The following is a 144,179-nucleotide window of genomic DNA, read 5'->3' on the forward strand; positions in this document are numbered from 1 at the left end:
ACATTGACGACTTTGTCAAGGGACCTACTGAAGTGTGTAGGAGTTGTAGAGGGGAGGAGGGCGCGACGTGATGTGTCCAAGGACCTGGCTTGAACTCGGAACTCATGTTCAAGTTTGTGGAAAAGCCATACAAATGATTGTTCATAAACCAGACACAGAGGGCCCACTGAGGACAACAGCGGGGATGCAGCGTTTGGGGCCGTGCCAAAGGTCTGCGGTTTTTAACTTGAACTTGACCTCAAGTTTGTTAAAAAGCCATAGAAATAGAAACGACCAGTCAGAGATCAGCCTCGGGGTGGTGTGCATCGTTCCATCTGCAGGAGGCCCATCCAGACCCATTGAAGTACATAGGAGTAGGAGCAGACATACAGGACGTGAGACTGTGTCAACGGTTGTATTTCTTGAACTACAAACTGAAGCTGGAGTATGTTAAAAGCCATAAAAACAATCGTTCAGAGATCAAATTCGGGGGTTGTTCAGACAGGGCGCGGTGTTGGGCGGTGAGAACCGGGCTTATGGTAGCTTGTTTCACGACAGAACATGAATGGTAACGGTTGGCACAACGTGTGATGTTGTTTTTGTTGGATGTGAAATCTGTGCTCAGGTACCCTACAGCAGGATATGATGAAAGAGGACAATAAATGACATGTAATTATTATTATTATTATTATTATATATCATCTCTTTAGGAAACTTGCCATGACTCGACCTGCTCGGGAAAAGAACTGAGTATTATATTAGGTATTTTTGTGTAACTTATGACAAACCAATCCAAACACGCTCTGGGGGCTGAAAACACTGAGCGTCAATCTGAAGAGGAGAAGGAGAAGGAAGAAGTCTCAATAGCTGTGGGAGAAATGAGCATCAGCCATGATGATGATTCAATCACTGTAAGGCAATTTCAGAGAGGTGAAGCTGTCCAGAAGGGTAGGAAAGAATGAAGGAAATAAAGAGAGAAAGGGGAAAGGAGAGGCTGGACTGTAATTTCATCAGCAGCCGTCTCCCTTGATTTACCCAGAGCTGTGTGAGGTAGAGAGAAAGAGAGAGAGGGACTCGAGGTGAGGAATCAATGTCAGACCAAACTGAGCGGCATTTGGTACAATTACTGGGTAAAATGGCCAATAACTTCTCAAAATGAACAGTTTTCAAAATAGATTTCATCTGCAAAAGTGGTCCTCTTTTTATCGGGTAATGTGCACAGAATCTTCACCTCAAAGCACAAAGGTGAAATTGTTCAAAAAAAGCGCAGGGAAGACGACGTTTTGAGCAAGGGAAGAGAAAAACAGAGAGACGTATGATGATGGCTCTGTTCTCCGCAGTTGTCCTTTAACCAATAGATTGTGTGAAGGGGAAAATGTGCAGACAGTCTCGCTGTAGAAGGTCTCGTAGGCGATGATGATGTAAATCAGTGGAGGGGAGTCAAGAGGAGAAGGGAGAAAACACAGGTGGAGGAGAAAAGAGGATGTCCAATGCAATAGAGAGAGAGAGAGAGAAGAGACGTGGAGGAAGAGGAAGAAGGCACCTTGGAGCGAAGTCCGCAACTTCGAAGTTGCAACACGGATATAAAAACATTTTTGTATCTATTATTATTAAATGTGACTCATGTCTTGCAAATCTAGTCCTGTTGCCATGGCATCACTGGCTGCTCTGGGATTGGAGAAAGAGTAATTCGTCAAAAAACAAAAAGAATAAAAAAACTGAACCAGCAGTGAGCAGCAGGCTAGTATTTTTTTCCCAAGGTTATGTTGCAATACGGCAGCAAAGGATTCAGTTTGATTCTCTGCTTGGTATCGATGGTATAAGTGGTTAGATGCTCACCTCCACTGTCCTCTAACTTCAGGTGACAGTTTTCAAGAGTTTGAGTGAATTATAATTTATAAATGATGCCATTCACAATAATGTCAATCATGAGTGAACCATGTCTGTTTACAATTGACAAAAAAAACAACTAAAGGCTGTATTTTATTCGCACATGTTAAGTCGGTGAAAAGGCGTTTTAGGCCAAGGCCGTTTTAGTTTTGAATAACGTGTTGGATATTTGCATATCAGTTATGTAGATGCTGCTTTCCGTTTGTTACGATAAAGTTGATGCTCGCTTCAAAAACAAAACAACGAAGAAAAATCAGGATTGTTCAATATTTCTCTTCTCCTTAATCATTCTTACTCATGAATTCGAAAGTCCTTTGGTGTTGTTAATTCATGGTATTCAGCATTCATCATTATGATGAATACAACACTATTGATTTAGCAGGAGTCGTGTGTGCCTTTTAAAACAAAACAGGGGAGTCTGAGCAGACATTGCACAGTTTCAACACTGTGGAAACCGATTGTGTATTAGGAGGAATATTCAGGTTCACTGTAATTCAGTGTCACTCTGCCATAACGTCTATGGCCTAAAGCCACAACAACACAACTAGAGTACTAAATGCAATCTTGTGACTTTTCTGAGGCAGATCGTTCAGACTTAATATCTGTGTGCTTAATATCAGTGTTTAAGCGACTGGGTGCTGTGAATATATTTTTATAAATATCTGAATATATCCGTTTATATATGTAATACATACATAATACTGGAATTGTGTTGTTTGCCAAGCTTCTACTTTCCCGCTTTTTTTTTGTTGACCAAATTTGAACATTCAACTACATAGATTGTTCTGAAATATTTTACTGAAAGAAATACTAATGATAAAACAAAACATTATTCTGTACATTATTCGATTTATTTATTTTGTCTTTGGTGTTATCGATTATCACTGTTTATTTGAAAAGTATTTTATTGTAGAACAAATGTTAGCAGCACTATTTTCTGTAGCTTACCTTCTCTAGCATATAAAAGATGGTATTACTTCTGTTTTCTGTTGTCATTATCTTTTCCCTTCGTTGGGCATTTGATGGTGTTGGCGTTTCTGCTTTTGCACAGGGTGGTTTTTAAACAGACACGGTGCCAATACGCTTACGATCATGACAACCTATTTGATTATTTATTTAATGTGACCAAATATGTAATGATCAGGCTAATGTAACGATCTTTGCAACTGATTCTCAATTCTAATCATGAGAAATCAAAAAACGTGTATAATTCCAAACCAACACATTTTAAAATAAAGTCTGATAAGCTTTTGGATAGTGCGTTTTTCTGCTTAATCAAAAGGCTTACTTCAGTATATGTAGGCTGTATATTGGATTACAGCATTTGCATCTTATTCAACCTAATCTTATCTAATTTATACCTAATTTGTCATTTAAGTAAAGAAATAATTAGTTCTCTTCTTTTTTCAAATCTTTCCTATTCATGTAAATGTATAGGGTTATCTATAGCTGGATTTCAAATTGTTATAGATTATTCTCAATATCCATCCAACATTTCTCACTGGAATCTCTTTGGGTGACATAGCTGATATCCTCTTCAATCCTCATGACCCAGTTATAATTGGGCTCCACTGACTGCAGCCATCCACTTCCATGTCTCAGATTCTCCCGCTCATTCCTATGCTGCCGCCATTAATCCCAGTAGTGGGCCCAGTCTTGTGTAACATCCTTTGTCTATGAATAACAAGAGACAAGGGCTTTTAGTAAACAGCTATAACTCATGGAGGAGCTGTTTAGAGACGAGCTATGCAGACCTGGCTGCGGTTAGCGTCTGTTATTTACTACCCATGGATCGCCGACATGCTGACTCTCCTTAACGTTTTGTAGACACCGCTCCACACAAATGGGCCCGCAGGGTGCGTGTGACACGCAGACATGAAACAGGCGTCGGGTAAGGGGGAGGGTTGTAGATGTTAAGCGGGACGCAAATATAGTTGGTGTGTGTGCGTGCGTGTGTACACACAGACTTTCCATTGAGACCTTGCAGTGAACCTGGCCTTCTTTGAATCTTGGAGGGAAAAAATAAATGGTGGTCGGGTGAAATGTAGTAGCTAGGATGTTCTAGGCCCTAGAACATCCTAGCTACTACACTTCAACCCGACCACCATTTATTTTTTCTACATTCCTAGAATCTAGGGCCTCCCAGGCGAAATGTAGCCTGGGTTCCCCCCCCCCCCCCCCCTCAACAATCCCGATCGCCCCCGCCCCCAAGTCAACATTTACACCCGCGGACCCTGCTATAAGCTATGCATTACAAGATTCTCACGCCAGCCAAAACCCAAAAGTTGGCAGCCCTGCATCCGACAAGTTTCCTGAATTTTCCTGCTCCTCAATGACCCGTATCTCGGATAAATTTCTGACAATATGTCAGAATACAGATAGCCTAGGTTTGGGACTCTTTAATACATCTCACTCTCAGAAACCAGTTACAGTGTCTAGTTTCTAGATATTCACTGGACATCTTATTCACTGTAACTCTCATGAGATAAGTGTCTGATAAATTACTCAATTGTAAAATAAAAAGGCAAACGGACAGTCAAATTCCATTATGGATTATATTTCATGGTTTGAAATATGCATATCACAGCGTTTATGTTGATAACAAAAACTGGTAAGAGAAGTAGGTCTCAGTTGTATTTTATGATTTGTCTCCAGGTAATGAGTGGGGGCGATAATTAACGTTATTCTAAAGCTGTGATCAGGCTGTTAAACCGCTAAGTAATGCTGCCCTCCAGAGGCTATAAGAAGTAGGTCTACTTACATCATTATCTCTGTGAGCCGGACAGACTGTTTCAATATTATGAAAACAAAAATGGCAAAAAACACAAAACTAGTTATAATATTAGCAATATTATTGATATGTAGAATTTAATAGTTACTTTGATAAATGGCATATGAGGGTTTGAAGTTATAATCATAACTACCTCATTTCTGAATGAGAACGTTTTCATAGAAAATTGTTTTCATTGACAGGTTAGGATTATGGCAGTTTAATTAATTTAATTGCTTCTGAAGCAAAATAAGTCTTGCTGATGTCACGAGGGGAGAACAATAGAAAGAACGAAGAAACACAACTTATAATAAATAAGACTGAGCCAATGATTATGTGCATTGAAGTGCATTTATTTACTTAACTTGGCACTCTGTTATCATCGTTGTTCACACAGTTATTATAAAACAATGAGCGTCTGTAACTTAAAACTGAAGTCAATTTTACTGCCCAGCAGAAACTGAAAAGGCAATCGAGATTATGGTTGATTCATTATTTTAATTTACAATTTGGCCTCAAATGACTTCATAAAATAATGAGACTCCTATCGGTAGTTGTTCATACCATTAAAACCCTTTTTCTTTATTGTTTATTTTACAAAGTGTTCATAAATACTGTCAGCTGTTTAAAAAAGGGAGGTAATAAAAATGTCATTAATTGCTGAAATGGCACCATAAAAGTGGAATTATTAACGGGGGGTTATTTGGATTGCGTCAGAGATTTGGTGGTACATGTTTAAATAAGAAAGACAATACTTTTTTTCTTATTAGACAAAGTAATACTTTAAGAGCATGAAATGGGTAAAATATCAAAATAAGAAACAAGCCATGCAACGAAACCATACGACGATGACAGAGGGTTCGCAATCATCGTTTTTGGTTGTTTTCTTCATCAATCGAAAAGTAGAAAAGCTTACCAGCCTTTGGCATTGTCAATATACTGAAAGCGTTTTAAACATGCATAACTTTATATGCTTGAAAGTGAAAAAAATATAAAACAATATTAACCAAAGTGTTAATATAATGAACACATGAATTTACATTCAGTCTTTCATGTTGCAAGTAGCAATTGCAGAAGAGCAAAAAAAAATGCTTGATTGAAAGATGTGTTGATCATGAATTCTTGTCATGATTTGGTTTTCAAGCCTGATGAGAGGGTGTACCTGTTAAGTTTCCAAATCTCGGCAGTTGTTCAGTTCTTTTTTTTCTTTAAAACTGACAAAATAAAGTCTCTGTGTAAACGTTTTTTACAAGCATGTACAGATGTGTCGCCATCTCTCCACACTGTGGGATGGGGGGGGGGGAAACTAGTGTTTTTTCTCGAGGTAATTGGAAGGCACCCACCCTTTCCGGGGTCGCCCGCTGTCCAGCACCTTGCAGTACCACCACCCGTTGGGGTTCCGCTCCAACACCTCCAGACTCGTGCCCTCCGGGAAGCCCATGGTCTCCTCGTCACCGTGGTAATCGGCGATGGAGAGGTACAACTCCCGCTGCAGGTTGTTGTGGATGATGTGGGGCTTGGGTCTCACCGTGGACACGGGGATGGAGGAGGGGGACAACGTCGCGTTCTTCTGGCCCAGGGACTCAGCGCTGCCTGTGCCCGATCGGTTCCTGCCGGGCATGGTCGTCTTGGCGACGGAACTGGCACTGTGGGTCGGCACGGGTCCGAAGGAGGCGTGGCGCCTCACCGTGGGGCTGGAGCGCGGCGGGTCGGCTGCGCTGAGGGACTCGTTGCGGCGCAGCCTCGGGCTGCTCGAGATGTGGGCGCTGCCCGGCCCGTCTGTGACGAGCGCCATGGGCGCCGAGATGTAGACGGACTGAGGCCGTACCACTTGCTGCTGCTTGGCTCCGCCTCCACCGCTCTGATGCTTGAAAGCAGAGAAGCCGTTGAAGAAGCCGCCAGGCTTGGAGAAGCCGCCGGGGGGCTTGCTGGGGATGGGCGGGGTGGCGCGCTTCAGGCTCTGGTTGATGTTGTTGAGCGCCTGCACGCGCTGCTCATTCTTCTCAAGACTGTTGGACTTGCTTATGCTCCCCGGGGACTTGGAGGAGGGGCCGCCGTCCGACTCGGAGCCGGCCGCGTCGTCCTGCGCCCCGACGGGCTCCAGGTAGTAGGTGGGCGCCCAGCCCTCGGCGTCGCCCCAGCGGATGTACCACCAGCCACTCTCCTGCTTCTCCACCACCTCCACCTCCGCCCCAGCCGGGAAGCTGATCTCCGTGTCCTGGACCTTCTCGTACGGGTCGGTGGTGCGGTAGCGGCTGCCGCCGGCGGAGCAGCCCTCCGGCTCAAAGTCCCCCCCGCGGCTGCTCTTGGAGTGGGTGGACGAGAGGTCCGAGGTGCTCTGGGAGGAGAAGGAGTCCTCGGAGGAGATGACCGACGCCGTCTCAGAGTCCTCGCCCTTGGAGGTCTTGCAGCCGTTCTTGAGCTGCCCCGTGGGGCGCAGCTGTCTCCTCAGGGTGCTGATGTCCATCTTGTCGGCGCTGGAGGCCTTGGCGAGCTGAGGTTTAGGCCTCACCACGGGCTTTGGTTTACAGGCCCACTTGCCGGAGGAGCCAGTCTTACTCTGGTCCTCCTGGTCCCTCGGGGGTCTGGACTGCTGGGAGAGGTCTGGGGTGGACCCGGAGGAAGGGGATTTAGGGGTGGTGGGCGATTCCTCGGCTTTGGCTGAAAACGAGAGGCTGTTGTTCAGGTCGATCTTGAGCTTGTTCACGGTGGGGGGGGCCTTGCCCGGGGGTTTGCTGGAGCTCGCAGATCTGGCAGTGTCCACGGCGACGGCGGGCGGAGGGCTCTTGGCGGGCTCCCTGCTGCACTGTCTCTCCGGGGTCTCTCGGAGGAACGGCCTGAAGCCCTCGTTCTCGTAGATGCACTCTCCGTCACCGTCGCCGTCGTTACAGTCCTCAAACGACTCGCCCAGCTTGGAGGAGGAGCTGTGCGGCGAGGACGCCGGGCTGGGTTTGGAAGACGACTGGTTCAGGTCCTCGCTCTTACAGTCCACGAGCGACCCGCCGCCCCGCAGGAACTCAAACTCCGACTCCATGTCCAGGTCGCCGATGGCGGGGACATCGTACTCTGGCTCCTCGTAGACGGGCCGTCCTGCCGAGACAGGGGACTCGGGGGCCTCCGACCCAGGACTGCCGGGGGTCTCCACAGAGTCCTGCTTCTTGACGGGCGGCGCCGGGGGCGGGACTTTGGGCCGGGTCAGTGTGCTTGTGCGGCGGTTCAGGTTAGGCTTCTTGCGCTTGTCGATGTAGGAGCAAGGAGCCCAGCCTTCACGCTCTCCTATCTGCACATACCACCACCCACCGGAGTTCTTCTCAATAACCTGGAGGGTCAAAAGTAGGCTATCAATCGATTGATCATGTTTCTGCATTATTTTGGGTAAATGATCTTGACTATATGGAGCAAGTATAATAATTACATGTCAATTTGTTTTTATTGTTGTGTGTTGTATTTAAAAATAAAAAACGTTGCATTTATATCTGCTATGATTGTTGTCAGCAGCAAATTCTTTATTATTTTCCAAGTTGAATGGTTTGCTTTGCAATTGTGCCATTACACATGAACTTGTTCTGAGATCTATTGCTTTTGTCTACCTTTGCTGACGTACGGAGAGAATTTTCCTCAGTATGAGATACTGAACTAATGAAGGTATTTTCACGACCTGCGTAATCTGTTAAATATAGATAGTTTACGTCTTTAAAATGTGGACAACACACTTTTATATGTATGCTAATTTGTTTTGACACCTATAGCCTAAATGTATTGAGATGTTATGCTAATTAGCGAGAAAAGCTAACATTATTATTGTTAGCAATATAACGGTAACATTAGCATAATTAGTTACGGCTTATCTCTGTAAAGTGATGATCACAATGTTTTTTACTTTGTGATAGGAGAGATTCGTTGGGAAACCTGTTGACTTCGCATCTGCTATGTATTTTCATATACGTCACAGGTATGTACAATACATTTTATATTACAAAAACCCAGATTCAAGTTTAACCGGTCACAGGTGCACCAGAACTACAAATATATTAATGCATTACATTTTTTTAATGTATAATTTGATACTACAGTATCTTACCTCGGCTTTCTGTCCCCCATTGAAGCTTATACCATCTGATATACATGACTGGAATTCCGCAATGGTATAGTACTCAGCTTCGACTGTAGGGGGCTCTGGAGGGCATGGCAATTGAAATCCCTGTGTACACAAAAATGAGGGACTTTAGACATACTTTTGTGCGGAAATGTGGTAGGATAAGTGAGTTAGAAGTGGAAATATAAACATTTACCAGAGTTGTGTCTCTACGAGGAGGAGGTTTTTGCCTCAGAACTGGAGATCCTTATAAACAAATACAAAATGGATCAGACACATTTTGTGGAATTTGAATGAATTTACATTAAATTAACGTGTTGGTATTTAGCAGACACTATTATGCAAAGTGAATTTGATGTAAAACTGAGGAATAATCAAAGCGTACAGATTTATAGTCCTGAAACAACCCTGCAGCCTTTCCTACGATACAATATCGAATCATACTATAAAGTCCTTTTTAGCAGAGCTTTTATCCCACATAACCTACAGTGACTTCAGATACACGTCACTAAGGAGCAGGTGGAGGTTCGGTCTTATGCCTACAGGTGGGCTGCAGACACTGCAGTTTGAAACCAGAACCTTTTGGCTGGAAGTGAATAAAATCCATAATAAAAACACAAACAATTGTATTAAAAGTGTTAACGACGTACCAATCTCCACCCGATGAGGGGCGATGCGCGCAACGGCCGGCGAGGCGGGTTGAGTGGGCGAGGACGGCTCCGCCTTGCTCTTAGCGTCCAGCAGTGGTGGGGGTGGCATGGTGGGGCATGCGGTGGTGGCGGTGACACCGGTCACATTTGTAATGGGCTCCGTGCACGGCAGTGGCAGGCTGATCTGCCTCCGCGCCAACAGGGGGCTCTCCTCAGGGAGGGACGGCGGCGGTGGCACGGTGTCCTTCTCGCTCAGCGGCTTCTTGTTGTTCAGCAGGTTGCTGATCTCCATGATGTTGCCGATGATCTCGACGGGGCTCGCCGTCGACTTCTTGCGCTGAGATGTGAAGTCTTCCTTCACCTTTTTTAGGTAGGAGGCCGGAGCCCAGCCTTCCTTATCCTGGTACCTTGAGGAGGGAGAGAGACAGACTAAGTCATTGGGTGCTCATCCCTCTGGATTATGTTATATCCCCAAAGCCCCAGGACAGAGACGGGGACTCATGTTGATGAGACTTTAAACCCACTTCCTGATCGATCCCTGTGTTCACTAAAGATCCCATTGCACTTATCACCACCACAAGACCCTACCCCTAGTCTCTAATTGAATCGTTTTATTCCTCATTTCTCCACTGCCATAGCCAGTATGTGTATTATGCAGTATGGTGCAAACTGGCTGCCGTGCATCCCCCAGGTGGGTGCTACACACTAATGAATGACGTGTGTGGATGGTGGATAAGGGAGAACTGATCCAGGCCTCAGATGTCTTGAGTGTCTAAAGGTTACCTGATGAACCACCATCCCTCCAGGTTCTTCTGGATGACCTCCACGATGACCCCCTTCTCGAAGGCTATCTCGTCCTTGCCCTCGCTGGTGTAGGGCTGCACTGTAACATAGCTCTCCTCTGATGGCAGAGGGGAAGAGGTAAGGAATGTTAGGAGGTTGCAGGCAGGAAGGAAGCTTATTGATTTAAAAAAAATATATATATATATATATATATATATATATATACAGTATATATAATCAGGGTTTTTCCTGGCTCAGATTGGGCCTTTGGGGGGTTGACTACACACGATTGGTCTGCGTAAAATGTCTGTCTTATGATCATTTGATAAACACAAATATATATTATGCTTAAGTAAATGAAACCCCATTAACAAAACTGGTAAAGAAAATAAATATTGTATTACAACATTGGAAGGACCAGGCAATTGCAGTGGTAGTTGACTGATCACTTCTGATCAGGTTCCTGGTCCCCAACTAACTAAACATTTGATTTACCTACCAAATTATAAAAGCCGAAATAAATCTGTAATAGCTACTCATGGGTCAGGTGTTGAAAAAATCAAAAGTCATTCATTTCATAAGATCATCATTTTAAAAGCACGAACACAAAAGTGACAAATCACAAGTCACAAATGAACGCTATCCCAACCTGCACTGATCCCTCCTCCCACCCTCACTTCCTCTCCTTCTCCATCCTTCACCTCTTGTCTCTCTTATGCTTTGAAAAAGAGCAAATGTTAATGTCTAATGCCCGCAGATTATATTCTGTTTGCTCACCTATTCTGCATTTAAACAATGCAGAATCAAATGTTACAGCTGATTAAACATTTTTCCCGCCATAAACTAAACAGGCCGTTTAGTTAGAATGGATTTTTTTCAATCCACAAGACAAATTATTAAATTAAGTGAGATTATTTCACACACATTTAGACATTGCGTGTTTTATCTATTTGCACTAATTGCATAGGCTACTCTGGCTACAGCGTGAACCTTCTGTATGTCAAATTATGTAATGTTTTATTAGACGATAGGAATGGAAGCGCAATCATTTATTTGCAGATTGAAATGAAACACATAGATGGCAGAAGGCAGGCATACATGTTTTCATTGCAAAATAATCATATGTAGACGACATAATAATGTTGTCTACATGTAAATCTTTATTTTGCAATGAAACTATTAGCTTCTCAATCCTGTTTACATTGTAGACCTTTCGTCAAAAATAACCAAACGAGTAGCCTGATCCAAACATGAATGACTGACGGTAATGTGGGCTTTGCTCGTCAGCATCGTAAGAGAATCTAGGCACATTACCGAGGACCCTTGTGTGGTTTATTATGTGTTTATAGCAACGGTTTATGCAATTGCTTAGTTTGTTGGTAGGTTTTATATGTTGTGATTCTATGTTGTTTATACAGCTTTTTTCTGTTGTAATTCTTGTCGACATCCTTTACAAATAAATTGGGCTGGGATGTAGTTTAGGCTTTGGAATTTTACACTTGGGTGCAAAAGGAAACCAGATCCACTTGTTTTCTCACAGCCAGTCGTCTCGGCAGTATAGGACAGACTGGTCCATTGAATGTATAACAACCAGCAGGTCCTGTGTGGAAATTACATAACACGATTTGTCAGTACTTCTTCTTCTTTGCTAGCCAGCCAGAGACCATTCTTATCCATGGGTCTGATTGGTTGGCTTCTATTAAGCATACAACGTACTGCCATCCGCTGGCCAAGAGACCACATTGCATCCAAAATCAATTAATTCAAAGATTACTCTATTTTACGCTCTCTTAATTAACTTTCTCTTTGGTGTCCGAGATTATTATTTGGCGTCCAATGAAGGAAAAACGATAAAAGATAAAATATGTATTTCTTTCTTAATTTCTGTGCTGTGTGCACAGCAAGCAAGACCCCTTGGGATAAGGTAAAACTGACCCTAAACCCCATGTTTATTTGTGACTTCCCAAGAGGCCAAGGGGCACATTTGGGGACAGTTTCCTGCCATTTTAGAGCAGGGGTCTCAACATAAACAGACATTCTGCAGTCTGTTTGAAGAAATTGCAGAAGAAACTGAACTAGAAATCAATACTGTAATTAAAAAATACCTTTTCTTTCCTTTGGCATTGTATATCAATGCAGTATACTGAACTGATACTTGGATTGTTATAGGAGAGAGAATTACATTTATTTTGCACCAGTTCCACTATGTACATATGGTCCTGTAAACAAATTAGTACATGTGGACATTTCCTGTTTGTTTAGGTTTCTGTCTCTAAATGCTCTGAGGCTTCTGGACGCTTGTTTGGAGCATTTCCTTTTACTGAGCAAGCTGTCCTGAACCTATTTTCAACAACCACAATGACAGCGGTAGACATGGCATTTCTAAATCAAGATATTTCCCCCAAAACCCATTGTGTACTTTTTACTGTGAGCTGATTTATTTTGATGAGCCAGCACAATGTTGGTCATTTTTATTTTTTGTGAAGCAGGATTATGTTCCTAGTGTGGAAAAAAGGCCTCCCAGAGCTGCTTGCTGGAAAGTGTCTCCAGGCACAAACTAAACTTAAACAGCCAGAGTGCTCATTCCTTTGACTGCTGTCCAAGAAAAAGACTTGGAGGAGTTATGGGTAAAAAGTTGTTTCTTTGTTGTTTTGCTAAACGACTCATGGTAACATCACAGAATAGAGAAAGGTACCCACATTTACAGTTGCTTCTTAGAAGCAAAACAAATTGTTAAATATACCATTCACTATTCCAAGCCCTATTACTGCACAACTTCTGATGGGCGGTTGGGTTCCATTGCTTAAATCATTTGGAAAATATCGGGCCAGGCAAATTATACTCAATTATAATAAGATGCAGTACTTGCATAGAGAAATTTTCAGATTTAATGTGAGGTTGATTTACATAATTGCAGCGTTGAGTTTCGCTTTCACTTTCAAATTACTTTAGTGTCAGTTAGTGGTTATTATTGTGAGTTGTGGGTTGCGGTTCATGATAACAGCGTGAGTTAAAGACAGGATGGAGAACAGGACCAAACAACATAATGTAGTCACATCAGGCGTACAATGCGAGAGACCATACTGCATGAAGGAGTGGGAGGTTTTTAAGATGGGGAGGGGGGATGAGGAAGGGAAGGGAAGATGGAGGGAGAGGAGGAGGTAAGGGGTGATGGATGGAGGGAGGAAGGTGAGGAAGAGGGGGAGATGGATGAGATGGGAGATGGAGGAAGGGAGAGAAGAGGTGGAATGGGAGATGGAGGCAGGGAGGGAAGAGGAAGAGGGAAGGCGAGGGAGATAAGGAAGGCACTCAGGGCAGAGGGAGGTAAGGGTAGATAAGGGGGGATGGGTGGAGAGAGGGAGGAGGAGGTGCAGAATCAAGTCTGGTGTCACCTCGACTTTGCTGCCTGCTGATGACACCACCCAAAGTCCACCGCCGGTCCAGCCTCTTAAGGTGGGACTTGCGTCGTTTAGTAACTGACGGAGGGATGAGTGAGGTGTTATTTAGATACACAAACACACATAGAGCACACCATGGGGTACAAACATGGGTGGGGAGTGTGGGGGTTGGGAAGCAAAACACAAACATTTACAAACACAAAACATGGATGGAACTGTTAAAGGGTGTTATTAGTGACATGTGGGAACATCTAACAAAACCACATAGTGACAGTGAGTGAGGATGAGATGATTGGTTGGATGTTACCAGGAAGGAAGTGTTGAAACAACCTGAGCCACCTTCTCTCCATGGCATATAATTAGAATTGTTGTTTTCCAACATCTGGGGCACACATTGCAGCTTGAGACGGCTTGAGAGTTAAGTCTGGTTTTAAGAAGTTGTGTGTGTGTGTGTGTGTGTGTGTGTGTGTGTGTGTGTGTGTGTGTGTGTGTGTGTGTGTGTGTGTGTGTGTGTGTGTGTGTGTGTGTGTGTGTGTGTGTGTAAAAATGGGAAATAATAAAGTGGCAACAATCTACAAACACCTTCCAAATGTTTTTCATGTAAAAATAAAACCTTGTTATTATAACTAACATTGACTTGGGGATACTAGTCAAAAAGCAGACATGGAGAAAACAAGTTTAATCATCATCTTAATCATGTGTAAACATGTCAGATAATTTTGAATAATTCAGACCCAACCAACCAAACCAAGGGAGACAAAACACACATGTTTTAATCTACTTTCCTAAAAACATCAATGCACATAGGGATACACATTTAACTTTATACATTCAACTCAAGAGCACTTTTCATTCAAGAACCAGTCATCCTTTGGAAGGCACCAAATATATAATGCAGTGACATAACAGTTACAATAATATCCAAATATCTCAAATTCTCTGTAACAGAGTTAGTGAGTTGACTGCTAGAGGCTGTGGAATTGACAGCAATGCGCCGATTGGTGGTGAGACATTCTCTAGCCTGACTGGGCCAATAAACACTAAGCACACTGACGGGTTGTCTCTACGACAACCATCTGCCAGCTATCTGTGTCTGCGTGACATGCACCACTTTGTGTGCATGTGCAACACACGCATGGTTTTGTATATGTCTGTGGCCTCTGCGGTATGCAAGTGCATATTTGGTATGCATGTGCATATTTGGTATGCATGTATTTTGAAATATTCAAGTAGTAAATAAGCGTTTTGGAAGTCCAAACAGGGTGGGTGAAAGGTATTCATCGCATTGTAAAACTGTCAAGCCATTACAGTAATGTATTCCGCTGCACTTTCCCGCCCTAAAGTCACAAGATATACAATACTAGAGAGATGTGGGCTCCCCTTTATCCCAGTACAGAAAGCGCAACAGCGTAAAGGTGTCTCTCTGACTGAAGTGATTGTAAATTACATTCATTAGTGATGTGCAACATCATCGCTTTTGCCCCAGTTAACAAGCATGGCGCCTACATTTCGTGTCTGAATGTGTATGCTGTCACACTTAAAGCACTAACCTGTCAAAACTGAAATAGGACTTACTCGCCGCAGTAAACATCGAACAACTATTCCGGCTGTTTGTGTGAATTTATGACACGATGTAGTTTGCCTGTGTGTGTTAAGAATCCATCAACGTTAATTGTGAAATAATACGGAAGGAATGTGAAATCGCTTTAAACTGACAATGACACCCGGCAACTTGGGGGAAATCTTGATGCTTGCATGACCTATGTGAGCATTTATTGGAATATTCATCATAAGGCGTTTTCTGTATGGGATTTGGGGACTTGCAGACTTGCTCTGACTCCAAACTTATACAACATAACAAAAGATATTTCTTCATCGGAAATGTATTGTTACTAAGGGGCTGGGTAATCTAGTGGCAAGATGTCTATCCCCTACCTGCTCATTAATGTATGATTTTCTTTAATAGATATTCAGTAAATTTTGGACTTGTTGAATCTTCTTCTGAATGTTAAATGGTGTAACTCTGTTATAGCTTTTAATCAGCTATCTTCTGTAATTGCTGATGAATCCAAAGTGATGACACAGTGATTAAACACCGTTGTGGTAATAACTCTGCTATTGACAGGTGAAGTCAGCCCACAATAGGTGTGAGTGTGTGCTTCAATGATAGGTGTGTGTGTGTGTGTATGTATGTGTGTGTGTGGTTTTATGTTTAATCCATTGCGGAGGGTCCAATCTCAGCGGTGTACAGTGCCTTCACTGTAAAGCCACGTTCTGCTAAACACACCTCTGTGGACGTCTGTGGCCCCCGTGGCTCCTGGCCCTCTTCCTGTCTGTATTGACTTAAGCTCGTCTGAATCTGTAGGCTGTTCAGCGGAGAGTGGGGCAGGGGAGTGGGCCTGGCCACAGCTAACAGACAGATAGTGTGGGAGCCCTTGGGTGGTTTTGTTGTATTTTGTCCCACATGGAAAAAAAGTGTGTGCGTGTGCACGTATTTTTACCATGATAAGCTGTGTGTGTGTGTGTGTGTGTTTCTCGTAACACTTAAGTGTCTTACCTTCACCAGCCTTGGAGGCCCCTAGGTCGAGGTCGTCTCGGGTTCCGCTGTGGGAGTTCAGATACGTGGCGGGGACCCAGCCCTGCTCCTCTGCAGTGCTCACAAACCACCAGCCTTATGGGGACACACATGGACTTAGAGTTAGTGGGTAACTTAGCATGCTACGTAGCATGTTAATCTAGCAAGCTAACCTAGCAGGCTATTGTATCGTCAAATGTATCTGCGGACAGATAAGACATAGGACATGCTACATGTAAGCTTGCTATGTTAGAGCTAATGTAGCATGTCATGTGAATCACACACACATAATTCCCCACTAAGCTTTGCTATCAGGGCTAACGTAGCCAGTGGGAGTCCCATATCTATGTGACTCATGCGTCTACAGATAAAAATGAAACAGGGTTACACTGTTAAAGTTAAGCCGATACTGCAAGGCATGCGTTCGTCTTGCACATGAATTAATCAATGATATCTGCAAGATAAATGTGTACACTGTATCTATTAGTTTCATTTATCTTCAGTATTATATCCGCAGCTACAGTTGGAAGATGATCACACTGCTGATTCAATTATGTATCTCTCTCACCCCTCTGAGTCATCATTTGAGCCTGTGCCCACTGTGTTGGTCTCTGGGCAGATCATTGGAAACATCTTTCTGGAGCAGCGAAATGAATTAGCAATGGACATGTAGAGTACTTGAATTGAGTCGGACTGATGGTCTTCGGCTGTAGAGCCAAAAACATCAGAGGGGAAGACTGGCCCAATTGTGGTATCTTATAAAGCAACAGCCTTCTAGGAACCTGCTTTCCATCAGTATCAATCATGAATCAATGGGTGTGACCAACTGTGCCGATAAAACTGGCCCGAAATCGGTATTTTGCAATTGTCTTATTGTTTGGTTTGGATTAGTATCATATGTGGAATGATGGCGCCAGGGATACACTGATAAATGACTTAAAACATACACACAACAGCACTGTTTCATTAAAGACATCATTTCATAATTTGTCTTGTTGTGCTAGGCCTGAGGACAGCAATTCCCTCCAAACACAATCTGTAGACATTTCAAAAATGTAATACTAAACAAAAAATACTACGACCGAGGCAGATCAAGTTCATTAAAGTCCCCCTTCAACCTCATGCACTTGTGTGTTACTCTTAACTGCGACATACAGACACCACATACACATTGTTTGTTGTGGTAACACAATACAATAAGGCATGCAGCTCTCTCGACAACTCTCAAGAGTAGATGTGAGATGCTGCATTGCACATGCTAATTCTGCCTTTTAAAGAATCAATGTTTTACAATGGGTTGAGGGCCATCAAATTTGTCCAACCATAGTCCAAGTGTGATGTCTGACACAATGGCAGAGGCCCCAATAAACCAACAAACAAAGAACTGGGTTTAATTGGCATCTACTTTTTATGGAAAGTAATGAAACAAAAAAGGGAGATTTCAAGGGACTCTTATTTCACTAACATCTCAACAATTTATTGGAGTTTGAGAACAAATGTTGCTCTGTCAATGAACACCACCGAACTTGACACTGACAAAAAAGGGCTTGGCTACAACGGGGGAAAGCTCAACCTTCAGTTGTGAAGTTGCACTCTATTACTGCACTCTACTCATGCACTTGGGTTTAGGGTGGTTTAGTGTGGGTAGGGGAGCGAGAATACCTGCACTGTGTCTGAAACTGAGCCCCGTGTTGGCCAGGAATCAAGAACATAACAGGCCGTGTAATGTGCTGCTCAACCCTAATACTCCATCACCGGTCTCAGAAATCCCAGAACCCCCGGAATATTAACCTTCTACTAAAGATATTTCCTTCTACTTTGAGCATAAAGCATAAAGATTCTATATTTTAAAATCCATCACCTAAAATGTTACATTCCTGTAATGCAAATGCTATTGATTATACTTGACACAAACAAAGAGCGTCCTATTAAAGGCAGAAAATGAAGAAAATCACATGTAATTACAGATAAATACACTTCGGAAAGAAAAAAAGTGGAAAGTCTCGTCCAAAGCCAATGCGTCTTGTCCAAAGCCAATAAACATTTCTAGCTATGCTGCAAAATCCAATTCTCACACTGCCATGGCATCATGGGAAAAGCAGTTCCCCTTCAACCTACGTTTTACAAACTGGCACCGACCCTGGTTCAAATGTAAGCAAACACCCTCTCCACTAAATTGAAAGCATTCGGCTAAAACGTCTGAATGTGAATACAGTGCAAATTCACGGGGTCACCTGAACAGTGCTGGGTAAACATGTGATGTTATTGATGGCTTGGACCGCCGCGGTTGTATTTTTTCCTGCCCCCCATTCAGCAGGTGCTTGGGCTGAGTTCACTCAACCTTTAAAAGAGACCATAAAAGAATGTAGAGCAAAAAGCTGGCATGCCCCATTACAACCCTGATGACTTCCTGGCTCAGGCTTATATTGGGCAGGTGGGAATCAGGGCAATTAAAAGAAAACGATTCAACACAGGGTCTGCTATGTCTTTCATTATAGGTCTTAATTCAAACAAACAATTAGATTAGACCCAATAGTGTTGGGACTTATTTATGCTACATTTTTAGAGCCAAAAAGGTATTGAGGCAGAGCTATCATGCACAGATCTGGGAATGGGAAGGATGAACTCATTCAAAGTATGCTGTCTCTAACATAAGGTTTTCTGGATAGTAGGGATGTTCAGCTATGAGAGGAATAAGATGGAAGAGGAATAGTTTCTGCGTGCGTGTTAGCTTGCATGTAGGTGCACATGGATAAGCGAATGCACAGGGGTGTGTGTGTGTGTGTGTGTGTGTGTGTGTGTGTGTGTGTGTGTGTGTGTGTGTGTGTCCACTCAATGTTAACACCCACAGAAGGGAGATCTGTCCTTGTCTTGGCGGGAGGTTTTCTGCTTTCTGTCTGTTCTGTATCAAGATATGCACTATTTTTTTATGCAGCCAGACCGATATTTACATTACAACATTGCACATTGTGACTTTTTTGACCCCTTGGTACTATGAGAAATACCACTGGGCAGCTTCTTTGCACTGCATTTACTTTCCTGCGATGGCCGAACCACAACAGCTTGTGGTTCTGAGATCAGCAATATTATTTTTGCCTTTTAACTCTCCTCCTTACGTGTTAGTGGCTTGAATACAACAATAAGATTCTTCACCCCCAGTGATTTCATATACATCAGAATGGTGAGATCCTAACCACACACATGAACCTCAAATGTTCACAACTTCAGACAGAGAAGAAAAAACCAACGGGTGTGCAGAGAGGGAGCGACCACAGCATGCTACAGTTTGAAGTGGGGGAGACACAGCAGGTTAAAGGTCATAACGGCTGATTATACGACAAGACATGCAGGACTTTGTCTTGGTTTAGGTATAGCCTTAAACAGAAATCGACAAGACCATCTACACAAATGTATCAACCAAGAGATAATATGTGAATGACAACAGTGAACACAGAGAAAGTTCTTCCTGTCAATTGAGAGCAAGAGAGCCAGAAACTCTTGCTCGGTATAATAACCAAATATACTGTATAATAATCCACTTTAGTCCTGATTTTCCTGTTTGAATGTGTGATTGTGAGCTTAATGTTAATAAGTATGGAGTAACGTGTGTTACAGTTATACAGCTGTGAAGGGTGGAATAACTGGCTGGATATTCTGGACCAGGGGAAAATGGGGTGACGTCAGCCTATGCCGAGCCTGAGACGTTTGAGCGATAAAACTGTCTGCTTACTGTTATTTAGCCTACATTCTGCACATCTAGTTAGAGGACAGAGATAGGAGAGAGAGAGAGAGAGAGAGAGAGAGAGAGAGAGAGAGAGAGAGAGAGAGAGAGAGAGAGAGAGAGAGAGAGAGAGAGAGAGAGAGAGAGAGAGAGAGAGAGAGAGAGAGAGAGAGAGAGAGAGAGAGAGAGAGAGAGAGAGAGAGAGAGAGAGAGAGAGAGAGAGAGAGGAGCCTTATAGTCTCATTCGTCTACCATACGGTACCTGCCATCTGGAAACTCTATCAAGTTAAAGACCCCGGCCGCCATTTTTTACTGTAATCAACAACAGATTTACAGCTGAGCCAGAAAGAGAGAGCAGAACTCCAGATTCTCAATTTCCTCCTGGTCAATGGATCAACCAATAGGATTAATAAATAGCATATCTATCTGCTTCATATTGACATGCTTTATCCATAATTCCGAATTACTAGAATTGCAGATTGCCTGCATTACACTCCTCTATTTTCCATAGCGGAAACAAAAAACAAAGTTGTAGTTTAATTGTTTAGGGTGTGGATTGATTCTAGTGGGCATTTGCAGGATAAATCACAGCTCTACTTTAAGCAGCATCAGTTGGGGTTGTGTTCTCTATTCTATTTTGTAGGTCAGGGTCTTCAGTGATAAGGAATGCAGTGGTTTAGTTTGTCAGCAGATATTTAACACGGCTGTCCGGAGTAGAGTGCAGTGCAGGAAGGGAAAACAAACCCATTGATTCCCAGCTTCTTCTATTTATTAACAGAGTATCTGTTATCAGAGCAAAAGTGGGAATACATATCCAGCTACATACATGCACACTGTTCCAGTTTTCCTTACACACCAGAGTACCCCATTACCTGGGTCGCTCCTCTACACTGGGGGAGGTGAACAACGCCACAAAAAGGGCTTTTCAAGATTATCCAAGGGCTGATGTTGACCTAAGGAACAACCTCACCTCCTCCTTGCCTCCTTCTCGGCTTCTGAATGAACCCCCTCATGGCAATCTCTCTTTCTCTCTCCCTCGCTCTTTTTTTTATGTGCTTCTGCGAATCTGAGACACAGAAATCCTTGACTTCCTCTGCACACCCTCCACCTTAGAGAGTGGGTTTAACTTCATGGTCGAATCCTATGTGTGGGTGTGATGGATTGAACTCATCATCAGACCAAAAAGACAAGACTTGTCCTCTTATTAAGAAATGTGCCATTCAGGAGCCACTACAGGGGTGAGGGCATCTTGCCCAAGGATAGTATGTTGTGGAAATGTGTGATTGATCCCAGTACCTTTGAGTAGGGAGTGGAACACCATAGCCATTCCACTAAACTACCCTAAAAGGATTTCCGGATGGATTTCAAAGATCCTGAATTACTGCAGATACACCGGGTGGTACTTACTGGAGGGCTGGCTGAGGGGGGCTCGGGGGATGCCTGAGGGTCTGAGGGATCGAGGCTGTCTTCCCCAACACAGACATTCCACAAGATAATTTGGCATTATTATGATTCAGATGACTTTATGACTTCATTCAAAAGGGATTCTCCCTGAATTTGGACAAAAGGGGAAAGGGATAGCCTGATTCCTGAAAAATAGCATGAACTCTAAATTGAATTGAAGTGAAAGTTGCAATTAACCACAATCATTTTTCAACTGACCTGATAGCCCGGTGCTAAGTACTACAGTTTAACAACGGTGGCGTTTGGTCCCATATAACGTAAGCCATGGAGGCATCCTGGAGGATACATTAAACCATTGTAATGAATAAACCTCCATGAAGCGCTACGTTTGGCAGGAAATGGCTTTTTCCATATTCCCTTCGAGTTTGACCCAGCACTCCTCTCTCTGCTCTCGAGTAAGTGCCTCGCTCTATCCTGGCAAACTTGGGAAAATGGACAAATAAAGAACCAACTAGGAGGAACGGAGGAAGCTTTAGGCAACAAACTTTATGGAATCATGAGGAATGTTTGGCTCATTTGGTTTCAATGGGTATTAGATACATTTATATTGCACAAAATACCAGCTATAGAGTGGATGTCTCAAACTAAAATGTATGAAAACATACATAATTTGAACAATTGCTGCTTGCATCCTTGGTCCCAGAACTTGGCAGCAGCAGCACTGCATCTAGAATCAACAGTGGACTTTAGTTGGTCTGTATTGAAAAACATTGTATCCACAAATGAACACATTAAATCATTGCAAAATAAAAAAAAACACTAAAGCAACTAATGCAAAATAGGCCAAGAAACCAAACAAAAAAAACGTCCTCATCAGACTAGCGCAATGGAAAGTCCTGCCTTGGCCTGGGACTGCAAGCTGGAAAAGAGAGAAAGCTGAGCTTGCTTAAAGCCCTGACCTAGATTCAGTGCCCTGTCAAAGGCATATATTATCTAATCTAAGGTAAGGGAAAAATCTATGACCACACTAAACAATCACAGGCATAGCATGGTGTACATTCTGTATATAGCAGCTTTACTGAAAGGTGAGGCAACCGTTGGCTCGCTGAGGTAAAAATGTGCATTGGTGTTTCAATGTTTTACATCTTGGACATTTTCCCAACAGAGTGATTGTGTTAGGGTGACTAAAATACACTTGAGTGCACTGTCATGAATGGATGACTCTGTTGGTGACTAAATGCGTGCTTTAGCACAGCTCTGTGATTCTTCAGAAACTAGCCCACCCTCTTGTAATTAAGAAAGCAATGGAAGGTAATTCAAAGGTCTTTTCTTTTTTATGATTCCCCTTCTTTCACTGATTACATCTGTAAGTGTCAGAAAGGATTTTAGATGCACAGCGGTTGATCTCGCAAAGACGAACGAATGATCAACCTGATGGGTTTGCATCTTGAATTGTTAGTGTTTGCTGCTTTGGCTTGAGTTTGAGCTGTGTCACCAATCCAGCTTTAGCCCTGCCTTCATCTCCAGAGTGACGTTCAGCCCTGAGTTCATTGCTCTTGGAAGCAACCCCTGCAACAAGATGTAAGAGGGCGGGGGTTGTATTTACTGTAACTTCAAACACTGAAAGTGTCCTTTGGTGACTCGTAAATATGTCAAAGGTGTTTAAGATTTTAAGATGGATTTACATTGGATGTCTTGGTTTTAACTGCAGCTTTCACAGTTCAGTTGTATTAAAACCAATAGTTTAGGAAACCTGGCAAGTTACACCAATAACTAGGCAATTATTAATAAATAGCAAGATAGCTAAAGGAAGTGGAAAGAGATATGGTATGAAAACATAATTTTCCTCCATGGAAACAAAATAGAAACTGACCGGGAACGGTTTGGGTAATAAATCGGTTGTAGAGCCACTGAAACTTTCCTACTGTGCACGGATCATAACCCTAGCAAGATCCTCAAAAAGTGAGTGCTTGAGTTGCAGGGCGATCAAAAGCTAAAATATACAGTTTGCCGCACACTCTGCTTGAAAGCACAAGGGGTCACAGTTTCCACATTCAAACACATCCTGGAGGAAAGGTCTTGTATAGAAAGACAGACTTCAAGGTGTTTGAATATCAACCTGAAGTGTGGTTCCCCTCTGCCCACCACCATCGCCCGCGGTGGGGATTGGGTCCTACTTGGGTCCAGGAAGGGAAAACAAACTTGCAAACTGGGGGCCGGCCGGCCATGTAAAACTTCAAAGCAGAAACCACTCCATTACCTCTCCCTTAAGGCCTCCCGAGGAGGGCATGGGGTTTCAGTCACACTGAGATTAACCCATCCCAGCCACCTCTGATCGCCATGTCCACTTTTCCCCTGCAATTTATATCTCTCCCAGAAGCCCTGTGACTTCAATTTATATTTTTTCTTTACGTTCAGAGCATGCAGTTGAAGTGATTGTTTTTTGGGCCTCTTTGGCAGATTCCACCACTCTAAGGTCACTCTACCATTCCAGATGATAAATGTTCCGAAAAGGGAAACATCTGCAAAGGTTTTTCCTTTATTCCTGAATATAGTATTGAAACATTGGGAATGATCAACGATTGAGCAGTGTTCTATAGAAGAAGTCATCACTATTACTAAAAAACCTCCTTAGCATGCCTCATACCAGATAGTGTCAGGTAATAAACAGATTTGGCCCAATATCAACAATAACACCCTGTTTTTATTTTTATTTTTTAAATCATACCACTGTCAAACCAAACAAAAGTAGCCCATTTTCAAAAGAAAACAACCATTACTGCTTATGCTAGCTTTGTCAAAAGACGATTGTGTTCCTAAACTTGACGACATCAACGTCCTCCCAATGTGTTTCTACTCATGTCTTACGAAACCAGCTGAGTCAGGCCTCTCTGCAGCTGGGATCTGTAAAGCCCCCTCTATGTCTTCCCCTCTTTCCATTAAAGTAAAGCAAAAATAATTAGAATAAGCCTAGAGGACATTCCTCCCGCTAAAGGCAACAGCCTGGACGCCAGCCTAAACCAACAACAGTGGCGGGGGGGGGCCTGACTGCTGACCAAAGCATGGCGCAAACCCGCGGATAAGACACGAGCAAGAGAGGGTCTGCAGACAAAGAAGGGGCGAGAGAGAGAAAAGGGGGGAGAGAGAGGGGCAAGAGGACTAGAGAGAGAGAGAGAGAGGGAGCAAGAGAGGGACGTAGAGTGGGAGAGGAAGGGTGAGATAAGGAGAACAGGGGAGGGGCTGTATCAGGGAATGGAATCAAACACCGTTTAAACAAAAGTGCTTGAACGCGTTCCGTCGAGGGCCTGGATAACAGCTGGCAAACAGGCCAACCTGGAGTGGTTGTTGTGCATTTGTTTGTGTGAATGTGTATGAGCGGGTGCACCTGAAGATTTGTCATTTGCGCACCACGTTGTCGTTTGTACCCCCTAACTGTATGCAGTAAATGTCTGTGTGTGTGTGTGAGTCTGTGTGTGTGTGTGGGTGTGCTGTCGTCATCGTAGTCACTCACCACTCTCGCTCTTCTCAATGACATCCACCACCTCCCCGGCCTGCAGGCTGATCTCGGCCGGCTCCTGCTTCTCGTAGCCGGCCACCACCACGTACTGCTCCAGCAGCATGGGGTCGCATGCGTCCAGACCTGGCGTGGACGGAAAGAAGCACGCCGTCAGCCAGCTGCCGGACATGGAGCCCCGAGAGCGGCCCGCGACGGGCGCCGGCCGCTGTGCCATCGACCCTATCGACCACGGAGGGCTCCTTGGCCAGTGACAGAGAAGCAATCAGCACATCTCCACCCGCGGAGTCCCGTCTGGTCCCAGAGAGGTGTCCCTCCTCCCTAGCTCCAGCCCAACATCAAGGGGCGACCAGGGAGACCCAGGGACCTGAGGAGGAGGAGGAGGAGGAGGAGGAGGAGGAGAAAAGGCCTCTCTCCACAACGCAAGTCATCAGGCGCTTGGCTCGAAAGAAGATCCCATCTGGTAATGTCGAGGTACCCCTACGTCCGTATATAGTCCAACAACAGTTGCAATGAAGAGAAGGCGAAGTCAATGAAAGAGAAACAAGAAGACAAGAGGATAGTGAACATAAGAACAGAAAGCGGAGGGAGAGAAGAGGAAAGAAGGAAAGAGTGGTTGATATGGAGGAGGAGGAGTGGAACTAGTGACCCAGTTGTGGACTGGACAGTGCAGAGGCAAAGAGAAACAGTTTCCTCTGGAAAATAAACAGTCTGCTAAAAAGCCTCCTTCTCTCTGGTCGGGGGGCCGGAGTTGGAGAAAGAGGAGTGGGGGGGGCGGGGAGTATCGTACGCCAATCATAGAAGTCGAAACTGGAGGCCTTAAATAGAACCAGATGAAGGAGGCGGGAGTGGAGCCCAGGAGGCCCGCCCTCTACCTCTATGAAACACTAGAGCTCTGACTAAAGCATGCACACCAGCCAATGACAATCCTCCTCTGCTCTGTCTTTTTTTCTCTCACCAGCCAACAGGAATACTCCTAGCTTTCTTTTTTTCTCTCAGATTTTTCGAGTTAACTTTATGAGAACCAGCAGTGAACTCATTTTAATATTATGGCATCTCTTTCATGAGCTGATAGTTTATTATCTCATTTCAGTTAAGTTTGATGTAAATGTAGTAACTGAATCTTCATCCTTTGACTTATTGACCAGGGACAATTCAGTAACAACCAAAACAATTCCATAACACAAATGGTCTAGAAGGCGTGTATAGCAAGCAAGTAGTTAAGGTACACATCCAAACTCAAGCAAGACCCACTTGAAGTTTTAATCTAGAGATACCATAAACAAAGCATGCCTGAAACAGAAAATGCACAAAGGAAATCAAATGTTGGAGCAAAACTAACAAGTGGCAGCTGCTGTTAAACAAGCCACAGCTGAGATGTTATTCACACATGAGCATAAGCTTCTGGACAAGTTCAAACTACTCTTGTCAAGCAAGCTGAATGTGTGCATTCATTTAAATCAATTGTGTTCTATATTCTGCTTCTTGTATTTTACCAAGTAAATTGCTTTATTCTCTCCTCATTGCCACAGAAGATGCCAAAAGAAATACAATATCTCAACTTGTGTCTGACGTTTTCAAGAAGGTGTCTAGGAACTAGAACACCTTCAAAGACGAATTATATCAAACTGCTTATCCAATCGATGGAATGTAAGAGGCTTCAAGATAAGTGTTTGAGATTTATATCATTATGTTGCCAGTTAAAGACAGTGATTTCCTGATGACAGACTAGGAACTCATTTTTATTTTATCCAAGTAAGGATTATCTCCACACTTGGTGTTCCCCAAGAGGAAATACCATATAGGAGTCCAAAAAGATAAGGATTAGGTTGTAATTCCTCTAGCATTTTTACTCTTTTCCTCACAGCTGTTTGTTCATAACACGATTGGTTGAAATGATTTAGCAAGTAAATAGTATTTCACATTTGACTGTATTTCTGTCAACCTTAATGGCAGCAGGCTTGAAGATTTCCATGGAAATAAATGCCTGTTGAGTTACTATCTATCGCTGAATGTGGTAAAACATTGTTGATGAAGCCTATGGCCCACTAATGAAAGTACTTGCATTTGCAGTATGCAAGTACAAATTGCACTTGTTTGTATCTCTGGTAAAAAATACCTATTCTCACCAAAGATGTCTCCAAAGAGAACGAAACAGAATAATGTCTCATAACACTTTTAAAACATACTTTTCTGTTTAACTATTGTTATTATTAAACATGCTCAGTTTTTAGCGACTTGGTTGGCTGAAAACAGAGCATGTGTGCAAAGTCAGCATATAAAATGTTCACCTCAACAAGAACACATGGCCAGAACAAGGAGGACAGCATTTTGAAGGAAAAAGCCAAGCTCAAAATGTTGTGGAAAATAATCCTGCAGATCAGGTTTTTTAAAGATGCATGAATACATCCTTCCACTCTTATTAATCACTACCTTGGTTGACTTGCATATCTCAAAAGTGAATTGTGTGTGTGTCTTTGTGTGTTCATAACTTGTACTTCATACGTGTGTCTGCTTGCATGTGTGTGAGGCTGTGTGTGTGTTGGAGGGGAAGGGGTGCCTTATAGAGTGTACTATGGACCTCAGGCCTGTCTATACAGCATAATCCAGGCAGTATTTATGAGCTCTGAAAAGAAAGCATTCTCCTCTTGGGTTGGGGTATGGTGGGGAGGGGTGTTGCCATCAGATAGCCCTATTACCCACTCATTCTGTTTACGTTTCTCCTGACTCCGATTTCTACGCCCACTTCCTTCCCCCCCTCCCACCCATCCTCCCGACCTCGCACTCTGAGACACCTTCACTCCCCCTTAACCCCTGTCCCACCCTTCATCATCATCAAAATCTATCCCGAAAAAAAATGCCATGACAGTTGTGAACTATGCGATGAAGGAAGCTTCGGGAGTCTTTTCTGCTGTCAATATTTTAGCGTTTTGTACCGATGGAAGCCAGTTATTGGTAATTGTAGATTTATATTTTTGACAGACTCCTCCTCTGACAGTGGAAGGAGCATGGTTGGAGGGGGGGCGTGGAGTTGTGTGTCAAAGATGTTGCAGATGGACTAGACTAGAGCTATTTGTTAGTCCCGGCAGCTGCAGAAGGGGAAGTTGGAGATGAGGAGGAGAGGACCCGGCTCTGCTGCTCTCAATGTAACACAGATGCAATCATGTCACTGAGTGAGTATGTGGCCCCCTGAGAGGAAGACTAGAGCAGGCACAGGAAGTGTGTCCAAACAAGCACAACAGTAATGCAGCGGTGACACAACAGCAATACAAGCTTGCATTTAACATTAAGGTCTTCCTCACATTCAACAGTGCACCATAATGCAACTCTTTAATATGTGTTGCTATTCTTTTTTTATTTTTTCAAACTTTTATTTGGCAGATGCGTTCTTAGCAACTTAGTGATTTCAAATACACTTCCTTAATACCTTAGAGCAGTTACGTGGCTTGACAATCTTATTCAATGATGCTTAGGGTGCAGACACTGGGGATCAAACCGGGTACTGTTCGACTAGCCCCTGCTCTATTCTACCACTAACCTGCCTGGCCACGGTCAGATATACGCTATAATTTCTCCACAAACGCTGGCTTTACCACTGGTTTCAGACCCAGGACACAGGGACTCAGGATTGAACAGGAGGCACTCTCATAAGGTACACTGTTCATAACGGCCTCTAAACCTCTCCCAAAAAGCCTGCACTGAAATCCAATCAAAGATTGCACATTACAGTGGAGTGGAGTCTATTCAGTCTATAAGGCGTTAAATGTCTATTGACCAAGATTAAAAGTGTAGCTTTGAGCTATCCTTTAAAGGAGCTCTTTATTCAGCCATTTAATATCGACAGGGAGCAGCTCTCTGCCCAAACAGTTCATCTTTATTAACCGGCGATTAGAGAACGGCCATTTATCATAATTACTTCCTGCCGCAGTTAAATCCTTTGCATGCCTGGCACACACAAACTGTGTAAGTTTGGCTCTTGATGGGTTAACTCTTCTTTGGGTGAGGCCGACCCTATGAATGCATTCATTGGCCTTTCTAGTATGGCTATCTTGCACATAAACACACACGCAGCACACACAGACATGAACACACACACACACACACATAAAATATGTGAATGCAAAAAAAACACACAATTAGGATTGTAGTGTAAAAGCACTATTTTGAACACATTTGAGATGAAGCTAAGACCATTTTAGTCTTAAATGGGGTGATCCCTTTCAAAATAATTCTATACGATATAGAATGTACTATTCAGTATTCATTTCTATGTTTCACATTTCTATAGTTGACATTTTTTAAATGCACATTTGCGGACTGGCACTTTTTAAACCAAACAATGAATCTAATGTAAAAGTTGTATCAACATTCACAGATTACAGCAGTGTTTCCCAGAGTGGAATGCGCACCTCCCTTGGGAGGTGCATGGGTACTGCAGGGAGATGGGATGGAAGGGATAATTAACGCATTTTACTGAGCGGTAAATCTCAATCCCACACTGTATAAAAAGCAAAGCACAGGCGGAACGAACAATGAGAAATGTGTTAAAACAAAAGAGCTGTAAATGAACGACTGCCCACGTGTGTGCATGGAAGGGCCAAACGTTATAGTCTCTGTGCATGAACTGCCCGCGGTGCGGCCCCACCAGATGCAGAACATCGTGAGGCATGGCCCCGCGCCCTCTCTCTCATCTGCTTTGCAATGTTGACGATAGAAGTGCTTAAAGCCAGGAAATGAAATTGAAAAGGAGTTCATATGGTTCTAGAACTCACTGAATGTCGATTGGCCAATCACGAGACTGAATGCTCAATGCGCTCTTAGTGCACATTTGCATAAAGTTAACTGAAGTTCAACTTTTTTCCCGCCCCTGCAAGCCCCCGCCTGCTTGTGAGCATTCCCACAATTATCTGAGACATGCGATATTGCATCCAATACAAAAGGTGTGGTCACACTTGCAATGGTTGAGGGCGAAGTTCTTGGATTCACAGCACCTTGACCTGTTCTCATTTTTTATTTTTCAGGTCTCATTCTCATTTTTATTAAAGCCATGTACACACAATTGATCAGACTGCTCACACCAACATTTTCTGCAACCTGTATGCATCCTTTATGTTTATTATGTCTCTGTAGTGATTTTCTGTTTGTTTAAGCAGAGACAAGGGTGTGTAATAAAGGGAAAACGGCGTCCACCTACACATGCACCTGTTATCGCTCTATTTTCTTTTTGTAACTCTAAATGGAGTTTCCAATGGACAATGGATAATCATGAAAAATGAATAGCGCTGTTGATGAACTTCGATTTTCGAGGGACCGAGGGATGACATTTATTCTTCTTTTTTGAGAATGACTAGGCTGATTAATTTTTGTGGGGCAACCCAGAAGTGTGACCATGACCAATACGGCTTTAGTGATGAAGCCCCTTTCAAACATGCAGTCTTTCCCTGCAATATCCCTGAACAATTCCTGTATGGGGTCATGTGTGAATGTAAACAGGGATTGATATTCCAGGAAATCTACACCGTAGATTTGCCTGTTCAGGACCTAGTAACATTTCTGCATCACTGCCGGTATGTGAATGAAAGCAGTAACATTGCCGGGAGAGGCACGAAAAGAGTTATGTCTGTCTTACGTAAGACGCTGTAAAAACCCAACACAAGAATACGCTGATGATGTATTAAAATCCGCAACTATTTATCTTAACGCACCAATGCTTATCAAGTGATTTAATATCAATGTCAATTCCGCCTAAAGCCCTTTTTTTTTTTAAAGAATAACTTGGACAGATTCCGAAATGATTGAGCTCCTCTTACCCCGCGAGTTTTATGGAGACTGGCATCCACTTTTATGGCGATGTTGCACTACCGCCACCTGCTGGACTATACCATGGCCCATCTATTCCGCCATACTATGTGTGAAAGGGCGAAAGACGGAATTGTTCCAGAACGTTGCTGAATGTGTAAATAGTAAAACATCTCTAGCGTTGCCTGAAAAGCTTCAGAGTAATTTTTGAAAGTTCATTTTAAATATAAATTTTGTTTAACGAGATAACCATGACATATTAAAACTTCTTTCAAGGTTTTTGAAGCATGAATGCAATCAGTAAAGTATAGACTACAACAAATAACAACATTGATTTCATCTCGTGGTCAGTTTTATATTGCAAATTCAGCACTGATGAGTCGATTGTTTTTTATTGGTTCACACAACATGCAAGAAAATGAAAATAAATATTATAATTTTCTGTCTAAGTATTTAAATACCTAGGCGAAGATCTCAGGGACCCCCTAGCTGGCTACGGCCATGCACATAAACACAATACATGCATAACACACACACACACACACACACACACACACACACACACACACACACACACACACACACACACACACAGTACGAATACAACATAGACACATGCATTGTTTGCACGCAAAACCCCCAAACAAACAACACACGGAAGCCCTGAACAGCAGACCTACACAAACACACACACGCACACACACCCAGTCCATTCCCTACATGGCCCCCTGAGCCTGCAGCTGAAGTAAAGACAGTGAGGAGGCGGCGGCAGCAGCACATAAACAGACTCCCACTCAGTACACTCACATGCTTTCCACTGGCCTCGGAAACCTCCCCTACACACACTACAAACTCCATCTGCTTTTCACATGAACAGTAACCCTGAGCGTGCTCTCTCTCTCTCTCATATATACTATAGTATTATATACTACCTAGTTCAGTGCAATGCATCCTATTCAATCTACAACTGTACCATGCTGAATGTGTTTTCAGATATCAGTCTAAAAAAGGAACAAAGAAAGAATGACAGAGAGAAAAGGGGGTATTCCAGCGGTGGTTACCTGTTAGCTGTTTAACCTAAGCTGCTGAGAGATAGCCTGGGAGTTCATGGGTCCTTTAGCCACGCCAGGTAAACAGTTCTCCCCGCCACCAACCACCCCGACCGCATACAGTCTCTCCCCCGGGTAGGGTCAGGGTTTTACTGTGCACTTGGGGCAGCACCATGTTATTATGGTAACCATAAGATGCAGCAACAGCACAAATTCACCACAGACCAGGCACACTTTCTCTGGTGTCCTCTGGTGCAGAGAATAGAACTAAAACAACTCTAGTCAAGCTGCGGTTGTAGTGTTAACCCCCATGTCCAGACAGGCGGTCCTGGCAGTGACTAACACAAGGAATGAAGGCTAACTACTGCCGACAACGATGACAAGAACCACACGTTAAGTATCGTTATGTGGAGAATAGGCCTGTTTTCTATTTTACAAACCAACAATACGTGATTTATTTAAAAATAGATTTGAACCATTCAAATAAGTGCATATTGCATTCTCAGCATAAGCAATTTTCCAGGGCAGTCAATCTGGAAACCAATTTAACTAGTGAAGACTCATCGCAGGCTGCATGCACGAAAGACACACACACACACACACACACACACACAGCTAGGAGTTAGGAAATCTTTCCATTTCACTATGACACAGGAATTACGAGTTATATAAAGTACTGATAGCATCGACCATAAAGAAATTAGCTTAAATTTGTCTTGCATTTTATTGTCAGCTACAATACAGTAGGTCACCAGAGGGAAAAAGTAATTGATGGTTATGTGTGGAGGTTCTACTGCTCATTTCATACTGCACTGTGACAAGACAGCAGAAAGGGGGAATAAACATCTGCTTGCAAGATTAATAACCAATTTAGTATTGCATGAAACTATTCAGAGAACTCATGCATACCAAAAGACCAACCAAAAATACAAAACATTTTGATTATGCACAGCTGTGCAAAATAACAAATGTACAGCTATTAATCAAGCCACATGCATGCAAGTCCTGTACTGTATCATATAAATCTGTCTTTCCCAGACACACTCCCTCAATTATACCCACTGCTCGAACGTCTGGCCCCAGACTACATCATTGTGTCAGCACATTTCCACTGTCATGTCATTCATTTATTATACCAAACCCAAAAAGTGGATTTATTAGTTATTTGACATTGAAAATGTCATAAATAACATTTCTTGGACAACTGAAAAGATGTTGCGATGACGTTACCGTGTCGGCACTGGCCTTGACAATTGCCCCCCTCCCCCCCTTGTATGAAGCCAACAACGGGCTAGCACACAGCTGGCTAACAAACAGCTGGCTAACAAACAGCTGGCTAGATCACAGTTGGCTAGCACACATCTGGCTAGCTGGCGCTGGTACTGGTGTTTTGTATTTTTCTCACAATCCAACAAAAGCCTTTATTTTGCCATATGCTTAATATCCTGTTTTACCTTAACATATGTATGTTATATTGCAGAAGTAAGACATGCTAAATTGTAATTTCTGTTTGTCTTTAAACCATGTAGTTTAAATAAGGTTATGATTGGTTAGGCTGAGCTTGTGGTAAACTGTTAAAATGTATGACATAAGTTCTCCATATCACCTCTCGTTGAAATTTTGCTGCCCTTGAGTATCAAAACAATGGTGTGAAATCACAACAAACTCCACACAAGGTTCCGCCCGTATGTCATTAAGCACAATAATCAAGATATTTCAAAACAATAGAATCACAAAAAAATGAATCACTTACTCCAGAGAGCATTCAACGTGTGGGAGCTGGTGGGGCAACAGGTGGGGTTAAAACTAAACGTTTAAAGCAGGTCAATATGCTTCATCTTACCTTTACGCTTACAGGAGCCTCCAAGATCTCTGAAAAACAAACAACACCAGAAAGCCATGGTCAGAATGTTGGTGTATATATATTTGTGTGTATTTAAGTGTGTGTGTGTGTGTGTTTGTGTGTGTGTGTGTGTGTGTGTGGAGGTAGAGACAAGAGAGACCAGTACATGTGCTGGTCTCCCACACCCACACCAGCAGCAACTGGTTACAGTGTGAGACCTTGCCAATTCACTTCTATTAAAATATCCCCGCTCTGAATAGTGGCCATCCAATAGCTCGATGACGTCCAAACTATTCGCCTAACCCTTGTTAAGAATGCATGCCGTGTGTGTGTGTGTGTGTGTGTGTGTGTGTGTGTGTGTGTGTGTGTGTGTGTGTGTGTGTGTGTGTGTGTGTGTGTGTGTGTGTGTGTGTGTGTGTGTGTGTGTGTTAGTGTGGGGTCCACCCTGAGGGAAGGAGGAGTGGGTGCTTTTGAGTTAATTGTACTGCTGTAGTCTGTATCTAAAGCCAAAACACATAGATGACACTTATGTCAATTGATTTACAGTGTTTGTTACTTTTATTTTATATACGTCACTCATTATTGAGCAAGTAGTGGTTAGGGCAACTTGCCCAAGGTTATCTACAGAAAGAGATCAAACACAGTCTCTTCAAAGTATTTGTTTATAAGGACAAGTTTCTGTTTGAACAGTTGCTTGTGGGAATTACTTTATTTCCCAGGTCCTGATCTGAATGACTGAATTGGAAAGAGACTATTGGACGGTTTAAGGACAGCAGGTAGTAAGGGTTAGGTCAAGGCTGGCTATGAATGGGACTACATAGACAAACTGGATAGCCTCTGTCAAACATTCACCAAGGACTGTTTGCCAACCTGTGGTTTGAAATGGTTCACGGCTAACCGAGACAGAATAAACAGTACTTCTGAAAACATATGCTGCTTAACTGCACCAAGTGTAGTTGATGAACACTATGACACTGAACATAAACATAATACGGTGCTGTTACCTGCTGTGGAACAGTGTGTACTTATGACCATTTAAAAATCCCAATAAAGCTTTGTGTATTTTCTTCCCATGGGTAAGCTATCTCCACATTAGATGTGTCCACAGTCTACCTGTAGCCATGGGCTTCGATGCCTACAGCAAGGTGCACTAAGCCCTACCCTCTCACTTCACTGTAAGTCACCTAATGGCATAATGGCACCTAAATTAATAAATAAAGAGGCATCCTCACATGCTTTCTAAAACCTGGGCTATATGGAAGCTGCACACGGAAAGAGACAATTTAGCTTTCAAACCTAGGAACCTCTTATTTTTTTTCACCAAAAGAGCCACCGTAGAAATAACACGGGTTACTTGTACTCTAATAGGCGTCACAGCATTCCACTGTCTCTTAACCTGAATGCTAACTATAGGTTACCCCCCGCCCCCCCATCTGTGTAATACATCCGTGATAATAACATCTGGATTTCGGTAAACAAAAATATCCATTAATTTAAACAGAAACATGCTCATATGGTGCACATGCCTTAATAAACCATGTATGTATTACAAAGGATATACCATAGCTGCAAAGGGCTTTCTGACCAGGCCCTGTTACGAGTGAACAATATACAACAACCAGCACTTCTACAATATTCTTCCCAGAAAAAGAAATGAGCACACAATTCTGGCACTGACCGCTCTCCTCTGAACACCAGTAAAATCGAATAAATGTTGGGCAGGTTCAGGGGAGAGAAAACATGTCCAAGCGCTATTAAAATGTTTAAGACTGTGCATATGTTGTTTTTCCGTGGTGAAATTTAGCTGTTTTATTTTTTTTTTAACTGAAGGAATAAACCATTTATGGCACAGTTTAGCTTCAGCTGCATTCTGATTCACAATGTGTACAACAAGCACAGAGGAAGGATTTGTTCAGATCGTTGACTGCTTAGATTGAGCTAAAACGTGCCATCTGCTAGCACATGCTAACTTGCGCTTTGTAGTTTGGGCCGATGTGTCAGATAGAAAATATTTTGTGGTCACTTTGGTAACATAAAATGATTGGGTTTGAAGCCGGGAAACAGTGTCTGCTTTATGTACAAACACACTCATCTGAGTGTCACCGACCTCGGCCTTAAAGGTCGCGGGGGTCAACGTTAATAAATAAGAAATAATTGTGATAAATTAAGGAAGTGCCTTTGTGCACAGTTCTCCCTCCCTAAAAAAGTTCTCCCTCACACATGCATACACCCGCACCAGCATTCTCTTTGCTACACTCATGCATACTCAAACAAACACACACACACACACACACACACACACACACACACACACACCCACACACACACACACACACACACACACACACACACACACACACACACACACACACACCTTAAAATCCCCAGTAAGGCGAGATCATCAGTGAAGGATGATGTCATTGGAGAGGATCGTAAGTGTGAGGGAGTTTGAGCCACTAATAGCCCTGCTTGTGGCCATCACCGTTGTTCACAATTAGGTCACAAGGCCGTCAAATCACTCAAGATCACGAAAGGGCCGTAATTTGTGTGTGCCTGTGTGTGTGTGTGTGTGAAGAGGGGGAGTGGGGAGGGAGAGCGAGGCAGAGGGGTGGAGAGAAGAGAGCAGGAGAGGGAGGAAGGGAGAGGGAGAATGCTGTGTGACCTAGGAAAGGGATCCTCAGATCTTGAAACAATAGACAAGTTTAAGGAAAGGAATTATTAAACAGAAAAACATGTCTTGCTGAAAATATAACAGCCACCTTTTTAAATGCAGGCGTGTCGTTGACTTGCTTGATTGATACAATCAGCTCATCAACTCAGATTTCATTTTTTGAGATTTATACCTGAATTTGTTAAATTACTCAGTTAAACGTGGATATTCAATTGTGTGCTATTTTGGATTATCATGGTGAATATTGTAAATTGATGTCTCTGCTCCTCCTCTCGTCTTTTAGTGGAGAGAGTTGGTGAGAGTTTTCACCAATCTAATCTCATCACTCAAAATTAATTTCAGTGCCTGAAGAATCTCTTCCACATGGAAACAAATGAATTAAATCGCCAGCAAGAGTAGCTGCTGCAACAGCAATATTTGATTGAAGGGTTTAACATTAAAACCAATTCCAAGTACTGAACTTTGAACCGCATCGGCTGATGTATGGCGCCACATTGTGGCAACAAAAGCAGAGGCTCGTTGGATAAGATCACAAATACCCTATAAACAATAGGTGGTAGCACAACTGGTTGCATTCTAATTTATAATTTCTTACCCAAAGCCATTCATAATCTAAAAGCCCCTGAACCTGTCCACCTCCTTTGTCCACCTCCTGGGATATGGAGCTGCTGGGATCAGCTGTCACATCTACACATCATCATTATGAGGGCTGGTGACCCCTCACCCTTCACCATCCATCATCCCTGATGGATGGATCAACATAGATCAGACCTCCGATACAGCTGCCTAATTTAATAGGCATGACCCACACACCCCACATGCGACTGCACACACACACACACACACACACACACACACACACACACACACACACACACACACACACACACACACACACACACACACACACACACATATATTATACATAAAATCATGTGCACATGCATACAGGCAAACACACACAATTACACAATTATGGATATACAGGCACACACCATGGGAAATGATGTGTGCACACACACAATCAAATGCATGCATTGCAAACACAGACACATATGTGCGCACACCTACATGTTTTGTGAATATAGGGCTGGGCAACTTCGACTGCAAATAAAATAAAAATCAGCTAATGAACAAGTTTAGATTAAAACCTAGATATTTTTCTCTAAACACATTAAAAAGACCAAAATATATGGTCCACCGTTTGCAGCATCTAAATGAAGCCCTTTTCATCTACTGTATGGGGGATGGGGACCATATCTTTTACGATTGAATATGTCAGCGCATCTTTGATGGCCTGCCACCAGAGCCCTTTCCTGTCACGAGGAATGACATGATGCTGACGGCATTGCTGCCAAGGTTACCTGCTTTCTTGCAGGCACTTTGTGGCTTGAGCTGGAAAAAGTTGGTTTTGTTCCCCATAAACATGGTAATATGTCTTATGATTGTCAACATAGTAATCTATGCCATTCGATCACTGTTACAAAATAAGACCTTCATTTTGTGAAAACAGTAGTCAAATCCTATGTTTTTGCCAGTCTCCCAAAAACACTATGAACATTCCACTCTGCCTTGAACACAGGTAACGGTCTTGACGCCGAAGTGCCTGTTAGTATACTCTGCGACGTCACAACCAAGGGACACCGGAGGCAAGGTGTGTGTGGACGTGTAGCACTCTGTCTGGGCACCGGTTGAATGCGACATCCCAGAGAGGGTGAAGCCTCTCAGACACACATTCTAGTATAATGCCACGCTTGTGTGTGATGTGTGGAGCTGGAGGGACAGCTGTTAATTTTGATTGATTGATTTTGATGTCTGAGAGGGAGATAGACTTCCCGGACAACTATAGTATAACACTACGGTGTGTGTGGATGTGTGGAGCTCCGTCTGAACAGCGCTTTATTTTGATGTCCAAGTCTGAGTGAGGGTTAAGCTTCTCAGTATCACAAAGTTGCCAATGGTCGTAGCACACCCCCTCCTTCTCAGAAATCTCCACAAAACACATTAGTTAAATCCCAGATGAAACAACGGGTTCCCTTGCATCTTTAAGGCAAAACAAATCTGCGGAGTCTAGAACTTTTAGAAATATCGTTTTTTTGGTTAAGCCATTTCGCAAACCGCAGGAAAGCACAAATGCTAATTAATCAATTAAATTTTAAAAATTGCCCAGCTCTATCTGAACACACATAATTATGTGCAAACAAGCACAAACAAGCATAAAAAATAATGTGCACACACACATGGGAACACCAACAAAAACATCGCACACACACACACAATCATGTGCACACACGTTTATGTGCAAACACACGTCAACTTACTCATACATTCACGCATGCAAATACACAATCACAAACAATCACTTGCATGCACACACGTCAACAAACACACACACACACACACACACACACACACACACCCTTACACGCCACCAGAGGGCAGTGTTTAATGACTTCTGAGACAGCAATGGTCATGGTCATGGAACTCATTGACATCCATTGTGTCTTGTGGGGTCCGGAATGAACACTAGCAGTCAGGGACACTCACTCTTTAGGAGGGTTGATGTCCTCTGTGCTGGTTTCGAAGAACCCAAGCACCTCCTCACTCTGGGAGATGTGGGAGGGGAGCTTCAACAGGGCCTGTGGGGAGGAGGAGAGGATGAGTTCAATGCCCATGTTTCATCATCACACATTTCAAAATAAAGGACACTAATAAGTCAAGATAATGTTATTGTCCAGCCCTGAATGAGCCCCCCCCAGTTTAACTAAAGGACAAGGAAGAACTCGGTTAACATGGAGGGAAGAAACCTTTAGAAGGACCACAGAAGAGGGATCCCTTCTTCCAGAGAGTGCAGTCGACGCCCAATGGGCAGTCGTTTAATAGTGGCCCAAAACGGAGAAGAAAGGTGATGAGGAGACGAGGGGTGGGGTGGGTGTGGGAGCGGTAAACCATGGCGTGCAGCAGCGGTCATTGTATGAGCAGTGAAATGAGACAATGCTGTGGGGCAGCTGGAGGATGTGGAGGGGAAGGAAGAGGGGCTGTGAAACCTCAGCCAACGATACGCTAGACACACCTTTCTGGGAGGAATAACTGGAAGAATAAAAATAATAACCAAGCTAGTGGATGAAAGAAAGAAGCAACGCATGGATTAGAAAGTATTTTGTTCCACACATAGAACACATAATAGTCGGTCATAGTGATATTTAGTTCATGAGATGACCTCAGTTATTCTTGTTTAAGCCCCTTCATTCTCAATTGTTTTTCAAATGTTTTTCAAGTGTATTTAAGTCATCAGTTTGGTTTGGTTATGTTTGTTCAGTTTCCTTTTTCTGTGGTAGTTTTGGGGCCATTTCTTGGATTTGTTCTGTTCTTGTTTGCTCTGCAAACCCTTTCTAGATTTAAAAACCTCATTTGTTCAAACCTCAACCTGCCTCCACATCTGCATTGGGTCCTAACTGGGAACTATTGCACCTTTTCTTCATGCCGTAAACGACTCACATTTTCACCTGTTTGTCATTGAGATGTTGATACCTGACAGCTGCTCACTGGTCATCCAGTTCATAAAGTATCCCCTTGTTGGGGTTCAAAGAAAGTCCACCACCTAGCTCCAACTCTGAATATGGGTTCCTCCCTATATAAAGAGGGAGAGTTTGGGGGATAGAAGGGTGTAGTCTGAACATAGGGAGGACCCTATGTTAGAGAGATCATGCAACTAGCACCTAATTTGAACTATTGTATATTTTCTGACCAGCTTGTCTACCATTGTAGCCCAGACAGATCGCTACAGGAAGCAGCCAAAACTGAAACACTGAAGCACTTAAATAAGGGTGAAATAAGTGAAATAAGGGTGACTACATTCTAGCCATTCTGAATAGGCCCTTTGGATCTACAACAGTGCAATTATCCTTTAAGGAGTTCACTCTAGGTTCTGTGTCTCTCTGAAAGGATAGGGTGTTGTAAGAGCTGCTCACGTTGCCACGGCCGCGATCACCTGACTCACAGCCCCCTGACGTTGTGATTGGCCAGAACAAGGTCAGGTACAGCCAGCTGTGTTACTGTGTTACTCCCACGCCTCAGATCTGCTGACTCACTCTCGTCTCTATGGCGACTGTCGCTTACGCACCCTCGCCCCACCTCACCCACCGCTCTCTCTCTCTCTCTCTCCCTTTCTCTACCACCCGCTGTTTTCCTTCATACGCTGCCTATTTACACTGGAGAAAGGAAACGACCGGGGAAGATAGAGCTACTTGTTTTCCTGCTGTACAGGCTCGTAAGGAAGATAGATAGGGTGTGTGTGTGTGGGGGGGATCTGTTGTGCAAGTGCTGCATGCTAAGATAAATAGTCTTTGAGATAATCACATCGACGTTTCTTACTGTCTGCTGAAGCAGTTGATGGGACAGTGTAGCAGTCAAGGAAAATATTGTGGTTATTATATAGTGCAAGTTTAATGTCAGACTACGGGGATGCGGATGAAGGCTTATTTCTTACTTTGCAGTAGTTGTCCAGGTGCTTCAGGCGTCGAACGGCCACGTCTCTAATGTGGCTTCTCCGAAACAACACCTTACCTGGAAAAGGAGAACTGCATCAAAACTATCCATATTGTGTTGTTCTTTTCCTCAAACCGTCAAAGTAATGGTATTGTATTATACAATGCATGGCTACATAACAATCATCATTCTATTCTTAACAAAAATATTTATTATATATCGCATGTACACATACTTCACTCAATGTGTCGTGAAGTATGTGTGAAAATGTGAAGCATTTTATAAAGCATCCTTTTTTTTATGTTTACATGTAATAAATAGAATCAATACAACATATTGGGAGAAAAAGATCTCACATCGGCATTTAAGGTACCACTTGAATGTGACAATAGAGAATAGAGAATACTATTATTGAGGTACTGTGGACTATCTATTTCCCCTAGTCTGTGTGCAATATTTGAACGATACATTTAGTGTGTTTAGCTGCATCTCAAATGACTCTTAAGTGACCTCTGAAAGCATTAGGGGGCCTACTTAAGTGCTTAGACCCTGAGGTTACAAAACGGTTCTCCACTGTTTCTCCCTTCTTTCAAACCCATTAGACCCCATTATAGCGGTCACCCTTTCAAAATAAGAGCACTGTCATGCTAAATAGATCGGCTGCAACCTAAACGTCTAATAGCACACATTTCAAACAACTGCTGAGCAGTGAGCATAGCTATTAACTGTAGTTGGGCTTAAGGACCCCCCCCCCCACCCGTATCGATTCATAAGATAAGGCGTAAAGTGACCACTAACCTCTCTGTGTTTGTAAATGCGCAGAGACCACTTATTCGGATATTTATCTCTGTGGCGGTGGGCTCCTTGCAGCAGCATCGAAACAGCAGCACAAGTCGAGGCTCTAGAGCTGGGCGGCCTGGGCTAACAAGGAGCCTCTTCACTGCTCTACCCTGCCCCGGGGTTTATCAGATTAGATGAATCTTTCTCTCGCTCTCTGTCTGTCCAGCCTCCTACTGCCATACCAGACCACTAACTGCCCGGGGAGAGCACTGAAGGACAGAATTCCCACAATGCAGTGGTGGTAGGCCTTGCTATGGAGCGTGTAGGCGCAGAGACAAATCTCTCTTGTAGAGGGAAATGTCACTCTCGCCATTTAGTGACTTTGACATGGGTGTTTTGCATGATTTGAATGTTACACTTTTCAGTCAATTCGGCCACGGATAAGTGACAGTATGGACGTGTTTGGGGAGGATTGGTGGGTCAATTATTATTATTTTCTTACCAGGTAGAAATGGAATGATCCTCTTTTTGGGGTCTTTCTGGCCACCATCAATCGGGAATTTATCAAGTATCCGCATCTGAAAAAAACAAATTGTGTAAAATTAATAAATCAAAGTCATCAAAAGAGTATTCTTGAAAGACTTTCATATGGAGTTCTGCTAAAGGCAAAGCGTCCCTTATGATAGAGTAACTGAAACTTAATGATGGGTTGTAATCACATAAGATAAGATTGGTACTTTTATTGATTCCCGTTTGGAAAAAAAATTGTGATAGCAGCACAACACCAATATAACAAGACAGATCCTAATAATGATAAGAATACAGAAGAATAGATTAAATTAATTGGAATGAACTAATAACTAATAACTATACTAACTACTAATAACTAATATCGGTAATGATCAGTCACTTATTGACCCAAACCACCATGTTGTCTTATCTATCGATGAACTAGAGAGGGGAATTTAAAAATAGGGGGCTCTTTTGTGACCGGGGGTCACACGCTCGGTGGCAGCGGATGAATTTCCTGTTACTCGGCAGGAAACACAGGGTGTTATCACATCGGCGCTGACAGACTACTTTGTGATGTCACTGGAAAGAGATTCCCTGTGATCTCCGACCGGGATGGTCAGGGACACATCCAGGCTTATAAAAAAACAGGAGGATTGGTTTCCCAATAATTACAGAGAGTAACCGGATGAATCTTGTTCATCATTAATTACTATTATTACATGGCTTTGTTGAACACTTGATTCCTCCTCATCATGATTGGTCAATTGCGGCATTCAATGGTCGGCCATTTTTGTATAGCAGACCGCTGCTATGTATAACAGACCTTTGTTATGGACGCAGTTCCAAAGGTATCTACCAGACTATTTTATTAGCGGAAGCAATCAAATAATTTATAAACCAATAAAATATTTTTTTCCTGTTATATTTTGTATCAAATGATTGATTTATTATTGTTGTTTTTTTTACCGTGTTTGGGTGTATTTCACAATAATGACCGGCTCACTGTACATTATCCCATACTCATAGAACACTGTCTTTCTTTGTGAGGGTTGGGGAAGGTTATTTTGTGATGGCTGAGGTGGTGACCCCTCATTCTCATGTGTGCTCATTGTGCTCAGTGCTTCACAATATATACTATTATATATACTATTGTATATTTTATATTTTATTGTTGAGCAGATGCGTTAACAAAGCGACTGTATTCAGATACATGTTATTAAACCCAGTACCTTTTCAGCTGGCCGTCTCCTGGCCTCTAGATTCACTGTCCTACCCACATTTTATATATGTTCCTACTGTACATGAGTACATGAGTGGGAAGTTGTGGTGTGTACAGTACATGAGCCACATGCAGTTTATATTATCTTTACTAAATGCTCATTGTTACCTCATGGAAAAAACGTGTCTTTATTTGTGTGTGTGTGTGTGTGTGTGTGTGTTTGTGTGTGTGGAAGCCTCATTAAAAACCACCACTACAGTAACATCTGCCATGATTCTGCCGAAGCTCCCGCCTTGCTTCATTCCAGATGTTCTCCTCTGGACGCCAGAGGTCTGTGAACCTCTAGAGCTGAAACACAAACATCTGAGTCCAGCCCGGACAGGGCTCGGTGCGGCGCAGGGCCAAAGAGATCCAGGTGGACAAACACAGGACAGGGTCCAGTGGAGGTGTAGGGTTGAGTCCACACTGTCTGCTCCCATGCTGCCTTCTGGGTCACTTGCTTTTTAACAGAGATGCAGTTGGCTTTTCTCTCTTTGTGGTTACTTTTTGGACTACTTTGGCTTTTTCATTTCCCCTTGTGGTGACTTTTAGTCGTATTCTGGCAACCCCCCTCCTCAAATAAATATGGACAGAAAATAAGGAGTGGTTTCCTTTGAGGAGAGCAGCCGGCGTTTCTGTGTTTCGAGTTAAAATGATGAATACAAGGAATCTCTTTGGGTTTACCAAAACCTCCTAATAGGCACAAATGCATCGCCATGTGTTTTGAGGTTTCCATGATAAGGCTTTTTCGTCTTTAAACAAAAATAACAACCGGAATAAAACATGGTTTTCACGTCTTGTGAAAGGCAATTAGTGGCAAAATAACCCTAAAACCTTTAACAAGGCTTTTATTATAGAATGTTATTGTGCAGAATGCACAGCAAAAAAACCTTAATACATCCTTCGGGATATGAAAAGAATAGTTATTGCTATCCGACATCAAAATACACACCCAACGGCCTGTCTGAATATCAAGTGCACACTCCCTCCCTACTAGCTGATGGGAATTATATTGTCAGTCACATCATAACACCCAATCCCTGGGTGACAGACAGCTGTCATTCAGAACTCACCAAGATGATGATGAATGGGCCCCCAGATAGGGTCCAAACCCTATCTGTGCACACCCAAAAAGGCATGCGAGCACACACACACAGAAATGCATACGCATAGACCACGTGGCGTCAATTCTTATATATATATATTTAAAAAATCATAAACACAAGCCTGTGCACAAACCATATGCCCACACCCAGACACAATCATGTGCACACACACACATGCACACGCACACGCACACGCACACGCACCACGCACGCACGCACACACATAGCGCAAGAGAGCAATATGGGCTGCTGTAACATGAATGTTACAGGGTTTGAATAGCTCGTCGGCACATATAATTATCACCTATACGTCGCAGTGTCAGCCAAGTTCTTTCCCACTTGGGAAAACAATTATGTAGCATGTAGCAACAGGTGTTATAATATAGACATGGGGTTTTCTTTCACTGTGGCTTTTCACTTGCGTCATCAAGCAAGCATAGCGAAGAGAAGAGTGGGGAGGGAGTCAGGGAGTGAAGATTGTTAAATGGGGTGTGCTCTGGTTCGGCCAACCTCTGGTTCGGCCATGGTTGAACATGTGAAATCAGACAGCAGCTTCTGTGTAACGGTAATAGGTAATAAGAGTAACCTTTTTGCAAAAGGGTGATGGAGAGAGGAGTGAGAGAAAGAGAGCTGGGGAAAAAGAGTCAAAGAGTTTGAGAGAGAGGGATAGAGGGAGAAAGAGTAGGAGAGAGTGCCACATATCAGCCAGAGAGAGAGAGTCTGCCTTATATTTCCCAGAGAGAGAGAGTAAGTGCCACATATCAGCCAGAGAGAGAGAGAGTGAGTTCCACAGAGGGAGAGCGTGCCACATATCATCCAGAGAAAGAGTGAGTACTACATATCAAGAGTGCCACAGAATGTGAGTGCAACATATCACCCAGAGAGAGTGACACATATCACCCAGAGAGAGAGTGACACATATCACCTAGAGAGAGTGAGTGCTATATATCACCAAGATAGAGAGTGCCTCATATCTCATAGAGAGAGTGCAACAGAGACAGAGAGAGTGTGTGTGCCACATATCCAGAGAAAGAGTACTACACATCAAGAGTGCCACAGAATGTGAGTGTAACATATCACCCAGAGAGAGTGAGTGCCACATATCACCCAGAGAGAGTGACACATATCACCCAGAGAGAGAGACACATATCACTCAGAGAGAGTGACACATATCACCCAGAGAGAGTGACACATATCACCCAGAGAGAGTGACACATATCACCCAGAGAGAGTGACACATATCACCCAGAGAGAGACACATATCACCCAGAGAGAGTGAGTGCTATATATCAACCAGAGAGAGTGACACATATCACCCAGAGAGAGTGAGTGCCACATATCACCCAGAGAGAGTGAGCGCCACATATCACTCAGAGAGAGTGAGTGCTATATATCACCAAGATAGAGAGGGTGCCACATATCTCCCAGAGAGAGTGACACATATCACCCACAGAGAGTGAGTGCCACATATCACCCAGAGAGAGTGAGTGCCACATATCACCCAGAGAGTGCAACAGAGAGAGTGTGTGCAACATATCATCCAGAGAGAGAGAGAGTGCACCACAAATCATCAAGGGAGTGAGAGACTAACCCTGCCACAGAAAGAGAGGGAGAGAGTGCTACAAATCAGAGAGAGAGAGAGAGAGAGAGAGAGAGAGAGAGAGAGAGAGAGAGAGAGAGAGAGAGAGAGAGAGAGAGAGAGAGAGAGAGAGAGAGAGAGAGAGAGAGAGTCACAGAAAGAAAGAAAGAGTACAGGAATGCTACAGTGGGAAGATTCTATCCCTTGGCCCTGTGAAATCCTGCATGCTGTTTACTGCTCTGAGATTATGTTTAACAACCTTTTCTCTCAGGATATGCTTCTCATTTACATGGCTGGAACGCTGTTTGTACATCTTAAAACACTATGCACAACCATCTAAATTGCCACATTATACCAAGGATTTTTCCGTTTACCATTATTGGAAGTACTTAAAAACTCAAAAGCAGACTCTTACAAAGAAACTCATTGCAATTTCATCTGTGGCTCCTTTGCTTACACACATTTCCCCCAGTGTATTAATTCAGTTGACCAATTCCTTCATATCGCTCTTATGTATTATTAGTTCCTCTATTCTCCTGAGCCTGCAAAGTGCTTCAGGTTTTAACTGTGAGTGCAGGAGGAATGGCTGTGTCACAGAGCAGGCTTATGACAGGAATGTAGGCCAGACAAATTACAGTGCAGACAGGGAGGGAAAGAGACTGGTCAGAGTTCGGCTTTCTCATCCAGAGAATAATGACTTGGTGAACACTGCAGGAGTTTCTCAATCAGGGGCAACTTGCACACAGCTCATGTACATAGTGTAGTATAGGGGTATGGGTGTTCCACTCCCAACTGAAAAGTATTTAGTTCAGGTGTCCAAAGCCTAACCTGTAGGCATCCTTCAACAAGATGCCTTAATCATACCTGCTCCTTAATGGCCTGTATATGTATTCAGTTTGCTTTGGATATAAGCATCTTTTAAAAAATAAATAATAATGTTATGAATATTATGAATATTATCGAATATTATGTATTATTTGGCTGGCATGTTGGCACATGCCTTCTGTAGGAGTGGAATATAGCATGGTTATTAATTGAGCTAGAAGGTTGAGTTTAGGACCTCAGGCCATTGCAAAGTGATGTATCATCACAGCAGATATACATCACTGTTGGTGCACACCACTATTAGTGGATTGAGATCATCTGCTTGACAACAAGAGGAGGTTTAAGAGCGGAGTAAAGACAGTATTTGACAGCTGGGTGCCTGCGTTGGCTCAGGTTCAGGTACATTATCCTCAAGCTGGGATTTTGTTGTGATGTGTTTAGTTGTTGCCATGTTAAGGTCGTGGCATAAGGTCACACGGCTGGCCTGAGCTGCACTTCTGCTGCTCGTCGCTGGGCGCGTGCGGTATGGGTATGCAGACAAAGGCTGCAGAGTCTGGAGTCTGGAGGTGTCGGCTGGCAGATGAACAATAAAGGGCTTTGTGTGGATTCATGTTCATCATGTTTATCATGTTGTATTTTTGGCAACACTGGCAACAGCTCAACTTGGTTGTGCAGAACTTGTTGTGCAAAAAACTTTTTGTGTGATACTACAATTCGGATTGTATGACTTTGACTGTTTTTGGCCTCACTTGTAAGTAATCTTGGATAAAAGTAATTTAGTGTTAGGCCACTGTGAACTGGAGCCCATTGTTTTGGGTTTCACTGCTTAAGAGACAAACTCCCCTGTGTTTCAAAAGAATCAACTGAGTGAAACACTTGATGAATTAACTTCAAAGGGCCATGGTTCATTTAGGAGTGCACTTGCAGGTTCCTGGAGCAGCACTTATCTTCTGTGTGTGTGTGTGTGTGTGTGTGTGTGTGTGTGTGTGTGTGTGTGTGTGTGTGTGTGTGTGTGTGTGTGTGTGTGTACCACCTCTTCCAGGTCATAACTTCCTCCTTATTCCCATTTAGATTATTGTGGCACTGGTCTGCCAGATCCAACCAATCTAGCTAATTTAACGATAGCTGGAAGCACTCAGGTTAGCAAAGTCATGCTTGGAAACTTTTGTCTCAACAAAACATTAACTCGATAGTATAATAAAAAGATATATAAATGTCAATATATATATCAAAATACAAAATAATAGGAATATTGAACTCAAAGATTCTAGTTGACTGGTTAAATAGTACAATACAAATACATTGACATACAATATACAATTAACTGCTATGTCTAAATCACCCACTAGTTCAACCTTATAGCTGGCAAGTTTAAGCACAGATAGTCCTCATCTGCTAAGGAAATACACTCTGGGCTGTTCGGTCATGTATGCCAAAACTTCCCAACAAAGACAGCAGAACTCACTTTTGTTGCTGCTCCACACTACTTGTACTTATCTGACACCACCACCAGAACAAAAAGGAGCGAATGCATTGAGGATAGAAGAGGGCCAGAGTGAGAGAGCTGGTGTTTACAGAGACAGGAGAGCAGCCTTGGAGCAGCACTGGGCAGCAGGATTTTCCTGGCTATTAGCAAGAGGCCCTGGAACAAAGAGTTTCCTCCTCGCTGGCTCCGACAACGGCCAGCCCACCCCAGCTCCTTGGTTCAGCTCTGCGGTGGGCTGTGTGCCGTTATCTGAGAGGAGCCAATCCTCTTCGCTTGTATAAGAAATGCACATACACATGTACATACACACACCCACACGCACTCTCATGCACATACGCACACGCACACATATGCACTCTCGAAAATAGACACACACATACATATAAAAACACACACACACACACACATACATAGACTTGGTTTTATTCACAGGCATGTCATACATCCACCCACACACTTACATATACACAAATGTGTACACACCCACACTCTCAGCCACACACATGGACACATGCACACGCTATCTTCCCAACTACCATGTATTACTCAGGCAGTGAATGAGAGTGTTTACATTGTCCCTATCCATCAAGATAAAGTTAAAGAGATATTGAGCCATATTGGTGATTAACGCTGGGCTTGGCTGAATGTTGAGGAGATATTTGACGGATGACATTGGACACTCCAACTGCCCTGTGTTTAGACCAGGCGATATGGATATAGCATAATATGCGTATGATTAATACAAAATACCGTTGTAAACATTCCAACCCAGGGCTATTGAAATAAGTGGACATTTAAAGGGTATGGGTATCAAAAACGAAAGGTGTTTTCTTCATGTACGATGTGTTAAACTTCAAATCCTCCATACATTTTTAACTGTCATTTTGCAAAGCTGAGTGGATGTTTGTACTTGGCTACCCAACCACCACTTAAGAGACGATTTTGCCTAATATTAATTATGAATGTGTTGTTACTAACGTATAGGTTCTTGTAGTCCCCCTGTAGTCATTTTTCTCACATGCATCATTGATTACTTTTTAGTCGTGCGGAAGCAGCCCAAGAAAGCTCAAACTCTGCTGAACTTTGAACTTTCAATGCCAGCTGGGATGACATCATTGCCTATGGGCACACACTGGGCACATTGAGACGAGTGGAGCGCAGGCGCCCCGACCACACGCTTGAGACCAAAAGGTCAAACTGACCTCATACAGCCAAGAATTGTCTAATGAAAAAGCAGAGGGGGGATTTTGGCAACTTTGTTCCCACAAACTGCTTACGAAGTCCATTGCACAGTGGTTTGGTTGTATTGGTTGTATATTTTGTGTGTCATTGTATATAACCGACATCTGAAGCCAAATGTGCGAATCTAAAAAAAAAAACATTGAAAGACAATGAAAATGTAAAATAACTTTACCTGCAGGTCGAAAAACTTGCTGTAGCGTCTGTAGATGACATGGGAAGTAGAGTCAGAGTAAGAGACATTGATAAGGTACACCTAGAGAGAGAGAGAAAACAAACACAAACAAACCAGATTCATTTGGGTGTGGTAAAGGGCCCTCTGACCAATCAGCAGCAAAGCCTGACTCCCCCGAAGTGTCACTCCTAACTCAACTCAACGGGGGTCACCAGGGGTCAAATACAATCATCAAGCCTGTCCAACTCAACCGCACCTCATCAAGAGGCTGTCACAAAAGACTCTGTACATTTATTTACTATCATACCACAGCATGGTTGAATACTATACTAAAGGTTGAATGGTGAATGCTAAATGTTTCAAATCAATTTGTTACAAAAAAAACATAAAAAACAACTATCAAATACAACTATCAACAACATATGAAAACAAAATGCTCAAAGCTTGTAACAAATTGCTATTGACACTTAATCAGCGTTGAACTGTAGCTTGTATCCAATTATTGTTGGGAACTGTGGTATAAGCAGAATAAACCACTCAGGGTGTCTTCCTAACCTCCTTCATGGTAAATGGAGGGAAGGGAAAGCTCAACATAGTCATACTTGCTGGTAAAAACTGATTCACAGACATGTCACCTTTCCTACATGAGTTGACTGGTTTGTATGAGCGTCATCAACAAAGGAACAGTGACTGCAGTCCTGTAGCACCACATCTTGTGTCCGGCTCAGCAACTAGCCAATAGATGAACCCAAACGTATTTTCTATATCTATTTACAATTAAAGGTCCATTGCTTTCAGTTTTCTTCCAGTTATTTTTGTCTAAGGAAGCAGATCAAACAAGTATTTAAACTTAAAAAAAGATTTGGATTGGAAGTTATTTTCTACGCAAACATAGTCAGCTGAGTTAAGTTAATAAAAAACGAACCCGGAAATCTGACAGTAAAACCTGCAATCAAGTGAACAAACCCACGGGCAATAGAACCCAGCCTGTGCTTTCAACATGATGGCATGTGAGTGTACAAAGGCCAACATTTACACACGTGGGACAATCTGGATAGGTTTTATTTACTTTTATTTATTTATTTATTTCAAAACGAAACCTATATATTCGTAGCTGCTTAATAATGCACCTATCTAGTCAGAATCACGCGTTCTACACTTTGCTCTTTGGATACAGTCAGCAAAGGTATCAACAAAAATACCTATTTTAAATATTCTCTGACCAGTAGAACCGATTTTTTGTTTTAATGTTGGCTATAATAGTGCACATATCCTATCACGCGTTGATATTGTCAGTAGCAGAGTAATTACGTGTGTTTATTCGGTGAAATAGGTCACTTTGCTTGGAGGTGCCTCATTTACTGGGGGCACACCTACACAGCCTGTTTAAATGTCATGCAAAGAGAAGCAGTATATTTTGGTGTGGCACTTCGTCTTTATTTCTGTCTTGAACACAAACGATGAGGTAAGTCTTTAGGCCCTATATCATCAAGCATTTAGGAAAAGGAAACGCGAAATGATACACTATTTGGATGAGCTCATGGCATGATTGCCGGTGGTAGTAAGTATTTTTGTAAACAGATGAGTCGCCAGCAGGTACAGTCTGGGAGACAACAGCCCTCTGAAGTGGCTGTCCCCCGAAAGGAAGCGCGACTTGAGACAAAGGACAATGACTTCATTCCTCTTGGTAGTCTGCTGAGGCATTTCCAATGGCTTAGCTCGTAGATAACGAGATCTTCCTTCTTGCAGAGAACACGATACAACACGATATTGCCATTAAGGGTACGATCCCAAGGGGAGAGGCTACGGGGCCCTAAGGGAATACCGTTCACCAAGCGAGAGAGAAATCGAATTTATCCTAACTCTTAAGATAATGAAACCCATCGCCACTGATGGACAAATTGATTTCTGCAGTTCCTCAGAGACCTCGGGGACCCTAACTTGTAGGAGAATGTCATGAAACGCCATGGCATCTCTAGGAAAATTACACAAGAAGTAGCCTATCATGTGATTTTTTTTTTTCTTTAAACAACTATGTTTGAGATTGGATCTGTATATTTGAAACAGCATAGTTGGCAACGCAGTGTTGACCCGTCCAAAGAACTGTCCGAGATATAAATAAATCAACTTACATAGTGTTTGGACGGGTTTCTTCTCTTCTGCACATCCACAACTTTAACTTCAGCGACTGTTCGTAGATGCATCCTGACAGCTCACTCAGACTCTTTACCTTGCTGGAAAAGTCATGGACATTTAATCCCCTGGAAATAGTCGGTCCGGGAAAAACACGCAAGAAGACGAAAACAATAAAACAAGTAGCAACAAGACGCGAAACGAAGCGTTCCCCACAGACGCTTATGCCCTTCCTTAATTGTAATATGCGAAAGTTATCAAGGCTGCAACACGCGATAGGACAATATGGAAAGCCGTCCCTTGCTGTTAGAGAAACGTCTCGTCCCAGAGAGGGGTTGGACCATATGAAGACAGCATGGCCAAGAGAGTTGCTGACGCTGGGTTGACCATTGACATGGGCGGTCCCAGAAAGTGACTATAGAGACAGTGGTAATTGTTGTAATGTTATATTTGAGATCTGTATGACCTCCGTTCAAGGGAATGTATGTCCCGTCCCCCGCCCATCCATGTACGCGTCTTGAGGAATTGGGTTTTGGGGGGGTGGGGTGGGGTGGGCATAGATTAATGAAAGACAACAAAAGTTAAATGATCGGGCCTATACACATGCAGTCGTTTTTATTTTGTTTGCATAAAAAAGCTGTGTTTGGAGTAGAGGGCGTTTTGGGTTTGGTTTTAGTAGAACAATGAAAATACAGTAGGACCAAACATAGGCCTAATGGTGTTGTCTCCACCTGGTGGAGGGTATAGGGATAGACAATATTTGGAAATTAAAAATTATGACTAACAAGTCAATTAATAGCGTATCGATGTTGGCCTGTTCTCTGCGGTGACGCCTGTATGCTTAGTGACGAAGTTCCCCAGCAGGCTTTGGCTCGGCATTGTATATCCCAGTTAGCAAATTGGTAATTCAGCGGTGCATTGGAGAAATAGTTTACATTAAGTGATTTAGCAGACGCGTTTATACACGGTGACTGCAGTTATAATCTTGAAGATGCAGGCACATAAACCAGTTATCGGAGCGTGGGAATCCGTGAGCCGAGTTCTCTCTTCTAATATATGAATAGAGGCTAAACATCAATGAAACTAAATAAGAATATAATGGACATCATTAGTACCAAAAAATGTACACACACACACACACACACACACACACACACACACACACACACACACACACACACACACACACACACACACACACACACACACACACACACACGTATACTGATTATTATGTATCTATATATTACATATAATAATAATAATAATAACATAATAATAATAATAATAATAATAATGATTATTACTGGCTACAGGGGATATGGCCTACATTTTCGTTCAGCAAATGTACTAAAATGGTATACACAGCATGAAAACTCTTAAAATAAAATCATGCTGTCGGTCATGCTGTACATTTACCTCATGGGGGCGTTTAACCCCATGTTTCCCTACATTATAGCGTCGTCTTTATCAATGTCAGTGTGGGTTTTATGTAACATCTCTTGAAAAGGGAATTCGTTCGACAAAAATGTTTTAATATGTATTAATTAATATGTATGTAATTGTATCCAAACATATTGGTGCTTTTTAAGTTCTGAAAGCCACGTGTTGCCTAAAAGCCTACTATGCCCAGGTTATAATAGGCATAGTAGTGGGAAATAAAATACAAGAATACATACCTACATTTTTAACGAATAACATTTGCAAATAGCTATTCGTTATTGGTTCAGTCTCAAAGGTGCATGTGGAAAACTTCACCCATTTTTTGCTGATCGTGACGACAGGAAACGAAGCAACGCATGCGCAGAAGCACCAATGGGCTGAGCAACGAGCAGCACGTCTTGGAAGAAGAGTTGCAGGATACAGAATACCGCTAACTTCTATGATCAACCAACCAAGACACCAAGAGCAAGGGACTTTCGTTTTACCCAATCGGTCGGGAACATCGTCCCGTGTCCCATCAACGATGTAAAGGAGTTGGTTGGGGTGGATATTGTTTTAACTCCTGTAATCGTTCAAACTGGACCGCTAACGTTAGTCAATGATCGGTTAGTTTGTGTTATTTGGCCGACGAGTGCCGCGTTACGATGTTACGAGTTCAACGTTATAAAGGAAGATACGATATGAAAACTCAGATGTATTGATATATATATATATATATATATATCTGAATGGAACCTATTACTGGTATTTGAAGTATATCGCTTTGGATACTAATACGTGTGGAGTACATTTTCACGGCGGAAATAACCGCATCTAGTTATCCGGCCAAAGAAAATGTTTTCCAATTTTCGGAAGATCTTTAAATTGGGCCCGGACAAAAAGAAGAAGCAGTATGAACATGTGCACAGAGACGAGGACCCAGAGGAGATCTGGGAGATCATCGGGGAACTGGGAGATGGGGCGTTTGGGAAAGTGTTCAAGGTAAGTGTGTGACAATGATGGCCTCCATCTCTTCTCCTCTCCGGCCAGTTTCCTTCTTGTGTGTCTGTTCACTATCTGTTGATAAGACCAGTTCACATTTACTGAAGAGCTCAACCCCACGATCTGTAGTCAGCTAGACACACGTGGACAGGGTTTTACAACGCACCTCCATTATATTCCTGGTGTAATGTACACAGCTCGGGGATCTGTCATGTAAGACTTACTATCTCCGCATAAAACACGATCAATATCGGTATTGATTAGTGGAATTGTGTAATTAATTTGTCTTGGGGGCCTTCGTTGTCATGTTAGCTGGTAATATGACTTTGCTGTGACATTGAGGTAAAAGTTGGCCCTGGCTCGATATTCAACAGTTGAAAGGTGTGGCTCCACTTCCACCGCCAGCAGTGGCTGAGCTGTAAGGTAGATACCCCTCAAGTTCATGGTTTCAAGCCAGCTCAGATTGGACACGTTAGTAGGATCTCCAGTGTTATGAAGGGCTAGTTACATTTCACCAGCTGAAGAGCTCGTTATCAATGTGTCGTTGCAACAGTTGCGTGATATGGGACATGTTGGACACACCAGTGTTTTGTTTACACAGCCACGGTTAGTCAGGATGTTGGACTGTTTTATACCAGCCTACAACCAGAAGAACGAGAGGTAGTGGGCTGGGGATCGATTGTCATTTTTGGTAGTTCTCAGCCTTCCAGTCAATTTGGATAAAAGCGTCTGCCAAATGGCTCTATGTAAATGTAAATCATGTTAGTTGAAAACAGCCAAGTTAAATAATCGTAGAGTCAACTGCACAAACGTTATGTTTACCATTGCTTCATGTTGCTGTTTTGTATCTGAACAGCTGAATCGGTAGCTGTAGGTGATATACAATGAATATTAACCCTAACGACTGAATTGATTAATGAAGGCTCCTTTTTGCTAGCAGTAATAATTAGCTTGGTTATACTTGCTAAGCCTGATTGAGGGAAAATAGAGCACGTTCATTTTCTAAATAGTATCGAATCATGTGTGTGCACACGAGCCTTAGTTAGCCTTTATCCAGTTTTGCTATTATTAGATTTGAAGTAGGATACTGACACGTGTTTTTAAAGTGGTATTGTTAACCGTGCATGAATCAGCCTTTCGAGTTGGGAACGGGCAACTCCCTGGCCTACATCATCACGTCCTCACAAAGCAACGGCCTCCAAGCCAATGTCCTCACAAGTCTTGCCATGGGCGTTGGGATGTTGCCGTCAGAGTGTGAGGCCTGGGCCACACCAAACTATATGAGACAGTTCATGCCATTGCCAACACAATCAAGTAACAATTTGGCCCTGTTTGCATAACCAGTTAGTTCACATAGCTGGATGGGGCTGCTATATGAAAACTGATTAAGAGACAGAAATGACTCAGTAACTGCTAGTTTAATTGAGGCTGCATATTGTCAATACTATGTGTTTGACTAACGTTACCTAGATATGTTGACGTTGTTGTTTGTGTTTTATTCATCTATGAATATGTACTTCTCAAGATCAGACGGGACGAGCGGTAATGAGAGGAAGGAGCAGAGAAAGCAAGAGAGGAAATGAAATGTAAAGAGTTGTGGTATTATAGTCGCTTGCTCTAATGCCAACACTCTTTTCCATGCAATACAGTTTGTAGGTCAGCACACGTTTTTATTCTGCTCACTTAATGACTCGACTGAGTGTTTGGTTTTATTTCTCAGAAGGAAATGTCAAACGTAAAACAAACCCCCTCTTAGTCCATACTCCTATGATATAATAAACATTTGCAGAGAACTGACCTTTTTTAAATGCTTATTTTGAGCTGGACATTCTATGCACTCCTGTGCTTTTTGTTCTTAGCTGTGAAATGCTGCATGCAATTTGGTCACAAATCGCTTTTTGTGAGGCTACTGTTTACAAAGCCTGTAGTGGCAGTGGCACTGGCACATCAACTGGGTGTTATGAAGGTCCGTTATCATTCAAAAGAAAACTTGTATCCTTTTAGTTTCGCTTGAAAATTATCATTCTGTGATCTTATCCTAAAAGATCCCCTGCATAATAATAAAACGTCTTTTCTTTACTACTGCCGTCATTGGCAACAACAAACAATATTCTGTTCAGCTGCACTTAAATCTAGGTTAGGCAAGTTGGAGAAACCAGCCAGAGTAAGATAGATTTTGAAAGTATCCAACCGAGAAAGAAAAACACCTCTCCCTCTGGCCTTACGCCAAAGCTTTTCCCCCAAAACCCATGACTAGTTTGCTAGCTTTGGCAATAGGTCAGCCTTCCTCATGTCCTGCGCAATGAGTACATGGGCAGAGTCTGTGCTGGTGGCTGGGCAGGTAAGTAGACACACATATAGGCCATCCAATCATTTGATTGGGGGCAAAATGAAATGATTGGAAGGGTTTATAAAAGGTCTGCAACAACCACAGATTTCAGATTTCTTGTCGTTCTTTTGTCAGAGCATTTCATTTATTAATTTCAGATTTAACAAAGGACAAAAATGGCTTTAAAATAATTTTTCTACTCTAGTTTTAACCCACATCAAACTTTTGAATTGTTTTAAGTTGTTGTTTGCTGTTTCTAATGTTGTTGTACGTGCGCCACGTCTATAGAGTACTTTCTGTCGTTCCTGACGAACAATAAAGAAAAGTGTTCCATAATGTACTTCTATCTTTGTTGGTGTTCTTCTCCAGGCCCAGAACAAGCTGAACGGGACCCTGGCAGCAGCCAAGGTGATCGACACCAAATCAGAGGAGGAGCTGGAGGATTACATGGTGGAGATCGACATCCTGGCCTCCTGTGACCACCACTACATCGTTAAGTTGCTGGACGCCTTCTTCTTTGAAGGGAAGCTATGGGTAAGACACTCTCCCATGCCAACGCATACTTACACACGTTCTGAGTATTTATAGGTGCATGACTTCATGTTGGAAGAGTGAAATATGATAGTGTTGTTGTATGCAGAATGCTGCCATATAACAGTTAAACAATGAACAGAGCAAGATGATAAATTATATGTGATGAGCTGGTTGTTTAATTTTGTGTTTTGAACTTGCATCTTCAAAATGTTGTTAATTTTTTTTTTTGAAAGGTTCATAAATAGTTGGGAGTTTGGCCGGATAGTGCATTTAAGAGCTTGGAGTTGTATAGAAAGATTTTACTATCTTTCTGTGTCAAAAGTTTCAGGTTTCAGGTTTTAAGTGTGTCTTCATCCTGCCCCTGAAGTTATCACAGTAGGACTCTCTTTATGAATGATGTGAATGGTTTCCTCACTATAGTCCTGTGGTACGTATTTTTATTATTATTAGTATTATTATTCTCAAGCTTATTTTTCCACTCAAATCATCAAAACTGTTAGGGTTATTGTTAGGGATATGTGAAATAGCTTATATATAAAAAACAAAATAAAACTGGTTGTTAGTGCAGGACGAAGTCCTTCAGGATTGAATGCACGTTTTAACTATTTTATTATTTTGCAATTCAGATGCTTCTATCCAAAGCCTCTTAATTCAGATACACGTCATTAAGGAGCAGGTAGGGGCAGTTATACTCTTGCTGATGGATTTCTACTGGTAGGCAGCAAACATGTGGTTCAAAAGTTGTACACTTTGGCTAGGCTCTGCTCCACCATCCGGCCCGCTGTGTGTTGGCTTGTTCCATGCGGTATAATTGGGTGTGTGGTAACATGTTACGTTATTAATTGAAATGTCATCCTGCTCTATGGACTTTGTTGTCACCAGACACCGAAACCAAATTGAGCTGACAGGAAATGAGGTTAATTAGATGTGTATTATGTATAATGACGTGTTTAAATGTGTTGACATGAATGGCATTTTTTTGTATTTGATGCCCAGTCCATGGCTCTAGAGGAGATAAGATAATAATTTATTTATCCCACCAGAAATTCACACAAATTCCCTCCATTCCCTCCATTCCTCCAACCAGGGGGTGTAACCCCTCCGAAGCCTTCACAACAGGGATGAGATGAGACATTTTGTTAGGCTCAAACAACACAATGCCAGTCAGGGCCCATTCAGTGTCTATCTGAAGCAGGGCACAGAGAAACGAGCCAGCTAGCTCTCAGGTGGTGTCATGTAGCTGTCTCTCTGTTGCTCATATCCACGGAGAAAGATAATGGAACCACGAGAGTTGGCCAGAGAAAGTGCCTGTGAATAATTCAGATCCGCATGAGGTCGGTCCCTAGGGTCTCTTTCAGCAAGGGGCACGGCGGATGTGTAACTGACTGCCCCCGTCTAAATGTGTTGGGTGTTAAGTTGGACCGGGTGTTTTTTTTGTCCAAAATAAATAAATAATGGTGTGCTGTTTTGAAATGGGAGCTTACCTTTGCTTTAAGATGATGATTGCCGTTTCCTTTTGTTTTGGTCATAATTATATTATTACTTGCCAACCTTTGGGACCGTACCTGGCTGGAGTGAGATTTTGATGCCATGGCCTTAATCACGTGTACGCATACTTGTGCGCACACTTAATCACGTGCACTCAATTACATGGACATAATTAACCATCAGGGTTTAAAAGTAGTCAGCTTACACATGTGGTGGGAATGGGAGCTTAGGTCTAAGATTTGAGGATATAGCCTGACTATGCCCGGTCTCTAACTTTCTCCACCCAGGAAGACACTCAAAATTTCACAATATTCTACATACCCTAACCCTAACCCAATAAAGGACACACGGGTTGTTCACTAATGAAAGGGAAAGACTTTTTGATTCCCATATCAAAAGCTTGATTGAATGGCTAGTTGACTCCCGGCTGTGAACTCGACCAGTGGCCCAATCAACACTGAGATAAGCATTGCACGCCAATCAGGAGTAATTAAAGAGACCGCTACATGGAAACACCGGTGTTCGAATACTATTTTTTAGAATCTTCGTTGTTGGTTTAACCATTAAGATTTGACCATTATGCATAATACGTTTGCCTGTTCATCTCTGTTGCTGTTTCAGTGTTTTGGCGGGAGAATTGTTTTGGCCAGTGTCAAAAAGTAAAGGTGAAAGTGTGTGTCACACGCCTAAAGCATGAGAGTTGGCAACCCTGTTATTATTGCATAGTAAAAAAATAAATGCAAGGATCTGAACGCGTCCGGCCCTACTTCTGTCGTGATTCTCAGTTGGGAATGGATGCCATTGTTTGATATTTGCAGGGTTATGATTAATATCCTCCCATTAGCCTATCGATTACCTCTTGCTGTCCATTGATGCGCTACCAATGCTAATAGACGAGAAGTGATGTTGGTCAGGTACACGGTAGGGGACCATTACCCTGACGTCAGCCATTGGTCAGGTTTTATGGTCCCACTAACCGTTTTAGCGAGATTGCATTATGATAATCTGATTCACCATGGCGCTACAGGTCCATTGGTGCTTAGCTGGATAGATGGACCTCTGCACGACACAGATAGGCTGCCTCCCTTCGTGTAAGACTTTGCAGATTCATGTACAGTGTTATGGTAATTAATAAGAAAAGGCAATCATGCTAGCACAGTCTCTTTTCTCGTGCATCAAACTGTGCATCTTATGTAATCAGTTTGGTCTTATCTTGTGGAATGTCATTTTGAGGTTGTTGTTAGTGACGAACTGATTCACATACGATGTCCGGCTCCCTTTAACAATGTCCTGTACTGCAAAGCTTTTTTCTAGATTTGAACGATTACGTTAGAAATAGTAATTCTTCACTGTTTTGAAGTGGAAATATGAAAATGAAAACAGTGTGTATATTGCCAAGGGTTGACTTGTATACCGAGTTCAGAGCTATGTTACTATGGTAAAGAGTGTGGTGACACTGAAACAAGGAAGTCATTTTTACTAGAATATATGATGAAATACCCCCTCTGACTCAATATAGAACTTCTGCTTGTTCCTGAAACAATACCCCAAAGAACAACACCTGCTTAAGGTGCATACATTTTGTTAATCAGGATGGATTAAATAATGTGATCGCGCAGCATCTCGATATCCTCAAGATACCTCAGGAGTGAGGTTGTCTTTTCTAAAACCAAACTCTCTTGTGGTTTAGTGGCTGATCCCACTACCCACAACCCATGGTCCTATGCTACAAGTCATTCAGTCTCTCCATCCTGTTCATGAATACACAAAAATCGGCACAAAAATATATATTCAACAAAAATTCAAAGTCGAATGCCTACACTAACAAGGCTGCGACATGAGATTAAAAACAAGACAACATAACAGAACAGTGGAAGAGCAACATACAACTCAACATGACACAACCTCAAATGTTACTAGATAAAGTGCTGTGCATTATGGGGATTATCTGGATGGAAGAAGGTGTTTTGAGTTTAATGTTGTCAATTGAGCCGTATCATGGTTCTCATGGTGCTGAACCTGAACCTGAATCAGGGCTGTGACCCCATGTCCTGTGTTCCGCTTGTCTTCCCTCTTGCAGATTCTGATCGAGTTCTGTGCGGGCGGTGCAGTGGATGCCATCATGCTCGGTAAGTCACAGCTGATTTTAGGGCTGTGTTTTTGTTTCCGTTGCTCCTTTTTTTCTGTGGTGCCCTTTACTTTCTTTCCATTGCAAAAAACACTCACAGTGGGACATTGGTTCCTATCACCCTCCACAGAGTGGGGAGGGCCGGCCCAAGTGTATAATTATCATCTCCGCTCCGATTTCACATAAGCGGTTGGTCCACTCCAACCACTAATGACTTTTCCTCCCTCTTATCAATTTTGATCACACAAAGAGAACACCTTTTTTATTGGAGATTTATTGGTGCTAATGACATGCTGCGGTGAATACTCAGCATCTGAAGATCTCCCGACTGAATGGCATGCTGTGATTAACGCTCGTTCGGGAGGTTTAGAAATCAGTGGTTTTGATAAGAGAGATTTCGGGAGAATGTTCGCTAGATATTTCTTCGGTTTTCTGGCATAATCATATTTGACACCCTCACACACCACACTGACTCACACACACTGACTCACACACACACACTGACTCACAAACACACATACTCTACCTCACCTTCCCCCCCCCCCCCCCCCCCCCCGAAAATACCTCCACACACACACACACACACACACACACACACACACACACACACACACACACACACACACACACACACACAAACCCCTCCACACACACTCACACCCACTCCGCCCATTCAAGTTCATTCAAACAGGCTGACTAAATCCAGGGGAGGAGTGCTTCCTCCTTGTTGCTACGGGTTACTATCAGAACATCTAATTATCTTATTGTCCCTGAATTGCCGGTGTTGTTTTACATTCATACAATAGAATAACTTGGAAATGTACTACAAAAGACAACGTCCCGCCAACCGCCACTATTTTGTTTTAGAAAGCGATTTGTATTCGTGAACTGTTTACTTTATTTATTTCTGCATCCCATATTGGGACCTAAATTATAATAACGTATTGCTAATGTTATATTATTATCTATTTGAATATAATTGACTTATTATTGCTGGTAGAGGTGATACATTTTTTCATGAGCTATCTCAAGAATGCCATTGATGACTTTGTGACACAATGCTCATTAATAAATAAACGACCCAGGCTCTGACTCTGTGTTGTGCACATGGGCCGACAGAGCTGGAGAGGCCCCTGACGGAGCCCCAGATCCGGGTGGTGTGCAGGCAGACACTGGAGGCCCTGGCCTACCTCCACGACAACAAGGTCATCCACCGGGACCTGAAAGCCGGCAACATCCTCCTCTCCGCCTCCGGGGATGTGAAACTGGGTAAGATAGATTCACTATTTACCATTTAGTCGTTGATATTATCCACCATTGGTGGTAGCAGGTGTTAATTGTGCACACTGATGGCAAGACATTGTTAAAAACTGTTGACTTTGCATTGAAGAAACACAGCCGCATGTATTGGCCATATGGTGCAGTGTTACATGCAGGTGCCTCACCACTTCCTTCAGCTGTATTTCTGCATGAGACACAGAGACGTTCCACCCTGCCTCTCTGGAAAGTGGAATTGTCACAAGTGGTTGATACAATAAACGCAATAGGAACTTTCTGTCCTACTTTTTTATTAATTCTTTAGCTGACTTCGGAGTCTCGGCTAAAAATACCAAGACGCTGCAGAGGAGAGATTCGTTCATCGGGACGCCCTATTGGTGAGTCATGCCACCCTTGACAAAGAGCACTTTCTTCTCAGTATTAATGAGAACCATCCCAACCAGAAGGAAGTGATCGCATGATATGTTTTAGCCGCGGGGTGATTTCCAATAGATGTCAAGTATGAGCAACAGGAGTAGCTTCCTGTCCCGCTCGGGCCCTCAGGTTGTAGCCTGAGCCTTGACCCTAACCCTCCTCTCCCAGAAAAGATGTATGATTCCCTCATTACGGAATACCCATAAAGAATGTCTCATTGATGTAGACACCTCCCCACCCCAACCCCCCGCAGCTGAGGGAGGCAGGAATTGCCAGACCCCGTTACCTTTATGCTTCTGATACAGTTGATGCTAAAATATTGTATTCAAGCAATATCACGCAAGCGGGGGTGATGTTATACTGACTATCAGCACTTAATATTCATAGGAACTCCCACAGGCCAAGTGCCCAAGATATTCACGGCCGTTATTATCTTGTTGCTTGTAAAAGTAACAGTAACAAGCAACAACAGATTATGATTTGTTCATTTATTTAAATCATTTATTTGACTCAGGCCATTTATTTTGTATCATGTCTATTTATCTGTATGTTTCCATTTATAGTGCAACCAGTGAATAAAGAATCTTTTGACAGTCGCTTTGGTGGCATGTGTAAACAGTTTTTAGAAACACCTGTAAGGCAGAGTGATGCGTATCATTTAAAGTCCCAGCTCTGTTACACTCTATATCAACACTCATCTGTTCTCAATTAACTTGCCAGGTTAAAGATTGGTTAAATAAAAATGGGCAATCCTATCCTAACATTTCCTCATTAACCTGTTGGCATGGTGCTGAGCCAGCTGCCTTCAACAACCCCCCCTGACCCACACTCTGACCCACCTCCTCTCGCCCCCTCGCTCTGGGTAGGATGGCCCCTGAGGTGGTGATGTGTGAGACCTCCAAGGACCGGCCGTACGACTTCAAGGCTGACATCTGGTCCCTGGGGGTGACGCTGATAGAGCTGGCGCAGATCGAGCCCCCCAACCACGAGATGAACCCCATGAGGGTCCTGCTGAAGATAGCTAAGTCGGAGCCCCCTACCCTCATGCAGCCGTCTCGATGGTGAGGTTGTGGACCCGCACACTTGTGGTGGTGGTGGTGGTGGAGAACACACAATGGCACACTGGTGGTGGAGAACACACACTGGCACCCTGATGGGGGTGGTGTTGTTGGTGGAGAACACACATTAATGCTTCTGGGATGTTTTGGTTGATCTGTTTGTTGGAGTACAGGGATAGTGAGATAAGTTGTCCTTTAGAAACTCAGGAACTAAGAATAGTGCATGGTTGTACACAAAGCTCTAATCTAATCTAATTTTCTTATATTGAAATAAATCAGGATGAGTTTTATATTTAATGAAAGAAAATACACGTGAAGGTGAAAAGCTTTTCAAAGTGGATTCAAACTAAATGGTGAGCCTAAAAGTTAGTTATATGTTATATATAAATTATTTCTGTGTAGTTTGTATATATTTGAAACCCTGGAGACATCAAGTACTAAAAGTACTACTTCTTCACATCAACGTTGTTATTGTCGACCCGGCAGGTCTCCAGAATTCCGTGACTTTCTGAGGAAGGCGTTGGATAAGAACGTTGACCAAAGGTGGGGCACAGCCCAGCTGCTGCAGGTGAGTTGGCAGGCTCTCTCTCTCACACCCCTCATTCTCTCTGTTCTCTCTCTCCCTTCCCGCTCCCTCTCACCAGTCCCTTTATCTCACACAGGGAGGTTAATATGTAACCTTGCCGGGTGTATGTGCTGGAATCAAAGCATTCCATATCAAACTGTGTGTGATGCTCGGTGAGTTTGGCAACCAACTGTCTGTCTGTCTGTCTGTCTGTCTGTCTGTCTGTCTGTCTGCAGCACCCTTTCGTGTCCAGTGTAGTGGAAAACCGGCCGTTAAGAGAGCTCGTCGCTGAGGCCAAAGCTGAAGTCTACGAGGAGATTGAGGAAGTTAAAGAAGAGGAGGATGAAGAGGAGGCAGAGGTCCCTCCGGTACGTATGGTTTGAGCATCCACTCTCTGAAATGGTTAATTGATACTGGACCCATCAAACACATGCCATTCATGCCAAGTGCTTTGCATAGTCGGGAATCATATTTTAAAGACATTCAATTGTAACATTTAAGTATAAGAAGGTAAAAAAGTAAATATACCAGACCATGCATATGTTTTTAATACAAAAAGCAAACAGATAAAGTAACGTCAATGTTTATGTAAAAATTTTCTTTGTTTGCACATTCATCTTGTGAATGTATAATCCCTTGAATGGTGATCCGTGTCCTGTACGTTTGGCTGCGTAACACCCAAACACACCATCTGTGCATAATCCAAACACCTGTCTCCTCTCCATCCAGCGGGACGCCGGGCACAAGCGGCAGCCATCAGACACCAGTGCCGCCAGCTCAGAGGACGAGAAGGTTCCTCCGACGGCCGCCTCCGTGCTGGAGCCTGTGGCAGAGGCCACGCCCGCCGCCGTCGCCGCAGACGACGACGACGACGGCAGCAGCAGCGGGAAGCTCTCCGACGAGGGGTTGGGCACCAGCGAGTTCGACAAGGCCGAGGAGGAGGAGAAACTCCCCGAGGCGTCGGACACGAGCCGGGGAGACGACCTCGTCCAGAAGGTCCCGGTCTCAACGGAGCTCCCGGAGGCCGGGTCAGGACAGGGTGTGGTGACCCTACCTCAAGAGTCGTCGGACACAACAACAGAAGAAGATGAAGAACAACCAGTGACAGTGAGCCAAGAAACCGGGGAGGAAGAGAGGGAGCCACAAGAGAAGGAGGCCGAGGGGGAGTCGGCTCCAACACTAATCAGTGAAGAGACGGAGACCAGAGAGGTAAAAGAACAAGACGGAGTACCGAATGCTGGCCCTCTGCCTGCAGAAACCACAGAGTCTGCAGAGAAACCAGAACAACCAGCCCTTGTATTAGAGGAAGAGAACAAAAGCCCTGCAGAGGAAGTGCTTCGACAGGAAGCGGCAGAGGACAGAAAACCGCACAGAGCCGACGAGCGCTACAAACAGGAAAATGAAGAACCAAACCGAGAGTCGCGTGTTGGCGACGAAAACGGAAACGGTGCCACTGCTGACACGAAGCTCAGCACGGACGAGGTTTTGTCTCTTGCGACAGCTGAGGAGACCCAGACCAAAGAGGAGAATGCACCGGAAGCAGAAGAGTCTAAAAGCCAAATCGATGAAGAAGCCAAATCCACCTTGAACGGCCCCGAGCCGCCATGCGCCTCCATGCCGGTACCGGCCGCGTCTACCAACGAAGAGGAAAGAGGAGGAGAAGGCGTCGTCTCCATGCCGGACAGCGAGGCCGAGTCAGAGAGCAAGCTGTCGGAGCAGGGCAGCCCGTCGATCCGGACGGATGTGGGGAAGGACTCTGACTCTGGGAGCAGCTCGGCGGCTGACAGCAGCAGCATGGACATCAACCTGTCCATCTCCAGCTTCCTGTCCAAGAGCAAAGAGGGAGGCTCCATCTCTATACAGGTAGACCTGGAGGCTCAGAAATCTACCTCTTTTAAAGCAGCAGTATGTTCATTTTGCTGAGCTCCATCGCTTTGAACATGATTGGTCTCAGAACGAGTATCTCGACCCCAGCTCATTAGAATATCAAAACTATTCTTGTCACTCTAAGAAAGAACATATTACACTTTTTGAGTCCCATCAGGATGCTTGTTCATTGTGCAACGTTGTGTATTGATTCGTTTTTTTCAACAAAATAGCTAATTCTGGCAAAGGCGCATAGTATTTGGAATTCGCCAATCTTTGTAGCAGATGCATGAGACGGTCACGAGAAATTTCTGACCTCATCACTATAAATTCGGGTGCACTTCAATCACTTGATATTAGTGACTGCAAAAGTGATATATAAAAATGTTGACAACCGTTGTTACTGTGTAGATCACCGTAATGTCAATACTTGTTTCTTCAGGACACGAAGCGGCAGAACAAGACGATGAAGAAGACCCGTAGGTTCATGGTGGACGGCGTCGAGGTGAGCGTGACCACGTCCAAGATCGTCACGGACAACGACGCCAAGAGTGAGGAGATGAGGTTCCTCAGGTAAGCCCTGGAGCTAGTCTCCCAGATCAGACCATGGATTTATGATCCAAACAGACAGTGTGGGGGAATGGGGCGTTTCACTTTCTCTCGCTTCATGTTTGTTTCGACCCTTCAATTTGCTGGAGGCGGGGATCTGTAAGCGGGTTATTGTGTAACAGGGAACAAAAACTCTGCCAGACCCGTTTTCAAAACTGCTGCATCTTGTCGCCCGCAATCATGTATCTCCTTGTTAGAATATTGCCAGCCTATCAAAATGGTAAACATAATTCCGCCCCTTTTGAGTTTGCCATGAGCCATCTCCCCCCCAAGGGGGGGAAGACTAGAGTAGGACTGCTGGATCCCAGATCACCTCATAGTCTGCTAGCTGGTGGAACTTAATATGGAGCGTGGCCTATTTTATATCCCATATACCCAGGAATAGATGTGGTTCTCACACTGGGCTCCCACAGCTAAGCAATGCCACAAAGGTTAACTGCTTTTATGGATGCTGTTCTTATCTCCCTGGTTTTTCTCATTCCGCCATTCTTAAATTGGCTGAACAAATTTGGATTTTGCAATGATCTAGAATCACAGATCTGGAAGTACAGAGTAGTCTCTAATTTAAATGTGGGGAACTGAAAAAAAAATCAAATGTGGAGTGGAGACAAATTATGCAGAGTGGATTTGCTTGCAGTTATTTCAAAAGCGAGTTGTTAAAACCTCCAGTAGGTTGCATATTGGAGATGTGTTTGACTACTGAATACTAATGTAGTATGGATTCATATACAGGCTTTCAGAGTAATATTGCTGCTGTAAGGAGGTTATGTGTTTTGGACATCCATCATCAACAGAACAATTCATATTTACCATTCCTTACCTTCCACTCATGCACGTTGATTATTGAATAACTCTGGGCTCTAAACAATTCACGTCACTCAGGAACAAATCATATAAATAATTCAAATATTAATATCCTTCATCACTGATGGATACTTTTACTTTGAAAATTATTTCCTCTCTTTTAATTGCCTCTCCCGTCTTACAATATTTCGTTCCTGGATATTGATCCTGGAGGCCATTTTATTTTGAAGTGTTTTAAATGCATGTGTGTGTGTTGCATCCAGGCGCCAGGAGCTGCGGGAGCTGCGGCTGCTGCAGAAGGAGGAGAAGCGGGCCCAGTTGCAGCTCACCAACAAGCTGCAGCAGCAGAGGGAGCAGATCCACCGCCGCTTTGAGCAGGAGACCACCGTGAGACACACCCACCGCTCTTATTTTGAAAGGAGTAATGACTCACTGCGTTTGCTGGTGTTTGTTTTAAATGTGATGGAGAAGAGGTTAATAGTCACATTCTCCTGGCATATAGACAGTGTTTGCTGTAGATGCTAATGATGATGAGATAAGAATATTATTTGTATTTTCTATCAGTGATCCCATATACCCTGATGTCCCTCTCCTCTATCCTTCTCTCCTCCTCTCTGCTTTCCTCTCCTGTTACCACTCCCCCCTCTCCTGTTACCACTCCCCTCTCTCCTGTTACCACTCCCCTCTCTCCTGTTACCACTCCCCCTCTTATGTAACCACTCCCCTCTCTCCTGTAACCACTCCTCCCTCTCCTGTTACCACTCCCCCTCTTATGTAACCACTCCCCTCTCTCCTGTTACCACTCCCCTCTCTCCTGTTACCACTCCCCTCTCTCCTGTTACCACCCCCCCTCGTATGTAACCACTCCCCCCTCTCCTGTAACCACTCCCCTCTCTTCTGTAACCACTCCCCCCTCTCCTGTTACCACTCCCCCTCTCCTGTAACCATTCCCCTCTCTCCTGTTACCACTCCCCCCTCTCCTGTTACCACACCCCTCTCTCCTGTTACCACTCCCCCTCTTATGTAACCACTCCCGTCTCTCCTATAACCACTCCCCTCTCTCCTGTTACCACTCCCCTCTCTCCTGTAACCACTCCCCCCTCTCCTGTTACCACTCCTCCCTCTCCTGTAACCACTCCCCCCTCTCCTATAACCACTCCCCTCTCTCCTGTAACCATTCCCCTCTCTCCTGTAACCACTCCCCCCTCTCCTGTAACCACTCCCCCCTCTCCTGTTACCACTCCCCTTTCCTGTCCCCCAGGGTAAGAAGCGGCAGTACGACCAGGAGCTGGAGAACCTGGAGAGGAAGCAGAAGCAGACGATTGAGCGGCTGGAACAGGACCACACCAACCGGCTCCGGGACGAGGCCCGGCGCATCAAGGCCGACCAGGACAAGGAGCTGTCCAAGTTCCAGAACATGATGAAGAACCGCAAGAAGGAGGTACGGAGACGCCTGTCGCCAGTGCTAGTGGGGTCTCTGCATGGCTTGGATTGGGCCATCGAGTGGGTCGTCATTGTGCCAGGCGTAGTACAGCAAGTAGAAAGCACACACTTAAAGTCCAAAGCATACTTCTGTGTCGAATTGCGGCACCGTAGGTACATCGTGTCATACAAATCAACGTGTACGTGATCCTCCTCAACTTGGCGATCGAATTGGAACCAGAAAGCTTAGCAGGAAAAACGTACAGAACGTGTCGTCTTAAATTTTTGTCGAGGTGTGTGTTAATAGCTACAGCGACAGCCTCTCTTGGCTACGCCGGTGACGTAGAAACCGGCGGCCTACCCACAGTGGCCGCGGTTCAATGCAGAAGTATTCTTTATAATGGCCTTAGGACGCTTGCTTTCTGGAACTCTGCCACCAGCACTGTTGGCTCAGACAGCCATGTCATGCCGCATAACCGGTGTAATCCCAGCTGTGGTTTACGTTGTGTCGCTACGCTGCCTGATGTATATTAATCACTCACCAAACACAGCCCCCCCAGGCTTGCTTATCTGTGCTTCCTACTGCAACAACGCATGCCAGAGCACCATTTATTGCACATCTACTCTATTTATATATGGGTCATATCGTTATTGTATAGGGATTCGTTTTGAAGTTATAATGGAGGAGGGGAAGGATATTCTTATATATATATATATATTTTTTATTTTTTATTTTTTATTTTTTTTCTTGTGGGTTAGGGGTTTGACTCCCAGCCGAAGGATACTGGGTTGTAACTCCCATACCCGCAGTCTACCTGTAGGCATCCTTGAGGAACTAGCCCTAAGCCCCTGCCTGCTCATAGGTGACTCAATAGTAAATCTATAGTATGGTGTAGCATCTAAGTATGAACCTTGGCTAAATGGTAAATTACATAGGTGTATAGAAGCATGGTGCTTCACTAGAGTGGAGCGCAGAGCCCGTGATGTGTGGTGTGTTTGTGCTCTGCCACGTTGATGACAGTCAAACTGGGAACAATTTCTCGAGACATCTGCTTAATGCTGGCTTAATGTGGGATGGTAGCCTGCCAATGAAAGAATGTCATCCTTCATAGGCTCAATGGGAGCAATTCAGGGTATTGTGTGGGCGCTAGGGAGCAGGAAGTGTGTTTTCTGTAGGGCTGCAGTGATTAATCGTTTTAGTCATTTACAAAGACGTGTTTAGATCTACAAATGCAAACTTCGGCGCTCGTTAAAGACCTCACTTTGGGCCCTGGTAACTTCTGCTGCTTCATGATTGGCCATTATTTACGGCATTTCATAGACTCAATTGTGTTCTTTATTAATCGTAGGGGATCGATAGATTAATCAACTTTGAAAATAAGTAAGGTTAGTTGCAGCCCTAACTTTCTATCCAGCTCCATGTACTTGGTGGTTAAGTGCATTGTCTCGTCAATATCTCCGCAAGCTATTATCAACTGTGCACTGCAGGCTGGCTTCCACATGTTGCTTCCCTGTTGTGCTTCTGATTGAATGCTACAGAATGTTATGTATTGGTTATCCATTGAAATATATAGACTTGTAGCATTCAACAGACTTGTTAGAATAAAAAGTTGTGCATCACTTTTAATAATTGTATGTGAATAATATTTGTTTATGAACTGTTTTTGTTTGAAACCGTCATTGTCACTAACTCACTTTGTCTCCTGTATGCGGATGTGTGTGGTGGCTTTTGCTTTTGGTGATGGTGATGGGAACGCAAACTTTTGGAGATTGATATTGTTGTTCTGTTGGTCCAGGGAGTAGGTAACTGTAATGGCCTTATGGAGTAACTGCAATGGAATAATTTGGGTATATTGTCCAAATTGCATCATCGACACTATGTTGTGGGGCTGGCATTTTAGGGCATCGGATAGAGTGTTGGACTCCCTTCTAAAAGGTACTGGGTTTGATCCCTCAATGTCCACAGCCTAACCTTTAGGCATTCTTGAGCCCGTTGAAAAAGGGTTAGGGTCTGCTTAATACGATGCTTTCAGGCAGTCTGAGAGCCATTAAGGGGTCTCAGATGTCCGTTTACCAGTCAGATTATTCCTCAGTTTCTCACAAGGCCTATGCAAATCACTGGGGGTTTAACTCTTGGCATGGTAAGACTAGGACAGTGTGGCGGTCTTGGAATGAAACTAACATCTTCTGCTACGTACAACAAGATCGACCTCTTTCTTCTCATCAAATCGATCGATATTCTCTACTCTCTCAAACCTGTGGAATCCAAGCGGTAGAGGGATACTAATCAGAGGGAAGTGCATTAGTCCATCTCATCACAAACCCTGGGATCAAATCGGGTTTCTCTTCATTTGATCAAAAACGGTGGTTTCGGGAATTTCCATATCTCAGCTCTTATAAAACGTAGCCTCGCCCCTCTTTACATTTTGTTGGCTAAATTAAAACGTGCAAACCTATCAAACGTGCAAACTGTAGGTGAAGCAGGAAGTGGGCCAGTCGCCCAAACACCTGAGAAAAGAGCTTATGAGACGCTTAAAGGAGGACCTGTCGCTGGTTAAAAGCGCAGAGGTAAACCCACTCACGACAACTCTTTCTCCTTCTCTTCCCCTCCTCCTCCCTCCATCTACTCCATCCGTCCATCATAACCTCATTTTTTCCATTGCATTCCCGCTCTGGTCACCTGTGCTCCATAACATCGGAGGAAGAAGACTTTACCCATCAAGAATAGAGTCTAACTTGTTTATACTCCAATATAAGGCTTTCTTCTTTTTGTTATTTCATGTATTTATTTCAGACTTCACCTCTTTTATTCCCTCTCTTCCCTAGTCTTTCTAATCTCCCCCTCCTTCTCTTTAAGATAAGTCAGCATGCCACTAGCTGAACAGTTGGAATGAGCTCGAGAAACATAGGAAATAACAATCTCATTCATTAATCAATCCATCATCATGGTCTCCTTGTAGGGCGCCACTCTGCTTCTACTCACCAGTACTCCCATAGTAACAGGCCAGTGTGTAGACCAGTTGTTTGAGTTATTAGGGGTGGGGTTGGTAGTGTAGCTTTATTGTCAGTTGTAGGGTGTGTGTGTGTGTGTGTGTGTGTGTGTGTGTGTGTGTGTGTGTGTGTGTGTGTGTGTGTGTGCGTGTGTGCGTGTGTGCGTGTGTGCGTGTGTGCGTGTGTGCGTGCGCGCGTGCGCGCGTGCGCGCGTGCGTGTGCGCGCGTGCCTGCGCTCACGCACAGGTGGGCTCCTGTGGGGAGGTGTGTGTGCTACCCTGCTGAGGGTCAGTGCGCTGTGTGTGTCTTCCCCCTCCGCAGGCAGTGGCCCAGGTTATGATTCAGTCTTTTCAGTTGTCCTCTTGCGCACTCTTCAACGCTCAGATGCAGGATGTAAGTCACCCCCTCCCTCCCTCCCCTCACTCCCCCCTCCCCCTCTCGCCGCCTCATTCCATACTTCAATGTGCTCAGTTTCCTCAGGTCAGAGGTCAATGGTGACACATGTAAGCATGGGCGTGGTGTTGTCAGGTTTTGTTCTGCAGTGTCCTCGTCACTGTGTTCAGTGCAGTGTCTCTCTCTCTTTCTCTCTCTCACTCAGGCTCTCTCATACTCGTTCTCTCTCTGTTCTCTCCCTGTATCGCTCGACCACCAGATCATCACCCGTGATCTTATATGTATGTGTGTATACACGGTGTTGTCCTTGGACAGTAGAGTAGGTAGAATCTTTAGATGTTCAGGTGATGCAGGGACCGTTTCCATATCCTCCCCCCATTGATGGAACTAGTTATGTCATATATTTCCTGTGGCGTCCTCTCCATAAAGAAAATGACTCTGTTCCCTTAGAATAAATTTAGTTCCAAATTTCCCTTTTACAGTACAATCCTGAGTAAATCCAATAATTGTATTCACAAACATTACAAAACATATTTTCTCTATGATGGCAGTAAATCAATTAATCAACTCTTCACATTGCACTATAATAACTGTAATATTTAATGATTTAAAAATGTGTATCAAATGTACTTTGTATCAAATGTTTCTCACCAAATGGCAATTATCCAAAGGCCAGATCATTTGAACAGGCAAATTGTTTGATCCCTTTTTTGATGTGTTATTATCCATAAACCTCAGCTCTTTAACCTCCCTCTGTCGTTCTTCTCCATTGTGGATCCATTTTCTCTTCCCCATGACCCAGCTATTTCTCTTCTTCTCTGGTTCCAGTGAAGTGATGCTGTGATATTTCTGTAGTGCAGTGCTCTGTTCTGTCAACTCAAAAGAATGTGGTTGCTATGACACCTGCCCATGGCTACCGTTTAGAAACTTGTCATAGCCTGTTTGCGTGATGCTGTTTGCGCGTGTGTGTGTGTGTGTGTGTGTGTGTGTGTGTGTGTGTGTGTGTGTGTGTGTGTGTGTGTGTGTGTGTGTGTGTGTGTGTGTGTGTGTGTGTGTGTGTGTGTGTGTGTGTGTGTGTGGTGTATCACGCAAACTGACATTAATATATATATATATATTGTTGTAATGTTCACATAACTTCTATTAAAAAAAAGTATTATTTGTATTCTTGTAAAATGTTTTCGCTTTATCTATCTGTTCCAATGCCTGTCTTGTCGTGTCTCTTTTTGAAGATGTATTCAGAACTTCATTATTCCTTGACTACTGCTTCTCTCTCTCCATATACAGCTGTCCGTTGTCTCTCTCTTTGAAATAACATGAAATAATGTTGAACACCTTTCATTTCCTCACAACACATCTCTCTGTACCTCTCTATCAGTCTCTTTCAAAAATTCTGTCACTTCTTCGTCTCTTACCCCTGGCTGTCGTTACTCCTCTGTTAATGTCTTTGAAGTATGTTGGAGCGTCTCTCAACCTTGTCCTCTTCTGTGTCTACCTCTCTCTGTTTAGTCTTATTCATGAAAAAGATGGTGGAACTTTTTCAATCTTGTGTTCCTTAACTCCCTCTTCTTCTCTTTGTCTGCATCGACAGCTGTCTGTTGTAGCTCTCTTTTTTTAAAGCTGTTAATGTATGTTTGCACCTTCTTCTTACATTCCCTTCTCTCTCCGTCTGGGCATACCGATGTCTTGGAGCTCCTCTCTTTGAAATTGTGTGTCCCTCGTTTCACTTTGCTCTCCGTCTATACCTTTTCTGTTGTATCCTCCTTTTGAAATGCCCTGTTTTTGAGCCCCCCTTCGTTCCTTCACTACCTCTCCTCTTCTCCTCCCCATGGCTCCTGCAGGAGCAGGAGTTCCTCCAGAAGCAGCAGCAGGAGTTGGACGGTGCGCTGAAGAAGATCATCCAGCAGCACAAGATGGAGATCGCCACCATCGAGCGAGACTGCCTGAACCACAAGCAGCAGCTCATGAGAGGTACAGGAAGGAAGTACCCCCCCCCCCCCCCTTATAATCACATCTGTGCAGAAGGCTGTGACAGTGATGACCTCTTTAAACATCCAATGCTTTTATTCCACCTGGCAGTGAGGCCACACACCATCGAAGCATACTGTCAGCTACTTGGAGTGCACGTGAACTCTCCAAAAATAAACAAGATGACACTTTTCGCTGGGATTTAAGTCACGGTTCTGTATGTTTTACGGTACAGCATTTTCTTTTATTATTATTATTATTAATAAACTATTTTTATTTTTTTGGGATTTTGATTGGATTTATTAAATTGTATCAAACACGTGCCTTACACAAATAAAAGAGAAATACAATTGAGGATTAAAACACAATAAAGTCCAGGACTTATTTCCATTGTGGTCTTCAACACAACATCAGGACAAGACAAGACAGTCAGAGTGTGTGGTAATCAATAAAAACCTTATTCCAAAAAAAATAGAATGTAACTGAATAGTAAATAGTGTGTGACATGGTCACTATTGTGGAGAGCTGAGATGATTGTGTGTTTACTTTGGGACCCAGAGGCTGTTGAGTGTATCAGAGATGTTTACTATGTGACACAGAGCTGAGTCAGAAACCTGAGAGGGCCCTTGTGGGTAGACGTGGGTCTGCCCACAGGCTGATGTCACTGTCTGTCTACTCATCATCAGAGTAGACTCAAGTGTCAAGAGGGGTGGTGTAGTCTAGTGGCTAGGATGGTAGAACATCTGGTTCTGGGTATTAATCAACCCAGTCTACTTGTAGGCATGGATAGTCATTGGGATAAAAACCTCTGCTAAATGACTTTATAGTATTTATTGCTTAAATTACTATGTTAAAGTTAGGGTAGGCAATTTGGAGGAACCTGCCTGAATAAACTAGATTGGTATCCATTTTTTTTCTTCTTTTTTTTATCCCGCCCCCAAAACAAGAGACTATGCCGTTTCTCAATTTGCGTTCTCGTCTGTACTCGTGTACTTGCGTTCTTATGAAACGTCATCAGTGGTAGCCCAAGTACTGTTCCAATTCCAAGTACGCAAGTACTGTCGTAAACCCCGGAAGTGTTCTCGATGCGTTCTCGATGAGGCCGTTCTACCGAGGATGCATCGGAGGTGACTCGTGTGGACTTGGGACCGTTAAATATCCCAGGATGCATTTCGCATTCCCATGTTTTAAAATATTAGTATGTAAGATGTAATAATAGGCTATATATAGGAACATTTTACATATATAACAAAAATGTAGGCCTATTCATTCAAAATATTGACATACTATTTTAAAATTAAAGAGGCTGGGGTTTTGTTTTATATCATTTGTTTATATTGTATACGTCGCTGATAGAGGAAACCCATCGCAACGGCAACTAAAATCCCGGTCGGATCCATCCGATCGTGTGTGTGTGTGTGTGTTTTTCTATTCTAATCTGTGTAATTTCTCGCTTCTGTACCCTACATATAAAAAGTTGTGTGTATATAAATACACACGACAAAAATATCTTTTCATTTATATTAATTCAAAATATTAACATACTATTTTAAAATGAAAGAGGCTGGGGTTTAGTTTTATATAATTTGTAATTTCTCGCTCATTCGTTATTATTATTATTCATTATAATAGCCTACTCTCCAACTACATAGGCAGTTAGGCACGCGCATCTGTACCCTACATATAAAAAGTTGTGTGTATATAAATACACACGACAAAAATATCTTTTCATTTATATTAATTCAAAATATTAACATACTATTTTAAAATGAAAGAGGCTGGGGTTTAGTTTTATATAATTTGTTTATGTTGTTCAGTAGTATATAGTATACACGAGGCCGTAAAGCACAGTTAACAGAGCTGAGGTGGTGACGTCATCAAGTCCGCTGCTGTTCCAATTGCAGGTGCGTACTCGCGTTCTCGGAAGTCTGTACTTCGAAGTCCAGACCTGCCAAGTACGTACTTCCAAGTCCGCGTACTTGGTATTGAGAAACGGCCTAGCTCACTAGCTTTAGTAATAGGTCTGCCGAGCCTTGTGGAATACTTGAGACTTGCACAATGATTACATGGGTACAGTGTGTGCAGGTAGCCGGGTAGGTAGATGGACTGACAGGTTAGTCATCAAATCATTTTAATTTGGCATGAATTAAATAATTGTGACAGGCACAGACACTATATTTTTCCCTTTTTTGGTCAGAGCGTTTGATTTATTGATTGGCATCGGGATGTAAAAAGGATTTCAACAATATGAAAATATGACCAAAGACGCTTCTAAAATAAATGTCCTACCCTATCTTTAATTTCCTACACAATGACTAAATAGTGGGCACAAATGTCCTTCTGGATCTCTCTATACACACATTCTGTGTGTGTGCCTGTTTCTGACTTCTTTTTCTTCTTCTTCTTCTGCAGCTCGGGAGGCGGCCATGTGGGAGCTGGAAGAGCGCCAACTCCAGGAGAAACACCAGCAGCTCAAGCAGCAGCTGAAGGACCAGTACTTCATGCAGAGACACCAGCTGCTGAAACGACACGAGAAGGTCAGCAGGCTACAAGATACACTCATGTTTACTAGCTGTTTCCCTTTTTTACCTCCCCGGTTATTAATGTGTTACTGTGTATGTGACAAAGTAAACTCCTGAATCTTGAAACCTGATATGGTAGGTCGATGTCTTATTGATATGATGGAACCTGATGCCATTTGTGGATTTTTGGCACTTCAGGGTGTGATTGTGTCATTGTAATTCGTACAGATTACATGTTGTCTCTGTTGCTATGCGAGACCTGGAGGAAATTCCTTTACTGTATTTATTCTATTGTTAGAGATTCCAGTCAGGGAAAATGCCTACATTTGTATTTAAAAGTATGCCTGCATAGGCATGTCGCGATAAGCAATAAATCAATTAATCGCACGATAATTAAAATGACACGATAATTTTGCCGTCCGTGATGAATAAGCTTTTTTTTATTTTCTTTTTTTTCTCGTGTCACTCTATCAAAGAGACTGGATGACAAGAGTTTTCACTCCGGAGCATCGGTCTCGACAGACCCCTCTCGCTTCCTTGGCGTAATGAGGAGTTAACCCTCGAGTCGTGTCAGTCACTGGTCAGCCGCATGGTCTCTGTGTGGGGAGGCGGAGCCCTGGCGTTACACAGAGTCAGAGCCTGTCTATACGCCCGTCTTCTTAGAAATTCTCTGCCAGAGTGCAGAATGAGAGCCCTGTGAGGAGGCAAGCCAGAGAAAACGCTAGTTGAGATTTGGAGGAATGAAAAACAAAGATGGAATTGGTTTCAAAGCCGAACGCGACAGCTGCCGTGTGGGAGCACTTCAGGTTCAAACCGAATGACCGTGGTGAACCACTTAACCTGTGCGAGCCGGTATATTGCATTTGTTGTAAAACGGTAGAAACTAAACACCCCAATACAACAAACATGCATCTACACCTAAAGCATAATCATCCGATGCAGTTTTCCCAGCTGCAAAAAAAAAATACAGATCATAGGACGTCTCCGTCTTCAGTCCACAGTCACTGGGGCGTTTAGTTGACAAACAAAGTACAAACAGGACAGTTCAAATGGTGCGCACTTACTGACAGTAGTTTGCTTCATGACGTTTTATTTCAATTTTATTTGTTTTTGGTTGTTTTGTTTATTTATTTTGGATATTTAAAATGTCTGCCAGTTCCAGTGTTAAATATTCTTTAGAAATAAGTTTATTGATCTTTGAAAGGTTGTACTTGCATTATTATGCCATTATTTACTTTATATACCATTATATACTTATATTAGTTGAAAATGGTCTCAAAACGGCAATATTATCGCTTATCGCAATAATTTCTGAGACAATTTATCGCCCAGCAAAATTTGTTATCGTGACAGGCCTATGTCTGGTCTGCACTATTTTTTCTTATTTTCCAATCATATTCTTTTATTTCATGTTTTCTGAATGATAGTCCTTTACCCTCTTTTAAAGAGTGTCCTTTGAATGTTTATCAAAGGCGACGTGCAATGCTCAGCTATTTTCTTACATAAGAGTTATTTAATTTAAGTGTGAAAATCTGTGTGAAAGAGTCTGACACATCAACTCCGTCCCTGCTAAAAAGTGTATGAGATGTTGGACCATTGTCATCAAATGCTAGCTGATGCTAAACTCGACCTGGAATTCCCCATTCACAACCCCCCTCCCCCCCTGCCACACAGCTAGCGTTTAATGCGTCTGAAGGGTACTACCACATCAACAAACCCAACCTTGCTGCGTCTCTCCCGTGGGTCCCTCACAGGAGATGGAGCAGATGCATCGCTACAACCAGCGGCTGATCGAGGAGATGAAGAACCGGCAGACGCAGGAGCGCGGCCGCCTGCCCAAGATCCAGCGCAGCGAGGCCAAGACGCGCATGGCCATGTTCAAGAAGAGCCTGCGCATCACCGCCAGCGCCGGCCCCCCGGAGCAGGAGAGGGAGCGCATCAAACAGGTGAGGGCCTTTGTTAGGGGAGCCCCCGACCCCCCATGTCCACAGTGTACCGCCTTGGTGTTCTCTGAGCTGTTTGTACTTGGCAGTTGTGTGTAGAGAATGCTGTCAGTCTTACATAGAGCTAAAGTGGCCACTGCCGGTACCAGCTCTCTAGCTTGCTGAGTTAGCGTTAGCCCTGAGCTCAGCGTATCTCTTCCTCCAGTTCGCGGCTCAGGAGGAGAGGAGGCAGAAGAGCGAGAAGCTGAACCAGCACCAGAAACATGAGAACCAGATGAGGGACCTCCAGCTGCAGTGTGACTGCAACATCAGGGAGCTGCAGCAACTACAGGTCAGCCTACCACACACACACACACGCGCACACACAGGGTCAACCGCCAACGTCTCCCCCCGTTCTGGGAGATTGTGGAAACCATGGATGTGGTACAAGCCTGAAACCTTTGTGCGTGCACATGTCGTTTAAACCAGTTGAGGCGGTTGTGAGTGTGAACATATCATTTTTTTTATCTATATACAATCTAAATTCATAAACGGTTGTATAATCTAGATATTTCCAGGGCTGTTCCCGACTCCAAAGTCGACTCAGATTCAACAGATTTTTCTATGATTTGTGATGTGTTTTGTTGTGTAAACCTTTTTTTTTGTTCTACATGCCATTACAGTTGCATACAAAACAAGACTGAGCTCAGTTAACATACCATAGCAAGATCTGTTGGAGCAGAGCTCCAGCAGATCTTTTGACAATAACGGTCCAGATGGTTTTTTCGCCGACACAACAAGCTTGTTTATTATGCGTTTGTCTCTCATTGGATCTCGCATGAAACAAGCCCATGAATCCTTGTGAGGCATTGTTCTCCTGTCATCACTACCTCCTCTTTCCAATGGTTAATATGTCATGAAATTCCTGTATCTAAGCCTCTATATAAAATTGTATGTGATTTTAATATAATGCACAGACAAAAAGAACAGAGGTTCTCCTAGTGTGTGTGTTGATAATGATAGCTAGAGATATAGATAGATAGATCTTTGTAGGAGGATTAAAGGAGACGTAAAGGTGTGTGTTTTGTGATGTCTCTCTACCAGAATGAGAAGTGTCACCTGCTGATCGAGCACGAGACCCAGAAGCTGAAGGAGCTGGATGAGGAGCACGTCCAGGAGATCAAGGAGTGGCGGGAGAGGCTGAGGCCCAGGAAGAAGGTGCTATAGTAGAGGGCGTCTCCATCACTCCATTCAGTGATTTTATAGAACTACAAATGGAGTTCACCGCACCATATTGTTTCTAGAACAGTATTTCAATCAATCAATGTATATGGGTTTCATTCTAAAACATGTTATGGCAAGCCAAGTAGCAGTTTCTTAAAAATGTCTAATTACAAACAACCTTATTCTGACCCTTGCATCGATAAAGTGCTATATATTCCTCCGACAATATTTATTTTCAGTATCAAGGTTTGGATCCAGAACGAAGGTTGTCTCTAATTCATTACTGCAACAAAGAAATAATACTAACTAATGGCCTCATTGTCTTGCTTCTGCTGCCCCCTGCAGGCGCTGGAGGAGGAGTTCACCCGCAAGCTGCAAGAGCAGGAGGTGTTCTTCAGGATGAGCGGAGAGTCTGAATGCCTTAACCCAACCACGCAGAGCCGCGTGTCCAAGTTCTACCCCATCCCCAACATGCACAACTCTGGCTTATAGTCTCCGAGTCAAACGGCGTGTCTAGCCACTCAACCGTTGTGGCTGTGCTCACTGGCTCCTCTTAGTGGTGCCAGAACAACATTACATTTTTTCTGACCGTTACTGATGAAATAGCATGTGATTACTACACTGCACTCTTTCATTTTTTTTCTCCACCATTTGCAATTGTGACATGCCTGACCACTCCCGCTCAACTCACACACATACACATACATACACAAACACACACACACATTCAAACACACATGTGCACACATTCAATCACACGCACACACACATTGTGCCACTGGTTTCCTGGCGTTGGGAAATGTTGTACAAAGGACAATCCTTTCTTTCTTATAGTTTGATGGCAGAAGACAAATCGCATTGTTCTAATGATTTGTAAGCACAGCCTCTTATTGTATTGATAATCTTCAGTGCCTGATAAGTTACAAATATTATTTAGGTTTTGTTTTGGCTCTACCCTTCTCGAGGCTACATGCTGAATGTCTGCCAGGTCTTGCTGTGCCTACCGTGTATGTAAACGTTGATATCCAACAAACCTCTCCATATGTGGCGTTAATGTATCATGCCTTATTCCACCCGATGTGGCCCCGGGAAAGGGAAGTCTGGGGCCCCTGCGACCCGACCCCGCATAAGCGGTTTGAAGATGAGGATGAGGATGAGGCCTTATTCCAACCATGTTTCTTTCAATCTGGGAATCCACTGTTCTGGTGTTGGGGGGGGGGGGGGGGGAGGGAAATCCACTAGTGAAGCGGACTAAGTGATAAGCCAGACTTTTTATTTTTTAACATAATATTTATTTGGTTTACGGCGCTTAGGAAATGTCATGTTGTCTCAATGGTCGGGGAAGGGGAGGGGCGTTGATATTGTCTTGGGAAAGGCTTACCAGAGTTCTGTGTTATGTGGGCTGTAGTGTGTGCTCTAACGTTGTCTGGTGTGTGTCTGTGGAGTGAAGTGTGGTGCTGTGGTAATGTGCGTACATTGAGGAAAATGTACCCCCCCCCCAGTAATGAAGATTCACTATGTTAAAGCTAGGGAAGGCAATTTATTTTAGAAGCGTTGATGGGCATAGTTCACATCTTTACATCCTGACAGCATTCAATAAATCAAATGCTCTGAGAAAAACAAAGAAAAGATCTGGTATCTGTGATTGTCACAGGACTATAATACTTTGCATTCGGCTGGAATGAAATGATTGGATGGCCTACCTGTCTGTCTACTTACCTTCCCGGCTACTGGCTCTCTGTGCATGACCAGAGTCTTCCACAAGGCTAGGCAGATCTATTGCTAAAGCTAGCATGCTAGTCTTGTGTGTTGGGGGAGTGGCTTTGAAGGGAGGGGTGCTCTTTTTGGTTGGATATTTGGATATTTTCATTGTCTGCTGGCTGTTTTCTCCAAATTGCCTGTCCTATCTTTAAATAGGGTCTTTGTTTTAACAAAAATGGCAATTGAATACATACACTTAATTTTTCCTAACCCACATATTGCATATCACAATCACTATGTTTGTATTCTGGAGTTATCAGGAACAAGTTTGACATGCATGCAAAGTTCTGTACTTTGAAATTGATTTCACATTTTGGGCGCAAAACAACATTATACTGAAGGAATGTAAAGATGTTTATTTGCACTGTTGATTAGCCGTGAGCTAAAAGAATATGCAATGCTGTCGTATGTACACAGTATACAAATATATGATTTTATTTTTTGGACGCTAACGGCCCAAAAAGCTTCCCCTCCCAAGCCATTTCCAACTCCAATCCTCCTCCAACCGTCCCTTTGTACTGCGTTGTGTGAATCTGGAGATGTCAACGTCAGCGTTACGTTGTCTCTGTACCTTCTGTGTATGTGTGTATCAGGTCCAGAGCGCGTGTCAACTCTGTAATTTTTAAGTGACCACTAAATGCCTCCAAAACAAAGATCCCGGCAGAAATGTTATTATAGTTTTCTTTTATTTTTGTTTTATATACAGTGCACACCTTAAGTATGCCAGGCTCTTAAGAATACTGAAAACGAGCACTAGAATGCCGTTTATTTTATTGGTTTATTAGAAATGGTTTTTGAATGCTGGACTTTTATTGGGAAACACTCCATCGCCTTCATATATTTCAGAAGCAAATCTTTTATTTTATTATGTGCATGGAACCATTTTGATGGTTTGATGGTGTTCCTTCCTACCGCTGAATAATCAGAATGCTTTTTTGAAGATCAAATGTATTAAAGGGGTCTTTATAAATGGACATTTTGTTGTAAATAAAATATCGACCGGATCTTGTAAATGTGTGTTTATCTAAGAACACTTTCATCTCGTAAAAAAAGTATTTTACACATTATCAATTATATATCACGACTCACAATTCCAAAAATAGATTTATTTAAGTGTCTTAGAAATTGGATCATGTTTGCAAAAGTTACCAAAACACCACAATCCTTTCAAAATATAACCTGGGAAAAATTGCTTCCATATTTAATTTTTTTTTATAACTTAGAACTGTTTTCCTGTCACTTAAATACAATTTCATCTCTCATACAAAAAATATACATTCCAATCAGTAATCATAAGGCCCTAGCATACCAAGTATGTTCTAAAGTGGGAATTTTTTTTTTGCTTTTTTAAACTGACGAACAAATGATCATGATAAAAACATATCTCATGCCAGACGGGAGGAGGGAATTGATTTTCTAAACAACACTTTGCTGGTATGCTAGTTATATAGTGCTGTTATGAACCTTTGCATTCATCTTCAAAACAGGAAGGGAATGGCTTTCCTGAAACTGCTACCATTAAAAACTACAAGACCTTCTAGTGATTGCAAACAATACAAATGCATGACATGCATTTGATGCAGTTGATCAGTGTTAATCAGTGTTAATTTCTTTCCCGGATACCTGAATTCCCTTATTCCTCTGAGGCCAAATAAAGCACATTTTAAACCCAGGTTTACACCAGGAATGCTTTGCTTTCTCCTACTGTATGTAACAGTGCTTTGCCTTCAAGATAATAGGAGGCTTGGACATTTTACTTGGTTTAATGTTATGTCTGGAAATATTCCTAACTATCTTGAATAAAACATGTAGTTATTTTAAGTATTATGGACACCCAAGGTTAAAACATACACATCTTATAAACGAAATACTGAATTGAGCCTTAACTAGAACTAAAATCGCAAACACAGGAAGAAAGACTTACGTAGTGCAAAAATCATCATATGCTTATTATTGCCTGAAGAAATAGAATTATCTGCAAAAAACAATCCCTACTCAAAGCCTTATCACCAGATAAAAAAGGGAAAATACAACAAACTAATACAACAATAACAAAAATACCTTTTGAAAAATGGCCTGCACCTTAAGAACACATACCACACCTGCAACAAATTCAAGCCATTTGATATAAACTGCTTACTTTTTTTCTCTATGCCATAGTAATCTGTATTTTCTGTATCTCATTAGTTTACTTCACTACACAAGGCAAGCGGAGGAAGCCTAGCATGAGCCTGTGGTACTGTATGTACTGTGTGTATACTTGTATCAGACACATGTGTAAATTTCATATAATCCCTATGAGATGCTAGACTCCAGTAGACCTGCGCCGACGCTGTCGACGGCGCTCCCGGGCTTCATCTGGGGAGGAGTGGAGAACATCAGTTGCTGGGTATGTATTTTTTTCAAATTGTATTAATTGTTGGATTTAGCGCCAAGCTAAAGAATTAGCCAACTGCTCTCTCTGGGTTGAGGGTGAGTACACCCGCACACTTGGCGTGGTTACCACTCCCACACTCATACACCGTTGCCCTGGTAACCACAGACAGATCTGTTTCATCAGCCCCCAGCTGAACAGTTGTAATGGCCCTGTGTGCTGCAGGTCAGTATTAGTCAGCGAGCGTACCTTCGTCTCTCTTCTCCACGCGGTGCTGGGTGTGGATGGTGTGGAGCCCAGGTAGTCCTGGGGCCCCCGTCTTCCCGGTCTCACCTGTAAAAACAAACACACCATCAACCCCCGTCTTCCATCCAGTGCTCCAGTTTGACTGGACACAGGACAACCAACAGGTAGACAGTGGAGCATGAGAGAGGTTACAGAGTCCAGGGCCGTGTTCACAGGGGGCCCAGGGTGGCACATTGTCCCCGACACGAAAAATAGATTTTCCCCTCGAGCTGTAAGCATACAGTTCTCTTCCAGCGTACCTGTTTCTCCCCTGGGTCCCGGGTATCCTCTGTCTCCCTTGGGACCAGGTCCCCCCATGGGGCCCGGGACGGTACCGTATGCTGCAGGAAGAGCATCAATCAGTACCGTCAGGATATTTACACATTCTGATACTTAATTCTTCTTAAAAACAGATCGACCTCAATGCACACGGCCGATTTTGCACTCTTCATTTATCACATTTTGTTTAACAGTTGAGTAATATGAAATCAGCGGGATAATATATTGTTATTTCCTGGTGACCTTGAGTGGAAAAGTACAAAAAAAGAAGCCCAAGTCCTTACTCCTGAAGAAGTCCATGAGGTCAGCGGTGATGTTGCCATAGGCCCCGATGACCCGGCTGTAACCGATAGGGCCGGGGGGGCCGGGGGGCCCGGGAGGCCCCTGGACGGCCCTGACAGTCGTCCTCACTGGCCCCTCTCCAACATAATCCTGCAGCAGGCCTTGGTCTGTAGGGGCATTGGAAAAAGTGAATGATCCGCCCAACACTGCTGGTTCCTCTGCAAAGCTAGGCAGGACTGGCCCGGTCCATCCTCAGACGGCAGACCTGTGGACGTTGGAGGGCCAATAGGGGGTGCTCATCCCTTTTGCCTGGGTAATATAGCCGTCCAAATGCCCCAGGACGGAGAACCGTTGAAGAGCACTGTCTTTTGGATGAGACGTTAAACCGAGGTCCTGACGGGTGGGAGGCTGCGTGTGTGACAGAAGAGTGACCAGGAGTGACCTCCTCATATGAGCGACTCACCCCTGATGTAGTCGGACACTCTGGAGGCCACCCTGGAGTAGTCCAGGTTCTCGGCCAAGTTGCTGACGTCGATGGTCACTTGGCCCTCGGAGCCGCGGCTCGAAGCTCCCTGGGAGAAGCTCTGGCCCTGGAGGAAGCCCTGGACCAGCCCCGGGGGCCCGCGCTCTCCCTGGTAGCCCCTGGGGCCCTGCGTGCCCGGGGGCCCAGGAGGTCCCTGGATGGCCCTCCGCACGCTATCGCCTGGAAGAGGGAGTCAGATCGTTGGTGAGAGACGTGGTTTAGCTGGTAGCATGAGACTGTGTGCTCCGGTTGGAGGAGCCTCTCGTGTATGAGAATGTTTGTTGGGGAAAGGAAACTGGTGACAAAATGATCATCTCAATTTGAAAATAAAGAAACATTTCAATATAAAAATATTTAATAATATAAGACTCTAATCTTTAATATTGATATTAAATCTACAGGTTAAATGTCCACAGTCTACCTGTAGGCATCCTTAACGGAGATGCCCTAACCCCTACCTTCTTCTCAACTACACATTTCTAAAAATCATACATTTGACTTATTTCCAAATCTATTCCTATTTTTAAGTTTGCACACACAAACTGAGGATTAAACGATGAGCCGTGAAGTAAGCTTTTCATCAAGCTGAGTGTGGAGGACTCACTGCTGAGGTACTCCTGGAGCTCTAGTCGGATGGTTTCTCTGGGCTGGTGGGTTCCACTGTAGGTCACTACGCCCTGGGACTGACCTGGGGGCCCCTGAGGGCCGGGAGGACCAGGAGGCCCCTGGAGACCCCTGTACCCAGAGGCTAAGAGAGAGAGGGAGAGAGTCACATGTATTGGGTCAAGCAATCAAAACCACAAACCAAAATACTTGGTTACTGTGATGTTTTAGTTATAGTAAACTATTTAATCAATCAGGAGAGACTTTGCTTTGGATAAAATTATTATTTTTGTAACAATCTATATATCTATCTATATTTTATCCTTTATTTATTGCTTTAAAATGACTACCGTTCCCGTTTGTTATAGATATCTTTTCATTGTAGATTTGACTCTTATTTTAACAGTGGATCTCTTGCGTCCAGACCTTCTGCTGTGACTCCTGAATGTTTCTTTATTAATTAATTCATTAATTAATAAAGACCCGTTTCCTCCCATCTCCTCCCAGCCTTCACACTCACTCTGCAGGTACTTCAGGATGTCCTCCATCCTGTAGCCGCCCTGGCCCGAGGACCCGTACACCGTGGAGGTGGAGGAGAGACCTGGGGCCCCTGGAGGCCCCTGAGGACCGGGGGCTCCTGGGAACCCTGGGGGGCCGGGGAGGCCGGGTCGCTCTGTGGCGCGGGCCACCAGCGCTCTGAAATCTGAGTCTGAGGAGGAAGGAGACGCCGAGAGAGGGATGAGGACGTGAGAGTGACCGGGTGAGTGACCAGAGTGGACTCAGTCAGCTGTTTACGCCTCAAACATAGTGCAACAATATCTCATTTACATCTCATTTACATTTATATTACATCTTGATTATCTTCACACCAATCACACCATAATTACTACAAAATTATCTAATTGACCCATCTTATTTACATATTGTTCACTACATTTAAATAACATCTCATTCTAGCTGACACGTCACATCCCCGTCTAATTTAAATATTATTTGCTACATCTTAGTTATATCTCAATTATAACTAAATTATATCAATATAAAATCTAAATTATAGTAAATGTACATGTAGTTTAATATACATCTATTGATGCACTTAGGCACATCATCAGTGATGGAACCTGAGGTCATTGGGTGTTTCCGGTCTTTCTCTTTTACATGTCAACTATATCTCAACTACATATCGGTGTTTAGCACTTATTACCAATTCAACACGTTTGTATTAGTGCTTTGCAAAATATACAGTGTGACTATTCATCATCACAAAAGCATGTGTGGAGCACGTGACAGTGACGGTGTTGTGGGTGGAGAACCAAAATGGTCAAATGGCAGACCCATCTTACTTCTAGTGAGAGCAGTGTAGTCAATGGTGGCGGTAGTGGATCCATGGCCTGGACCTGGGGGGCCGGGGGGGCCACGGGGCCCCTGGGGCCCGGGCTGTCCCCCGTTGGTCATCCCTCTCTCTGAAACACACAGGAGGTCAGGAGGTGCGTGAAGCTTCTACCCACACACTGGCCGACAGTGGAGAGTTACAGTCAAGGTTCAAGAGTTGTGTTTTTCGAATGCACAATAAAAACATAAGCTGGTTCTGAGCAATACCATTCTTAGGAGCATACCTACTTAGGTAGGTATAAAGCAAAGAACATTACAAAAACGCTTGCCTCAGCTTCTTCCATTGTTACAACCTAGGCCACTAACATATTAATAATTATTAAAATGATAATGTAACGTGAGTTCAGATTTAAAATGTTTGTGATTTAAAGGTGTTGATGAATGGGTACTTCAATAGTATTGTGGGGGTACCCATGACCGAATTGGTTGGGAAAATTAGATATACATATATGGTTGTCTTATGATCAAATACATCATACCTATGTGTCTCCAAAGACTATGAACTGTCAACCCTAGCTTTGAGGGGGGGAGGTGTCCCGCCTTACCACTCATGATTCTGAAGACATAGGTGGCTATCTCCTGGATGTTATAGTTGGCCACGACTCCTGCCGATGTCCCCGGGGTGCCTGGAAGACCTGGGGTCCCTGGAAGTCCTTGAGGTCCTTGTGGGCCTGTCATGTACCTTCTGACATCGTCCCCTGAAGCCAGACACAGTTAAAAACTCGGTTACCCACTACTGTATTAGACATGTTCTTCTGAAGGCCCTCCCTGAGTCACCTTATCAGCGTGTACATAGTAATAACACAGCTAGCAAGCTAGGCTAAATGCTTTGCTTACTTTGCTCACAATAATGGTGTGTCTGTGCTCTGGTTTGTTCTTTTAGTATCCATCAAGCATTCATTGTTAGCCTCATTAACAGCCCTCAGAAGGCTCGCGGAGCCAATGTTCAGTTCAAGGTTCTGATGTGGTGGCGGGTCTTACTCTGTAGCATAGTGATGAGAGCGTTGATGGTGAATGCTCCAGATCCTGCGGGGCCAGGTGGGCCGGGGGGGCCCTGGGCCCCTACGCTGAAACCAGAACCTGAACCTGAAAACCGTCAAGAGAAACCTTGTTGTTAATCCTTCTTTCTTCATCTGAACCACAAACAGCTGTGAGTTTGATGATCCATTACAAGAAAATCGGCCCATTTGTGACATCACAAGGGTGTCAACCCAGATGCATGATGGGTAGTTGGTCCATCACCCTACCACAACAACCAGTTGGTACACTCCTACATCTGGGTGGGTTTTCAACTCAACTCGACCACCCTGCTGGTAAAATAGGGCAAGAAAATGTTGCTCACGCTGCAAGTAGACAACGATACGAGAGGACAAATCCTCCAGGGATCCGGAGTAGGTTCCCGGTATTCCCGGGGCCCCTGGAGGGCCTGGGGGGCCGGGGATGCTGGACTGTCTGCTCCTGCCTGCGGAAGATGAGTGGATACTGTGTTATAGAGCATCAACAACAGCTCCCGTGGGTGTCGTTACCTCGCCAGGCATTGAATCTGCTGGTCCCAGTGGTCCCAGTTGTGACCCAACACGTCACATGTTAATGGGTCACACAGGGATCCCATTAAACATTGTAATCTCAGCCCTCGGCATACGACATAACTCTAATATATATATAGAGGGGTGAAGCAAACTTTTGATCCCACGAAGTACGATTATTTTCCTCATCTCTTCTGCTACAAAAAATATGGCAAACTCTGAAACCCAGAACTCGGAAATATAGAGCACATGAAATTAGCAATTGTACTTCCCTGTTTTGGGACGGCGGCCCAGTAAGAGAGAACATAGTGGGTCATACAACACATGGGGGGGGGACGGACACCTCCAGAGGTGGGCTCTGAGAGGCCGGTTCTTACTGAGGTATTCGCTGATGTACTGCCGCATCTCCACGGAGGAGGAGAAGGATCCTGGGTGGCCAGGAGCGCCCGGGGGACCGGGGGGTCCTGGAGGTCCAGTGGTGGCCGAGTAGGTGCCTGATTGGAAAGAATAAAACAAAATGAATCAAAGCAGGTGGGACGTGTGTACGACTACGGCTGTGTGTTATGAGGGATTAGTGGTTGTGAGGTTTGGTTTGATCGTACCTCTTGAAGAGCCGGCGATACCAGGAACACCAGGTGATCCAGTGTCCCCTTTGTTAGACAATCAGACAGACAGACAGACAGACAGACAGATACTCATCTGTCTGTCTCTCTCTGACTCTATTCATCCCCAAAGGGACATTTGGTCGAAACAGCAGAATACAATAAACGTATCTACAGACAAATGCATATCATAGTATTTGTACCATGTACAGTATTATATGAACAATGATCATATATGACATGTTAAGTACAGATGTGCAGCGCAAATGGACATTGCGAATGATCAAAGAGACACATTATATAACTGAAGGTAATAACGTGACATAGAAAGCGATTTATCCATTGGAATTAAATCCAGCTGAAGTTGTGTGTAGCTGCATCTTGGCCTTTAGAGCTTATGGGTTTGTCGTCAGGATTACCTTTGTATCCCATTGGTCCCTGAGGGCCTGGGGGCCCGGGTGGTCCTGGGGGCCCCTGTCCGCCACCGTAGGACACCACTGTGGAGGACCCCAACAACTTGTTAGTACAGCATCAGAGCACGAGAGCTTATGTTGTGGTGTGGACTGTGGCTCAAACTACACCAACTACAGTCTGTGTGTGTGTGTGTGTGGGGGGGGGTGTTCTGGGATTCTACTAGTATTATTTATTTTGATTTTTGTGACTACATGAATGAATGAATGGGTGAATGAATGACTGTACCTCTGTCGGAGCTTCCTGATCTTCCAGGAGTGCCAGGCGTTCCTTGCTCTCCCTTTTCACCTGTAAACAACATTACATGAACAGAAACACATCAGTTAAAATGGCTGTAAGATCACTGTTAAGCTGTTTTAATGTACTGTATATCTTTTTCCTCGCTGAATAAGTAAACATGCTTGTTACATTCAGGGTCACATACAACGACAAATCACTTTTACAAATTATATTACAAAAGAAAGATTTTCACCTTGATATCCCATTGGTCCAGGAGAACCTGAAATTCACAACACAAGTACATAAATGGTGACTTAGTGATGCTGGGAAAGATGAACATCATCATTGTTATGAGACATATTGGGCACACTAAGGGGGTGTCTACTGTGGGGGGCCTGAGAAGGTGATGCCATCCCTAAAATTTGATTGGCCACCACAAGTGACATGAATCTGACAATTCATAGGATTTCAACATGTCAATCTAAATCTTTGTGTGGGACCGCAGTATATTAGACAATGAACAAGACACCGAACCACTAGCACAAACCCAGAGCTACAAATCAATTATCAAATGTGATATTTGTCATTTCTCAGATAACGCGTTTGTTGTCTAAAGTAGAGCCCTCACCTGAGGATCCCTTTGGCCCCGGAGGCCCTGGGGCTCCTGGGGCTCCAGTGAAGTATGTTCCTGCAATAGAACCAGGAGTCAGCAGCGGGCCCTTGTCATACACAATGCAATGCATGTACAGCAAACCAATATAGAAATATATTCTTGGTAAATGGCTCTAGCCCATATATGTAATCCAGGTTGATGAAGGTAGACATTTGCGGTGATTGAAGGCCGATCACAATGATTGAATGATTGATTATTGATCTGCACCTGAGCTGGACACAGAGCTGCCGGATTCTCCTCTCTCTCCTTTAGGGCCTTGTCTTCCAAAACCTAAAGATATCATCAATAGAATGTTGTATTAAAAACCAAACCTGGTATTGCGTAGCTCCTACCTGTTGAACAACCCAAATCCTAAAGCCTTAGGTGTCTGGATATTGTACATATTGATTACCAATTAAGGATAACAATCTAGTATTTCAGATTTCAGGAATGCATGGGCCTTATTCACCAAGCGGCCATGTTGGTTCCATCTCTGTTCTAAACAAACCGGGGTGGAACCAATATGGCCGCTAGGGGAATAAGGCCCATTGCAGGATGTGTACCAAGAGACGTTGAACGCGGTGTTGGGTTCACACTCACCTGACACTCCAGGGGGTCCGGGGGGTCCCTGGGGTCCTGGTATCGAATCCCCTGAAGAAATAAACACTTACCTTAGATACATTTTAAAGGATAATGGCACTGCTAAGTTAATGATAATAATACATTTTATGTATACAGCGCTTCACTAGACAAAAACTCTTTACAACGGCAATAAAATACAAGAGTAAATAAAAAATGGAATATGAATAAAATCTCTCATTAAAACAAAACATTACAAGAAAGACAATAAATAAAGGAACCACTAATATATAAGGGTGACACATGTTACTCCATGTGAATGCCATAAACTTAGTAGAACCAGGACAGTGCAGTGCAGCAGTGGCTTGGGACGTCCCACTCTGCATCCTAACCCGTAGGTCATGTTTGGTTACCTGGCCGTCCCGGTATCCCAGGCTGTCCCGGTGGACCAGGGGGTCCGGGGACCCCAGCAGCAGATGACCCAAACTGTCCTGATAAACACAGACACACAGAAACACATTACAGTAGGAGAAGGGGGCGCCTCGGTGCGGTTAATGATGATGATGTTCCAGCTGAAGCAAGAAAGTACGATAACGTATCTTAATGAGGGCCGTGAGGACAGTCTAGTGTTGCCGCCAAACCCGTAAGATAAGATTTAATGGTTTATAGTTCCCTGTGTGTATTTTATCACAGAGGTGTGGTTAGGCTTTTAATGAGGAACAAATTATTGTTGATCTTAATCAAAACAAAGAAGAAGACTATTTCAACATACATGATGCAGCATAGCGTGTGTGTGTGTGTGTGTGTGTGTGTGTGTGTGTGTGTGTGTGTGTGTGTGTGTGTGTGTGTGTGTGTGTGTGTGTGTGTGTGTGTGTGTGTGTGTTTACTGTTTACCTATATATGTATGTATCTACTGTATGATTGTATGTAAGGCATGCATGTATTTAAAGTACTCACTTTCAGCTCTGGAGGAGCTCACGGTCTCTGTAGTTCTCACTGATATTCCTGGGTCTCCCTTGGCACCTCTAGCACCTTTAGGACATGAACACACATGCATGGTACACATTCAGGGTCCTCCGTGATGTAGAAGATCATGACTATAAATCAGTCTCAGCCACAGTCAGCGTTTCTGTGGCGCCATCTAGTGGTGGAGAGCAGGTACTACAATCTACACCCCAGAGACTTCATATCCCAGTAGCCGTTATAGGTAAACATATTTTCTAACTAAGTCTGTTGTAAAATTTCTGTTGCATTTGTTCAGATAATGTAATATTGTATTTATATATTTTTGTTGTTGTATAGTGTAACTATTTTGTGCATTCATATAATGTTTAGATATGATATGTTTGTAGGTAACATATAGATATATCAGTTAAATGTCTGCCTATGTATTTTGTTCATGGTTCAGATGTCTGGTAACTGTTGGCCTGGTCGCTAGGGTTAGGGTTAGATTGCATTTCCAATTGGTTAAGGGTTAATAAATAGGGGTATGGGTAATCAATTAAGATAAATCAATATGAGACGACATACCAGCTGGGCCAGGAAGACCAGCAGGGCCAATGGGACCTAAACAAACAAACAAATTAACAATTAACAAATACAATAAAATACATTGATTCTATGCAATGTATAATATATGAAGCTACACTTTATGGTTTGTGTTTGGGTTTGATCTATGGACACTTTAGATACTTGTATCATGGTAAATAATGTATAGTTAATAACAATAATATCTTCATAGATAAAGGAGTGCTGTTTAATGCGTTTAAATGGTAGTTTGATCCAATATAGTTTGGTACATGGTTTGGGGATGCAGGTTGTTTGAGTTAGTGTGTCATGTGTTCAGTGATATCTCTGGTTCTTCATCCGGGACCAGGACTAGAGTATCGGTACTAGAGGTCAGAGCAGAGACCTGATAGTCCAGGGGATCCGGCAGGTCCAGGGGGTCCAGAGGAACCAGGGGGTCCTGGGATGCCCACAGAGCTGGAGCCAGCTGGGGACAACATCACAGCAACATGAGGACCACCAAAACATTTCAAGATAAAAAAAAAAAAGCACTTAATTCAAAGCACTGGATTACACTGAATATTCCAGGCACATGTTATTAAGTAGCAAAGTGGAATGAGGACGGCCAGGTTAGACTTTAGTCATTGTCGTTCCAAACCAGAACCATTAGAAGACTATCCTGCTTTCCTTCCCCTCTAGAACCATTATAAAGTCTTACTAAATCTGATCATACTCCTCAGCTCTCTTACCTGCATTGATGACTCTTCCTGGTTCACCCGTTTGACCTGAAACAAGCACACAGGGTAAGGATTCACACTCTGTCCATCTGTATATCCAATATGGTATTATAACATCTCTATATTCTCATTACATTGAGTCGTTTAGTAGACTATGCTTTTATCCAAACAATTCACACACGTGAGGCTGAGAACAATCAAAGCATGCAATAAATATCGGATCCGCTACAAAAGATTCATCGTTCCTCAAACCACTGAGTAAATGGTAGACAGTAGATGTTGTTGTCTGAAGCAGACAATAATGAATTTCTTACCCCTAGATCCGGGGTGTCCTGGAGTCCCTGGTATACCTACGTACATATGGAGCATGTTTTAGCAAATGAACAAGTGCTATGACAGACAGTGCTAAATGTCCAATTAAAACTTGTTTTAAGGTTTAGTAGCATGGGGCAAACACATACCTGGTGGTCCCTGGAGCCCTGGGGTGCCTAGAGAGAAGGAGGGAAGATGTTTGATTAATCTTTGATTAATCAACCCAGAGCCTATAAGGTGGTTGTTGGACCCCTGGCTGGTCTTAGTGCTGCACTACCAGCACTGTGTGTGTGTGTGTGTGTGTGTGTGTGTGTGTGTGTGTGTGTGTGTGTGTGTGTGTGTGTGTGTGTGTGTGTGTGTGTGTGTGTGTGTGTGTGTGTGTGTGTGTGTGTGTGTGTGTGTGTGTGTGTGTGTGTGTGTGTGTCTCTGTCTGTCTGTCTGTCTGTCTGTCTGTCTGTCTCTGTCTGTCTTCATTATGTATGTAGTATAATGCCCAGGGAAATCACATTGAAATCACATTACTTTAACAGAAAACAAATAATATAAGATATATATAATATATTAAAGAATGGGATATATATATATAAATATATATACTGTGTATATATACATGAGGAATTAGCAATATAAGTCCTAAATATAAATTCAATACTAAATAAACATGACAATATAATCTACAATCATGAACACAAACAACATACAGATGCAGTGTCTAACATAGAAGAAAGGTGTGCAAATGAATGAACTGCTCTTAGATGCTCTTTACTCCCCTGTATGTGTCTTCACTGTGAGACTAGAGTGTGTTCTGTAAGGTGTGATTCTATGTGTCTTCACTGTGAGACTAGAGTGTGTTCTGTAGGTTGTGATTCTATGTGTCTTCACTGTGAGAGTATAGAGTGTTCTGTAGGGTGTGGTTCTATGAGTCTTCGCTGTGAGACCATAGAGTCGGTTCTGAAGGCTGTGATTCTATGTGTCTTCACTGTGAGACCATAACGTGTTCTGTAGGGTGTGCTTCTATGTGTCCTCACTGTGAGAGAAACAGTGTGTTGTATAGGCTGTGATGTTACCTGTGTTACCAGCGTCTCCAGGTGGTCCGGCTGGTCCTCTGATCCCAGGTGGGCCGGAAGCTCCTTGCTCACCTGGCAATCAAACCAATTATTAACAGAAGGATCAAAAGCCCTAGCCCTAGCCTAATGCTAACCATAATCCAACCCTAAACCTCACTTAACCCTCATATGGGAATCAAACACAATATTAACAGAAGTATTGATCCCTTGACCTAGCCTAATGCTAACCATAATCCAACCCTAAACCTCACCTAACCGTCACATGGGAATCAAACACAATATTAACAGAAGTATCAATCCCTTGACCTAGCCTAATGCTAACCATAATCCAACCCTAAACCTCACCTAACTGTCACATGGGAATCAAACACAATATTAACAGAAGTATCTAAACCCTTGACCTAGTCTAATGCTAACCATCATCTTACCCTAAGCCTTACCTAACCCTAACATGGGAATCAAACATAATTTTAACAGAATGATAAATCAAAAACATAGGCCTAAACCTGATTGACTTTATTTAAATGAGGTTGCATAGCAGGTAACAGCACCATACAGGTGAGCAAGGCAGTAGGTAACGGGCTTTAAACAAAGAAGCGTCAACATTGAATACACTGAAAAACTGAATACGTGCTGAACATAATTCACGTAACATCATGCTAGCCTGTTCATAGAAGGAAAGCATTATTAGTTTATAATTTTTCATATTTGAATAATTGAATAATGTTTTGAGTATACCTGCGGTTCCTCTCTGTCCATCAATTCCAGGAACACCTATATCAAGAAAGAGAGTGAGGTTTATGGGGACGTACAAAATGTCTAAATTAAAATCCAGATTATTAGGTTTATTTTTATTTATTTATTTTTTTTTATACTTTTTTTTTTGGCTCTTCAGGCGGGTTTCTACTAGGCCAGTAAATCAAAACAATAGTCTCTCCCTGCAACACTAATACCTATATCTGACCTGCCTGAGTGATTCAGATACATGCCATTAAGGAGCAGGTAGAGGCTCTACGATGGCTACTACAAGTAAGACTACATTGGGGACATTGGGATTTCCACCCAATGATGACCCTCTTTTCACAGTAATCAATTATTTGAGGATCAGTTAAGGACTGGTTTAATCGCTCACTCTCCCATTCACCCACTCACACTCACCTCTAGATCCTTTTGGTCCGTCCAGTCCTGGAAGTCCTGATAAACCAGTATTACCTGCAGGACACGGTGGCACACAGTGAATTGTCACGCTAGTCTAGATGCAAATGCTAACACTGAACATGTAGAATAAGGTATTGATCTCTCATTGTACTCAAAATCTGTGAGAGCATTTTTCCTTACCTCCTTGTCCCTTTTCACCTCGGTCCCCTAAACACAACAAAGACAAATTGCTTGGTAAGTCCCAAACCCTGCAGCCATAATCTCTATCTATTTCATGTTTCATATGTAGCTACATTTACAATAATCCTACATTTACAGTAGCCGTTAGGCTAAGACCCACCTTTGATTCCTGGAGATCCACTCCCTCTGTCTCCTGATGAGTCAATGAGAACCATTATTGTGGCAAAATGAATAGAATACAGTACCAATGATTAACCAATCAACTTGCGTTATTAAGCCATCGAGACATGCTGATTGGTCGGATAATTTATATATATTTTGTGATATATCGTACCTTTAAGCCCGGGTGGTCCTGCCTCTCCTCGTAAGCCGTTAGGACCGGGTTGTCCTGGAAACGAGAGGTTATGGTAAACATACGTAAACACAACTGAGCAACTAACAGACAGAGTTTGATGTTAAAGAGGTGTTGATCTAAACTAAACTCAACTCACCTGGTATCCCAGGTGTGCCAGAAGAACCTGGAACACAGAGGAGAATTATTTATTAGAACCCTTTTTTGCAATAACATATATATATTTTTTTTCAAATAGTACAATATCGCATTTGTATTAAAGGTCCCATGACATGCCACCAGGTGTGGTGTGATTAGCCGTTACAAGCCATTTTGGAAATCTGCCCCTTATGGGACCTTTAATGTGATATTGTGCATCAAAATGTTGTATACAATAATATTTGAATGTTATAACAAAGATGAACATTTTAAATGGAAGAAAACACAACTGTCATCATGGTGGACTCACAGCGCACTTACAATAGAATACATTGATCATGCTCATTAACAAAACCTCTGCCATCTGTTCATCTAGTGTAGTTCATGATCATGGTTATCTGGGTCGTGTGCTCACCTTTAGGCCCAGACGGGCCCACAGAGCCAGCCGGTCCATTGGTCCCTTGAGAACCTGTTACACACAAACATAAAGGTTTGAAGAAATCAATACAATCCTCTCCTTGAAGGGGTTAGCCCTATCCCCTCTCGTTTCCTCCTTACCACCTAGTGCAAATAATGACCTTAAGGGAACACAAATCTATACGAATAAATAGTAATGGCGACTGCTTAGCAGCTTTATGTCTCCCAGGAATGAAGAGGTGTAAGTTAGTGCCTAGCATCACAGACATTACTCTTTTACTTACTTTGATAATCCTCTTTCAATGCCTCACATCAAACAGACCTGCCCACACATTCATGATGGATGTTTTACCTCACTTCTATATCCACCTTCACTTTCATAATAACTTTATCATAACTATCGTCTTTTGCTATCATTATAGGCCGGCTTCCCCTCTGGCTCCTACTGCCCACCTAGCTGTCCCTGGAAGCAGGGCCCCCTCTTGTGTGTTCATAAAAGGTTTCTTCCATCTGGGTGTGGTGAGCAGTTCATTTAAGCCCTTTAGAAGGCTTTGGGTGAGGGGGTGTGTGTTATGTAATGTGGGGCCTGTGAAGCCCTTTGAGGCTGTACCTTTAAATGAGGGCGATACAAATAAAACGTGACACTGCAGTGAAATCGACACCCACCTCTCTCCCCCTTCTCTCCGAAGCCAGAGATCCCGGGTTCTCCCCTGGGGCCGGTGGCCCCGTCACGGCCCCTGACGCCCTCGGACCCCTCTGACCCATGATCCCCTGTTTGAGACATATTACACACATCAGTATGCAGTATGCACACACACACACACACGTGCAAGTGCATGCACACATATACATATATATATATATACACACGCACGGGTGCACAAACATATGCACCAACACAAAAAATGGGCCACAGAATAAGAAGCGCTGTATAGAGAAGTTACTTCACATCAGATTCAAGATGGATGCCGTTACCTTGGCTTCCTTTTTGTCCTTTTGGTCCCTCAGGGCCAGGATGACCTGGAGCACCTGAGGTCAAAGTTCAAAGGTCAATGATGCATTGTGAGCCTGTACTTTGTTTGTAAAGCGTAATGCCAACATGAACTTCATGACATGTTGACAGCCTTCTATTTACCTGGGGTTCCTGAAAATCCACTATCACCTGTAAAGAAAATATTGATATTTCAGAATATTGATATATTAACAGTATTATGAAGAAATGCTATTGAATTGGTTTGTATTCAACGACTGACCTTTCAATCCTGGGCTTCCTGAATCTCCTGAATATGATGGAAATTACATGACCCAGATTAATAGTTGGCTGAATGTGGAGTATGTAGATATCATGAACAGGTGTTGTGATCCAGTATGTTTACCTTTAGCCCCCGGCTCCCCTCTCTCTCCTCTAGATGAAGACATTATCAGAGCTGGAAACATTGGACAAGGTTATGAAAACAGCCATGTCATGAACTTGGTGCTGTATAATATGTAGCATCCCTGCATGCTTTGTGGGGACTGTGTTTGTGAAGACTGTGTTTGTGAGGAGTGTGTTTGTGATGTTTGTGAGGACTGTGATTGTGAGGACTGTGTTTGTGAGGACCGTGTTTGTGAGGACTGTGTTTGTGATGTTTGTGAGGACTGTGATCGTGAGGACTGTTTGATGTCTCACCTCTGAAGGATTGCGACTGCATTTCGGTTTTCAGCATCTGCTGGATGGTCTGCTGAAGGACTTGACTATCAACATATCCCGTTCCCATGCCAACTCCACCACTTCCACCACTGACACCACCAGCGCCTCCAGCAGCACCAACATTAACGCCCGTACCGACACCGATTCTGGTAGCGCTACCACCTTCGCCATAAGCAGTACCCCTGCTGCCAGATGTGCCACCATAACTGGTACCACCACCATAACTGGTACCACCACTCACACCAGTTCCAGCACCATAGCCACCACCATAACTGGTACCACCACCACCAGCAACAGAACCAGTACCGCCAGCATGACCAGCACCACCACCGTAACCAGTACCAACAGCGCCGCCAGCATGACCACCACCATAACCATAACCTCCATTGATGTAGATATTAGTGTTACCACCGCCGCCGCCAGTACCACCAGCATGACCAGCTCCAGCACCAGCAACAGAACCAGCACCACCAGCATGACCAGTACCACCAGCACCAGCACCAGCAACTGAACCAGCCCCACCAGCAAAGCCAGTGCTGACTCCAACACCAGTGCCGGTGTGTCCTCCTCCACCCGTGTGCAGCGTGATGTCGTTGTGTACGTGGGTGCCTGTTCCTCCACCAACACCACCAGCCCCTACAACACCACCAGCGCCACCACCACCTGCACCACCATGACCTGCAGCAACACCTCCACCAGCAACACCAGCACCAGCACCAGCAGTGGCAGCACCACCAGCAGTGCCAGCCCCGGCACCACCAGCGTTGATCAGGTTAATCTGGGTGTCTGAGGCAGAGAGACGACTGGAGCGCACGGACGCCACCGAGGACTCCGCCTCCAGGGCAGAGACGCGGTTCTTCAGCCTCCTCACGTCCTCAGCTGTGGAGCAGACGGCAGGGAAGGTTAGTCAACACACGTAGCGTCGTAGCATGGTTGTATCAGCAGCGCTAGTCCTATAGTGTAAGAACTTAATGTCTGTCAGGTAACCGAAGTTACTTGAAATTAAATATAATTCGTAAATATTTATTTTATTTTCTCTTCAAACAAGCCTTTTTTCACCTACTTTTCATAAGTAAATGAGAGAACAGGGTGAACCTATTTGTCTTTATATTAATTTTAAAAGAAGCATAGTAATACTCAATCAAACCTATTCCGTAATGAATGGACTGCTGATGAATTGGAAAAGACATAGATACCTAATACCTAAATAGATAACACATTTCAACTAATTCTGATAGCACTGATCCATGTTTAATTAGCATCAACTAGGGGGCGTTGGGGGGTGTGGTATAGTGTGGGCCTGTGGAGCCCTTTCAGACAACTGACTTGACATGACCTGAGAATGTTCTGAGTTGACTAAACATTCACCAACTTTGTGGCAACTTGTGCGTCTTAAAATACACATGACCACGAACAAGACAGTTGACGGTTATAAAATTGAAGAAAGACTCTAACACAAATATGTTACATCGGAACTTGTCTCTATGTCAGCAAGTCTAAACTAGAGAGAGAGAGAGAGAGAGACTGTCAGACTGACAATGGGAACCAGACGTGTCTGTGGTCCCGGTGTCATGTGACCCCACCCTGTGTCAGCTCTGATTAGATTTTCATTTCCTGGTGTTAAAGCTGTTACCATCATGTGAATCTGTCCACTCCGGTCTGTTCCAGCATGAGCAAGCGTTCTACGGGGGCAGCACCGAGGTCCAGACACTAACTTGTTTGTTTTTAATTACCGTCTCGGTTCATTTCCTTCTCCAGAGCAGACATGCTTATTTAGAATAGAAATGTTTCACAACCCTGACCTAAAATCGCCACCAAACGAAATAAACAATTTGCTTACTTGCTAACTAACTAGCTCACTAATTAATTAACTAAGATAACACCTCAGGTGGGAAATTCAGGAAACTAACTGATCAAACCACTAACCCAGTAACTAACCAGCCAACAAAACCAACGACACGCCGACTACAACTAACTCATCAACCACCTAACCCCCCCCCCCCCACCACCACCACCACCACCCCCTGACTCACCCATGGCCAGGAGTCCAAAGAGGAGTCCGAGGAGGAGCAGGGCGAGGAGCAGGAGGCCCAGCAGCCACTTCCACCAGGAGCAGCAGGAGTCGGCGCAGCAGCAGAAGGCGCCTCCTCCTCCTCCGCAGCCATCGTCTTCACGGATCTCTGCTCAGGGGTTTATTAGAGTCATCACCATCAACACCATACAAATATAAGAAAAACAACATAAATAATAAGATGATTTACAAAAAAGAAAAGAAATAACAATTATTATTGCTATTATTATTATGCAAACACAAAAGTATACTGCATACTAAATGCATGATTGCAGCCAAATATAATAGTGACCTACCTGCATACGTTGCCTTGTCTTTCATTAGAACTCCAGACGAACCATCTGTTAAAAACGATTTGTTATTCAGCTTTTATGCTATCATAAATTCATTTTGTTTTTTAATACTATGGTTATTTTCCTTACAGTAATTGCCGCCGGCTTGTTTCATCTGAGCTCCTTCACTATAGCTGGACACCATCTTCTCTTTTTTCATGGAGTCACCGGAAAGAGAGCCTGTAAAGGCAAATCAGATGATTCAAATACAAAAATCAAAGATTAAAAACTTTTTTTTTAATAATTCAATACAACTAATTAAATCAGCATCTTCCAAATCGTTTTTCTTATAGAAGTGTTTTGCTTTAATTTAGTGATGGGACCTATTTCTAATGAAAATAAAATAAAATCTGTAAGCTGATCATTTAAATAAACAGTTATTCAAATAAGATACAAAAGTATTGTTTCTAAAAATATATATATAAATACAATTTCAAATCTGTCCACAAGGGGGCAGCAAGCGACTGACCGCTTCCGAGATGAATGCCGCTGCTGGTGAACTGCTTGCCGCTGTCCTTGGCGAGGATCAAGACCTCTGTGTCCTTATTGGCGACAACGTTCTCCTTGTCAAAGATCACGTATTTAAAGTCCTTCTTGTACGAATCGTCTGTCTGAGTTCTTGTGACTGAAAGGCAAAACAAAAACAAATCATGTCACAAAAAGCAGGTTCAATGAAAGAAAAACGTTTATTATAAACAAAGTAAAATGTACTGTATAAAGAAAATACTGTGTAAAATCAAAAGCAAGAAGAAAGTGAAGGTGAAATTTGGTGAACAGGTGTGATGGCAGGACTGATAAATTGTGTCAAAACTTGTTCTGCTGAATTATGATTGTTATGATTGGTTGCAATTCCTATGATCGATGTTCGCATTATGATTAATATCATGATTATAAACCCATATTATTAGAAGGGCAACCATTAGTAAATGATTACTAACTTTTAATTAACTGTTAGTTAATGCCTATTACTGCATTAACTAATGTTCATTAATGGTTAATTAATGTTGTAAAGTGTAACCAGTAGTAATTTATCATTAGGTCTGTATTATTATTATTGAATTGTTATTGTCTTAAACGTACTTCCAGAGACTCCAGTGCTGAGGAGACCACCGCTGGAGACATTCTTCTGTACTCCATACCCTGATAACAAACACACACACGCATGCATATGCACACACACACACACACACACATACACACATACACACGTATTCACAGTGTTAATGTCCGGGAATCAGAAATAAATAAGATTATCATTTGGATAAATAACACAAAATAGCATTGTATAAAGGACAGCTTAGCTTACCCCCTGTGCTAGCACTGACGTTAGCACCACTGGTAGTTAGCACAGTGCTCGAAGTAGGTCCTAGATTATTCTGGAAGCCGTAGACTGTAAACAGAGACACACAAATTAAAATAATATAATCATCTCTGCACTGACGTAACGTGAAATGTCACTGTAAGGACTCTTCTGGTTGTCGTTGGGAAAGTCGTTGGGAAATCAAAACACCGGGATCATGTGATAGGTAATTTGTAATATAATAGGATCAAATTAGGATCAAATAGAGACGAGAAAACAGGATGAACTATTCTAAACGTATGTTACCACTACCATTCTATGATGAAGGAGATCCGATATTCCGTATTTACGGCCTATCGAATCGCATCGGTCACCCTCCCCGCGCTTATACATGTCCCCGCGGGGTCTGACAAAAACGGCTGCTGGTGCACGTGACACACGTGCCCATATTGACGGGGCGCCCTCACCAGAGAGGGAGGATGGGGTGGTGCCGATGATGGGCCCGGTGCCCCCCATGTTGTTGGTGCTGCTCTGGTACACGTAGCTGCTGGTGCTGCCCGTGGCGGCGGTGGCCATGTTGGCTGAGGCGGGGGAGGCAGCGGTTGTGGGGGAGGTGAGGAGGGCGTTGGTGGACCAGTTGAACAGCGGCAGGGCGCTGGCGTCCAGCGTGGCCGAGTCGTACTGACCCGAGCGGGCGGTGCCGTCGTAGCCGTAGCCCGACCGGGCGCCGCCGCCGCCGCCGGAGTCCTGGCCCACGGAGGACCTGATGGTGGTCATCTCGTACTGCTGCTGGCTGGACTTGGTGCCGCCGTTGTACTGGCCGGCTTTGGTGGTGCCCACGAATATACCGGGGATGATACCCGAGTCGTAGTGGTCGGACGTCACGGTGGAGTCGTACATACCGGACTTTAAACTGTCGAATTGGCCCAGTTTCCCGTTCATGTCGTAGTGGTTGGTTTTCAAACCGCTGTCGAACTGGGACACCTTCAGCCCTGAGCCGTACTGGGCGGCGGACTGGGTGGACTGGACGGACTGGCCCGTCTGAACGGCCATGTCGTGATGGCCGTTGGTGAAGCCGATGGGAAACGTGCCGGATCTGGGTTTGGTCTCAAAGTGGGTCGAAACTGCAGTGAAATGAAGAACAAGAAGGAGATTAGCTAAGAGGTTGCATGTGTGTTGGTGTTTGTGTAGGTGTGTGTGTGTGTGTGTGTGTGTGTGTGTGTGTGTGTTTGCATGTGTCCTTGTGTAAATGTGTTTATTTTAATATGTGTGTGTATGGGTTAGCGTATCAGGTCCTCTTCTGCATGGTCATCTGGTTCTGAGTGGGTTCTGAGTGTATCAAGACTATAAATACACCAGCCTGGTCCTCTGTTCTAAGTGTATCATTGACTATTAATACACCAGACTGGTTCTGATAGTGTCTGTAGCTACCCGTCTGTGAGGCCTCGCTGCTGACCCGGGCCTCGGCCGTGGCCTTCCTGGGGACGGGCAGGGTGGTGGAGTGAGTGGAGGAGCGGGTGGGGCTCACACTGCTGGACCTCCCTGCGTTCAGCAGCCTCTTCACGTCATCCAGCTCTGTCCCTGGAAACCACCGTGTCATTAGCCCAGTGAGGACCGCACAGGGCTGACTGCTCATGGTCCCGCAAACCACCTTTCAAAGTGTGTGATCATGCACCGCCCATGAGTTTGAATAAGGTAGAGGTTCTGGGTTTTTGGTTGATCTCCAATCTTGATGGGGGAACATGACTCGACAGTTAAAGAAGAGAGCAAATCTTTAACCTGCAATTACTTATATAAACCTTTTTCTAATTGGATATATTTGATGTACAACAATAACGTTTGAATGGGACCTGTGTGAATTTGGTTAAAAAAGGGATTGTCTCCATCTCTTATTCATAAACTCACTCAAGCAGCTGGATCTCATAGAGATTAATAAAAAATGGAGCTAAAGCATTTCATTATGAGCAACACCCCCATAGTCAACACTGAGGTATGTCCCTCAAGTATGGCTTTAGTGTGTGTGTGAAATGTTACAAAACAAAAACTGTGCTGATGGATGATTGGCTCACATCTGCAGGCGGTGGGAGAGGCACTCTGGAGGCGGGCTCTGATCTCACTCTCTAGAAACCAAAAGAGAGGGGAAAAAGAGAGAAAAACTTGATGAGATGGGCAGAAATAAAAGACATCCAGATGTATAATACTTGTAAACCCCTCCTACTACATTCTAAAAGCGGAGGAGTGGTCAGAGAGAAAAACAATGGGAGGAGATCAGAGTCTGTTTTATTTGTTCAGCTCTTAATCACGTCCGCAGAGGAAGGAAAGAGTGTGTGTTTGATGAAGGGAATCAAACTTCACCTCGGCTCTGGCTCCGCCCTCTTGGGCCACTGGCGCCTATGAAAAAATAAACACACGTTAGCCCACGCACACAAGTCACACACATGTAGTGCATACATGTACGTACACAAGCATATCTACACACACACACACACACACACATACACACACAAATACACAGACACAGTCAGGCAGGCTGGCAGACAGACAGACAACAGGCAGACAGACAGACAGATGCCGATACAGACAGAGTATCGGCAGCGTTGACCCACAGGTTGCCACAACATAAAGACAGGAGTTAATCGCTGTTGTTTCCCATCCTCACTCACAATAGTTTCCATAGTCCTTTCGGGACAATTCTGGTGAGGAGTTGCCGCTGGAACTTCCTAGAAGACAGAAAAAAAAATTGAAACAGCCCCACAGAAGGAGAGGTGCGAACTGTGCTCCTGTGACCTGCGGTGATCTCCCTTTATTATTGGACTCATGCTTGTGTTTATCTTTCTCTCTCTCTCTCTCCCTCCTTCCCAGAATGTGCCAGGCCGGATGCCAACTGGGCATCGGTCCCACAGCTCCCGGGCCTCCTCACCCTCGTAGCCCCCGGAGCGGCTCGTCATGTTCTTCCTGTCACGGAATGACGGCGACGGACCCCCCGCCAGGCCGGCGCTCTGCAGCCTCCGGCCACTCCCGGTGCCGCCGCCGCCCGAGGAGCTGGACCTGACCTTGGACACGGAGGTCACCACGTAGCCGCCGCTGCTGTTCCCGCCGCTGCCGTAGCCGTCCAGGTCGCCGTAGTGACCGCCTCCCACGCCACGACTACCGCTTCCGCCGCCGGAGGAGTCCCCCCCACCGAGGTAGACCCCCGAGGAGGAGCTGTAGTTGCTGCTGGCGTTGACGCCCACGGAGGCTGGGGGAGGGGGGTTAATACCGGTCAGTGCCCGAGACCACGCGACAGCTGGAACCTTTCAGGGGTTTTACTGTAACTTTAGGTTCAACCGTTTTTTTTTCCGTTCATTTTTTTTTTTTCCTTAAGGCTTTTCTTTAGTAAAGCGCACACACATGTGTACGCGGTCCACATGTCATTTAAAGATCATCTTAACAACAACCTTATTTATACTCTACAGACATGTGGGATGTTGACACCCTGAAGTTTTAAAGTTTTAATGTTTCAAATGCTCACATTTCACATGTTGCTCTTGGCAACCAAACGGCGACACTCAACTCTACTCCCCTTCACGGCATGAGCAACACATTTTTAAACAATGAAATAACTGGCATCTCCCCACTGACTGGCATTGAGCGGAGTCAGACACCGAAGGAGGCCCACAGCCTCCCGCATACAGCTCATGATTTATAGGGCTCCTCGCTCACTTGAAGTGAAAAAACTTCCACCGCTGTTCTGGGTTAAGACATTCTTCTCCAGCCCTCCTCCTCCTCCTCCTCCTCCTCCTCCTCCTCCTCCACCACTGGACATGTTCCTGTGATTTGATCCACTGGTTCCCTCTAGCAACAGAGACACACACATCCAAACAAAGAGGGGCCGGCGGCGCGTCATTACCCACACCGCTCCACCTCCCCACCCCCCAACATCCCAACAGTAGTCGGTTTATATTTAAAACTGACTGAAAATAAATAGAAAAGGATGAAGGAACTCACTTGGAGGCAGGGAAGCCAGTCTGCTTGAGGAAATTATAGTTTCTGTCAAAACTGATAGATTTAAAAAAGACACAAAGAAAGAGAATGAGTCACTCACTCCAGACTTTGAGATACATATTTTTAGTTTCTTTATGGTTTCTTAGATGTCTGTTTTTTGGTTTGTTGGTTTAACATGAATCTGTAACTCCGGCCGCCTTAAATGATTAATTGCAACCTTTGTTTGTCCGGACCAAAGCTTATAAGCAGTATAAACACATTCACCACAGTGAGACCCAGCAGAATACATTGCGTACTAAGATTCAGACAGAGCTTTATAGACTCTATTAGTCGGGTGGGGAAGCCTTCCAGAATCTTTGGAAATCATGACGAATCAATGCATTATTTTCAGTTCTGCATTCTGTTTCCCCACCAGAGTAGCACTTAGAACTAATTTAAACTGGGTTGTCATGGTTCCCCCAAAGATTTGAGAAGGTTTACCCACCAAAACAACCAGTATGGCCGCTAGGTGAATCAGGTCTCAACAGAATTTTACAGAGTGGATTTCCTAACGGAAAGATAATGCTGATAATGATATTAAATAAGGTTAACTCTACTAATTGTCGGGAAGTTTATCCGAACAAGATAATGCAAACACTATAGGAGGTCCTCTTTTCCAGAACTGGGTTGGATATCTTTAGCTGTATGCTAAGAGGAGCTTCCAACTTCTTCTAATCTTGAGATCTAACATTTGATGTAGGAGAGCGCTGACTAAGGCAGAATAAGCTCTGATTATATATGTTTGTCTGTGTTGGTGTCAGAGGTGTATAATCATCTCTTTTTCTCTGACCTATCCATCCACCCATGTGTCTCAGTAATTATGCCAAATCAGCCTTTTCTTATAAACCTTTATTCCACATGTTGGTGGAGGCTGAGACTACTAATTACAACTTATTCTGATTTGCACAGCCCACTGAGAGTGCAAACATACACAGGGTTAGTAACAGTAACAGTAAGTGATTCAAGCAGAGCTTGTATTGGAGTGCAAATACACACAGGTTATATTTCCTGTAAATGACTATTACTTATTAAAACCGAGCTCTAAGAGTGTAAATACACACAGTGTTCTAGTAACAGTAAATAGAAACAGAGCACTTAGTGCAAATATACACAGGTTTAGTAACAGTATGGTTACAACTACTTCTAATTCAAACAGAGCTCTTTAAGAACAATTGTTACACAGGGTTATAGTAATAGTAAATACTAACTAGTTCTAAGTCAAACACTTTTTAAAGTGTAACTTAGTGTACTTAACAGAGTGCAAATATAGACAGTGATAGATAAGTAAATTCATGGAAAAAACACACATTGGAGACCCAACAAAAGATGTGCAGAGGTTGTTAATGAAACACCCCTAGACACTAGACACAACATGAACTCTGTAGCAGTACTTTGCTACCGTTGACTTCGGTGGCATTGTAAGCAGTGAACCAAAGCCATACAAGGCAATGAGGAGAACAATCACTTCACTTTATCCACCACTTGTAGCCCTTATAAATATCCTATCTGTTTAAACATAAACACACTTTGATCCTATAGTGTGTGGTGTAAATGGGATACATGTCATGTTGCACAGATAAGTGCAGTTTAAATAAATATAGGGGCAGCTCATACACTTAAAGTTGTGCAGTTAATAGATATATCCCCTTTAGTGTCGGACTAGTCCACACATAAAGTGATTGGCTTTTCCAGGAACTTTGTTGAGGGACACTTGTACAGATGTGAGTGCACAAACCTCACCATTTTCTCCCAATATGTCTGAGAAGTTTCTCTGTCTTGTTGTTAGATCGTCCATCCAACGTTATCTGGAGAGGTGATGATGGTTAAAATTAGAATATTATATGATGATGATGCAAAATAACTGATAAACAGACTGCATTGATTGGTCCTGCTGACTGGGATTAAGCTGAGACCAAGCATACTTCACTAATGATGAAAAGTCTTTGTATGTTTTTCTTCCACTTAATAGCGCTGCAAACTTGAACCTACAAATCAGAAATATAGATTCTCTCTAATACAAGCTGTCAATAACCATGGATATAGAGGGGGAGGATATTAGACAGAAAGGCTGCTGTTGGAAATTGTTTAACAAATCCCTCATCTCCAGACATTGTTGTCTTTTTCTGACATTATATTCCTCTCAGTAAAAAACACACCAACACTACTTTATTCTCATTAGTGTATACTGTGTGACATGTGCCACACTTACAGTATTAACCAAACTCTAACCAACTATAATAGACAAGCTCACTTGTTTTTGTAAATCAAACACATCCACATGATACACCTTGTCTATGGCTCATGTTAAATTACACCACCAGATCGGATAAAGATAAGGTAATAATGATTCATGATCCATCATGAAAGGGAGAGGAGATTTCAATACACTTGCGGTCAACTTTGTCTCTTTTTAAGTCATGACAACAAAGAGATTCCAGTGAATTCTGAGGGCACAAAAGACCTTTTTATCACCACACCCTTTTTGCCAAATTTGTCTCCTCCTTGATCTTCAATTGTGGCTGAAATTATGGTATCATTTCATCTTCTTATCCGACTTTCCTTCATAACAAGTTTTCATAACAATCTCGTACTTCGTCCCCTTTAGCCTAGGCAGTAGTCCAGTACATTCAAACCCAGACGAGTATTTTTTTTTATTATTTTTTTTACATGTAGGCTAACTCATTCCATCATCAATGATAAAGTCCCGTTGAAGGCTCGAAAGTGATCGAGCACCGCAGGAGACCACACAGTAAAGTCCACCTCGCAATCCAATAGTGGACCAAAAAAAGTATTTACAATCCAAAAAAACAGCGGAGCGCATGTGAACAAACACAACGGAACGCCATCAGAGCAGAAAAATAACATAATTCATGCATATATAGATCAATCACAATGTTATCCGAAAATAGGGAAATCCATACCTTGAGCGAAGTCGATTACAAAAAAAAACACTTCACGTCACTTTTTACAGAGACGACGTGTTAAAATCCAGATTGCCAAGAGGTATGCCAACTGATTTGGGTGAAGCAGCGCAGAAAGTATATAAGAAGTGCAGCCCGGCGCTGGTGGTGGGATGTTCTGGCGTGTCACTCTCAGTCCACTCGCTTAACTTTCTCATGCAAGTCATAACAGAGAAGTGGGCTCTGCTCCCAGCCGCGCCCATCGGATCTTGGCAGACAGGTAGAAGGCCTGCACATAAAGCTGTGGAAAAGCATAGCCCGGGGGGCGATGATTAAGATAAAACCCACGAGAGATTGGGGTAGTTACCTGATGATTTGGGGGGATTTAAGGTCAGAACTCGACGCTTTTTTATGAACTTTTGGTCAGACTTTCCATGCGTCTGGGCGCATGGACCAGCCCATCGTAGGCTGTAACTCTGCCCAAACAATTCAGAGCAACCAACTCGACGTTTTGTTTCAGAAATAGGAACGAAACAGTGATTTTCTGAAGCCGCTGATCGAATGCATTCAAGAAAGTCTTCGACTGTAGCATCGCTTCACATCTGGCGCACACATTGGAGGAGTGAGGGGAAAATGCTTCATAAATCATCTGCTCTGAACCACACACTTATGAGTGTCACCGGCTTACACTTCATACCGTGATTATTATTATTATGATTTGTTGCATTTTTTAATTTGTGTGCGTAGCCTATGTATAGCGCTGCAGTTTCGCTCCCTCTCTCTGTCTGTCTGTCTGTCTGTCTGTCTCTCTCTCTCTCTCTCTCTCTCTCTCTCTCTCTCTCTCTCTCTCTCTCTGCCACAGTTATTCTTTACGATGCACTCAAAGGTCTGATCATTGAACAATGTGCCACCGCCGTCGACTTCGCAGACAGAAAAAGCTAAATGCATGTTGTTCTCTGTCATTTGAGTCAATAGCTGCTTTCCCCTCACACTGGCAGCGAGCTACATGCAGGAGAGAAAGTGCCAAACCCTCGCCCACACCACACCCCACCCCAAGGAGACACCCACCCGTGACTCACACACTGCGCTCCCCTCCAACCCGAGAAGATGGAAAAGAAATTGTTGCTGTGCGATTGTGCGTGCGTGGGCAGTGCCAGTCCGTTTCGAGGGGAAACGTGTAAAATTGAACAATTCACAATGGGAGGCTATTAAAAAACAGGGAACTGCATTTGGTGTGAAGCACAGCACTCGGTAAAGCTAGGATTTGGGTACTTCTGTTAATAGAAAATGGCATGTCTGTAATTCAATTAGGAAGGGCGTATAGGGGAATTCCTAAAATGATGGAGGGTGCACCATAGTAGGCCTACAGAGTACACATCCAACCGCCCAGAGAATAATGCTGTAGGCTTGGAAAACGAAGACTAATAAACCTTCAGCGTTTAGATAAGCCATACCCAAAACTTGACGCCGTGCTGCAGGCTGTATTTTGGCCAAATATTTCCTGCATTAAAATGAGTAATACATCGTCATAACCTACTGTTCCAAAAGGGAGATATGTTGCATTACTCTAAACACCTACATATATCAACATATCATTCTTCAATGGGCTTGTATTCCTTTTCAGTCTTTAATGTTCAAATTAAGAATACAAGACATGAATATTTTATATATCATATTTTTAAATTATTGGCCATCAATCAATCCTCTTGGCGCCGCACTATTGGGGTTGTGACCCCCAGCATGTAAAGCCCCGGGTCAGATGTTTTAATATGACTAATGAGGATCCATTCACACACTGATCTTAACATGGCTGTGTTATCAGGTCACGGTCCTCAGGGAGATCCAGGAAACGGCATTCCAGCTGCATTACACGGCTGACAGGCCGAGAATATATTACACAGTATTGACCCTCCTCCCTTTTTATCACACTTCAGTGTCTGGTGCAATGAACCCCTTATTTGTGCTATTTTTCATTTTCCGAAAATGTCTCTGTCTGTCTATCTTTGAGTACGCCTATCTATCTATCTATCTATCTATCTTTTTTAGTTTGTCTTTCATCTATCTATCCATCTTTGATTATGTCCTTATATCTCTATATCTGTCTGTCTGTCTGTCTGTCTGTCTGTCACCCATCTATACATCCAATTTATTGTGGCGATTTATTGTGTGCAATAGCTATTTTTGCTCTAAGTTGTGAGGGGCTGTTCATGCCAACTGTCAGGCTGTTAATGTGGTGGCATCCAATTTCTCTTTTAGGGATTTATAAAGTGTATTGAATAAAAACACATGCTCTAGGTACTACTGTACAAATCAAGAAAATCAATAGCCTTGGTGATCAAAGGGTTTGACAAAAGCTTATGTGTGCTTAGGTTTGACAAAAGCTTATATGAATGTCCTAACTAGGTAGCAACACCAGCAGAGCAGTGTGTTTAAATTTAAACCATAACATTTTTTGTCAGTGCAAGTATCATATCTCATTTATTTTTAAAGTTCAAGGGCTGTAAAAAGCATGGAAGAAAATGAGTCACAAACTCATGAGCAGTAATCACCCTTCCCCTACAGGCTTGTGAGATTCATCATTATACAATGTTACATTCCACTTTCCCTAGGGTGTGCAAAAGTAGACATTGAGCAGGTCCACTGGTCTGTTCAAGTCCCAGCAAGATGCCTCAACTTCCTGCTGAAGGCCAAAGAAACGAATGGAGAGGAACTGGAACATAATCCTAAACAAAGACTGAATAGAGCGCACTGGAGCAACGTCAGCATTTTTAATCCTTTTTTTTTGTTTAATCAAGGTGTTGTTTTGCGGCGATGAATCATCATCAGACCAATGTTCAGTGTTCCATCATTAGTTAATGAATTTATATATATATATATAAAATTATATATATATATAAAAAAAATATATATATATATTTTTAAATATATATAATTTTTTATATATATATATTATAATATATATTTATATATATATAAAAAAAATTATATATATTAAAAAATCTATATATATTATATATATAAAATTTTTTATATATATATTATATGTATTTTATTATATATATATATATAATAAAATACATATAATATATATATTTAAAAATATATATATATATATTTATTTTTTTATATATATATATATATATATATAATTTTTAATTTTTAATAATTTAATAATTAGGCTAATCTAAAAAAATTCTCAATTTTTTATATAATAAACATGGGCTTAAGGTTTATTTTTTCTATAGTATATAGTATATATATATAGACTTTACGTCTCCATATGCAATTAGTTTACATCTTAAACATTAAATGCCAACTGTATGTAACTACAAATCACCGAACTACAACACCCACAATCCCCAATCGCCGGATGTTGCGATTGTGATTTCCGCGGGTTTCTTGAACCGAAAAAATGAGGAACTAAAGCGAAATAGTTATTATCAACAACAACAACAACAACAACACACCTCGCAACTGTAAGTTGACTCAATGTGCTCTAATATGTCTGAAGACGAGACGAGGTTCACTGTCAACTTAAACTGGTTGGATTGTTAACAATAGTGTTAACTTTATCAGACGACCTGGTGTAAACAAGGTGTACCAAATGGAAGGTAACGTCACTCCTAAAGCAGACAGGTCGGTGTCGCTCACACCTTTACATTCAACCAAATCAACCCCAACTCAAGTCACAAGTGAAAAGGTAAGCAATCGAACAATTTATTGACCTCTATCAGCCATATGTTATAGCAATTCTATGTTTTTATGTCTGCAAATTATCTTTCGCCAATTGTTACGTTACGAAGCAAAACCACACGTCTATGATTTTGCTTCGTAAACAAAAATCTCCCTCTAATCTAATAACTGTTGATCGTTTTAACACATGTTTTGGACTTTGTTGTGTTGTTGCCGTATTTCTTTTGCATAAGATGTATTCAATTTTATTTATTGTAGGTATTTGTGCTGTGGTTATTAAATGTATTTTTATATAACGTTAACTTATAACGTATAACTTCTCTTACTTGATTTGCACTGGCCTTTCTTGCTGCTGTAACACCAGAATGTCCTTGTCTTATCTTATGTTACCGTCATTTGGTACACCCTGTTCTAACTAAGATATTCTGGCATGGTCAACAGCCCCGTCAACATCTCAGTGCATCACTGAAGGCCAGACTGAGTAGATCCAGGCGCTCCTTCGCCACTCCCTCCTCTGTGGCCAAACGGCTTTGTGTAGACGTTGATGACAATGAGGGCGAGAAGAGTGATGGACTGCAAGTCGTGGCAGATCCCACTGTGATCGTAACTGAAACACCGGGATATAGCCGGAATGTTGCCGAAAAGAAGATTCAAGTTCAGTCACGGACCTCTGATGGTGTTTCTGAATCTGAGCTGGCGCCACCTTTGCCAGTAGGCAGGCTGACCCTGAAAGATGGGCTCAGGAGAGAGCTGAGGGCGAAGATGGACGACCTGCGCAGACTGAACATGGTGAAGGTGTACAGAAGCAAGGTAGAAACAGTGCTCCAGCTCTCTTAAACAATTACAATCACATTTATTTGGCAGATTCTTCTTTCAGCCAAAGCGACTCAGGGTGAATCTAAATACAGGTAATTAAAGGACGGAGCAGGCAAGGATTAAGCATCTAAACATATTGCTCAAGGATGGTTGTAGCTTGTGGATGATCAAATTGGTTTAGAAAGAAACCGTGAAACGGTTGACCGTTTTAACCACGACACTATCCTGCCCCTAATCTAATAACACAATTTGTTATTGTTAGGCAGGATATTTTAGTTAGCTTATCCTAGGGTGTTGGCCTCCCAGTATCCACAGCCTAACCTATAGGCATCCTATCCTCGAGCCAGGTGCCCTAACCCTTACCTGCTTTTTAATAACATGAATCTGAATTCCCTGTTAGTCACTTATGATGGTGATGATAATTGTCTGCTAAATAATAAATAATAATAAACTAAATAAAAATGTATATATTTTACAGAACGACTTGGCCCATCTCCAGGCATTGATCGATAAGTGGCGTGGCTGTTCCCAGGCTGCACTGTACCAGCTACAGACAGACCTCCCTCTAGACGGACGCAAGGCCAGCCTGGCTCATCTTATAGACCTCTTTGGTCTGGAGGACAAGATACTGCACTTTGACCGCTTAGAAGACGACTTTACAGATTAAACATGTTTATATCTATGTTTATTATTAAAATCAAAACAGCTTCGGGAACCTGTTACTTTAATTGTTTACAGTATTTCAGTTTTGTTCTGCCTGTATAAATAAATTATTTTCCAAAGTGTATCATGTGTCATACATCCTGTGTTCTCATTGTGTGTGTGTTCTGAGTCTAATTGAGAGCGGGGAAGTTCTTCATCCTGGAGACCTCCAGCTGTTCCCGGAGCAGGGCCAGTTCCTGAGCCTGGGTTCTGGCAAGGTGCTTCATGTTCTTCAGCTGAACGATCTCTTGGTAGAGCTCTGCCTCCCGCTCCACACCCTGGTCGGCCTCCGCGGCTACAGACAAAGTACAGCAGTGAGTGTTCATTATTCAACAGACCAGGGCTGGCACATTTGATCCGCTTAGGTTTTGTCATTGAAGCAGACACAGGGGCATTAAAAGCAATGGTATGCAGGAAATGTGTACAAGTAGAATTAAGTGTGAATGTTCAAGTCACGGCAAGATCTGTTGAATATGATTAGGTGTATCTGAAACTGAAGATATGAATAATGGAGTGGAAACTGCAGTGTATTAGGGTTAGAAAAAAACAAACTTAATTGCATCTTATATGATGCCCAATGTTAACCGTGAATGTTTCACGGTTGATGGTGACAGTTCAACTGTAACTGAATCCCATAATTATTAATTAGTTTTCAACTCATTTTAATTAATTAAAATTACTTCATTGCTCCTGGGATGTATTATTTAATTGTTATGTGACTTCCCTTGTTAAGTGCTTCCAGTGTTAATAATGCTGATTGATTGATACTGTATCTACCTGTGGAATCATATATGTGCTTCCTCTCAGCTACAGCCACCTCCATCTCCGCCAGCTCCTGGTCTAACACGGCAATCTGCTCTGCTTTGATTGCTGCCCACATGGACACCTGTCTGATCTTCTCCTGAGGACTCTGTCGAAAGACATTTATAACATTTGGTTCTGAAACATGCTGATACCTGATACAATATATATTTATATGTAATAACCAGATTTGGTTTGTGAATATTTCACCACTTAATAAGGTAATGTATTTGTTGTTACCTTGTCATCAAAGGCAGTGTGCTTCTCCAGGGTAGAAGCCTGGTCCACCATTTCGAGATCCATCTGGTTTAAATACTGTGGGGAAAAAAGGGAAAAAATGCACACCTTTATTCGGCCTGTACCTGTACTATATTAAACATGACTTTTTTTTCGGCCGCAGGCTGACAAATAAATAAATAAAACGTATGCATAGTTAATAATGGATGCACATCTTTCATGTGTATGAATCCCATCTGAATTGACCTCCTGCTGTTCCTTGGAGAGGTGCAGCTTCTGGATGTCCCTGGTCTGCATATCGTAGTGCTCCGTCTGCAACTGGATCCTCTGCTGCTCCCACTCCAGCTGGATGACGCCCTTCCGGAAGTCCTTGCACTCCACCATGGTGGCGATCTTCTGCCCCCCCAGTGTCTGAAGGCCCAGGAGGGATTCACATTGAACTGTTCACCTGGAGGACACAGAATGCTGATGGACACTATTACCATATACTTTCCAGGACATGAGCAGACACTTTTATCCAAAAAGATTGAAAGTGAATTTAGATACATGCGATTAGAGAGCAGGTAGGGCCTTTTGATCGTGCCTACAAGTTAGACTGGCTACGATGGGGTTCGATCCCAGAACCCTTTGGCTGAAAGTTAGCCAAAAAACAGCCATATTAGGATATGTTTTCAAGCCATCGATGCGTAATTAAAAAAATTAATGATCTTCCGTTTGTTGGAAATGCGCATGGGTTCAGACTGGGCCGTTGCTACTGAGACAATGGCCAGACGTTTCACCGTTGGTCTGTTGTCTACGCCTCTAAAACTGGAGGAGAAGATACCTCTAGATACGCCGATGGAGTAATATGTTTATCTAAAAATAAACAAGACATTTGCCTTGCAATAAATGCTTGCTCTATTATCTACCAACTGCACTGGAGGGGAATTTGTGTGTGTGTGTTAGTTATGCAGCATCCTTGTTTTGTTTCTCTTTCCAGTCTCCTCTTCCAATATGCTTATAAGGCTGTGTGCGTGTGTGTGTGTGCGTGTGCACTTCCTCCCGAGATGACTCAGTGGTGAGTCATGTGACTCAGTGTTGTCATGTGACTGTGGAGTGTTTAGACCTTGATGTTGGCGCTGAGGTCCTCCACCACGCTGCGGTGGTGCATCACAGAGTCTCGGTGGTCGGGGATGCAGAGGGCGGGGCTGACCTCCACCTCCACCTGGCCCTGCCTCAGCAGCACCTGCACCAGGAGGTCCAGCTGGAAGCGCACCTTCTGCTCCCGCAGGCTGAGGAGGAGGGTGAGAGCTGCTGCATTTCATTCACACAATGCTAAGGATAATACATTGCATAGCACAACAAAATATCACGAGTGACTTAACATAACAAAAAAAAACTTGCTACGTTTTATTTAATACATGATATAAAGGAGCAGGTTGGCATTAGGGCCTCTCGCTCAAGGATGCCTACAGGTAGACGGTGGAGATTGGGGTTTGATCCCAGAACCTTTTAGTTGGGAGTCAAACACAAACCATCCTACAGTAAAATACATCTTTATTTGGTTGTGTACATGTATATGGAATCATGCTTCATGCAGTTTGCTTTAAATACACAGCCTAAATTTTGCAGTGGTAATAGGATTTTTGTATTTTTAGCACTTGTATTTTTATTCAATCTATATTCATAGATCACTTTTTTTAGATACTGGAACACCTTGAGTCTGTGTTTTATCGATAGCACATAATCATACCCGTTGATTTCATCCATGAGAGTTTTGATCTCCTGTTTTGCCGTCTCGTCTTCATCAGTCCGTTTCTGGAGAAATGCCTGCATCTCGGCCAGGATAAGGGCCTTCACCTTCACCTGGGGTAAGACACATTGAGTTGGTATCTCTGGCATGGCCAGCTCCTATCATTGTCCCATCACTTCAGCAAGTACACATTCACCGGGGTTGTCTTATCTTTGGCTAGGACTTGACCATAACAAATTTTTGTCTTACTCCATTGCATCGCAGTTCCAGGAATGCGAATAAAACCAATGATTTATTTTTATATCACCCTTTAAACAGCAGACCTTTCATTTCAAAACCCCAGAAGCCCCAAATTACCCAGAAAATAAATTGTATCCCTGCAATATGCATCCTTATAGAACGGCCTGATTTTCCCAAATGTACACCATACAAGATGAAAGTGAACGTGAAATCTAAAGGCCAACCACACCTAGAAGTTACGACTGTCATTAGAGATTCAGACGATAATCCAAAGCTACCTGTTGTTCGCTTTCCACCTTGGCTCTGCGGACCAGACAGAAGCGCTCCCAGACGGACGGCTCCAGGGCTGCGGGGGTGTTCTCCGGCGAGTCCAGCTCCTCCATGGCCTGCAGCATCTGGCCCAGGCCATCGCTGGCGGCCCCGCCCAGCAAGAAGCGCTTATTAAACTTGTTGCTGTCCACTTGGTCCCTCATCCTCTGGACTCTGCAGGGAGGAGCGGAAACGTTCTGAGACTAGAGCCGGATCTCACTAAATCTGCCTCTATAGCTGGGATCTTCTGGTGTTATATAAAACTGATTAGAATATTAATATGATGACAAATTAAACATTGTCATTCATGTCCTCTCCTTAATCCAAAGGACAATTTATTTATTGAAAATACGTTGATTTTCTTCCCATCTTTGTCAATATACAACACTGTGGATTGTTGTAAACTAATAACTGACTAACAAGTTACTGAGCATGACTAACCTGGGTCTGTGCTTGAATAGCTTATAGAGATGATCCACAACATGGGCTGGAACATCGAAGAACTGCTTCCTAAACCCTTTGTCCAGAAGCTTATCGGAGACAACAGATTACACATCCATGCTAAACCACAATAAATTTACGATATGGCTTTTTTATGTGCATTTTTGGGGGTTCTCTGACGCCACTCACTCTGTCCTCAGCCACAACGTTGTCATAGGCCTTTTGACAGAGCTCCACACCCTCGCTCACATTCCTCAGTTCCTCCCCGATTTCGTTCTGCACATATAAGTAAAAGAATAAGAATAAGCAGCTCTTTGACCTCCAGTGAATGTGGTCTAAGACAGAGTGCTAATTGCAATAACACAAGGTGAAGGTTTAGCGTTCCACGCCAAGTTTGTTCTTGCCCTTGAGATGTGAGCAAGCCTTTTATAGGACTTTGTTGGAAGATCCTACCAAATAAAAATCGGATCCACGAGAAGCGGTCGTAAATACGTTTTGTCACACGGCATGACGGTGATAGGCAGCATTATTAGGGTTATATAAATAGTCTCACCTTGTCTGCCCTCCTCCTCTCAATGCTGAGCACCAGCTCTCTCTCCCGGTTCCTCATGTCCTCCTCTATCAGCATGGAGTGCACCAGGTGGGCGATCTTCAACTCCTCCTAATAAAACCATTTTAAACGTAGACACTTTGTGGTCCCATTGGGAATAAAAGCCCTAACCCTGGCACTGTTGATGCCTTGCTCTACCTTGTGTAAATGTCCTCTCACCTGGTATATAACTGTCTCTGATTTCAATTTCCTCTCGAACAGTTTGGCCAGGACTTCATCGAACCCTTGTGTTGACTCCAATATGGACGCCTGCATTTTTTTCATTTCACTTTCCAGTGTCTGTGTTGACATGGAAACATAGAAGACATGTCTCATCAAAGTAGCCGGAGCCAACAGTTCTGATAATAGGCAGATAGGACCGTGTGTGGATGTATGAAATACCTTCCTGTATTTGTCCTGCTCTTCACTGAGCTCCTTGGCTTTCTTCTCATAGTCTTTGTAGATCTTCTTCTCCTCGTCGCTCCACTGCAGCTCTGATTTGCTCACAGCAAAATCAGGCTGAATAACTTCCTACAGGTGTAGGAAGGTGTAGGAGAAGAATATTACAGGACTGGGATCTGTTTGATCTGGTACTCTCAGTCAAGCGGCCATTGTTGATTAAACCTTTCAGTGGGACGTGAAGAGTGTTGTTGAGTTTGCTCTGAAGGGAAGTGTAAATCGATTGTCTTTTCTATTTGCTTCTGGAAATGTGTACAACTTTTCTGAAACATTATTATTTTCACATTCTTTGCAACAGGGAGTTAGTCTATGGCCAACTATAAAGTAAAACTATTTGACTAAAGTAAGTAAAAACACTAATGACATTAATTAAGAAAAGTAGAACAACATCATGATACCAATGATGGATGGAATGTTTTTGCCCTGGAGACCAACCTTCTTCAAGATGTCTTCTTTCTTGACTTGAATGGCCCCGCCCATCATGTCCCCCAGTGCTCTGTCTCTGGAGTTATTTCCCTGGGACGACAACAACACATTCATCATGGCATCATCTCATCAAATACACTCATACAAATGTTACGTCTGAAAATGGTTGCAACATGTCTCTAAAGTTGTTATGCAGCCCCGTCCACACATCGTTTTAATGACATCTGAACATCTGTCCCTAATATAGACGTCTCAGTGGACTTTGGCGTTGCTGAGACATAGGTCACACCAAGTCGTCTTCTGCCACTAATCATTTGCTTGGCTTTAGTCTTTTTAAGACTTTCTCACCTTTTACATTTAATACATGCATTGTCAAATATCTAGAGCTTATAAGTCAGCAAACTCATTGGGAAACTACAGTTCTTGGGCGTCATGGCAACCCATATTAAACACATGCATGGTAATGAACAAACCATTAAATGAATAGCAGCGGTCATAATTACTGCAGAGCAGGCTGAACAAGGAATTCAAAGGGGGGGGGGATAAATATATAAAAGATAGGGTGGCAGGAATGAAAGTAATAACACATTTTGTGTTGCATACCTTGGCAGCCAAAAGCATTTGTTCCTCCAGTTTTTTCTTCTCCTCCTCAATCTTCCTTTGCTGTGGGGTGAGGTACTTTTCTACTGTTATCTGAGGTGGGGGAGGGAGGGTGTGAGGTTAACAATATTGTGTATCATGTCCGTCCAAACTGCCATGTTCTTCAGTTTGTTTTGTTTTAGCTTGGCGCTATAGCACTGCATCGATCGCATTAGCTTTCTGCACATGATCACACTCCCTCACTCACTCACTCACCCACCCACCCACCCACCCATCCACCCACCCACACTACTGTTTACAACAACCCCTCAATGGAATAAACAGAGCAGTGAAGTCCAGTTTCATGAGTTGTCTCCCTTCCTAACAAGGCCTCTAATGAGACACTATCTCCATGATGGAGTTTCCCCAGTGCTCGGGGGGGGGGGAGGGGCAGCCTACCTCTGAGTCCTCCACAGTGAGGGCCCGCTCTGGCTGCTCGCTGTCCCCCAGGGTGGGCTCCCACAGCTCCCGGTGGGCCCCCAGCTCCCCCATGATCTCCCGCATGCGCCGGTTCTTCTCCCGGATGCGGCTCATCTCTTGCTCCTTCTGCTTGCGCACACCATCAAACTCGCGGTTGAACGCCGTCTTGACTTTGTAGATCACATCCTGAGGGGGAGTCAAGTCAGTTAGAAGGCTGCAGGACATGTACGGAATACTTAATATGGTATTATTTACCCTAACGACTGCTCCCCAAGGCTCTACGATGCCAGCTCATAAAACATAGGCAACAGTACAAACATAAACTACTTACAGAGTATATTTTTATTTAACTGTTGCTTCAGTGGATGCTAAATGTTATATCTGTTGTTTTTCTTGTTTGATGCTGTGATCCAACTAAAGAATAAGCAGTAAATCAATCCTAACATGTTTTTCTTACTCCTAAGAACCGGTGGGATCTATCAAGATAGTGTACCAATGCTCCCAGACCTGGAGCAGAGTTATCTGGTTGATCTTCTGCTCTGTGACGTGCAGGTTGAACTGATCGTACAGGTGGGGGTTTGAGCAGCCCAGCTGGCCAGCGAAACTCCCGGTCAGAGCGGCGGTTTGGACGTCGGACCCCCCCCCCTCTCCCTCCTCTCCCTCCTCTCCTCCACTGGGCCTCCTGTGTGGGACGTCCTGCTGGGTCTGCAGGTTTCCGGGGGAAGGTGAGAGAAGTGTCTTGAATGATTGGAATTGGAATGGCTATTTGGAAAAATGACCCTGTGGCTTTAAATAGAGAAGTAATTGCAGTGCAATGCAGGGTCAATGGCAAACCTCTTGTCTTTGGAGGCTAAAGAGATGGTGTGTACTGGGCCCAAATACCATGCGGATAGCTCTGGGCCTTTCTCAAGCATTTAAAACGTTGTGGCCTTCCATAGGTCATGGGTTCAGACCCAATGTTTGTTTTTAACGTTTTACACAACATTCCCTTCGTAAAGTTGTTTTTGACATTGTTGAATGGCATAGCCACGAAACTCACATCCAAGTGATTAAAATGGAACGACTGGAGACTTAAAATGTAATTGCCTCGTTGCATCTATGCGGAAAACAAACACAAGCCAAACTATTGCTTAGGCTGTGTGTTGGTCATACCAGGGCACTGCTATGGTTCAACACAGGCTGCCATTCTGTATTGCATCTAAAAACAGCAAACATCTGGATTAATTTTTACCAAATCAGCACATGTGGCTTCGGAGCATTTGCTGGCATCCAAACCCCCAGACTTTGTGTTCCTGTTAAACTGAAAGTGTGTGTGTGTGTGTGTGTGTGTGTGTGTGTGTGTGTGTGTGTGTGTGTGTGTGTGTGTGTGTGAGTGTGAGTGTGTGTGCGTGCGCATGCTGCTTACAATGTGGTTGGCCGTCTCTATGGCTCTGATATTTTCCACCCTGAGAAGCTGGTCCAGTTCTTCCTCTGTTCGCTCCTTCATTGGATAGTTCTTCACTTCAAAGTCAGAGTGGAAGCCCTATGGGGGTGAAGTACATTCCTTTAAAAAACTTTAAATATGATATGGATGTATCAGCCTATACCAGCCCAGCCTACCCGGTGGACTGTACCAACTGGTAGGCTGATCCATGCATCATACATCTGGGTTGGCACTCCCACTTGTGATGTAGCTGGAGGGTAGTTGATCAACATTACACCTGGTGGTAAAATAGGGGCCCTATAATAATAGTTCATAATTCAAACAGTTTTAATTTTCTACTTCTTCTTGTAATTATTGATTAATGTCTTGGGTCATCCTACCTTGATGGCCTTTCCTTTCACCTTCATGGAGTCCCAGCAGTCTCTTTTGAGGAGCTCCCGCAAGTAGCATTTGGCCAGGTTCCCCAACTCTATCTCATCCCTCACCTTAAATACCAGGAAACATACCAACAAACAAATGACTCTTCCCATCTCTACGCACCCACAATAAAAGGTTGTTTCAGGTTTCATTACTCACCTGAAAGCAAATCAAAATAAGACAAAATAAGAAAGTTTGTACTTTTATTAATCACAGACGAGAAATTGGAAAAATAACAACATAACACTAAGACAAAACAGCTTCCCATCTCCCCCTCTACACACACAGAAGCACACAGACACACATAGACACACACATAGACACACACAGAAGCACACAGACACACACAGACACACACACAGAGACACACACAGAAGTATGGTGAGTAAGAGCATGACTCATAGATGTCTGTTGTGTGGCGTTACCGTGGCGACCTCCCGCTCCCCGTCGACCTCTAACCTCCTCTGCTCGCCCACGTCCAGGTTGAACTCGTGCCCGTCCAGACGCCAGATATCTGGGAGCTCCTCATTCGCTCGCATCCTCTCCCCACTCTGGACAGAGGTCAGTCCAGACTACCATTACTCCACTTCCGTGGAAGATGATTAATCACAGAACACTGTCCAAAATGAGAAGCTTATCCACTTAGGTAGTGTGTGAAAGAAACACCTAAACTATGTTTCTTGTCTGTCTTCATGGTTATAAGGCCTGCATGGTCCTTATAATATTCATATTTCAGGAAATGAGAGAACAGTAGGTGAACTATGATGAACCTTCAAGGTGACTCAACGCAAGCTGTGCAAATTACTTTGCAGCATCACACAATTTACCTTCTGCTTTTAATTTGAACGCTGTTTGAGGTGCTAAGGAATGTGTTGGAAAAGCTGTGAGGCTAAATCAAACCCCTTGTATTCATGTGCAACGGGTTGGGTTCGAGCTTGCGTGCATGGTTGACTATTGTGATGAGACTGTGGCCCTCATTTTAAGTTTATAAGTGTTCTAACTGAACATCAAACACAAATCTCTAATTCAATCCACTCACAGTGTCAAACAATTGTTTTATGCCTTTTCTTATTTCTTCCTTTTTCTCGGAATACCGCTGCTGCTCCGCCTTCAAAACCTATGAGACACAAGCAGAAACATCCACACTTATAAATTGGAACCTCCATACAGTAGCTTAGTCTAGACGGTATGAATCAAACGTCTTATCTTTCATCACTCCCTAGTCCCTGCACAGAGAGACGCCCATAGCCAAACACACCTGAGCACTACACACACACACAGCTCAGCGCACAGATGTAGACAAATAATTAGCGCATGGCTGGGAGGCATGTAGTGGCACAGGAGGGTGATTAGAGTGCTTGTTTCCCATGTGGGTGCTAACCAACATGTAGGAAACCCACTACACGGGGAGTGTCAGTGTCTATTGTTATCAGCACTGATTGCTGCACGGCAGTGAGTTTCCAGATCTTCTTCATCGGTGTAGGCATTCGCCATGCTGCTTTGCTTTGCACTTGATTGATGGCCGATTCATGATCTCGGGAGATATCAAAGTATTGCACATCGTTGAAGGAATGCGCCAACAGCAAAACAGCAGTTTTTTTCGGCTCAAATGTGTGTGCCCAAGTGTGGATGAACACACACACATGCACACACTCACACTCACTCACTCACACATACACAGTCACACACGCACCGAATCACACACACACACACACACACACACACACACACACACACACACACACACACACACACACACACACACACACACACACACACACACACACACACACACACACACACACACACACACACACAAACACACACACACACACACATATACACACATTACATTACATTTATTTAGCGACTTTAAGTGCATTTAACCATGAAGATACGACCGAGAAATTGCAAGAATCATGAGAGAGACACACACAAAAAAACACACAAACATACACACACATGTATCTGATAATCGTGGGGACATTCCACCCGGTCCTCATAAATACCACAACCCTTTATGTATGTTTTAACACTCACCACCTCTTCTCTGGTTTCCAGCCAGGTGGGGTCAGAGGTCAGGTTGGGGTCCTTCTCAACCAGCTCTGGTGACACCTCCGTGGTGTCTCTGACCTCACTGGCCTAGAAAAAACAGGAGCCACTTGGAGTTAGACAAGACAGTATGAATAAGATTAATTACAATGTGAATTGTACACACACACACACACACACACACACACACACACACACACACGCACACAGCTGGTGAACAGGTGGAGGCTCTGCATGAAATACGAAACATATTTCTAGGGACGGAGCGGGAGGTGGAGAGGGGAGGTTTGAATGTTCCAGACTTTACTACAGTATTATGCATATAATTAGATGGCTGCTCCAAGTGGTTGGACAGGACGAGACACAGTGTTTTAGTGAAGTATATACACACTCAGAAAGCTGGATAACCGTCATATAGTTGGGATAGCTTAAGACAGGGCCGTGGTCATGTCTAATGTTTGCTTGACTAGGCTTGGCACAGTGTTGACCACAAGGAGATAACATTTCACTGATTCATTCGTAATGTATGAATGTGATGCATGACTACCTGACATAAATGACACACAGTAAATAAATGCATGTATGCATTTATACTTTTTTCAGAATGTACTTATTTATGCAGATGCTGGTAGGTTTACAGACACTGACATCTGACTTCTTGGTGGTATTGAATGGTTACCTCCTCTCTCCCTGGGCGTGAGGAGCCTAGAGGCGACAAGGCCCCTTGGTGCCCCTCAGTCATGACGCCCAGCGCAGCGTTCTCTACTTTCAGGACATTCTCCAATTGCCGAGCAGCATTCTGGCAGTGATATGTGGCTTCCCTGGCCTCTACGCTGCCAGACACTTTAGTTCTGAAAATACAAAAATACATTGCATCCGGTGACAACATAAACATTTCACTTTATTCTTTTAGCATGTCCTAGTCACTACAGTAGAAGTAGTAGTAGTGGTAGTAGTAAGTAATACATATAAGTAATTGTATAATTTATGTTTTTAATTTATTGCTATTCTTCCTGCCTACAGTATTTCAAGTCATTTTGTATTAATTTTATTATGATTGTTTTTATTATAGAATATACAATTTCATTATTTTGGCATGTATCCAAAACATTAAAAGTATTTTTTAAACATACACAGAGAGCCCGCCCTAGAAGACACCCTTGTGGTGAACTAATCCATGATTATATGGTGGGTTTTCATTCCCGCTGCTACAGTGCAGTGGATTTCCTTCTGTGGATTTTTACATTCCATTGAAAATACTTGGCAAATCTGGAACCTTGAATCGTTGATTAAATTAATTCAGAAGTTTAAAAACAAATGTATACACTATAAACTGTTAGAGTTTACAATATAGTTGACACTATTTTGGCGATAAAATATCATAATGAAAGACTCACATGAAGTATTTCATGTGAGAAATGGCATTTACAGGATGAGAGTCGGCGCTGTCTTTGCCCGACATTGTCATGAGCACGCCCGCACCCTCTGCTGGTGAGATGCGGTATAGCATCAGAATAATATGAATCTCCTCACCTCAGCCTAGTGCAGACAAGGGAACCGTCCCCCAAGCCTGCAGTAACCAGAGTCTGGCCGTCGGAAGAGAAGGAGAGGCCACCAGCGCCTCCCAGGCGACATGAGTGACACTCTATCTCAGCGTACCTATCCTGTTTAGAAGACCAGAAATAAACTAGCTTTGCAAACACATACATTACTTTGAAACACACCCTGCTGACACACACTGTCAGATTTATTTGATTCACAAGTCTGTCACTGACAGTTGAACTGGTTGGGCAAGTCTTTAACCCTGATAGGGTTAGGGCTGCCCAACCCATGCAAACAATGTATTCAAACTTGGCATTCAAACTTGGCATTGGAAGGACACTTTGCATAACAACCTCCATTGCCCCAATAAAAAATGATTTATTAAATAACAACCATTATACCAAAGGGCACAGTGATTCATAACGCCACCAACATGGCCGTGTGTTTGCTCCCAGACAGCAAGAGTGTGTCCAGACAGCAGGAGGTCATCACCCTACCAGGGTGGTGGTGGTGCGCAGTCTCAGCAGGCCGTCCCTGCCCACCGACCCCAGCCAGGAGCCATGCGGGGACAGGGCCAGGAGGCTGGGCCCCAGAGGATGACCCTCCACTTCCTCCTCCGGCCCCAGCTGGCACACCGTTGGCCCGGAAACACAGCCTGCATCCTGCCAGATAAGGAGCAGCCAATGGGAGGTGAGGATACCACACTAGCGGCACGTTGGACTTTAATCGTGGCAATTTGACGAGCGCCTAGCGTAATGTACTTGCTGCCAACGGTGTCGTCTCTTGGGAACCCAGAGCCAAGGCTTTGACTTTGTTTTTTGACATTATCTGCTGGATTTCCACTACCACCTCAACATTAACGTCCAACCAGTGGCGGAGCCAGAGGGGTGGCCGGGGTGGCTCTGGCCACCCCTGGAACCTGACTGGCCACCCCAGGTGCCACCCCTAGTCAGTTCACCGTATGTTTCGTTGAAAGCGCGTTCGCCCAACCCCCCGTCGACAATCGCGTTCGCCCCCCAACTTTCAATGCATCACTAACCATCACACTAACCAGTGTGATGTTGTAGATACATTGAAAAATATATATAAAGGCCTGGCTCTATTTTAAATAATGATATTTTGTTAGATTACACTCTAAGGTACACTCTAAAGCCTTCCAATAATTACAATAAAGCGTGCACCAGACACGCATAATAACAAACAATAACATAAACAATCCTAATAATTACCAATAAACCAACCTTAGTATAACAACATATAACTCCTAAATAAACATTATCCTCCTGTGAATACTCCCATGCATTCTACTCTTGTATCTTTTCATGCACTCAAACTAATAAAGCGATGAGTCATGAGAGAAGCCCCAGCACCTCAAACACAAACAACAGCAAACCACACAGACCAACGGCTATCATGTGAAAACACAGGGTGTGTTGTTGGAAACCCCACCTGGGGCAGTTTAAATCTCTGCAAAGACTTGAGCTCCTCGCAGCACGCAAAGATCTCCCCGACGCCCAGCACGCATGACTGGACTGCACGTGGCGCTTCGTACGTGCTCGCCTGGAACGTGTTTTCAGATAGACGGCCGTGTGCGTCTACGCACCCTGGACCTGCCATTTTGGAACAGGAGCACAACATGGACAACTCATTGGTCAAAAAAGGCTGGTTACACCGGTTCCAACTCTTCTTTTGTGTGTACTTTCACCAGCCCGACCTTTAGCACCACTAACCCAGCATTCTTCTTTTGTTGGAGAGACACAGAAAGATCCTTTATGTGCGATTGTGTCAACAACAGTTCCATTCAGTTATCCGATGATTATGTGATCGAGCATGCCATTTATTTATTAGTATGAGCCTAGTCATTGGCTGCACCACGTAGTTTTCTGATAACTGAATGGACATTGAGCAGAGTAGCGATAGCAAATGCAGTAGCGAAAGTAACGATAGACTAGAGAGGTGACCTGGTGTCCTCAGGTTGGTAGAATACCTGAAAGCTCCTTCAGAGACAGAGAGAGCAGGTGGAATAGACTGCCTCCACCTCCGTCTTGGGGGTCCTTGGGTCCGGGGCACAGCACTAGAACCTGCACCCGCTCAGAACCTCTCTGGTGTTGGATGGACAGGGATAGAACGGGCCTGCCGGGAGCGACTGAAAAAGCAGGGGAAGTAAACCGTGTTAACAATGCTACTGGGAATGCATAGAGGGTCAGGGTGTTTGACTCCCTGGGTTTGGTACCCACTGTATATATCCATACCCGTAAGCATTGAGCAAGATACCCTTACCCCCTAACTGCAAATTAAAATCAAATCACTCATGTGACAGAGAACTTAAAAGGGTTACCAAAAAGGGAGCTAGAGCTATAATTTTGTCTATGTATGTCAGTGTCATTTATATTGGTAACCGAGGAGGCAAAGAGAAGAAGAGGAACATTGTTAATGTCCCCGTGTATGGGCTCTACCTGTGTATCCGACGACCGCAAATGTCTTCGACGGTTTGGCGTCCAGTATGAAGATGTGGCAATCTGATGCACAGACAAGAATGTTCCCTCCTTGGTCAAAACTGTTACAAAAACAAATAGGAACACAAACACACAATCATATACCAACATATGTACCGATGTATTGTATATATCTATTCTATTTTTTGTAGATTTTATATAGATTTATTTAATACCAATTTTTGAATGTCTATCCCTTTTTAAATGTTTTATAACTGTGTTGCGTTTACAGCCACATTTCCTTGCCAGTACATCTTACATTTTCTTAACTTAACAAAGGTGAAAATATAACATCTAACAGCTACACATCTGTACTCCATTCGTCCATGAGAGGACATGAACACGTGTGTGTGTGTGTGTGTGTGTGTGTGTGTGTGTGTGTGTGTGTGTGTGTGTGTGTGTGTGTGTGTGTGTGTGTGTGTGTGTGTGTGTGTGTGTGTGTGTGCGTGATGGAGTGGTATGTACACCAGGCAGTCCACGGGCCTGCGGTACAGATGGATCTTGTGGACGAGGCGCGGTCGCCCCGCACTGCTCAGATCAACAAACAACAGGTGGCCTGAGAGGGTTCCAACGACAGCGTAGTGGGCAACATGACAACAGGCTAGACAGGAGACCTAAACACACACACACACACACACACACACACACACACACACACACACACACACACACACACACACACACACACACACACACAGGGAATCATATGTATAGCTAGGCTACATTGCTAGTGAAGCCGTTTTGCTTAACGCAATAAGAAAAGGTTTAAATAGTTATGAGGTTATTTGTTTAGAATTAAATTTAGTTGTGTGCACAGTGTGACACAACCTAGACATAGCTCAAACATAAACGCACACCAGAAACAAGGTGAGGGAATAACGAATACCATGAAGAAGAATTACTAAATGAGTAAAGAACATGGGTACAAGAGTTTGGTTATTATGACTCAAGTCTCTAAACGGAATTGGCCTAAATGCAGTGACGCGATGAATCAGACCTGGGTTCCAAGGGTTAGTGACCCCGTCAGATCGCCCTCAGAGGACCACCACTGCAGTTCACCACACTCCCTCACTGACTGCGGACACCATGAACACACACACGTCAACACGCTACAGGACCATATATAAGTATATTTTTCTGTTTTTTATTGCCTTGCTGTACTTTTAGGTTTTATATTCGTAATGAAATTTGTTTCATTATATAGTCCTCTCTAGATAATAAATGCTTGTTCTGTTATTGAACTCTCCAATTATTTTCTTACCACAAACGTATCCTGGCCCATCGAAGCTGCAGCTACAAAGCCTCCAGTGAGGACATCCAGGATGTTTTCCATCAACCCTGGCTGGAGCGACTGGTGCCTGTAGATCTGTCCCTGGAAGACGTTAATCAATGTTAACGTTTGAAAAACAAATAAACATCTTTTACGAAATTACAGAAATTTGTATTTAAACAAATACAAATTGTGTATATTTTTATTAGGGCTGTCAAGCGATTGAAAAAAAAATCAAATTAATTACAGGCTCTGTAATTAATTACTCTAAATGAATCGCATACTTACATTTTGCCGAGAAAGTATTTCAAAATAATTTAATTCAAATAAATTATCGCAGATGAGTGATTCAATGAATAATATACATAATAGACTTTAAAGTTCAATGTCTCTTTTATTTAAAACATGTCTTTCATTAACATATGGTGCATTTTAAGATCAAATTAATAACTTTCCATCTCACTCAAGATGCAATGCATTTCAGGCAAAAAATAAACAATACTTTGTTTTAACTTTAAAAGGTCCCATGGCATGAAGATTTCACTTTATGAGGTTTTCTAACATTAAGTTGAGTTCCCCTAGCCTTCCAGTAGCTAAAAATTGCATTAGGTGTAAACTGAGAAGTAGCTATCTTACTCAGTCTTTGAAAAAAGGATTGTTGAAACGCTTCAATTTGGCTTCGGGCCCCATATGTCGTCATACGGGACCAGGTTACCTCCCCTTTCTCTGCTTGGCCCGCCCAGAGAATTTGGCCCGCCACTGAGACAATGAGCTAGGACCGTGCGAGCGCCACATGTGTGTGCGTGATTACACACACCATTCTTTGTTATTTGGATAACCGTTCTGCTGTTGGTGTTATGGCGCATAACATGCAACACAATACAGTGCGTTTGTGGAGCGCTCATTGTGGGACTGGCTCGTAGTGGCTGTAACTCTGCACCAAGGCTGAATTTCTTGAACGTCTTCAAGTAGGGCCTACTGTATTAGGGGCCCACTAATACCTATATTAAAGCATCCATAAAATAGCATGCCATGGGACCTTTAACACTTTTTCTTGAATACTGTATGTGCCAAAATAAAACTCAACGTTATTTTCTTTAACGCATATTTTTTTCTGTGATTAAATAATCAAAATTAACGTGTTCATTTGACAGCCCTAATTTTTATAAATATATACATTTATATTTGTATTTATGATAATCATTTATTTGGTTAATCGTTATGTATAACTATGGTAAAGAATACAAATTTGTGCTGAAAAGTGGTGGTTCTTCAAGACAACCAACCAGTCTCAAGCTTACCGAGCCTGAGACCAATAGTAAGGACTTGTAGTCAGGGGAAAACTCGACAGTGCTGATGGCTTCCTCCACTTCTAGTGAGTGGGAGATCTCAACTCTGGTCCCGTTCACCTTCAGGCAGCGCAGGACATGATCCTGAAATAGACAAAGCACTGGGGTCATCAATGCAGTCATGAAGCACACTCTTTTATTCAAAGTGACTTACAGTGAATTCAGATACAAGTATTGGGGAGTAGTTAGTTACTTAGGATAGGGTTAGGGGAGTCTTGCCTAAAGATTCCTAAATAATTCCTAAATAAGGGTGTTCGACGTCGAACACCCTAACCACTACACCATTCCTACACCTCAATGTATTTTCAGAGCCATGCTATTGCAAATAGGATCTTCAATCACAGAGCAAAGGACATAGTATGTAAATTTAAGTTGAAATGGCGAATTATACAGTATTGTGCAAAAATGTAGAAAAAAGGGGAATGCTATTCATTACCTTTCCCGCAACATACAAGCCATCAGAGTAAAGAGCCAAACTCTGGAACCCACCATCTTTGAGCGCAGGGTCTGCATCAGGAGCTGAAGTAACAACATACAAATAATACATGAATGTGTTCTTCTTCTATCAATGCACCTGATCAACATGATCGCCTTATTGGTTAGTTGGGTAATTCCATTAGCTTCGAGTTCTACATTCCTTTTTCCTCACCCAGGTAGCATTTACAATGCATTTCCATTGAGTTATCATAGTTTCCCACAAAGATTACAGAAGGAGTCCCACCCAACTAACCAATACGTCCGCGCTATGTCTTATTTCCAGGAGTGGGGGGTACCTGTGGGGTCGTACAGGATGCGGACAGAAGGGGCGTCCAGGTAGGCCAGCAGCAGGTACCCCTCCTGACAGCCTACGTAGAGCTCAGCGGTGGGCGTCCAGCATGCGGCCACAGGGGTCAGTCTGGGGGTCCCACGCTCCTGTGGCAGAGGCAAATAAACAAACGAATAGCCCCGTCACACATCACCGAAATCCCCTGACGATAACAACAAATGGAAAAATACACCAACGAAACAAGCAGATTATATTTAAGCAACCTTCTAATAATATTGACTTTTTCACAAAGTGCTAAAATATTGGAAGGCCTAAAAATTGGATTTAAACCATACAACAAAATCCAAATGATTCATTGTTTTCCCTTTATTATCCATATAATCCATTACAATGGTTCAGAGGGATGAGAGAGCTACCGGAAAACTGCCTGCCCTGACTCCTTTTAGGCCGGCTACAGCAGACGCTGGCATCTGAGGGCCCCAGTAGGTGAGCCTGCCGTTCACAATGTGAGAGGGCGGGGCCTCTCTCTCAATAAGGGAGCCATCAGCTGCTGGGAGATGAAGTTCTCTGGAAGAAAAAGTTAAATGATAATACTTCATACTTCACAATCCAACGGCTACACTGCTAAAGTGCTAGCAACACCGTAAAACTGCAACATTTGAGGGTTATGACTCTGTTCACATTGTCACATTTCAACCGGCTCCTTAAATTGTGTTTTTTATTGTTTCTTACATTGCTTCCTGTTATACTTTGTTCTCACATCTCTCGTTTAAGATACTTCACTCCCTGCCCTTGTGTTTGCCACCTCTGTGAATGTCCACCCTTGGTGTGGTTAGTTTCACCTGTCCCTCATCATCATCCACTTATTAGTGTCGGGGGGGGGGGGGGGGGGGGATGATGGGGGGGGGCTGGCTTATTGGACTCTGATTGGACTCTGGGACTGTGGTAGGCTGCACAACTTTTGCACATTGATTAATCAGTGTGCAGAGGTCTCCTAGCTAGCAACCACACCAGGCCATATAATTATCAAATAGTAACAATTAACGAGTCTTTTATCACCACCCTTTGTCCTTTGTCTCTAAAGGAACCCAATAAAGGTCACCTAAGTGGAGGGGGGCAGCCACCCAGGTGGTGTGCCGCAGGGACTTTTCTAGACAAAGTACTACCACCAGTTTTCCACCAGCTGTTGTGCAATTGAATCCTTGTCTGCATGTTTCCCTCCCAGTGCCAGTTCGTCTTTGTACCTCATGTCAAATGTCCCATATTTTTCTTCTAGAGTTTAGTGTTCCTGTTGTTTTTTATCCCTGCTAGTTTTCCTGATTACACCTTTGTCTTCTCGTGCTGGATTTGTTTGCCTGATCGCCTGAATGATTGCCCGTCTGTGGGAGTGTGTGGATGATGGCTGGTTTAAGCAGCCTCTGGCCCAGTCAGAAAGGACTCTGGGGCTGGGTGAGGCTGCACACCTGTTGTACATTGATTGATCAGTGTGCTAAGGTTAAACCAGCCATCTGCACACACACCCAAGGAGTTCTCTGAGATGGCAACAAGCAATGTATAATGAGTAAACCTTAACAATAAACCGGTCTTTGATCATCCCCACCCTGCATCCTTTGTCTGGAGGAGCCCAATAGAAGTCACCTAGGTGGCGTGTAGCAGAGACTTTGCTACACTGGTGCCCAATTTAGGTTCTCTCCAGACTGCTGGGGACCCAGAAGGGCTGTCCAGGGACACACAGCAGCAGCCCTTTCCCCATCAGCACCGCCCCTGGAGTCAGCCCAACGCAGCCCAGGCAAAGCCACACCTCTGCCAGCCAGGACAGCATCCAAAGGCTCTGTGCTCCATGAGGGAGATGGGGTTAGCTGTTTCCGGGCCCTCCGAGGAGCTACCACTGCAGCCCAGCTGAACCTCAACCCAGCTCGTCCAAACAGCCTTGCGGTGGCATCGGAGGCCTCCAGTCTCCAGGATGGAGGGGGAGGGTAAGCATGGCGAGTCACACTGGGAGGTGTAGGGATAATAGGGTTTCGGGGCTGTGTTTTTATTTTTAGGTATGATAACCCTGTGGTAGAGTCCAGTTTAAGTATAAATATAATTTGGAGGGAATTAAACCAGCCACCTCAACACACCTCAACACATAGAGGAGTTCTCCCAGGTGGCAACCACAGCAGGCCATGTCTAATTTTCAAACCTTTACAATAAACCGGCCTTTAAACATCACTACCCTGCGTCCTTTGTCTGGAGGAGCCAAATAAATGTCACCTAGGTGGAGTGTGGCGGGTAGCAGCGACTTTGCTACACAAACCTTTTCTCAAGTAAAGACTACTCTTGTTTTCTACCAGCTGTTGTGGAAATTGAGTCCTCTTCCTAGAGTTTTCACATATTACACATATGAATTATGAATTGTAAACATTTATTATTAAACCTAGGGGCACCGAGCAACTGCAGGTGTGGGCTAGGGCTGCATGCTCTAGTTAGCCTACAGGGAACATTGGGGATTAAACATACCTACCTTTTCATCAGGATGTGATGCGTATCGCTCTTCTCAATGTTCCACACGGTGAGGGATTTTGAACCCAGAGCACATATCTGCTGCCAATTCATTGGGTTGAAAACCAAATAAATTACATCTTTTCCAGCTTGTGGTTGAGTACAGATTCTCTCTGCACTTTCCCAGTTCCTGCAGGAGGGTTGTCAATGCGATTTAGTACAGATTATATTTCTGCTCCTATTATTCTGTGGAATAGATATTAATGTTCATAATTTACCACACTGTGATGGTATGATCTGGCAGAGAGGAATAGCAGCATAAATATGGACCAACATCGCTCAACGCCAAAGAAGTATAGTCAAGTGTTGCTGTTCCTGAGAATGAGAAAAGTATTTTTAGAATCAATGAGATCGCATTGAACAGACAGACGGATATACTTCCGTAAACAGTAAACACAGATGGGAAGTTACTTAGGGTTTAACAGCAGCAAGAAGGCAGGACAGTATAATGATTTAAATAGAGATAAAACAAAAAATATATCACCATACTCTTCCAAGATTATTAAAAATATAGATAACCATAATTAGATAAAGATCAAGAATAGACAAGCCTAGAATTGATAAAGAATAATTTAACGTTATGGCCTAAACATTGTTAAGAGTTTAGGTACATTATTGAGTTGTACATTACTGACCATTTATAAATGATGCTACTACATATTAAATAGATGTGACCTATTTTCAACAAAAAAGCAAAAAACATCACTACCTTTCAGCTCATGTTTTAACTTGAGTTCAGGATAGCTGAGCACGAATATGGAAGGGTTCAGCCTCTGCTCAGAGACGGCCACAACCCTAGAAGTCCCACTGGCTGTGAACGCGCCGATGCCTTTGCCAGGGCTTTGGAGGACAGTTCTCTTTTTGGAGTCAATGTTAAGGAAAACGATGTGGTTTCCACACGTATAACATGCTGTCATCGTGTCAATAAACACCACTCTTTGCTTTGAAAACCCCTGTGCCCACCTGGGGAGAGAAAATAACCCAAATAAAGTACATGTATTTTAATGAAGTTCCTTTCGCCTGAGACTAACTATTATTACTACTATTATTATCAATGACAATAGAGTAGCCATCCCTTGATAATGACAAGGCTACATTACCCATACATTCACAAATAATAAATTGAACAGTCAATCTTCTAATGTACCTGACTTCTAGACTCCCAATCTCATCCATTTCAACTGAAAATAAAAAAGACGTTTTCTGCATGCAGCGAGAGAGTGATTTGGTATCCTTGACAACCAGTAAATAACAAACGGAACGGCACAAGATGACGCGAAAGACTGACACACCTCCATGATGACGCGCTGGGCTGCCATGCAGGAAGTTCATAGAGGTTAACCGCCGCCTCATATAACACTTGCGTTTTGTATCACTGTCCCCCCGGATAAAATAATGTCTACTGAAAAGTCTTTCGCCAAAGGTAATTATGATATATTGAACGTGACGCAATACTGAATAAAGATAGGCTATGCATGTCATTGCAAAATTATTTTGAAAAACGAGTGAATTGGTTACCGAAAATATTACATTAGAGAGGGGTTGAAATGCTTTTAAAAAATTAAAATGCTCTTATAAAATGTGATCTCGTTATCTCGAAGTAGGCCTATACGCACTGAAGGCATACTCTACACATCCAGTGTTTATTAATTAAAATCCATATCGATAGGCAAGAATATAAATTATGCAAAGTCATGATGTGTCAACTGCCCAGTGCAATCACGAGTTATTTTATTTGATCACGGAAAACAGGATACTGTAGTTGGCTACTGTGCTGTGTTGACACTTAATTGTTTCACTACCAATACCGTTTACTTTGTGATGATTTATAATTCTATTATCATCATCATTCTATTGATGCATTTCAGGCAGCACTGCGCCTGGCCCAGTGCCTGAAGGCACTATCAGACTGTACAGCATGAGATTCTGTCCATTTGCCCAGAGGGCCAGACTAGTGCTTCAAGCCAAAGGCATTAAGTAAGTAAATTACATATACCTATATCATTCCACTAACGGAACCCACCGTTCTTTACGCCTTACAATATTTAAAATAATATATGCCTTCCCAGGCATGACATTGTCAACATCAACTTAAAGGAGAAACCGGACTGGTTCTTGGAGAAGAATCCTCTTGGGTTGGTGCCGACTTTGGAGACCCCTAGCGGCCAGGTGATATACGACTCCCCGATCACCTGCGAGTACCTGGACGAGGTGTACCCCGACAACAAGCTGCTTCCGTCGGATCCGTTTGAGAAAGCTCAGCAGAAGATGATGTTGGAATGTTATTCCAAGGTAGGTCTACAGAAGCTACCTGTATTTTTTTTTTGCATAAAATTGGGTTTCCAAATGCCCTTGCTCAGTGTGCACATTGTTTGTAGAAACAATAACATAAAATGTACTTAATAACATTCGGATAATTATTCATAATCATTATATCATTAAAGAAAATAAAACAAATTAAATTATTTGCCTTAATAGATAGTGTCAATATATATATATCAATATCAATATCAATACTTTTCATTTGACATGCTGTACTCTTCTCTGTCCGCCATCATGTATGTATATAAAAAAAACAATTGTTGTGTTTCCCCAGGTAATACCGTACTTCTACAAGATCCCCATGGGCAAAAGGGGCGGCGAGGATGTGTCTGCCTTCGAGGGGGAACTGAAGGAGAAGTTAGCCAAATTAAATGAGGCAAGTCAATGTTTACCGCTAAGCTAAAAATACCCGTATTGTCACCTTTTTTAGCATTATTTTTCTAGCTCCAAAACCAAATTATATTGAACATCAGTGTGTCAGTGTTGATAACTTAATATTGAACATTGTATTATTTCAGCATCTTAAGAAGAAGAAGAGCAACTACATGGCTGGTGACTCAATCACAATGATCGATTATATGATGTGGCCGTGGTTTGAGAGGATGGAAGGCATCCAGCTAAAACAGTAAGTATCGTGTAGAAATACATGGCTCATAGGTGACACATAATGACGGGGTGGCCTGGTATGCATAGGGGGTCGCAGGGGATTATTCAGTCATAAACTATAGCTATTGGATGATGCAATGATGAAATGTCTGAATTATTTAACTTCTTTGCGTTGGTGATTCTCAGACATTCACTGGGACATAGATATTCCAGATGTTGATATTCCATAATGTTGATGTTAATATTATATATATGACAGATGGGATTAAAACGATGTATGGGAAAGATGGTGGGAAAAATGGAAGAAGTTGGGGTCACAAGCCAAATAAAGTTAGGTACCATTGTCTTAAAGGGCCCCTATTTGAACACCAAAATAGGGGCCCATTAAGAAAATAAGTTAAATACAATTGTGTTTTTTTCCCTAGCTTCCTGGATGGAACCCCAGAGCTTAAGAAGTGGACTGAGCGCATGCTTGAGGACCCTGCTGTTAAAGAAACCATGCACGCTCCAGACACACACATAGGCTTCTACAAGTCCTACATCGCGGGGAAAGCCGACTACGACTATGGCCTGTAGAGAGTGAGAGAGAGCAGCTGGGCACCATGCCTATTGAAATGTTTTCTATTCAGGTCAAATCATAAATGTTTCTAATGAGTGCAATAAAAGCATTGTTTTTGTAAGACTACACTGATGTGTGTGTCCTTTTTTCTCCTGGGGATGTCCTAAAAATATTAACAGTATTAACTATTGTACTATTGTATAAATTAAATGGCAATAGCATTGTATTAATAAAATAGCATTGGATTCAATCCTCAAAAACATCTTAGCTCAAAACCTTTGGGGCACTTTGAAATCAGATCAGATTCAGTATTTTAAACTTGAGCTGCCTGTCAATCACTATAGGAGGAATCTTCTATTCTCATCGAGGCAGTGTGGTCTACTTAAGTTATGCAATAATAAATATCAATAATATCAATATGGAAAAATGGAGGCATAGAAAAGTGACAGAGACCACAGCCTGATATCAACGCTACAGCAACAGGTAGGGGTGTGAGAGAGAGAGAGATAGAGAGAGAGGGAATGTTACAGTATGAAAGATTTCTTCTGATTTAATTGGCTGCATAATTTGGCATTGTCTCCCATCATGTATAGCCAGAAACTAGCGAGATAACTAGCGAGAAAACTTAGTGAGAGAACCAACGTTGGGTTAAATATCTATTTAACTAAATATTTATTTACTTGTATACAGAGCCGGATTAACCCAAAGCCAAACTAGGCACGTGCTTAGGGCCTGATTGGCGGTGGGGGGGGGGGGGGGGGGGGGGGGGGCAGACAGAAGGACAAAAAAAAAAAATTTGAAATAGCCTATACAAATGTCCTATTATTTCAGTGTTAATATATCAATATATATTAATTAACTAAAAATAGTGACGTTGTTTATCTTAACGTTACGTCACATTAACGCCAATCAGTTAAGTCCGAGGGGAGGTCAGCGGGACAAGACTAAGCGGAACAATAAAGCTAGCAGGCAGGTCGTTTTTTGAGTAGGCTAACATTCAAGATGCTTTCGGGTGTGGCAAAACGTAAAAAGAAAAAAAATGAAGAGGAACAAAAGAAGAGACAGCGGGGGGCTATTGAGAATGAGGAGTTGTCGTCACGGCACAGAGCCCCTCCTCTTCCCGCCATGTTGGAAGGTACGCCCCTCCGAGTGCAGCTGAGCTTTGCGTTATTTTTGACACGGTAGCTGCTAGCAGAGGAGGTTGTTGCAATTCTGTACTGTTTTAACAATGCCTTGAAATAACTGCTGCGTTAAAAACTGCTCCAATGCCTCACACGATCGTCGAGGAAACCATAAGAACAGTGGGCTACATTTTGTCTGGTTCCCTAAATGGACAACGCACTGAAGGCTGCCCCCCACACTACGATTTTTGAGTCGAATGTACACCACACACATAAAGAGAATCTCAGCCGATTGTTGCTCTCCGATCGTAAATACAAATACATGAGATTCGAACACAAGACGGAACACCACACACTATAGGGCAATCTTGTCCGATAATTGTCCGCTGCAGGGCTGTGGAGGTAGAACTAGAGCAACTCGCGTCAACAGTGAAGATGGATCAGCGTCTTTTGACAGCAGTGGTTTCCGCGGTGCTTACATAATATCAGAGAATATCCGTGTCAGTTCGGCCGCGGCGCAATTAATGAATAAAGATCATAAACATCATAAACTGAATGGCTGTACAAGTGTTGTGAGACACGGCTGCGAACCGGTGTCGTGCCAGAAGTTGACTTTTGCCAGAAACTGATTTCCGGTCCGCTGATTTTTACATTGTAATGGCCCTTTACACATTATTCAAGCACTGGTTGACATCAAATCTTGTCAGTATTACTTTGCTGAGTGATATCAAGCCATTTTGAGGCAGAAACACAACTTTAACAGACAGTGCGCGCTCCCGCGGACCGGACGTGCCAGAAGTTGATTTTTGCCAGAAACTGATTTCCGGTCCGCTGATTTTTACATTGTAATGGCCCTGTAATGGCCCTTTACACATTATTCAAGCACTGGTTGACATCAAATCTTGTCAGTATTACTTTGCTGAGTGATATCAAGCCATTTTGAGGCAGAAACACAACTTTAACAGACCGTGCGCGCTCCCGCGGACCGGAAATCAGTTTCTGGCAAAAATCAACTTCTGGCACGACACCGGCAACTTTCAAAAAAAGTAGTGCCGGTTTGGTTCCGTGCCGCTGCCGTATCCAGTGGAATAGCCTACATTGACTATAATGGTTTCTAAAGCCCAGTTCAGACCAAAGATTCGCGACGCAACTGCTTGCAACTCGCAACTCCTTGCGACTCCTTGCGACGAGACGGGCTGAGACGTTCTAAAAACGGGCCAGTTCACACCGCTGCACCGGGCGGCGACGGCAGGTGGTCTCCCTAGTAGGCCTAATTGAACGCTCTGGCACAGCTGAGAGCCGCATCAGCATCACTTCCATCCTGCTAAATAGTAACCTAACTTAGGTTTGCGATTAGTTTTATTTTGGTTGAGAGTAGGCTAGAGTTGCTGTGTTTCGCCATTCTCCACTACGTCTGCATTGTAGTAATTCGCTGGAGTTTAGTTTGTTTAGATCCCGCTAGTTGGATACATTGCATTCTTTCGTAGTGGCGACTTCTCGACTGCAAGGGAAGCTCGGCTTCACCTGAAATTTCGAAAATTAAATGGTCGGATATATACTGTTGTGTTAACATTTCATTGATTAAAAATGCGTTAGAACACGTCCATCTCGAAGACGAGTTCGTTCAGAATCAGCTGCTTATCGCAGGTCGACTGACTCGATTTCCTTCTCATACACTTACGTGTTTAATTTGCGTGTGTTTAGACAGATGGGTATGGGGTGCCGTTTGTAAAAATTCGGTTACAATTTTTTAGCTGATACATTTTCAACATTTAGCTCACTTTCGTCACATTTAGCGCATTTTCCTCACATTTGAGACAGAAATTCATGTAAAACAACACGTAGCAACATTTAGATTTAACATTTAACATTTAGATATAAATGTAACATTTAGATTTAGATTTAACATTTACATTTAGATTTAACATTTAGATTTAGATATAACATTTAGATTTAGACATAACATTTATATATAATTTTGAACATGGATTTTTTACATTTGAACATATTGTTGAAAATTACATATAACGTTATAACGGTAGGCTCCGACAGGGCGAACCGGACCCCGACTTGAAGCGGCGGTGTCTTCTCCCTTAAGGGGCTTATTTTAGATAATAACCGGCGACGTTCTATAGGCTACATTATTACACGGCTACTTGCCGAAACGAAAAAATAACTTCACACGGTGTGTGAAGTTGTGTGAACCACGTGACTCCTCATTCTCAATTTGAGAATGAGGAGTCACGTGGTTTTTGGGGAGGGGAGGGGAGGGGAGGGGAGGGGTTTGAGCCCATCCGCCATGCTGGTAGCACGGTTGCCAGGAGAAACGTTGTCAGAGCGGCATACAGACAGATGAGGAAACATAGACGCAGAGACGCAGGAGAAATTACGATAGAAATAAATGGAGAAGAATAAGGCGAAGGAAAAGGGTCCTTACAGGAACAAACTCACTACCAGCGCCAAGCAGAGGTATGAGGAGAAGCTGTCAGACTTAAACAACGTCGACCCATACGAGCTACCTGCAGCAGAATGGGACAGAGACCTGGACCTTTAACCACCTTGCACATATATGGACATAGTGAACTACTTGGTTTTTGGCATCAGTCAATATACGATGCAAGAATTTAAAAGCCATAAATCGCTAGAAAGCTATGAGACATTCTGCTGTGGTTGGGTGCAAGACCTGGCCATCTACAAGCCTCCAAACGCTCAAAACACTGTTGTACTGGCAAAGGTAAGTTGCTTCACCTTTTGAGTTTTACGCTAATACTAATGTGTACATGTACACTGCGTTGACCAAAGTGACAAAGTAATTTACCGCGATTGTTTCGTAAACACTAGATTGTAACGAGGTGTTCCATGCACACAAACGTTAGATTAACTTCCCACATGTTTTGCAGCTTGTTATGCTAATTTGATTTTAGCCCAATGAAACATACTAGGCATTGTGTGTTGGGGGCTTCGAAGTAGACAAACCAGTTCTGGTTAGGCTAGGGTAGTTAATGGTCTGGTTAGACTAAAGCAAGCCATTAACGTGAATGAAAACGTGAATGAAAGGTCTGTGAGATTCAGGCTGCAGACAAATGTAAATCTGGGAAGCTGCATACAAATGGAAATGGGGGTCTAGACTAGGATGTAACTTGAAATAAAATGTGTCCCTTGTCTTCAAGGCTTTTTACTGTTTCTCTAATTTATTTACCTCTTGTATCTAGGTCATGCATTCACGACGGCTCTGCGAGCCTCCACTCACCCCATGGGTCATCCTCACACCATCGGGGCAAGTGTGTTCGGCCCACTGTACATGCATGGCTGGTGTAGCGGAGTCGTGCACCCATGTCGGAGCCCTGCTGTTTATGGTCGATGCCTGTGTACGGTTAAAGGAGAAGGCCACAGTCACAGACGAACCGGCCTACTGGAAGCTGCCAAGCAGCATCAACAAGGTCCTGCCAGAGGTTGGCCAACGCATCAATTTCATATCTGCTGCAGCTACACGGAGGTCTCTAAACAGACGAATAGACGGTGAGACCCACAATAGTCCTGCGCTGAGAACACGTCCAGCCAATGACACACCGACACCAACACCGGAAGAGCTAGCAGTATTCTACCGGGAAATCAGCACGACAGGGACAAGATCAGCAATTTTGAGTGTGCTACCCGAATACTGCGATGAGTTCAGAGACCCTATTCGGCCCATCCGCAGCTTACAGTCTCTGGCTAATGGAAGCGGCCTTGATAGGAGTGACTTGCCTGCGCTGCAGAAGCACTGCCAGACCATAGGGAGCATTGCTGATGTGTCTGAGGAACAGGCAGTGCAGAGAGAAGGACGCGGGGACAGCACAACTCATCACTTTGGTTTGCTGCACGGGCTGGAAGAATCACAGCCTCCTCAATGCATTGTGTTTATGCAACAGACATTAGTTCACCAGCACCCTCCACCATAAAGAGGGTTTGTTATCCTACACGTGGGCCGGGAACAGCAGCCACCAGTTGGGGCATCAAACATGAGGAGACAGCGAGGCAGGCATACACTGCCCAAACAAAGGATCAGCACACCGATCAACAAGTGGAAACTTGTGGGTTTTTTGTCAACCCGGCCTTCCCACAGGTAGGAGCATCGCCAGATGCCATTGTTACTTGCACTTGTTGTGGGAAAGGCTGCATAGAAGTGAAATGCCCCGCGAAGTACAAGGACAGCACAATCCTTGGTGCGTACTCATCAGATGACCACAACTTCTGTCTGCATGCTGTTGATGGTCAGGTGCACCTCAAGAAGAACCACCAGTACTACACCCAGGTCCAGACCCAACTGTTTGTAACAGAGAGTGCCTACTGTGACTTTGTAGTGTGGACATTGAAGGACTGTGTGATTCTGCGCATAGCTCCAGACAAAACATTTTGGAATGCACGGCTTCAGAAGGCACAGGACTTCTTTGTGAAGGTGGCTCTCCCTGAACTTGCGGTGCAATATTTCTCGATACCACCTACCTCCCAAGCATCACCTGGCCCCAGTGTGCTTCGTGAACTACAGCCACAGACCGTGGTGAAGAGGCCAAGGAATTGTACATCCATGAACATTTCTTTTTGATTTCTTTATTGCTATTTTTAAATGCACATTGTTCTTTTGCACTGTTTACTGTTTCAACCTTTTGAAAGCACTGTCAATTTCTATTTATTCAATTTATAGTTCTAACAGTTCTCAATAAATAATGCCATATCATGTTGCTTCAAGAATTTATTTCAACACGAAACAGTAAGGAGGCACTCAAACAACACTTTTACACATATTTGTTAAGGCACAGCAAACAGTGACAATCT

At 43.3% G+C, this 144,179-nt stretch overlaps 6 protein-coding genes across 8 annotated transcripts; 3 read left to right on the plus strand and 3 right to left on the minus strand.

The window, feature by feature from the left end:
• Positions 1-4,971: 4,971 nt before the first annotated feature.
• Positions 4,972-52,063, minus strand: LOC311350404 (SH3 and PX domain-containing protein 2A-like). 2 transcript variants are annotated; one of them, XM_084470413.1, is made up of 14 exons: positions 51,724-52,063; positions 49,592-49,672; positions 41,913-41,988; positions 40,632-40,708; positions 38,690-38,781; positions 33,472-33,500; positions 24,778-24,906; positions 16,124-16,237; positions 13,561-13,644; positions 10,169-10,286; positions 9,386-9,792; positions 8,932-8,981; positions 8,721-8,840; positions 4,972-7,958 (listed from the first exon to the last, which is right to left on the minus strand). In XM_084470413.1, exons 1-14 carry the CDS (start codon positions 51,793-51,795, stop codon positions 5,946-5,948), a joined length of 3,462 nt encoding a protein of 1,153 aa, XP_084326539.1. In that variant the 5' UTR covers positions 51,796-52,063; the 3' UTR covers positions 4,972-5,945. The 2 variants fall into 2 exon arrangements, with proteins under 2 accessions (XP_084326539.1, XP_084326540.1); XM_084470414.1 differs by lacking the exon at positions 13,561-13,644.
• Positions 52,064-53,552: 1,489 nt separating this feature from the next.
• On the plus strand, positions 53,553-80,890 carry slka (STE20-like kinase a). Of its 2 annotated transcripts, XM_084470815.1 has the most exons (19): positions 53,553-54,148; positions 56,847-57,011; positions 60,580-60,628; positions 61,747-61,896; positions 62,210-62,282; positions 63,186-63,380; positions 63,864-63,945; positions 64,179-64,310; positions 64,672-65,805; positions 66,251-66,381; positions 67,485-67,608; positions 68,483-68,662; positions 71,119-71,211; positions 73,869-73,998; positions 76,408-76,532; positions 78,272-78,463; positions 78,666-78,791; positions 79,544-79,657; positions 80,009-80,890. In XM_084470815.1, the coding sequence occupies exons 1-19, from the start codon at positions 54,002-54,004 to the stop codon at positions 80,153-80,155; spliced, it is 3,489 nt and encodes a 1,162-aa protein (XP_084326941.1). In that variant the 5' UTR covers positions 53,553-54,001; the 3' UTR covers positions 80,156-80,890. The 2 variants fall into 2 exon arrangements, with proteins under 2 accessions (XP_084326941.1, XP_084326942.1); XM_084470816.1 differs by lacking the exon at positions 71,119-71,211.
• Positions 80,891-82,515: 1,625 nt separating this feature from the next.
• On the minus strand, positions 82,516-109,561 carry col17a1b (collagen, type XVII, alpha 1b). Its single transcript, XM_084470814.1, has 56 exons — positions 109,416-109,561; positions 108,235-108,299; positions 106,459-106,509; positions 106,174-106,305; positions 105,392-105,709; positions 105,135-105,191; positions 104,827-104,862; positions 104,541-104,591; positions 103,903-104,052; positions 102,939-103,595; positions 102,478-102,561; positions 102,252-102,311; positions 101,641-101,796; positions 101,262-101,351; positions 101,136-101,180; positions 100,802-100,948; positions 98,748-99,647; positions 98,455-98,505; positions 98,332-98,358; positions 98,214-98,240; positions 98,054-98,107; positions 97,745-97,849; positions 97,077-97,130; positions 96,663-96,689; positions 96,506-96,559; positions 96,332-96,364; positions 96,172-96,198; positions 95,992-96,045; positions 95,572-95,607; positions 94,834-94,905; positions 93,916-93,942; positions 93,769-93,804; positions 93,467-93,502; positions 93,124-93,204; positions 92,742-92,777; positions 92,169-92,243; positions 91,625-91,702; positions 91,233-91,283; positions 90,861-90,923; positions 90,609-90,668; positions 90,234-90,260; positions 89,990-90,049; positions 89,710-89,787; positions 89,291-89,338; positions 89,066-89,182; positions 88,505-88,624; positions 88,144-88,248; positions 87,708-87,860; positions 87,114-87,233; positions 86,291-86,479; positions 85,772-85,915; positions 85,108-85,347; positions 84,647-84,811; positions 84,344-84,424; positions 84,048-84,131; positions 82,516-83,782 (listed from the first exon to the last, which is right to left on the minus strand). The coding sequence occupies exons 2-56, from the start codon at positions 108,287-108,289 to the stop codon at positions 83,730-83,732; spliced, it is 5,937 nt and encodes a 1,978-aa protein (XP_084326940.1). The 5' UTR covers positions 108,290-108,299; positions 109,416-109,561; the 3' UTR covers positions 82,516-83,729.
• A 3,245-nt stretch (positions 109,562-112,806) lies between these two features.
• Positions 112,807-114,643, plus strand: sfr1 (SWI5-dependent homologous recombination repair protein 1). The gene is made up of 4 exons (XM_084471017.1): positions 112,807-112,870; positions 112,971-113,094; positions 113,529-113,897; positions 114,382-114,643. Exons 2-4 carry the CDS (start codon positions 112,999-113,001, stop codon positions 114,568-114,570), a joined length of 654 nt encoding a protein of 217 aa, XP_084327143.1. The 5' UTR covers positions 112,807-112,870; positions 112,971-112,998; the 3' UTR covers positions 114,571-114,643.
• Positions 114,644-114,736: 93 nt separating this feature from the next.
• cfap43 (cilia and flagella associated protein 43) lies at positions 114,737-135,673 on the minus strand (the record flags this gene model as incomplete). Its single annotated transcript, XM_084470194.1, has 39 exons — positions 114,737-114,900; positions 115,383-115,515; positions 115,647-115,721; positions 115,890-116,054; positions 116,749-116,914; positions 117,376-117,488; positions 117,894-118,098; positions 118,366-118,454; positions 118,555-118,641; positions 118,919-119,026; positions 119,135-119,254; positions 119,357-119,485; positions 119,849-119,929; positions 120,443-120,532; positions 120,878-121,084; positions 121,406-121,603; positions 122,304-122,420; positions 122,702-122,806; positions 123,164-123,289; positions 123,778-123,855; positions 124,779-124,880; positions 125,470-125,641; positions 126,324-126,454; positions 126,830-126,994; positions 127,782-127,942; positions 128,320-128,478; positions 128,789-128,889; positions 129,293-129,441; positions 129,825-129,902; positions 130,089-130,199; positions 131,399-131,530; positions 131,883-131,965; positions 132,220-132,358; positions 132,650-132,779; positions 134,014-134,207; positions 134,546-134,573; positions 134,719-134,886; positions 134,975-135,071; positions 135,466-135,673. 39 exons carry the CDS (start codon positions 135,671-135,673, stop codon positions 114,737-114,739), a joined length of 5,064 nt encoding a protein of 1,687 aa, XP_084326320.1.
• Positions 135,674-136,068: 395 nt separating this feature from the next.
• Positions 136,069-138,369, plus strand: LOC311350552 (glutathione S-transferase omega-1-like). Its single transcript, XM_084470596.1, has 6 exons — positions 136,069-136,179; positions 136,625-136,733; positions 136,826-137,048; positions 137,353-137,454; positions 137,597-137,703; positions 138,110-138,369. The coding sequence occupies exons 1-6, from the start codon at positions 136,152-136,154 to the stop codon at positions 138,258-138,260; spliced, it is 720 nt and encodes a 239-aa protein (XP_084326722.1). The 5' UTR covers positions 136,069-136,151; the 3' UTR covers positions 138,261-138,369.
• Positions 138,370-144,179: the final 5,810 nt, after the last annotated feature.

Source organism: Micromesistius poutassou (assembly GCF_964030765.1).
Source record: "Micromesistius poutassou genome assembly, chromosome: 7".
NCBI classification, from domain to species: Eukaryota; Metazoa; Chordata; class Actinopteri; order Gadiformes; family Gadidae; genus Micromesistius; species Micromesistius poutassou.

What these genes read in the sequence shown, in the direction of transcription:
- LOC311350404 (XM_084470413.1), bottom strand. Translation starts at nt 51,795, where the DNA reads ATGCATCTACGAACAGTCGCTGAAGTTAAAGTTGTGGATGTGCAGAAG. An exon ending in CAGCAGGCAGCAAAGTCGAG is followed by an intron (nt 10,287 to 13,560) that starts GTGACACCAGAC and finishes CTCTGCCATCAG; the next exon opens with AGGAGAGCTATGTTACAGTG. An exon ending in GAGGGATGGTGGTTCATCAG is followed by an intron (nt 9,793 to 10,168) that starts GTAACCTTTAGA and finishes TCCCTCCTCAAG; the next exon opens with GTACCAGGATAAGGAAGGCT.
- LOC311350552 (XM_084470596.1), top strand. Translation starts at nt 136,152, where the DNA reads ATGTCTACTGAAAAGTCTTTCGCCAAAG. An exon ending in TGTTGGAATGTTATTCCAAG is followed by an intron (nt 137,049 to 137,352) that starts GTAGGTCTACAG and finishes GTGTTTCCCCAG; the next exon opens with GTAATACCGTACTTCTACAA. An exon ending in GAAGGCATCCAGCTAAAACA is followed by an intron (nt 137,704 to 138,109) that starts GTAAGTATCGTG and finishes TTTTTTCCCTAG; the next exon opens with CTTCCTGGATGGAACCCCAG.
- sfr1 (XM_084471017.1), top strand. Translation starts at nt 112,999, where the DNA reads ATGGAAGGTAACGTCACTCCTAAAGCAGACAGGTCGGTGTCGCTCACA. An exon ending in CTCAAGTCACAAGTGAAAAG is followed by an intron (nt 113,095 to 113,528) that starts GTAAGCAATCGA and finishes CATGGTCAACAG; the next exon opens with CCCCGTCAACATCTCAGTGC. An exon ending in TGAAGGTGTACAGAAGCAAG is followed by an intron (nt 113,898 to 114,381) that starts GTAGAAACAGTG and finishes TATATTTTACAG; the next exon opens with AACGACTTGGCCCATCTCCA.
- slka (XM_084470815.1), top strand. Translation starts at nt 54,002, where the DNA reads ATGTTTTCCAATTTTCGGAAGATCTTTAAATTGGGCCCGGACAAAAAG. An exon ending in CTCCGGGGATGTGAAACTGG is followed by an intron (nt 61,897 to 62,209) that starts GTAAGATAGATT and finishes TTAATTCTTTAG; the next exon opens with CTGACTTCGGAGTCTCGGCT. An exon ending in GCTTTGAGCAGGAGACCACC is followed by an intron (nt 67,609 to 68,482) that starts GTGAGACACACC and finishes CCTGTCCCCCAG; the next exon opens with GGTAAGAAGCGGCAGTACGA.
- col17a1b (XM_084470814.1), bottom strand. Translation starts at nt 108,289, where the DNA reads ATGGACGATCTAACAACAAGACAGAGAAACTTCTCAGACATATTGGGA. An exon ending in CGGACCAAAAGGATCTAGAG is followed by an intron (nt 95,608 to 95,991) that starts GTGAGTGTGAGT and finishes TTCTTGATATAG; the next exon opens with GTGTTCCTGGAATTGATGGA. An exon ending in TGTCTTCAGAATCATGAGTG is followed by an intron (nt 87,234 to 87,707) that starts GTAAGGCGGGAC and finishes TGTGTGTTTCAG; the next exon opens with AGAGAGGGATGACCAACGGG.